Genomic DNA, 144179 nt, shown 5'->3' on the forward strand with positions numbered 1-144179 from the left:
TACCTGTAAATAGGACCTTTGGAGATGTTCATAGGGAAGGTATGACCCAACTGGGTGAGGGGGCCTTAATCCAATACGGCTGAGGTCCTATATGCAAAGGAAATTAGATACGAAGGAGGGGAGCCATGGAGAGAACAAGAACCCAGAAAACAAAGAAGACATTGCCATGTGCGTTGCTGTGTGACCGCAAAGCCCAGGGCCAAGGGCCACCAGCAGCCATCCCACCATGCCACCATCTTCTGGGAGAAAGCATCCCCTGCTGATGCCTCGATTTCACACTTCAAGCCTCAAAACTGTGAGCCGATAAATTCTTGTTTAAGCCAACCCATTGGAGGTATTTGTCTTTAGCAGCCAGGGAACTAGAACAGACACTCATCAGTTCCTTTTTTTTTAATGTTCTTTATAATTTCAAGGTAAAGCATGCTTAGTTTAGGTAATTTAGGAGACAGAGTAAAGTATAAAGAAGGAGAAAAAAATCAGCCATCCTCTCCAATGTAATCCCTGTTTTATGGCTTGGATCCTTTGGTCTGCACATTTGTCTATATGTGTGTTGAAGACATTGTATTCCCAACTTGTGATTGCTTTTTTTTTTTTTCACTTAAAATGGTAGCAAGAGGGAAGTGGATACGGCTCAATGCATAGAGCTTCCACCCACCATATAGGAGGTTCAAGGTTCAATACCCAGGCCTCCTGGCCCATGTGGCGAGCTGGCCCACGTCGAGTGCTGCCATGTGCAAGGAGTGTCCCTCATGCAAAGAGTGCAGCCCCACGTAGGAGTGCAGCCTGCCCAAGAGTGGTGCTGCCCACATGGAGAGCTGAGGCAGCAAGATGATGCAACAACAACAAAAGAAGAGACACAGAGAAGAGACAATATGAGATGCAGTGAACTAGGGAGCTGAGGTGGAGCAAGAGAATGATCACCTCTCTCCCACTCCAGAAGGTCCCAGGATGGGTTCCCAGAGCAACCTAATAAGAACACAACAGACACAGAAGAACACACATTGAAAAGACACAGAGAGCAGACAAAGGGGGTCGGGTGGGGGCAGGATGGGGCAGAAATAAGAGAAAAAAATTTGTAGCAAGAATTTTTGTATATTATTATTGAACATTCTTCAGAAGCATCATTTGTAATGGCATGTCCTATTATATGCTTATATTGCAGTTTACATAATCATTTTCCAACTGATCCTTTAACTTTTGCTAGAGACATACCTATACATACATCACTGAGCATGACTCTGTGATGTCAGGATAGTATTTTCTTGATGAAGGGACTTGAATACATTTACAGCTCTTGTTAGGTTTTCCTAATTGCTCTCCAGAAAGATCCAACTTTCACTGCCATGGCCTCAGAGTATGAGTGCAAAAGAGGCCAACTTCAAAGGAACACTATTTGGGAGTACCCATAGTGTTAGATGGAACAAGAGGTACAAATAGTGTGCATTTACTGACATGATGCCTCTTAGCACCCTCATTTTATAATAGAGCATACCTGTTTTGGATTCTGCTTGGGGAGTTTGGCCCCAGAGATACCTCACTTTATAGTCTGGTCAGTCTATGTTTCAAAAACATGGTTTCCAAGAAAGCATTATGGGGCTGTCCCAGGTATAAATATTTCTGATGAAGCCAGGAAATTTACTGTTTTCCTTTAGCTGTATTGAGTGTCCTCATTTTTACAAGTACAGAAAATATCACTCATCCACCTTCCCTGCTTAGGGACTTGAACTATTTAGTTCTTGTCTCTGGAGTTTAAGAAAAGCCGTGATAGACTCCCTGACAGCCAGTGACCCTATGAGTTGGTTTGTTAACTGTCTGTTGGGGTCTGCAGCTAAGGAGACAGCAGTCGTAGAGGCCGATGCCCTAACACCATGGATGGGTAAGAGGAGACAGTGTCACTTCCCATTACCTTAGGCTGCATGAGACAGACACAGGTTAATCCCAAGGAGATTCAGGTCAGGACATGTGTGGATCGACACAATTAGAAAAATGACCCTAAATGTGAGTCAGCTCCAGGACTTCCAAAGCCAACCCGCTAATGAGCTGGCATCGATGCAACTCCCACTGTGCAAGGGACCGTAGACAAGCAGAGTGTACACAGATGAGCAAACAGACCTAAGGTCGTCCGGTGATAGGCCTGAGCTCCCCCCGCGAGCCACGCTGGGTCTTTAGCCAGGTCTTCTGGTCCAAAGTCTGGTTCTCCTTCTAGCATGGCATGAGCTACATCTCTGGCCCATGGCCATGGGTATTGATAGGATCAGTGGAATTTTCCAGTGCAGGCTAGAAGTTGACTTTCCAGTTCATGTCTAACGTGCCTCTCAGAAGGAAATCAAATTCACTTAAGCATTCATCCCCCAGCTTCTAGTTTAAAGCAAGCCACATGAAGAAATAACTCCAAAGCAAGACTTTTTCCTGATGCGATGCAAACCCATCTGCCATGAAGCACGTAGTCAGGAAACTTCCCTTTCCAGACCCCAACATCCTTAAGCAATGGCTTCGCCTTAGCTTGTGGTCATGTAATTGTATAAACACGGGTGTGCCAGTTCAAAGCATGTAGGGAGAGTTTCATTCTGCCTTCTTCCTAGCCGTGCAACACTGACCACGTGCCAGGCCTGAGAAATATCCCCTCTGTCCATGACCTAGTGCAATTTGGTTTTGTAGGAAGACAGCTGAACTAAAGTCTTAAAATATGTGGCACCATTTGAATTTTATAGGGTGACAAGGAGGCACTTACGATAGTATTCTTGGGTGTGGAAATCGGGAATAAGGGATGAGGGCCAATGCCTTCACTTTCCCTTCCCTAATTCCTCAAAGGTTGAATTTATTTTGGTTTTTCCAATATGCACAGAGCAGCTCCTAGGTGGAAGATTCAGTGACAGGTCTTAGGAGAAGGAGGAGTAGCCACAAAGGAATCAGGCCCCTGTTCTGTCCTCAAGGAGTCCCAAAGCCTGAAGATGAGATAGGCGGATAAAGAGTTAACTCAAGGCCAAATGGGGAAAATGCCATGATGGCCACAGCAGGGCTAAGAGGTCAAGAAAGGAGGAAATTAATTTTGCCTGGGAGCAAAGTTCTGGAAGGCTCCAAGAACGAGGGAGCATTTCAGACAGGGGGCTGTATTTTAGCGGGTGAACCAAGTCTATGAAGGGGAAACCCTGCGGGGCAGGACAGCACAGGGCGCGAGGCTGTGGTGTGCAATCCAGTCTGAGCAGTGCCACCGCGTCTCCCAGCACCAGAAAATCAGCTCCGTGCTGGCGGCACCCAGAGCAGCCCTCAGCGGGCCAGGCATGCCCAAGGAATTGGAGTGGAGGAACGCCTGCAAAGGGGTGCCGCTCCAGCTGGGTATTTTTGTTGCGACAGCAGGGACCCACTGGAGTTCCCTGCAGCAGTGAGCGAGGCTCTGGGGAAATGGGCCCTCTTAAGAATATTTTTGGACAGGAACAAGGGAGGCAGCTGGGGCCCTGGGTTGTCTCCAGTCCCACTCACAGGCCGTGCGGCCGCTGGCATGCATTCTGCACTGTCAGCTCTCCTCTTTCAACCACCTGCCTCTGCTTCATCCAAGTTCCTGCTGCATCTTCGCTTTGACCTAGAGCTGGTCATCATGGCCGTGTCACAACTTTCCCCTTTTCGCTCCCACTGTTTGCTGGGTCAGCCTTCCCCATTTCTAATCCTAGGGGCAGCAAGCTCATGGCTCAGTCCATCTTTGCACACCAGGCTACCAGATGCCCGTGCCAGCTTCAGCCAGCGGTGCTGGGCTGGTGGAGGGGCATTCAGGAGGCGTAAAGCTGCAGAAGCTTCTACCAGGGCTGTGGGCTGCTGGCGCGACATCCAGTCCTCACAGTCTACTCACCCGCTCTGCCCAGCAGCCTAACCTCTCATTACCCCCAAATCTTTTCCGTTATTTTAGTTTTGTGCCTTCCCCCCCAAAATTTTGTCACTCCGCTCATCAATTTGGCTGCATTACCCTCTGCCTGCATTCTCTGGGGCTTTCTCCTAGAAGTGTGTGCCCTAAAATCTTTTTTCTGTGTGTTTACGTATCTCAAGCCTTATGACAAGTTTGCGTAATTTGCAAACTTGTGCCGATGGTCTCCACTGGAATCCTTATAATTAGTTGGCCAAAGCACACCTTCCGTGCGGCTCTACCATTCAGTGGCTCTACAGTTGTATTTTTGAATAGCAGTTTAAAGACAACACTGAATTACAACTTAGTCTGATTTAAAGAGTAAAGATTTGAAAGTAAAATTTAACTTGCTGCCATATCTTGTCACACTGAATTTAAAGCACCCAACTTTATAGATCATCTATAAACTGAGATGTGTTCAGCATTCTTTACTTGGTATTATACATAAATCACACCCAAATGACTTTTGTTGATTAAAAGGCAACATTTCATAAACAGGGAATTTTGATTAGTTCGGCACAGTTAAGATCAAGAAAATAAAGTCGACATAACTTCCTTACTTTTCAGCACCTGTCTTTAAATAGGATGCTATGCACCAGTTGAAACACAGGTATTTAAATATATTCATAAAGCCAGTTATATATATTCATAAAGCCAGAAATATATTCATAAAGCCTATCTCCTATAGGTTATGAGTTGGCATTCACTGTCTTAGTGAAAAGGTGAACATTACTCACTCAGCCTAGCCTCGAGTCCAATTACAGCTTTACAAGTGGGAAACAGCGATAGCACTTGCTGAACCAGAATTCCCATCAAAATTTAAAAAGCTTGATCACATTCATTTGACTACAAGCCAATCTTATTTAACTCAGGACTGTCCAAAAAAATATCCTATCAGCCATTCTTGATCTGAGTTCTGGTGTATGAGAGCCATTTAAATACACTACATGCAAAAAGTCACAAGACATTTCTGTCTTGTGATAAATACACAGGGGCCAACTTTGATGATCAGTAGCTTTTTTGAGATCAGCTGTCAAGCCTGCCCCTTCTGCTTTCTTAATGCCAGCAAAGACTGTTTCACTGCAGGATGTCCTTCCTGGGATTCTCCAAATGCTCAGTTGGGGTCTCCTCTCCTGAGCGGTGCCTCTGCTCTCGGTGGCATCTGGGTAAGAGGATCCAGGGCATGTCCTGTCTTCCTCCCAAACAGGCCAGGCAGTCCCGGCCCTGAGCTCGCCTCCCTCTTCCCCCATGTGGCACTGGGCACATTCCGGGCACATCTTCTTGCCCTTCTCAGCATCGCCCATTTTGAATTTGCTCTTTCGTCATGGCGCCCCTGCTTGGGAGCCGGATGCGGCCCTCTCTAATGCCCTCGGGTTTTATAACAGCAGAGAAGTGGCACATATGGCTCCGTTGACGTTGAGTTGTGTAGTGCTTCATACCCCAGAAGAGCATGTTCTCAAGTTAACCCATTTCTGTGGGTGTGAACTCTTGCAAATAGGACCTTTTGACACAGTGACTCCAGCTGAGGTGTGGCCCAGCTGAATCCAGATGGGCTTTTAACCCTCTTACTGAGGGACTTACAGGGAAGGTCAGAGAGGAATGCCAGGGGGTGCAGCCTGAAGATGAACCCCAAAGGAACCTGGAAGAGAAGTCTCAAGAAAGGCGACAGATGAGAAGCAGATGTGGCTCAAGTAATTGGGTTCCTGTCTACCATATAGGAGGTCCATATGTGGACTCCTGGAGCCTCCTGGTGAAGGCTAGCTAGCCTGTGGAGTGCTGGCCTATGCAGGAAGCTGGCACAGCAAGATAATGCAACAAAAAGAGACACAGAGGAGAGACAATAAGACATGCAGCAGACCAGGGAGCTGAGGTGGTGCAAGAGATTGAGCACCTCTCTCCCACTCCAGAAGGTCCCAGCATCAGTTCCTGGTGCCACCTGAAGAGAAGACAAGCAGGCAGTGAATGGACACAGAGAGCAGACAATGGGGTGGGGTGGGGGGAATAAATAAATAAATCTTAAAAAACAAAAGGCTGCAGAGGGAACAGCTGGAAGCTGAAAGTCAATGGAACCTGGAAGAGAAAGGACAAGCTGGGGGGGGCGGGGCGCGCCATGTGCCTTGCCATGTGACAGAGGACCAAGGACCAAGGATTACCAGCAGCCAGCCCCAGAACACTCCATCCTCTGGGAAAAAGCATCGCCTTGATGATGTCTTGATTTTGGATTGCTCCCAGCCTCAAAATCATGAGCCCATAAATTCTCATTGTTTCAGCCAACCCCTTTCCTGGTATTTGCTTTAGCAGCTAGGAAATTAAAACAAGCTTCTTCAAGAAACTGTCTGGAATCAAATCCTAACTCTACCACATGCTCACAGTGGAAACTTGACTCTAGGCAAGTCACTTCAATGCTCTATGCTTCAATTACCTTACAATTTTATAAAATGGGGCAAATAAAAGTACATAATCCATGTGGTTATTGGGAGGATTAGTTAAGGCACATAAGGCACTTGGACCAGTACCACAAGGCTTAGTTATTAATTTGCCAGTCTCTTTACCCTCTTTTCTCCTCCCTCTCCCTCTTATTACTACTGCATAGTTCATACTTGCACTGCCAATTTAGTCTCCTGCTTCAGCCAATCTCCTGACATCAAGATAAATCTATTTTTCCAATGTTCTTCAATGCCCATAACAATGAAATGGGAGTCAGACTTACCTTCCAATAATGTGCACCTATAAATGTATGTCAGCAGCTAAGTTCAAAGGAGATGCCTAACAAAAGTCAAAAATAAACTCTTAGAATAAATTCAAGGAGGCATTATTTAACTATTCAAGTACAACTTAACTATTATTTCTCCTCACTACCATATAGAAAAGGAATTCTTAAAGAGTTCCTCAATGAGTTTTGAGATGTCACAAGTAATTTTTATTTTGCTGTTAATTGTTTAAAAACTAAATGCTCCATACAGTAGATCCTTCTTTAGAGTGACATTCTCAATGCCTTAAAGTGGTTTTTAAAACAGTTTTATTGAGATACCATTCACATACCATATAATTCAGCCATTTAAAGTACACAATTCAGTGGTTGTTAATATCTTCACAGGGCTGTGCAACCTTTACAGCATTCTAACTTTAGAGTATTTTTATCCCCCTAAAAGAAATCCTGTACCCATTAGTAGTCATTCCCTGTCCCCTCAATCCTTCAGTCTTAATCAACCACTCATTTTTTCTGTCCCTATAGATTTTCCTATTCTGGAAACTTCATATAAATAGAATCATACCCGTGGTCTTTGTGACTGACTTATTCCACCGAGCATAATGTTTTCAGGGTCCATACAAGTTAGAGCATAGACCAATATTTCATTCCTTTTACTGTCAAATAGTATTCCATTGCATGGTTATATTTTATTTATCTATTCATCCATAGATGGACCTGGGTTGTTTTCATTTTGGAGCTATTATTGATAAAGCTACCATGAATAGTCATTTACAAGTTTTTATATGGATGTATGTTTTAATTTCTCTTGGATATAAACTTTAGAGTGGAGGAGTAGAATTTGAGGTCATGAGGTAACTCTATGCTTATCCTTTTAAGGATCTTTTGAAGGTTTTTCCAAAGGGGCTGCACCATTTTACACCCACACTAACAATGTACAAGGGCTACAATTTCCCCATGTTGTCAACACTTAGTATCTATGTAGTGGTTGTGGAGTGGTATCTCATTGTGATTTTAATTTGCATTTCCCTGATGGCTAATGATATCGGGCATTTTTTCAAGTGTTTTTTTTGCCATTCGTAGATCTTCTTTGGAGAAACATCTATTCAGATCCTTTGCCCATTTTATAATTATTTATTGTCTTTATTATTGAATTGTAAGAGTTCTTTATATATTCTGGATACAATTATATATGTAATTATTAGTTATTGATATATAATTTGCAAATATTTTCTCTCTGGGGGTCATCTTTTCACTTTCTTGATATATCATTTGCGGCACAAAATTTTCTAATTTTGAATGCAGTCCAATTTATCTTTTTTTTTGGTCACTTTTGTTTCTGTTTTCTATCTAAGAAACCATTTTCTAACATAATTACAAAGATTAACTCCAATATTTTTTCCTGAGAGATTTATAGTTTTAGCTCTTACATTTAGATAAAAATCTGTTTTGAGTTCATTTCTGTGTATGTTATGAGGTAGGGGTACAATTTATTTTTTTGCATGTGGATATCCAATTGTCCCAGGACCATTTGTTAGATACTATCTTTCTCACTGAATTGCCTTACCACATTGTCAAAAAGCCATTGACCATAAATATAAGGGTTAATTTCTGAACTCAATCCTATGTCAAAAGCTTTTTTGTGAGACTATTGAAATATTCATATGATGTTTGTCTTTTATTCAATAATACAGGGTATTACTGTAATTTATTTTTTTAATATTAAACTAATCTTGCATTCCTGGGATAAATCCCATTGGTTGTGATGCATATTCCTTTCTATATGTTGCCTGATTCAGTTTGTTAGTATTTTGTATCTATATTCTTTAGGGATATTGGTCTGTAGTTTTCTTTTCCTGTGATGCCTTTATCTGGTTTTGATAATACTGATCTTAGAATGATTTGGGAAGTCTTCCTTCCTCTTCAGTTTTTTTGTTTTTTGTTTTTGGAAGAATTTGAGAAGAATTGGCATTAATTCTTCTTTTAATGTTTGGTAGAATTCAGCAGAAGCCATTTGGGCATAGTCTTTTCCTTGCACAAAATTTTAAAATTACTAACTTAGTATTTTTACTTTTTATAGATCATTCAAATTGTCTGTTTTCTTGAGTCATTATTGGTAATTTATGTCTTTTTAGGAATTTGTCCACCTCATCTAGGTTATCTAATTTGTTGGCCTAGTTACTCATAATATTCTCTTATAATCCTTTTTGTTTCTGCAAGGCCAGTAGTGATGTCCCCTCTTTCATTCCTGATTTAGGCAAATTGAATCTTCTCTTCTCTTTTTTTCTTAATTCATCTAGCTAAAAAGTTTTTCAATTTTCTTGCTCTTTTCAAAGCAACAACTTTTGGTTTTGTTCATTTTATCAATTATTTATATATTCTCTATTTCCACTATTTTCTGTATTATTCCCTTTCTTACGCTCATTCTGGGTTTAGTTTACTCTTCTTTTTATATCTTCTTAAAGAGGTAGGATAGATGATCTATTTGAGTTCTTTTTTAATATATGCTTTTATAGCCATAAATTCCCCATCTGTGCACTGCTTTAGTTACATTCTCTACTTTGGGTATGCTATGTTTTCTTTTTCATTTAACTCAAAGTGTTTTCTGTTTTACCTTATGATTTTCTCTTCGATCATTGGCTATTGTGGTGGATTGCTGTATACCACAGTCTGGACATGTTCTTGGTCTTGGCTCACATTCTGGTGGCCGTGATCCCATTGATTAAAGAGGATCTCTTGAAGAGATTACCTCAGTTAAGATGAGGCCCAACTGGATCAGGCTGGGCTTTAATCTGGATCACTGGCATCATTTATAAGCAGAATGAAAGTCGGGCATAGAGAGGGAAGCCATGGGGGCATTCAGAAGGTGGAAGCCAGTGGAATCTGGAAGAGAAAGGAGAGGAGGCCACCATGTTCATTGCCATGATCACTGGAAGCCAGGTGTCCCTGGAAGCCAAGCATCCTGGAAGCCAGCCCCAGGTCCCCTGGAGAAAGCATTGCCTTGTTGATGCCTCGATTTTGGACTGCTCCTAGCTGCAAACCATGAGCCGATAAATTCCCATTGTTTAAGCTAATCCATTATATGGTATTTGTTCTAGCAGCTGGGAAACTAAAACAGTGTGACTTTTCACTTCTCCATGTTTGTGCATTTCATGAACTTCCTTTTATTGTTAATTTCTAATTTAATTTCATTGTAGTGGGAGACCATATTTTTCATACTACAGCCCTTTCCAATTTATTGAGGCTTGTTTTATGGCCTAGCACATGGTCTATTCTACAACAACCTACATGCAACCTTTAACATAGGAGCACTCCAGCACATCGTTGTTCAACCCACCTCCTTTGTGCTCTTATTGTTAAATAAATTCATTTCTATAACTTGTATGTTATAGGAACAGTAATGCAAACACACATACAACTGCTTTTTAAAATCAGTCAAGAGAAAAAAGTAGAAGACTTATGTAACTTCAGTCTTTCGTAATTACCTACATAATTTTCTTTATTCGGTCTCTTTGATGTCCCTGCTCAGACATTTCCTCTTTGCTTATCCTTTAGCCTGGCTTCCTAAGGGTTGCTCCTGGGTGTATATAAGTCACATATTAGTCTACGATTGTGCTGAAGGCCCCTTAGTCAGTTAGAAGTTTGCCTTTACTGTGGGATGTGTGTAGCCTGGAAGTTTAGAAAATTTACGTGTTTTGCTCCACTTCAACCAGGGGTTAGTAGTTTGGCGTCCCTTCTCGGATTGCTCTCTAGGGGGCACAGAGCTGGGCGTGCACCCAGACTTCCACGCTGCCAGCAAGGCGTGTAGTCAGGTTGAAGTCTGGCTTCCAAGGAGTCTGTCTTAGTTTGTCAGAGGCTGTGCTTACGTCCCTTCTAAGACTTCCGGTTGTGTTAACTGGTCTGAGTGGGCCTTGGGGAAGCTTTTGAGTCTTCCTGGGGCCCCTCCGAAGCCGGTGAGCCTTGAGCCTGTGCGCAGCCTTCCCACCCAGAACTGGCTGTGACTCCAGGGGGCTCTTCCTGGCTGTACTTGCCCTGGTTTTTGTATTGAACTTGTAGCTGTTCTGCTGTTTTGCTGGTTGCATGGAGCTACCAGTTCCCTCTTAACGGCCCTCCATGAGCTCTCTATTGTTTTTTGTTGTTGTTGTTTTTAGTCAATTTTTTTTTCTTTACTTTCTTTTAAATGTTATGTTCAAAAAATACAAGGTCCCCATATACCCCCACCCCCCTCACCCCACTCCTCCACATCCACAACCTCTTTCATCACTGTGGCACATTCATTGCATTTGGTGAATACATTGTGGAGCACTGCTGCACCACATGGATAGTGGTTTACATTGTAGTTTACACTCTCCCCCAGTCCACCCAGTGGGCCATGGCAGGACATAGAGTGTTCAGCAAGTGTCCCTGCAGTAACACCCAGGACAACTCCAAGTCCTGAAAATGCCCCCCCCCCCCAACATATCTCTTCTTCCCTCTCCCTACAGAGAGATTCAACCATGGCAGGGGAGGAGCACTGGTGTGGGGTGTTGTTGATGGGGGGCACATGGTTGGGAAGGAGTTCTCCAGGGCATGTATACAGGGTACATAAAAAGGTTTGGATATTTTCTCTATTGTTTTTGACAACACCCGCAAGCACACAGTTCTCCAGGTTCTGTCCGTGTAGTCAGTCCCTTCAGGCAGTGCCCTTTGCATTATGGTCTGCCCTTCAACCTCCCCAGACCACTCTGCCCCCACAGTGGGACCCTCTTTTTCTGGGAATGGCATCTCCGCTCTACAAGTGGGGAGAGGGGGATGAAGGGGCGGCAGCCCCTACTGTTCTTGGCTTGCTTGTGGTGGCGATTTGAAATAATTTTATGAATCCCCAAAAGGGAAATAAAATGCTTTATAATGCTTTAAATAAATTAATTCCTGTGAGTGTGAGACCCATGGACTGGATTACTCAGCAGGGCGTGATTTATGTTGAGGCTCCGCCATCTTGCTGGGTCTGATACAGAGACACGGAGGCTCAGACAGAGGAAACAGGAGCTGGCATAATTGGTTCTGCAGGTGAGAGAGGGTGGCTTCAGCACAAGGCCCCCAAGAGGTTGGGCCCACGGGGCAGCTCAAGAGAGGCCAGGCCTGCTACATGCCTGATGGCTCACGGCTGAACTTGGGAAGAGAGCAGAACAGTCGAGACGAGGCCCAGCAGAGACAAGCCCTCTGCGTGGTTGCCCACAGCTGGGCTCCAAGAGACGGAAGATTCTGGAGGGGGAGGCAGGGATCTCAGCAGAGCTCGGCCGCCATCTTGCTTCACCAAGTGGCAACCACGCCAGGCTCAACGGTAGCTGACTTTGGTGAGAAAGCCCCTCTTATGGTGCCTTGAGTTGGACTTTTCATGGCCTTGAAACTGTGAGCTTTACCCCAAATAAATACCCTTTATAAAATCCAATGCATTTCTGGTACTTTGCATCAGTAGCCCCTTGGCAAACTAAAAACCGTGTCCTAGTGTGGACTCTCTGCCCTAATTGTGAGTGAGGGCAGGTGTGATTGGGCCCCAGTATTCTTGGCTTGCCAACCTTGAGATAAAGCTCCTGCCTTACAGGTGTGGACTGTGGAGGGAAGCCCAGTCCTCTTGGCTATGCTCACCTGTAGTTGAGCTTCTGCAATGCCAACCAGGGAGGGTGAGAAACAAAACCATAGCCCCAGCCAGGGAGCTTGGGAAAGAGGGAGCCCCATTTTCTTGGCCACACCTGCTGTGGCAGAGCATTGAGCATAGAGCTTTGCAGGGCAGAGTTCCAGAGCATGGAGCTGTAGGGGAGAGGAAGGAAGGGGGCAGGTCATGGCTCAAGTGCAGCGAACTCCTGCCATCCTTACCAAGATTTCACAGGTCTTCTTGAATGAGTATGTCTCCATTTGCTCTATGCCTTTAGGGCAATTTCCAGAGACTTTAGTTCCTTTGTTTTGTGTATTTTTTTAAAATATAATTTTCACTAGTTTTGCTGGGGAGAATTTCCACTGAGTTCCGTGTTCTGCCATTCCACAAGTCCCATTCACTTGCCATTTTGATGTGCTTATTGGAGTTGGAGAAAAAGTGAATGTTGTGCCAGTTTGTAGAGAATTACACATCCTCTTGACACTAGGTATGTGGCAAGTACCCAGGTTATGCCATTATTTCTCAAGAATTGTGTGATTATAAAAATAAACCCAAGCAATTTGCCCTTTTCTATATGTACCAAATCAGATGGCATAATTTTGCCTTTGTTTATAATGAGTGAAATACGTGAGCTCAGTTTTCCAGTCTGATATCTCTGAAATATTTTGAAAAAAAAAAAGTGTTGTAGCTGTAAGGTCTTCCTAAAAAACCTTAAAGTTTTTTTTTTAAAAAAGCTAAATTTTCCCATTCAAATTCCAGGGTTGCATTTATATGAAAAATCTTTGGCTGCACTAAAATAACCTTTAAGAGTGCTAAAGAGCTTATTTTAAATTTCCTATTTTAGTAATACTAATTTCTAATAAAAACAATCCTTCTATGATCTTTCAATCATTTCTTCTGGCAGAAATGTTAAAACTTGGCGGGGGTGGGGAGGATATTCCTAAAAAGCTTTTGGGGTCCTTGAGACTCAGCCAGGCAAATCACCTTTTCACCCTCTGGGTTGCTTTAGACAAGAGACCCCCAGACTGTGCCCCTTCATTATGTTAGTCAGTCATCATTTTCATAAAGTCTTCAGCATTTTTTCTAAATCTGTGTACAGCTTGCGCTGCTATTCATTTAATGCTTTGTCATTATAATGCATTTCTAGGCATTTCTTTCTAATTGCATTCATTTTTAAAGCACATCTTCTATCGCTAGTGTAAATAGCGAATTGGCACCATATGCTGTATGGGGAAGGTAGCCTAAGAAATAACCATGATGAAAAAAAATTGTCAAAAATTCTAGCTAGATACTGTTTAAGGCTCTGAGATTAAGTCCTGCTCTGTCTGTAAAAAAGAGAGCTATGCAAATAAACAGAGTAAGATTAGCTGTACTTGTGTAGAATTTAGCAGTTTTAGGCAATGCCATAAGTACTTTATTTCTAGCATCTCATTTAATATTTGCAACTGTATAAGGTAGATTGTTTCCCCCGTTTTACATGTAAGGACACGGAGGCACAAGGTAAAGAGCCGATAGAGCCAGGATTCAACCGAGGCAGTCTAGAGCCAGGGCTCCAAACCGACCTCATCCTGCCTGTCCTCAGCAACTTAAAACTAACAGGCCTCCAAAGAGAAGTGATTCTGCATCATTGAATGCTGTACCTGCCTCACCTAAAACCGCCAGGGGCTGCACAGGAGGAAGGTGTCATGCTTTGGAAACGCTGGATATACACGGGACTCTTGTACACTCAGAAGATGTACATGGGATTCTTGTACACTCAGAGAATGTACAGACTTTTGTACACTCGGAGGATGTACACAGGACTCTTGGGAAAGGTTCCACACTTAAACACCGACGGAAATGCTGTGCATCGCAAAGGGGAATATCCTTTTAGAAACTCACAATTTATATCAACACCTAAAAGGTTCTGAGTCCCGCAGCAAAGGATCTTTTAAGCTTTATTTAACCCAGCATTTTTTAAACTTGCTTGATCTCAAAACCCTTTTATAGAGGAACACGTATTAATATCTCAGGAAACACGAAGGCTGCACGGAGCAGCTTGTGAAACACTGTCTTCATTTCATTTCCTCCATAAGGTTTCTTGTATATAAAGATGAAGCCATTTTGTACTTGAAAGTGCTTACACATATTCAAATAAGGGTTCTGGTACCCGTGAATTTTCTCACGTCCTCCAACCAAGCAACTGTAACTTCAACAGGGCATCAGCTTTCCCAAACCCCTTCCCGCAACACCGGGTCCCTTTCCCACGCAGATTGTCCCCGTCCACCGGGTGATGCAAGCTGCCGCGGGCAAAGGAGACGCTGGGCAGGTGTATACAGTCAGGCACGGTGCACTCCCAGGTTAGTAAGTCCTGGAATGCACTTGCCAAATGCTCACAAGTAAGTGGGAAATCCACCTGGGAAGGAATATATCCCCTCTTCTAATTGTCAGCACTGCCACCTGCTTACCTGTGTGGCCTGCCCGGCAGTTTAAAGAACTCCGAGTTTCTCCAAAAGGGAAATCTAGCCTCCCGTTCACGATTTATGCTATTGCGCGCCCGAAGAGCACAGCAGGGCCACCAGCCAGAGGCCTTGCTTTCCCCGGACACGGCTGGATGAAAAAGCCACTCCACTGCAGCCCACCTCTCCTGTCACTTCTCTTCTGGAAATCCTGACGGACACACGGTTCCAGCTTTTCTGCTGGCAGAGGCATGGTGAAATCCTGGGCACCCGAGAATATCCTTCAGAATGGCTGCACCCACCTTTGAAGGATACTTCTCGGGGCGCTGAGTTCCCGGAGCCCGAGGGCCATGCCTCCGTGTGGCCCAGGCCCCAGGACAGGGCTTGCTGACCTTCGATCCTCCCTCAGCCTGCAGCGTCCAGAGGCAGCAGCAGGCCTTTTCCTTTCCTTTTCTTCTCATCTGCCCTTATTTCAGTTGGGAGGAAAAGAGCCTCTGGCCAGGGATTTGAGGGGCCCCTGGTCTCAGTTTGCAAATATAGGCCTCACCCCCGCCCCAGGAACACAGAAGGCTTTCCACGGTGGTGAGGGTGACACCTGCCCAGAGCCTTGAAAGAGAATCCAGGGAAGGGAACTTCCTAAACCATCACAGAGTTACAAGCTTTGATTTAGGAATAGAGCAGGACTCTTGAAGGAAAAGACAAAAAAAAGGATAGGAATTTAAGAGACAAGTCTGTCCATGTGACAGCGAGGCCCTGAGCCTCAGCAGACTTGCTACTCCTACTGTCTGGTTTATTGGACTCATCCAGGTCAGCTAACAGGGAGGTGAAGAAGGTCAACCACCACCAGGGAGCCAAGAGTGCCTACAATTGCAAGCAGAGGAATTACATCCATCAGCCATGTGGAATCTAAGCCCCCTCTCGATATAGAGGTGGAGTGGACACAACCATCCCAGGGTCCACAGGATGGAGGAATAAAGGCTGGATTAGAGTGAGCTTACTGATACTCTACTATGGAACTACTGTGGTTAGTAATGGAAGAAACTGTAGCAATGATATGGAGAAAGTGGCCATGGTAGCTGCTGAGGGCAGGGATAGGGAAGAAGAGATGTGATGTGGGGGCATTTTCAGGACTTGGAGTTGTCCTACGTGGTACTGCAGGGACAGATGCTGGACATTGTGTGTCCTGCCATGGCCCACTGGGTGGACTGGGGGAGTGTAAACTACAATGCAAACCATTATCCATGCCGTGCAGCAGTGCTCCAAGATGTATTCACCAAATGCAACGAACGTCCCATGATGATGAAAGAGGCTGTTGATGTGGGAGGAGTGGGGTGAGGGGGGTGGAGGTATATGGGGACCTCTTAAATTTTTTGAATGTAACATTTTAAAAAAATAGAGGGAAAAAAAAAAGACAAGTTAAGAGCTGACCCGGCCCGCACCCCACCCTGCTGACAGTGTGTGCGGTGGTGGGTGGGGGGCACCCTTCACGGTTCCTCCACTGGACTTGCCCTGCAGGCAGAGGAGAGGCGCTGCCACCTGCAGGCAGAGGAGAGGTGCTGCCACCTGCCTCTTCTTTTCAGAAGAAGCTTAGAACTCAAAATAGGAAACAGTTCTTCCTGAAGTGCTACAATTGAAAACAACAAACAGACAACTAAACTCTAGAAATAGAATTGCTTACCATTTCTTTGTATTTTATTGAACATTTTCAATATTTTTTTTTAACTTTCTGCCCAGCTACGACAACTAAGTGGGAAACCACAATTACAATTCACAAACTGTGGCACGAAAAAGGACACATACCCCATCAGGAATGACACCAAACCCTTTCCTTTTTATTCATTCAAAAGAGAGTCCAATGCATAAAAGTGTCAAATGGGAGCACTTTTTTTTTTTTTCTTAGAAGGGGGAAAAACATTTATTCTGGCAGCGCTTTTACAATTCCAGGAAGTGGTTTTGATACCGCAAGTTGCATGAATAGAAACTATAACAGATGTGGAGGGCATTTGCTTGAGAGGCAAGGGGCACCCGGTTGGAAAATCTCCTGTGACCTGCCTGGCAGCCTTGCCTGGCTGCTGAGACTACTTCGACTTCTTGTTGGAAGTCAAGTTGGAGTTTCCTGCAGAGACAGTGACAATTCCTGCAGAGCTGAATGTTTTCCATGTACCCAACCCTCCCTCCTGGCACCCCATCCCCAAGCAAGTTCTCAAACTTTTCTGGAGCTGCTTTTGGTCACAAGACCTTCCACCTGTGACAACCTATTTGCTGAAACCCACGTGACCCCCAGGTTTCTTACACTGCTTCTCCAGGGCTTAGATGGCAGCACAAAACACCACTTGTCAAAAAATAGCAGATATTAAGAAGATGGGCATTTCTGTCCGTAGCAATGTGAAACTTTGCCGGATTCCCAAGGGAATATTTTTTTCCCCTTTCATCTGGTCCCCCGGGGAGTAAGCCCCAAGTCACGTACTTCAGAGCCTTTTCAAAAGACTGGTCCAATTTGGTTAATGTGACAGTTTAGGAACTATCGCATGCCAATTTTAAAACATTTTATGCCCAACAGTTCAATGGTCCATAAAGCAATTAAAATGTCATCATTCAGTTTATACTGACACACGCACCCACACACAAAGAGAACTGTGACAAAAGGATTAACCAGATTAATTCTGTGACTATATTCTAAAAGAAAATGTAATCTCAAACTTGAGGTGTCATAGTCAAGTATTAAAGATGCAAAAATTGTCTGATCCCATTTGATTTTACGATCGTAGGAAATTATTGTCTCAGTTTAACTGGAAGCTCTGGAGTCAAGTGAAGTTAATTCCTGGGGCACAAAATATGCCACAAAAAAATGCTTTGTGGTATCCTGCCCTGTGGCTGCTTGTTTGCTCTTTTCTTTCAAAGCTATGATGAGCCTTTGTATACTGTGGCATTCAAAGAATCAATACTTATAAAAGAAATAAAACATTAATACCAGCTGACTCACTTTCCTTGTTTTACGGTGGTGAGAAACAGTTTTACACATTTTTCAATCAACACAGAGGAGGCAGATGTAAACAGTCCTTTACAACATTCTTCAAAGAATGTGTTCCTACTGCAACGCATGCTGTTTGGCCCCAAATAGAAGTAGAATAGAGAGCAAGGTATTTGGTTTAGCTGTTAAAATTTTACTTCATGGAGACTTTAAAACAGGTTTTGCCTGTTCTTGGCAGCAAACCATCCGATCAGAGGCTCTGAAAGCCTCTCCAAGGCAGGATCATGCTCTCCAATTAGGAAACTTGCCATCTTAAGTCTTAACTGACATCCAGATGTGCAGGGCTTTCAAAGTGCCCTGCTCAATCTCACAGATTCTGTTTTAGAAAAAAAAGGGTCCTACCTAGCAGAGCTCGTTGCAGTATTCAGACCCAGTGACTCCTGATTAAGTTAAGCTATGGAAAGACTCAAGCTTCCGTGGCCTCTCTGTCCCCTTGGCCACCGGCCCTGGAGAATCCTACCGCCAGGCCTCTGCTACTGAGTGGAGGTGCCAGACCACGGATCCACCTGTGACCCACGAAGATACACAAAGCCTGGCCAGGGCACATCTCGGCCGGCACTAGAGATATGTGGAGAAAAGAAAAGGAATAATCCCACTCCGGTGCCCAAGGAATTCCAGGCAGGGATTCTTATGAAAAAGAAGGGTGGGCTGCAGGCTATTGGCAATTCCACTGCGCCAACACTTAATCCATGGGCTAATCGACAGACCTTTTTTTTTTTTATTTTCTGAGGAGGAATAACGAAAGAACAAAAACACCCTTGCGCTAAAGTAAGAAACCAGCCCCTTGTTGGCACAGTTCTCATGCAGAATATTGCACCCAGTGTTAACTAACGCTAGAAGCTTCACACTGTATAAATTTAAATGTATTTGCATATTATAAAAATAAAGATAAACATATACATATTTTACACTAGTCACGGAACAGCAACGAACGTCAGGCGATCCCTCTTTCACATTTAACTGAACTGAAATCTGAGTGCTCGCAACAACTGCCACCTTCACTGCAACTATGGCTTATATGTGCATGGAAGCAAAATCCCTGAGAAGCCAGTTGACTTTTTTTTTTTCTCCTTGTCTTCAAGTAGCGCTCTCCTTGGAGGATCACAGTTCTGAGGTTCAGGTTGTGAAACATTTGCTCCATATTCTCTCCTCCTCCCTCCACTCCCATCTCTCCATCAGGCCAGGGTTTTGCTTGCTCCTCTGAAAGCACCCTACACACTTCGTCACTTGGTTTCCCAGAACACGCGTGGGAGCTGGAGGGTTTGCCAGGTACGGAAGGTGGTCCAGGGGTGCTCTTTCCTCCTGGGCAATTCCACAGCCACAAATCACTGGTTTCTGTGCTTTTCACCAACGTTCTTCCTGTATGGAGAGACGAGAAGAAAGCACAGAATTGGCAACAAATCAGAGGGAGAGATTCTCAAATATAAGACAAGGAAGCAATAACCTAAATCTACTTTTCTGCACAGACTTCCATTTCTACTTCAAAACTCCTTCTAGAAATGAAAACGTCAGTCAACTGATGTCCCAGAAGGGAAAGGGCCTTTTTAGTAGAAAAGGAGTCAAACATTTCTATCTACAATGTAAAAGTTCAGGCACGAACTGGCTACACCACTTAGTCCACTATAATTTCACAGCTTAACTAGATTCTGATTAAGAACCCCAAAACACAGAACTACTTCCTTTCAATAGACACACCCAGATGGGTACCAAACAACTACCTCGGAGTAGGAATATACACTAAAAATGAGAATGGATGCCTATCTCGACTGAAAAACCTGATTTCACTTCAAGTTTTATAAACAAGTCTGCCAAAGTAAAATATAGGGTTGGAGCAACCAAAAATGAAGAAATTGCTGCATCCTTAGCTAACGAAACAAAGCGGCATTCAATTCAGACAAAACAGAGGGGAAAAAATGTCAGTTTCCCTAACCCTTATTTCCCTTTCCTACAATGATATGCCAGGAGATGTTTTTACAAGTGGTTTAGCAGTGTTTACTATAGCATATGCGGGCAATGGAGGGAAAAGAGGTTTGGAGCAGCTCTCTGCCCATCTCTCAAATTGCCTGATTTTAGGAAAACTGAGCAGTTGTGGGCTCCTGCTCATAAATTATACCATCACCACCAAGCATAAGCACCTCCCATTTACTAGGTCCTTACTAAATAGAGGAAGCATTAAAAGTGCATCGTTTGACTCATCCCAACTCATAACAATCCCTCCAAGTAAGCCCAGCCCCATCTTACTCCGCATTTTACAAAGGAAATTAGGGTTCCAAGAGGTTAATTAACCTGACTACAGGCTCCTCAGCCAAAACAGATTGGAGTATTTGGGGTGTAGGGATACCTCACATTTCTAAGGCACTCAGCCATGAGAACTTTTCGAAGGCCTGTTAATACAGGAAACATCCCAGCAGAGGAAGTTTTGAAAACTGTCTCGAATTCAAGTAATAACGTAATACATCTAACTTGTAAAGAGAGTGTGAGAGAGTAAAGGACGTGTCTCCAGCTAGCAGGTGATTCTGGCGGTGGGGTTTGGGAGGAGGGTGAGAGACGTGCCAGGTAAATGTTTTTCTCTCTGAGCCAGCAAGCCTTGGGAACACAGGTGGTCAGGCCTGCTGTCTACTGCCTGCCACAACAGAAGACGGGACATAGGTCAGCCCGGGATGGACATACAAGCACCTGCCTTCGAGGGCACCTGCAGGCAAGACCCCATGGTTCAAGGAGAAAAAGGAATTCCGCTGGAACAGTTCCCCACATCATTATCACTTGTCGTGTCTGGGCTCTTAGGGAAAGAAAACGGCCGCCAGCTCTCCTGCCCTCCATAGCTCCCACGGCTTCTCCCCTCCTCCTTCAAGAACCTCAAAGGCTAGCTTCTAGAACTCTTCCTGATTCTTGCTGGTAGAGCTGTTTCTTCTCTGTGCCCACAGGACTCGGTTCATCCTACGACTATCACGGCAGGTATTACATTTTAATTGTAATCAGACATTCACAAGTTTGGTTGCTTGTTGGAGTTCCACTTCCCCAAGGAGGCGGCTGGATTCTTGACGGCAGGGTCTGCCTTCTTTCTAGAATTCTACATCTTCAACCCTGGCACAACACCCAGGAGAGGGCAAACACAACAAAGATCTGTTGAGTGAAGGATATGATGAAAAAGTCTCAGGTGAAAAATACAGAGCCAAGATACTATGAGATCATGAGTATAGTGGTGGTGGAAATGCTAAGGAAAGGGTGGTTGATTATAGCTAAGAAATCCCATGTGGCTTCTGAGAGGATTTACACATCCCTGGCCAGTTAAGACTTGATCACCGGGATCTTGGCAAAGAAGGGAGGGCCTGGAGGAAGGCACAGGCCTGAGGAGAATGTTACATGGCCAAGTTTACTCATTTTGAGACTCACTGATAAAATGGGATAACACGTCTGGGTGACAGACAGTCTGTGGGGAACAGAGGAGAGGAAAGTGCTGAAGCGGACAGACTCCCGGCTTGAGCAGATTGGGGGAAAGCTCCGCTATTACCTGAGATAGGAAACAGACTGATAAAGAGCTTTGAGGGAGGAAGACAAATTCTGCCTCACACCAGTGACACCTACAGGCCACCAGAGGAATTGCCAGGTAGGCTGCTGGACACAGAGGTCAGAGGCGAAAGGGGGGTGGGCCAGGATGGGGCTTAGGCCCAGAACCCTCCCTGAACATAGAGCAGGGGCCCTTACAAGGGGTTCGTGAGCTTGAATTGAAATGTGAAAACGCATTATTCTTGTGGGGACATGTGGGTGCGGGTGTGATATAATTATTAAATAACACACAGTACAGTGTGGACTTAGTAAGTGGCCTGTGGTTTTCACCTGACAGGTAAAGGGGTCTTGGGGCAAAAAAGGTTAAGAAGCCCTGCTGTAGAACCTGCCCATCCCGGGAAGTAGAGGAATCTGGGGCTGACAACGGAGCCACGTCACGTGCAAGAGGGGCCATCTGCTGCTGTGAAAACACTGCTGGACCCGGGCCTGGCCCGGCTCTGCTGCCCACTATGTGGGTGACTGTGGGAAGTGGGTTGGCAGGGCCTGCGTCCTCGTGGGCGTCCTGTGATTTCTAGGATCACTGGATCAAACAGTGTGTGTGGGATTGCACTGAGGAGCTGACCCACGTCCTGCAGGCATTTGTGACTATGCTAGGAAAGAAATTATCCACCCACCTCTCTACCCCATGAAGACGGGGCCTGAACTTGGAAGCTTACTGAAAACTGCAGGTGGCCTTCTCAACGGAACGTGGTGGAACCCACTGTGACCCCTTCGTGGCGATGGGGGGGGGAGGTAAGCCAACGTTCTCACCTGGCTACCCAGCACACCCCTCGACCTTCCGCGGCAGTCACCCCAATTACTGTCTACACATCCCAGTGCTATTGAATAGCAAAGATTCAGACTCTGGAAGTGTCACTCCAGAGCCCACAAACTGTCTTGAGAAAAGAAATACAAACATTGCTTTTAAAAAGCTATATGAAAAGCTATATGCTTTGTATATCGACTTGAGCTATTCCTGATGTTACAGACCTGCAAATATTAATTTTTTTAATTACTCTTTTTTCCAACAAGGATCTAAGATTATTGGTATATGCATATTATAGCAGTTTAACCAAAAGACTCGAGCAGCTTCCTTATTCCTAATCCCCAAATGCGACTTGATTCATGTAATCTTAAAAGGTGCTGCTTTACAGAATCCCTTCATCCCAATCTCCACCCACCCCCACCCCCCAATTTTTCTTCTGCCTCTCCTCGGGAAGGCCTTGCCTAGTTAAGAACCCCTCTCTGCTCCCCAGAGACTTACCCTCAAACATTGGTGCTCCTAAAGTCACAGATTGGGCACAATAAAAATGATGGCATAAGGGAAAGAAGTACTATCTTTTCCACTTAATTTTCCAAGAAAGAATGAAGATACCTAAGCAGAGAGGGAACAAATTCCAGTATCAATGCGGCTGATGCGATACTAAATCATTTAAGAAACACAACTCCTCACAGCCTGTCAAAGGAGCATGGCCAGACTGCCCCACTCCCAGCAGGGAAGAAAAGGAATCTATGCAAATCAATGTGCTACATCCCACAGGCAACCTCCGGTCTTGGCCTTGTTTTCCTCTGAAAGGCCATCCCCACCCTCCAGGTTTTAAAATTCTGGGGTCAGTGGAAACTTCTCCAATACGATAAAGCCAGATTCATTTCATTCCGCTGCTTTTTATAGCAATTTTTTAACAAGTCCACAGTAACTAATCTGACTGCAGTTAGACATACTTTGCCTGTTTATTTGCTGAGATAAAGGCCACAAGGTCTTCAGCCCACTTTTAATTAATTTCAATTGATCTTAAATATCTTATGCCATAACAAGGTAACTGCCAAAATTCCTGTGCAAAGCAATCACCGCCCTTTTGAGATTTAAAAACAGCAATAACTAGGATTTACCTGGGCTCTTGCTTGAATGGGGACTCCATGGTAGACAGGCACTAACCTCGCTTTTAAAAGGTGGTTTTGAAAATGCTCCCTGTGGTTAGCACTTCCTGGAAAGGGAGAAAGCTTAGAGCTTTTCAAGCCATTTTCTAACCAGCCTATTTTTCCTAATTCTCCATCACATGACCTGCTGAACCCCCACTTCTCCACTGGGAGCGCGGGTGGCCACGGGGCCCCCTCAAGAGAAACGTCAGCTGTCAGGGCGGAAAAACGCTGTCATCCCATCTCCTGTGCGTCCCCGGGTGAGTCCATCAAGAAACCGCAGGGAAGACTGGGGGCTGCATTTCAGTACATCTGGAGGTTAAAATGCTTCCAAAGGCTCACGTGCTGAGTTCTGTCTTTTAAATGAGAAATCCAGATAAACCGGATTCCCGCAGAATTTATAATTTAAATGGTGGAGAGAAGGTGGGTGTAAACCTCTTTGGAAAAAAGAAAGAGAAGCACACTGCAAGGTACCCCAGAATGAAACGCAACCAGCAAGTGGCCATTTGCCCACTCCCTCTGAACTGGAACAGCAGGTGTCTCAACCTGAGGAGCACCTGGACGGAGCAGGAATTCACAAAGACAATTTTAAAAAATAAATACAAAATGATCCTCCGACTCGCTCCTTACTTTTCCCACTGCAATGACATTTCTGCCCCTCCCAGCCAAGCTTCTGCTTGTAACTGAGCACCCGAGGGTCCACTGGGCTACCACTGAGAAGTTCTGACGGAGCCCGTGAACAGGGGCTGGGAGGGGGTGGGACACGGGAAGTCCCTGCGGTTAGAACCAACCATGCCAAGGACACAGTGTCTCTAAGAGCTTTTAAAAAACGCAGCAATCTGTGACTACCCGTACACCAGGTGACAAAAGTATCCCTGAGAATGACACGAAAAACTGCCTCCATGGAACTAGGCGTGGAGGGAGCGCTCAGGGACTGCAAACAGGGTGATGAAAGTGATCTAAGGTTAAACTGGGGTGATGGTTGCACAACTCTGTAAACTACTAATAATCATGGAAAGGGCGAATTTTATGGTATGTAAATTATACCTCAGGAAAGCTCGTAATTCGTATCCATGCTATCCTCAAGGAAGCCACAATTTTTAAGAGCATTGCAGACAAATTGGCTACGAGATGAGTTTTCATGTCGTCTTGAAGGCGTATTCACAGGCAGAAAGCCTTGACAATCAGGCCAGGGCACCCAAAGTATAAAAGCTTCTCCCATTTCTACCTGGCAACCAGCAAAGAGGACAAGAAGTCACTCAGCTCCTGTTTCTACCTGGAGGGTGAGGCACAGGTGGGGACGCCTTTTAGTCTGTTCATGTAACTTCCCAAAAAGTGCTGGTAGAGCCCCCAGCCACCACAAGCCAAGTTACAGCAGTACGTTTTCACCATCACCACCTATCCTTAGTCTTTGTCTCTCTCTTGAGGGGGACTAAAACACCTAGAAATTTTTAAAAAACAATAAATAGAAAAGCTTGGAAATCATAAGGAAGGGCCAGTCAAAAAACACTCACTGATTTTTATATATAAATACATCTATATCGATTGCACTGCAGCATTATTATTTTCCACGCAGTCAAAGGCAGGCACAGTTAAGACTGCTCTCAGTGATCTGACTTGTACAGCTGAGGACCAACCTGGTCAAAGGAAGACTTAGAAATGGCTGTTTAAAAGCCACTAGAAGATCTAGATCAACAACCTAGGAGGTAGACTGACTCTTCTGGTTTGCCTGGAACAGTCCAGAACAAACAAGCTCGTGCCTGTCTTTCCAGCATTCATCCCCTCCTTTTTACCCTCAGTCCTTTCCTGGCTGGAACCATCAATGGTATGTTCACCCTACTTGAGGCTGACCGCAGCACAGCATGCATCAGTTTTGTTAGAGAGATTCTACAGGAACGACCCAGGGGCCAGGGGCCACCCGTGCGGCCTTGGAAGGGGCTTGAGAAATCAGAAGGTCCAGGTGTACAACAATTGAAACCATCTGCTGGATTTATAAAGCCCGATCCCGTCCATCCACCTGTGTTTTATGGGATGGTGGAGAACTAACGAATCACTCTGTTGGGGTGTTTGAGGTCAACTGGCTGGAGCTGCAAAGCAATAGTCCCAGGCTCCCCATTTCTACTCCCTGCTTGAGCCCCAAGGCTGACTCTCAAGCTTGGGCCCTAGCTGTGTTAGCACAGCGGCCACTTCCTCTGACAGTGTGTCCCATTCACTTGTGAATGAGACTTAGCCGGGCTCCATGTCTGTTTTCATTTTGTTTCACAGATGCCCTATGAGCTGTGTATGCTTAAGAGTGGGAGGTAAAACTGGATGGCTCTCAAAAGATGGAAACAACCCAAGCGTCCATCAGCTGACAAACAGATAAACAAACTATTGCATGTACATACGGTGGAATGTTATTCAGCTGGAAGAAATGAAGTCACGAAGCATATCACAACCGTGGATAAACCTGGAGGGTATTATGTAGAGGAAAACAAGCCAGGCATAAAAGTATATGATTGCACTATTATGAATTAAATTTAGGAGCACACTCACAATGTTAATGGCTAGACCATAAGTCACCAGAGAATAGAATGGGGTTAGAGAAGGGAAAGCTGAGGTTTAATCGGTGCAGAATTGTTGAACAGTTGCTTGTAATTGTTGGGAAATGAATAGAAATGGTGAAAGTACATCATAGGATTTGTAATTTGTAGTGCTAATATATGGGTGTGATAATAGTTTGCTTTTGTTTTTTGTGGGTTTTTTTTGAGTAATGAAAATGGTATAATATTGATTGAAGTGATGAATGTGCAACTTGATGATTATACCAAATGCCACTGATTATACACTTTTGATAAATTATATGGTTTATGAACAAAAAAATTAATAGGTGTGGGTGGGGGGAAAATACACCAGATATAAGATAAGGCCTATAGCTAGTAGCAATACTTTGGTGATGCTCTTTCATAATTTGTTACAAATGTTTCATAACAATGCAAGGTTATTTGTGGTAGGTGATGTTTGGAAGCCTTGTATGATGTTATGCATGTTTTTTTGTAAGTTCCCAAACTATATACTTATTGTTTACGGATGTTCATGTATGAAGGATATGCTTCAATACTTTTTTTTTTTTGAGGTTCCAGGGCCAGGGATGGAACCCAGGACCCACGTGTAGGAAGCTGGAGCTCAACCACTGAGCCACATCGGCTCCCGAGTTGCTTTTTTCATTTGTTTTGCTTGTTTGTAAAATTTTAGGAGGCACCGGGCACCAAACCTGGGACCTCCCACCTGGGAAGCAGGAGCTTAGTCTTCTGAGCCACATTTGCTCCCAGTAAATTGTTCTTAAAATGAAAACAAAACAAAACAAAACTGGATGTCTCTAACAGAAACTTCAAATCTGAGTATACTTTAAACAATGACAAAGAAAATGTTTTTAACTGTACTTTTACCTAAATGGCTACCCAGAGGGTCATTTTTGCCTCGCCAGCATACTGAAAAATGGTAATAACTAGGAAAAGTCTTTCCAGAGTATCTAACTTTCCTACTTAGAAAGCTTTCTTCACGTGGAGCTAAGGATTACACTCCAACCTGCCTTTTTTTTTCTTTTACCAACTTGAGATAGCTGGGCTAAGCAGTCCAATCCCTAAACATGCTCCCGCCAGCATCTGACAATTGCCTGAGCCTCTAATTACCCAAGACAAAGCTCCTTGTTCTTCAGCTTCAATAAACTGGGGGAGCGAAGCTGATGCCGCTTTCCAGGTCTTAATGAATGTGATACTTCTGTGACGGTACAACAGGAGCCCATGGGAGGACACTGATAGAGCTGGCTCAGGGCCACTGTGGTTTCTCGTGCAAACGGATATTTTCACCCCCGCCTCTCTCTGGCCTATGAAATGGCGTGTGGCTATGGCAAAACAAAAGGTGAACTTCTCTCCTGGCTCAGGAAAATCTACATCAGCACACGGCACCCTGAGCCATTGTTTCCTTCTGTTCCGGCTCTATAATTTCTCCTCATCCTTTTCCTCGGTAGAGCTGAAAGCAACAGGCCAATGTACACAGATCAAGTGAAATTCAAGGGCAAGGAAAACTTCTGTAGTTTGCTGGGTTCAGGGCAGGGGATGTTCTGGTTAATGTGAAGTTACCGTGTAATCTCACCTTAGTAAGAAACACGTCAAGGGTTCACAGTGTCTTTGGGTCCCGCTGGTGATAAATGACCCTGTGAACACGCTAGCTGCACTAGCGTTCTGAACACAAGGGAACCAGACAAGGGTTTCTCAGTGATGTTCCAGCAAAGACGGATCAGGGATGTTCAGTCTAAAGAGGTGCCAGCTGGGTAAGTGGGTCGCGGCACTTCTGGGGCAGCTGCTAAGGATCGTGAACTCCACTTTACAGTCTCTCTGCAGAACACACTAGGGCAGCTGCGGGGCATTGCTGGGAGCTCCTGGCACATGCAGCTTCTGGAAGGCAACCTGAGAGCAAGTTTCCTGGGAGGAGCTGAGGGTCTCCATGCTCAAGTGCAAACTTAAAATCTAAGTGTGCTGCATGACCACTTTGCAGAATCAGTCAAATCGGTGACCTGCCCCCAGAGGACCTGCAGCAGACTTTCCAAGGGCTGGGGTAAAAAGTCATTTCCTCTTGGCTGAGAACGGCCTGTTCAGATTCTTAATGCAGCTACACGCGAACGAGCCCAGATGGGTGATCTAGGGCATGACGCTAGCTTTCTCGGCCTGCAAGTCCACTTCGGGAGAAGGCACTGGGACACGCACAGCCCTGACTGCCAGGAAGGACCGGAGATTCAGGGCACCCAGGCAGAAAGCCACCCGATTCCAGTTTCCTCACAGCCTTTTTAGTTAAGGGGCCCTCTCTGTTCCTCTCTGAAGTCAAGGCACAGAATCAAGACAGGCCATCAAAAACCACTATGACTTTCTGGTTGTACAACTGAGAATAAACAAAAAACCACCGAATTGTATACTTGAAAGTGGGTCAATTGTATAGCATGTGAATTATATCTCAATGGAGCTGTTAAAAACGCTTCGACTTTCATTAGCAAGAGCAAATCACCCCAGAAAAGAGAAAACGAAAACTCCTAGCTGGCTGCAGAGGCCCTGGCGGATGTCACCCAGGTATGCAGGCTGCTGAGAAGCAGTTTCACCTGGCTCCTGCGGACGGCATCTTCTGAGCCAGGGTCGGGGGCTGGGGCGACTCTGAGAAACTCACTTGGAGCAGGGGCTGATCACCGTGGGCGTCGGGGGGTAGACCAAGGCGACGTTGACGCGCTCGCTGCCGTTCTTGGGGCAGATGATCTCCGCCACTCCTTCCGGTCTGGGCTGGCTCAGCAACTCCCCTGCAGGAGAAGAGGGGTGAGCATCAGCGGGCGCTGCCTGCAGGACAGGTGGGCGGGGGGGGGGGGCTCCAGGCAGTGGGGCCACGCGGGCGCCGCGCCCGCTCCCACCGCCTCACTTCTCCCCAGGCACCCCAGGGACCGTCCTGATGGGGCGGCAGGAAGGCGACGGCTCCGGATGACGCCGCCATCTGCTGCCATCCTCCTCGCCTCCCTGCCCACGAGGTGGCCGGCTTCACGGGGCTAGGGGCGCTCCAGGGGAGGCGAGGGCGGACGTCAAGGGACCACGCAGCTGCCCCGTGGCCGGTGGGGTCTGGGAAGGCAGACACTGAACAGGGCAGTGCCACACCGGCGGGGGACGCGCGCCCTCCGCCACCCTGGACGCCGCCACAGCTCTTCGGCGCGGCGCCCACGCCCACCCCAGTGTCGCCCAAGGCCACGGACCCAGCCAGTGCCTCACCACCACCCTGCTCTCACGCAGCGAGTCCACAAACCGTGGCGCCTCCGTGGACCGTGGTCACGTCACTGCCCCAATTCCCTTCATGAAACCCAGAAGGTAAATGAGCTAAACCAAGGACACAAAATGCATGTCTACGGGGGCAGGCGGCTACTGAAATGAACACGCCAACTCTGTGCCAGTCGCCACTTCTTTTACCAACGTGAAATTCTAGAGACCCTAAGGTGCACGCCAACACGTCATAATGCAAAAACCCTTTGCCTCAGAATACTGTTGCTAGCCACCTCCCCAGCAGCACTCACACAGCAGCGCTGGGCAGAGGCCTTTAAGCCCACATCTCACTTAATCTCTACAGTGACCCCAGGAGGTTTTAACCTCGTTTACAAACGAGGAGGCTCTAATACTCAGGAAGGTTACAGAATGTCCCCAAGTCGAGAGCTAGCAAATGGAAGATCCGGGCTGTGGACGCAGGAACTTCTCTCTGCTGAGCTCACACATCACTGCCACCCTGTACTACGTCCCCAAAGCGTCTTTATGCCACAACACACTTTTCCTAAAGGAGCAATTTAAAGGCACTATTTTTTTTTAAAGAGTGAACTTAGTATTGGCACATTTATACTTTCATGAAAAATATTTCTTTCCTAATTTAACCATTTTTATAAGGTTTTTCATGATAGGAACTGATGTAATTGGTCTTTCTTAACCAAACTACTGCAAACACCAAACCAATACAAAAGTTAATTTAGCATAATCAGTTTGTATCCTGGACATAGAGGTGTTGAACTATACTCCAACACCACTTAGAAAAAGATGCCATAATGTAAAAATACAAGTTTAAAAATATAACCATTAAATGTTATCAAAGTAAAAAAAATGAACCAAAGTAAGAGCAAGGTAGAGCTAGCGTGAAACCGGGACGTCATCCAGTCCAAACACCACTTAGTAACCCAGGAGCTCTGAGTTGGACAGGTTTGTGCAAAGTCCCACCGCGAGCTGTGCCTCCCTAAGCCGCCAACCTCTGGGGCACGCGAGACCAGAGCTGCAGAGAGGGGGTTTCTGAGCACCCCAGCTCCGTTAACAGCCCTGGCTGCCCTCACCGCCTCCTCACCTGGCGGTCTCCGTCCCCTCTCCCTGCCTGAGAGTATCCCCAAGGCCTGAGCATGGACAGGGCTTCTCCGACCCCTCAGAATTCTCTGCTGGCTGCAATTCCACGCGGGGCCCAGTTCCGCCTGCCCTCCGCTGCCTGGGCGCCCAGGTCAAGGCCGCGACGCCAAGCCCTGCCCGGCCTCCGCCCCTGGCTCACCCGGTGGGGGAGGAGAGCAGTGGGCTAGGGGGTGTGACGTGACCTGCAGCAGACTGCCGAGCACCTGTGGCCAATTCCTCTCAAACCAAAGCCTCCCTGTCCCCACCACACTCCTGGTGTCACAAAAAGCCAGAAAGCCAGGTGCAGCAGTTTGATATGGTCAGGAATTCCAAAAATAGATACTGGATTATGCTTGTAATCTGATCTGTATCTGGGCACGATTGAGTTATGATAGGGCATTGAGTCCCCACCCCTTGGCAGGTGGGGACTCACAGATGAAAGGCCTGGCAAAGGACAGAGTTGGGGATTTTCTGATGTTGGAGTTTTGATGCTGAAGACTTAAGCTGGAGCCCCGGGAAGTAAGCTCACAGAGGAGAGAGAAGCCAGCCCCAGGAAGAAAGGAACCTTGAACCAAGAGAAAAGCAAGACCCTGGAAGAGAGGAGCCCAGGAAGCCTGAACCCTTGTAGACGTCGGCAGCCATCTTGCACCAATATGTGAAAATGGACTTTGGTGAGGGAAGTAACTGATACTTTATGGCCTGGTATCTGTACTCCTACCCCAAATAAATACCCTTTGCAAAAACCAACCAATTTCTGGTATTTTGCCTCCGCACCCCTCTGGCTGACTAATACACCAGGTAACTGGTCTTGTTGATCTCTAGCGGCATTGCCAGTCACGGAAACAGAGCACAAAGGTTGAAGGTGCCAAGAAATTTCACACACGTGAAAAATTCACTTGCTGCTACTGAAAACTGAGCAAGCCCACCATCTCCAGGACCTCCGTGTACGCCAACAACTACAACAGGTGTCGGTATTATCAGGCCTGAAGGAAGGAGTACAGTTCCTAAATTGAGAAAAGAAGAAAAAGAGCTTTTTCCTCTCACAGAAACTTACCTTAACACAACAGTGAAGAGCAGCTCATAGCATGTGTGTTATCTACTGTAACAGTAGATGTTAATCATCTCAAATTCTTCACCTTTTATTTATAGAGTTTTCAAAGTCAATGTCAAGCTAAAGTACACACATCCATTGAGCAACCAGTTACTGAGGCCCTACTGTGTGCAGGAGCAGAAGATGAAGGGGATGCAAGAGTTTAACTCACAGCCTCTGATGGGGAGGATCTCAGCGTTGAGAGAGGAAGACAAACATGCAGGCCGTGAACCACAATCCTGTACGATGGGTGTCCCCACGGAAATGCATGTGAGATGCTAGAGGAGTTGTTGGGAGAGATTAATACTGATTAGGGAAAAGCTCTAAAGGAGGACATTTTGCCAAAAGACCTAGTAGCATTCGTGCTAAGAATGGAGATTCATAGTTGAGCTACACCTTACCATCACGCTGTTAATAGTCGTAACATTTGTTACACTGAAGAACAAACCCAAATTAACACAAGAAGATGATATGTGTACTTGAGCTTGACGTTGAGTTTGAAAATCTCTTAAATAAAAGGTGAAGAATTTGAGATGATTAGTGTCTACAGATGATCACATTATCAGCTAACATTTAATGAGCACTTATTACATGCTCAATACATGACATGTATTATCCTACCTAGTCCCCCTGACAACCCAGTGAGGCTGGTACACTTATTATCTTCATTATGTGGTAGAGGAAACTGAGGCTTAGAGGGATTAGGTAATTTGCCAGTGGCCACAAGGAGGAAGTGGCAGTGCTGGAATTTGAACCCAAGACTGTGCCACTCCACTCTTAACCACCACTATAAAATACTGTCTCTTGGCATGATGATGAAATCAGATAGGGTATAAAAAATACTAAACCTTGCATCTGACACCAGTAAGTACATGCAAAAAGGTAGATATTATAGTGATGAGAAGAATTTTTAAAAGCTTCTTCTGCCAAATATATAAAGAATTCATATAACTATAGAAGATCAATACCAGGTCATCTGCGTAAGAATTAGACCACAGGGGAGTGGGCATAGCTCAATGGTTGAGCGTCTGCTTAGCATGTGTGAGGTACTGGGTTCAATCCCCGGTACCTCCTAAAAGAAAAAAAAAAAAAAAGTAGCAGGTGCAATGCTACTTTAGTAGGAGTTTCAAATTAAAAGATTTAGATTTTATTATACATCTGTCATCATTAGCAAAAAGTAAAAAAGACACACCCCAGGGTAGTAAGAGCTGTAAAAAAAGATAAGCCCTAAATTGGTAGATACACATACAGAGTATGTTGGCAATAGATTAAGGATTTAGGAGAAATATACTTCTCATATATTTCTGTAGTTTCATTTCCAAGAAATTGCTTAAAGGAAGCAGGCCTTTCTTTACAGTAAAAATTATACAATGATTGCTCATAGCAGCATTATATTAATATGTAAAAGAGCAAAAATGTGGTAATCCTTTCAAATATTCACCAGTGGGGAAATGGCTAACACCTATGACATGTTAACAAGATGGAATACTCTGTAGTAATAATAAATTATCAGGCTGACATGTCTATGTGGAAATATAAACTTAAATGTACAGTATAATTAGGAATAAAAACTGATGAACACAAGTGAATTTAGAGTAAAACCAATCATTTAAGGTTACGTGCTCCTGAGGTTATTTATTTTTATAAGTCTGAATCAATAATAAAAAAAAATAAAATAGATGTCACCTTGAAGGGAGATGCCAGATTAAAATGCTGATTCTTTCTCCTTAATGAAGCTGCCTATTCACCTGCATTTACAATGCACCCAGTGCTTTCAAGACACGGCAATTAGGCTAACTGATGACCGCAACTCTGAAGCTCTATTAGGTTACTGCAGACTCGCCCTGTGTCCACTAAAATTAGGGAAAACTAGTTATTCCTCTGGCTGCTCAAGGACCCCAGCATTAGAATACTAGAAACTGTTATCAACCATTTCCCTACCACACCCTCTCTGGCAGAATAGAGCACCAAATTTTACTATGATTTTTGGTCATCAAAAGAAGGTAAAGTGAAATGAAATCAGCTTTTCCTGAAAAGCATTTACAATATTCTCAAATACTGAGCTTGTGGCAGTTTGAGATTATTTATGAATTCTAAAAAGAAAGATTATGTTTGTATTCTGGTCTGTTCCTCTGGGTGTGGTACCCTTTGATATAGTATTAGATTCCACTGAGATGCCGTTGATTAAATTATGTTAAGATTAGGGCTTCAACTCAGTAGGCTGTAACTCGGGTTAAGTCCCTGCCCCCTTGGCGGGTTATATAAACAGACACTCACTCAAGAGGACACACAGAAGAAGATATAGAAGAGAGAACTTTGACAGTTTTGACCCTGGAGCCCTGGGGAGAGATGAGCCATTCGCCTGATAGTTTACCACTGACCCGGTGAAGGGACCAGAGCAGCTGAGCAGCCCTGTGAGACGAGCCCTCTGCCAGCCAGGAGCTGAGATGGGAAGAAGCTGGGCCCATGGAGCCTCAAGAGGAAGAAGGAAGGAGAGCCCAGGAGAGACCGCCCGCCATCTTGCTTCCACACATGGCAACTGACCTTGGTGAGAAGGCAATCTGGAGTTGGACTCTTTAGGGCCTTGTAACTATAAACTTTTACCCCAAATAAATACCCTTCAAAAGCCAACAGATTGCTGGTACTTTGCATCAGCACGCCTTTGGTGGACTACTACAGATCTCATTAAGCAAATGAGTAAAACTTCTCATATTTATCACCCATACCACAATATTAAAAGACCCCAATTTTTTTTTCAGTACAAACAAATGTCACTTCCTGATCCAAAATAAAGTCCTAAGTTATAAGCATCCCTCAAAACAACAAAGGTGCTCTAGAAATTAAAACTATTTCAAAACAAGCACAGACATAGGGTGGATAAGGAATTTTCTAGATGTCTTCAAGGCTTCTTCCAGGCTCTAATATTGTGAAATTTACCCCTCCTCCACAGTCTATGGCTTTCTTTCAATAAAGTGGGAATCTGGATGGAACTGTAATGTCTGCATCGTGCCTTCTCATATCACCTGAGAGGAATGAACAAGGAGGCTCACTGCTTTGCTAGTCCACCAAGTTACCAGAGGCAGAAGTATAGAGAACTTTTTTTTTCTTATAGGAAAAGCCTATAAGAAAAGCCAGAGAGAGATAAAAAAGACACCTTAATTGTCTTAAAACGAAACAAAGCCCAGGAAGCATATACCCAGAAGCAGCAAGCACAGAACATGGAGATATTTGATTCGAGAATGTACCACCGCGAGCGCTGAAGAGATTTCTCAGGGCCTGCTGGCTTCTACGGAACCATGTGCAGACGGTACCACCTTTACTGACTTGGGAGAGCCCCCCTCCACCTTGCCCCCATGCCTGCACCTCAACGCACACAGTGCACCCCTCAGGACCACTGCTGGGGGGAGCCCCACCTGCTCAGAATAAAATACATACTTGGGGTTGTATTTTCCAGAAGTCTCAATTATAAAACAAAAACAAAAAACACTTTGTTTAGAAATTGTGGTCTCAACCCTTTAATTGGGAATTATCACTCCTACTGTTTAGAGGAGAAAATGAGATACAAGCAAAGTAACACACAATGTCTGTGTGCAGAGCAGAAGCAGGAGCGGGCTTCAGACCCCATGCCCGCCCCGTGCCCGCATCTGGCAGTCTCTTTTCAACAGAGCACCAATAAAGATAATGCATAGCTATGGAAACGCATCCTTCCCAAACTTTCATACATTGTCTTCAAATGTCCTTTTATAATTGCCAATGGGAATAAAGGATTTTTAAAAGAAATTTCAAAACCAAAAGATGTAGATCATAAAATGTCATTTACACATCTTTTCTATTCAACTAAAGGTAAAGTTAAGGGTAAATTTAAAATGAAAATGAGTGAAAAGTTAAAATAGTTCTGGTATTGTTTTTTAAAAGTTTACTGTAATCTTTGAGAAAACAGGAAAGAATCAATAACATGTAGTCAGGAATTACCTTACTGGCTAAAGACATCCTGGTATAAAAGAGATGAGAAGTCTAAGAGGAGAATCCTATATCCCAGGCCTGGCTCTACCATTGAGTTCGCGCGCTCCTTCGCTCATTCATTCATTCATTCATTGAGTTTACTCATTCATTCATTCATTCATTCAACAAATGAATACCAACCACCTACTACATGCCAGGCAGGTGATATAGTAGGTGGGAATACAGCAAGGCGTAAGATAAACCAGATCCCTGATCTCATGGAGCTGAGAGTCTACCGAGGGAAGACTAGCAATTAACAAATTGCATAACTAGTGAAAACCTGTTACACAACCAGGAAGACATGACAGAGTGATGTCTCAGAGGCCTCTCTGAGGAGGTGACATTTAAGCTGAAATCTGGACCAGGCGAAGCCACCAGGTGAAGATCTGTGGGGAGAACCACCAGGACAGAAAGACCCACTAATACTAAGTCCTGAGGTGGAAGATGTGGCGGCCCTGAGGAGACACGGCCGATCACGAGTGAGGGGCGAAAGGGAGCCAGATGTGGACGCAAGGCAGGGCGGCCCAGACCAAGCGGCACAGTGGGCCCAGGAAGAGTGCCTGGTTTCCATTTTAGGGGTGGCAAGACGCCACGTGGAAGGTCTTAAACAGGGCAACGACATCTGATTTATGTCTCCAGGTCACTCTGGCTGCTGCGTAAGGCGGCAAGATGGAAGCTGGCGCAGCAGCCCAGACATGAGGTGGCGGCAGCTTGGCCTGGAGAGGGGCTGGCAGGGATGGACAGGCTGGCACAGGTTTTGCAGAGAGTGACCAGGACTTGCTGAGAGAGCGGAGGTGGGGTAAGAGGCAGAGACGAGTCAAGGCCAACTCCAATGTTGGGGGTCTGAGAAACTGTTGGATGGTGGGGCTATTTATTAAGATAATTGGGACTGGAAGAGAAGAAGGCTTTTGTGGGAAGGGGAGAAATTAAGAGTTCTGTGTTGGGAAAATTAGATTTGTGCTATTGGGCAAATGTAGCAGTATTAAGAGTATAGCTGCGTATACAATTCTGGATTTGGGGGGAAAGGTCAGGACTGGAGCTAGAGATTTTGGAGTATTTGGCTAATCGATGACATTTCAAGACATACAAGTGGATGATATTATGTAGAAAAGTGAGCAGATAAAGGAGAGAGAGAAACCCTAGACAAAGCCTAGAACATTCCAAATTGGGAGGCTGAAAAGAGGAGTAGAGGATAGCTAAGAATGGCCAGAGTAGAAGGAAAGCTGAAGGGCTGGCTCCACCAGAGAGAAGACACTCCTTCAGGACGACTGCAAATCCTGCTCAGGAGTAAGGACATGGCAACAGGAGAGGGCTCGCCGGGTCTGCAGGCCACCAGGGGTGACACGGGCAGCCTTAGCAGAGGGGTGGACATGAGTGAGCAGCTGGGAGAAGTGAGGCAAGAGGGGAGGTGAAGAAGTGGACACCCTAACGAAGATGACCTTTTAGAGACACAATTGCTCTGTATCTGTGACTTGTACCCTCTGAGCTTATTATACCACATCCAGAAAAAAAGGTGTGTGACCAGAATGGATGGGTGGGTTAGATGCAGGATAGAAGAAGGAATGAATGGCCACAAAGCTTAGAAGGCACCTGGAGGGCAATACCATCACTTGGTTTATTTTTTAAAGATTTATCTATTTAACCGCCCCCCTCATCGTCCGTGCTCGCAGTCTGCTCTCTGTGTCCATCTGCACCTACCGCCATATCAGCTCACCTTCTCCGGGAGGCACCAGAAACTGATCTCGGGACCTCCCATATGGTTTGCAAAAGCTCAACTGCTTGGGCCACATCCGTTTCCCTGAACTGATATTTTGAAACGATAAACAGGGATCTCCAAGTCTTCCACTGGTGGGTCACATGATAAGAAATCCACTTGCGTGGTAGACATTTCCACTTTTTTAAAATAACAATGGTAAAATATCAGTGTTTCCTATTACAAAATAGATCTCTATCAAAATATAAAAGCAGTCTAAAATACCTCAGTCATACTAACCATCTCAGTGCCCATGAACTTACTGGTCGTAGAAAAACAGTACAAAGTGATGATTAGGAAAGCAAGCTCTGCAGTCAGCCTTTGTTCCAATCCTGCAAAGGGTGACTGGTTTCACTAAGTAAGTCAGGGTCTAGTCCGGAGATAGAACCCAGCCAGTAAAGCTTAACCCAATTATTAACTATTTACAGGAAATTCACCACCAAGAGGGAGCAGCAGAGGACTCTAAAGAACACCGTATGGCTGCAGAGAATACTCAGGGAAGCAAACTCTGGGACGGAGGCAGCCCACCCCAAGGCTGGGGTGTCAGCGGGGGGGCGTGCGGCCCACCAGACGGTGAGGCCTGCTGGCTGCCCCGGGAAGGACCAGTCCACAGGCAGCTGCCGGGGGCTGCAGGCAGGGAGCTGGGCTCTAGGGTGCCCAGGGAGTTTCCCTGGAAGACACCGGGCACTGCCCAGGAAGCGTCCCTGTAGGGGCTTGATGCCGACATAGTGCAGAAGCAAGCTGGAACACCCTAAAAGGCCCTAGAAAAGGTGCCCACGGGGCTGCTGCAAGCTCACCAGGGGAAACCGACTGGGCCCCCAAGGACCTCGGTGGAAGGTCAGGGGGGCTGCCACAGGTACTGCCCACAGTGGCCCCCTACATTTTCGGGGAGTTCTGGGACTCACAGAGCCGCCTCCAAACCTGCAGGGATGGTGCATTCTTCCTGTGAGCAGAGGTGACTTTTTGGCTCAATCGGTACCTCTTGAAAATGAGTCAAACTGATAGAAGGACTTGATAATTTGGATACGTCCAAAGGCAGCTGTAAAACCTTAAAAGGACGACGTCCTCTCTTCTAAAATTGTGAGCCTCTTCTAGAACTGTGTTTGCATTTTCACCATATATTCCAGCAATTGTTCAACACGGAGGAGCGCATCGAGTTCTAGCAATTTAACCATGTCAAGAAATTGCTGTCTCCAGGCCTCTTCTGAATTCTGAAATCCTATTTTGATCCCGAATGCCGGCACTTTGAAAATCACCCAGCAAGGCCCCTCGGTGCCTTGCAGTTCTGGGGACAACTTGTGAAGTCTTATCAGTAAGACAGTAAAACAAAGAAGCCAAACAGAATCAGGCCGGGTAGAGGAGTTCCTAGACCCACCCTTAAGCCAAGACGCAACTCAGAATCTAGCTTCAGCAAGTTTTCATGATGTTTTAGTCATCACACTGCACAAAACAAACTAAATTTCCCCACTTTGCTTCTATTTCTTCCTAATATCCCCCAAGGTGGTGACAGTCGTGACAGTCAGAGGCAGGAGAAGGAAAAACAAAGACCACAATCTCGACTATTCCTGGGACTCAGGCCTCTGAAGCGCTCAGACACGCGTGATGAATACGAGGCGACAGAAGCTGAGCCCACCGCCCTGGGACCTGCCGCCAGCACCTGCAGTTTCTGCTCCATCTGAGAGAAGCAAGATCAGCTTTTCCTTATTTAGCCCAATTCCTTACAGAAGATGATAGTCCTAATAGCTATGTTTGCTTACTAATTACACAGGACTTGTGTAATTAGTAAGCAAACGTGGGCATGGAAGGGGTGGCTGTGTAGCTCGGGCAGGCTACGCCAAGGAGAGCATTTGGTTCACGGAGCCCGTGGATGGATAATCACTCAGGTCTCTTCTAGCACAAAAATCTGCAACTGAGGTCAGTGTCCTGTCCAAAATGTGGGAAAAGTTCAAAGACCAAAAAACAAAACCACTCACTAAATTCCTTTTTAAACCTCTGCCTGCGTTTAGTCATTTCCCTCACAGTTCAAGCTTACACTTCCCTCCCATAATGTCGTCTTCTCCTTCTTTTTTGTCTTTTTATTCACACACATCCAATCCTCTATACCATTCTTTCCTGCCATTTCCGTCCCCTGGACACTTGGCTATTTGAAAGTCTTCTTCCAACAGCTCCCTCTATTCCTGTCATTTTCAGGAGAAAATCCTCCAGGCTAACCTTTCTCCTAGACTCTCATCTGTTCCAAAAGCCTCAAGGTTGCAGAATCCCCAGAGCCCCTGGGAAGTTTCCTTCCTCTAAGAACATTACCGCCTTGGGAAGAGATGCTGGTAGAGCCTTCTGGTGGGTTCCACTTTGAAGTGTGAGACTCTGACAGACACATAAAAACATACTCCTAGGGCCCAGAATAAATGTCCCGGGCAGCAGGTAACCTGGCTCCCATAGGAGAAATCACTTCAGGGAAGTTGCAGGGAGCTGAGTCACCTACTAGGGAGGGATTTTCTTTTGGTTCTGAAAGAGCAAGGTGGTTGTCCTTGTTTGTCCTTCGTGGACCCCAGACAATTATGTGCTTAAGCTAACCGATTCCTGTGCCCGTAAACAGCTGGGCCTTTTGATTAGATTCAGTTAAGTGACCTTTGATTAGATCACTTTTTTTTAACTTTTATTGAGGTATATCATTCATACATGAGCACACATAAACAATAAGTGTATAGTAAAGATTGCAAACTTACATATATAACATCACACAGGGTCTCATAATCACCCCTCCACCAACTCTTTGCACTGGTGTGAAACATTTGTTACAAACTATGCAAGAGCACCATCAAAATATTACTACTAACTATATTCCTTATCTTACATTTGGTGTATTTTCCCCCCAACCCATACCATTTAAAAAATATATATATATCTTTGTTACAGATATGGTGAACTTGCAAAACAATCATACAGATGTGTAAATTTCCCATACAACTCCACACCCTGGTGGAACATTTGTTACAGACTATGAGATAATATCATCAGACTATTACCACCAATCATGGTCCATAAAATACATCTGGCACACTTTTTCCATACACCTCCATTATCAACATACTATAGCTTGGCATTGATGAAAGAAAATTATAGTATTGCTGTTAACCACAGTCTATAGGTCACACCAATTGTAGTTTTCCCATGTTTCTCCATATTCCCATCATTCTGCAATAATGATGTACATCTGCTCTAGCTCACAGAAGGACTGATTAGATCACTTTTGATTAGATCACTTTTGATTAGATGGCTTTAGGGCGTTGGATTGGACGATGTCATTGAGGCGTGAACAAGGGTGGGTCTCTGCCCTCTTGCTGGGGTCTTAAAAAAACTGAAACTAGAAGCAGAAACACAAAGATAAAGGAAGCTGCCATTTGACCCTGCCACGTGAGAGGGGGTCACCTGCAGTCACAGAAAAGACAGAGATGGCCCGAGAGGCCAAGAGAGGGTCCAGAGGCCAGAGGCTGGAACCAGCAGAGCACAGAGGCAGAGCCAGGGGCCCGAGAGAATGGGCCCGTGGAGCAGCTCAAGGCTGAAGAGCCACACACTGGCCCTGCTTGGCGCCTGACCGCCCACAGCTGACCCAGGGAGCAAGGGCCTGGAGGAGAAGGCAGAGGCCAGGCAGGAGTCCCACGGAGCCTCGCCACGTGGCGGGAGCCCGGATCTGCCCTGCAGCTGACGTCCGGGGAGATGGCATCTCTGATGATGCCCTGCTGTGGGCATTTTCACAGCCTCAGAACTGCAAGCCTTCTCCCTAATAAATTCCCCATTCTAACAGCCAACCCATTGCTGGTATTTTTACCTCAGCAGCCTTCACACACAAAAACAGTGGTTTATATCAAAGTTCTTTATCTCTGCTCTTCTCAGCCTCTTCCTCGGTCCCAGATTAGCCTAGATGATACACAAATAGCTATGACACACAGTTGCTTTCTTTAGATTCTGTATGGGATTTCTTCCGAAAGTCTAAATACGGGCAGAAGCGTATCTTAGAGAAGTAGAACCACAGGCCCTACCTGCAGCTCCCTCATGGTTTTATGACCAGGACGCCTCGTGCTGATGGCAAGCACACTTACAGAGCTCAGCACCCACAAGAGTGGCCCGCAGCAGGCAAAACCAGTTTAGACAAATTCACGTTTTAAAAAAAAAAAAAAAGGTTTAGACCAAGTCATGCAAATACATCAGTAGCAGGACACACTGTGAGAAGCTCAAGCTGCCTGGGGGAAGTATGACATCTTAAAACCTCCAAGGTTAAAGTCACAGAGGACAGCCAGGCGTCCCCAACCCGATTCTCTTAGCAACAGCAAGAGAAATGAAGGGAACGCATCTCCACGCACGACTGGGGCCAGATCTCCAGTTAACTGATTAGCGGCTGGCTCAGGCTTATACCCATTCCCTAGTGGCTAAGCACGTCCCCAGGAAAATGTGCGCGGGCTCTTGTCCCAGCCTCTCCTCGCTGACCCCCCAAAGCTCTGGCGCTGACCCCAGCAAAAGGTGGATCTTCCCGCCACTCGCTCGTCCCCAGTCCCCTCCCCTCAGACGCCTGCGCCTGCCCCTTGGCTCCGGCTTCATGGCTAAGGGTTTATATAAACACAAATCCACCCAAGAAAGGAAAAATATTTCCCTTTTCCCTGCTCTGGATAAAGTTCCAGCCGACTTGGCTGAGGATTAGACATGCTTTGCAGATCAAAGTGCGCTCGCAGGAGGGGACTCAAAATGCAAGGGAGGATTAGCAAAGGCCACACCGCTGGCTGCGGTGCTTTCAAAAGGCTCCTCTCTATTTTGATAGCCTGTCACCTACTTCTTACTGGAAAATGGTTCCAGGCTCAGAGAGTCAATGCAGACGGCAGAAAAGCTGCCAGACTACAACTTCCTCCCTCCAACTCTAGATTCCTTCCCACTGACATTTAAGACACCGACAAAAATTGCAACCGGGGCCCAGTGACCCTATCAAAAACCCCCAGAGTTTGAAGCACTAAGGGGGCCACTGGAAGTCCTTGAGAATGGTCAGGCGCCATAGATTTGCTTCTTGTCTCCAGACAAGGGAGATAACACGAGCTTCTGTCAATCTGCTTTTCTCTGAGGAAGGAAGGAAGGAGGAGGAGGGAGTGGGGTGGTACCCATGAAGGGGCCAAGGAGCTAAGAGGACCCCACAGAGGTGGACTCACAGAGCTGGGGGGCTGGAGAGTTCTAAGTCTTCATCCTGCACAGAAACAACAACCTGACATGGGAAGCGGATGTGACTCAAATGATTGGGCTCCCGTCTACTATATGGAAGTTCAAGGTTCGATTCCCAGAGCCTCCTGGTGAAGGCAAGCTGGCCCACATGGAGAGCTGGCCCAAGGGGAGAGCTGGCCCACATGGAGAGCTGGCCCAAGGGGAGACCTGGCTTGCACAAAGAGCTGGCCGATGCAGCAGAGCTGGTCCATACAGAGAGCTGGCCGATGCAGGAGTGCTGGCCCTAGTGGAGAGCTGGCCCACGTGAAGAGCTGGCTGGTGCAGGAGTGCTGGCCCGAGTGGAGAGCTGGCCGGTGCAGGAGTGCTGGCCTACACAGAGTGCTGGCCCGCAAGGAAGCTGGCCTGAGTGGAAAGCTGGTGCAGCAAAATGACGCAACAGAAAGAGACACAGAGGAGAGACAATAAGAGACAGGGAGCTGAGGTGGTGCAAGAGACTGAACGCCTCTCTCCCATCTGGAAGGTCCCAGGATCAGTTCCTGGTGCTGCCTCAAGAAAAGATAAGCAGACACAGAAAAACACACAGAGAATGGACACAGATAGCAGACAACGGGGCGGGGGGGGGGGGGGGGGGAGGGGATAAATAAATCTTTAAAATAGCTTGACATGCATGAACAAACACCACATGAAACGTATTCCAGCTGGGATCCTCTCCCAACACAGGTCTTCTTGAGCTAGCTGCCCTGCCCAAGTGTCGCTCACACATGATCCAGCCTGGACGTGCCAGAAGCACCCCCGAGGACCTGCAAAGCTTTCCATTGCATGAAGAATCAAGGCCAGCACTTCTTGGCTTCTCCAATCACTCCAAAGTGGAAATTCTGAACAAGAATGAATTCTTTACATTTCAGTTACGCTTTTCCCTCAAGCAGGTGCAGACCAGCTGAACTTCCAAAACCGAAGCCTACCAGCAGACAAAGAACAGAACAAAACCACAGAACCACAGGTGCTTTCATTAAAAGATGGGAAGAAAGTATGGGATCGGGGAAGCAGACTTGGCCCAGTGGTTAGGGTGTCTGTCTACCACATGGGAGGTCCGCGGTTCAAACCCCAGGCCTCCTTGGCCCGTGTGGAGCTGGCCCATGCGCAGTGCTGATGCGCACAAGGAGTGCCATGCCACGCAGGGGTGTCCCCTGCATAGGGGAGCCCGACACACAAGGAGTGTGCCCCACAAGGAGAGGTGCCCCGCACGACAAAAGCACAGCCTGCCTAGGAATGGTGCTGCACACACGGAGAGCTGACACAGCAAAATGACACAACAAAAAGAGACACAGATTCCTGGTGCCGCTGACAAGAATACAAGCAGACACAGAAGAGCATACAGCGAATGGACTCAGAGAGCAGACAACTGGGAGGGTGGGAAGGGGAGAGAAATAAATTTTTAAAAATCTAAAAAAAAGAAAAAGAAAAAGTAGAAGGAAAGTACGGGGCCTCCAAACACGACTCGCTCCATCCGAGGAAGGGGCAGGTCTGTGAAGAAGCCTCTGCCGGCCGCCGCCTCGGGCTACGCGGACGCCACCCCAGCTCCGAGGGTGCCCTGCGCTGGCCCTGACCGCTTCCCTGAACTTCAGTCTCAGACGCCGCCGTCCCCTCGGCACCACTGCTCGGACACCAGCGTGTCTGACAGCAAGCTCTGGATTCCCACCTGCTGCCCCACGCCACAGAACTCCTTTTCCGGCTCCCCCTCCGCGCGTCCCGTCCCTCCGCACAAAAGCACGGGGTCGTTTCTCACCCCTTCTTTTCTGGCACCCCGCGCCGAGCGCGTCTACCGGAGACCACACCCCCCTCTGGCCCCCGGCCGTGGCCTCCCGTCCCCACCCCCGCCGCCTCTGGGCTGCCGGGGCGTCTTCCGCCTGCGCACCCTGCCCCTGCCCGCAGCCCACCTCGCCGCAGCGCAGGCCCACACCCTGTCACGGGGCAGGGCAGGCCGGGGTCGTCCCCAGCGCAGGACCCTTCCTCTCCTCGGAGCCCAGGTCCTCGCGGCCACCTGCAGGTCTGACCATCTGCCCGCATCTCGGGCTCTGAGGAGACCTCCTGCCCACCTGCCCCCTGTCCACTCCACTCCAACCGCACAGGTCCCTTTGCTAATAAGCACATGCCACCCTAATAAGCCCGTCCTCACCCCTTGGCTCCCCCCACTCAGGTCTCTGCTCCAACATCACCACCTCGGAACGACCTTCCAGCACCATCCCCTGTGAAATACCACGGCGCCTCCAGGTCGCGCTCTGCTCCATGCACCTGCCTTAGTTCTCTCCACAGTTCTGATGTCCCCTGGACAGGCTGGCTGCCTGTGTATCTCCCCTACTAGGGACGTAAGCTCCAGGGCAAGAGGATTTTTTTCTTGTTCGTTGTTGAATCCCAAGCACCTAAACCAAGAAAACATTTCATTTTCGATTGCAACTAGAAGAATCAAATATCCAGGAATAAATTTAACCAAGGATGAAAAGGACTTGTACAAGGAAAACTACAAAGCCATGCTGCAAAAAATTAAAGAACACCTAAATAAATGGAAAGGCATTCTGTGTTCATGGATTAGAAGACTACATATTATTAAAATGTCAGTTCTACACAGAGCAGTTTACGGATTCAATGCAATTTCGATCAAAATTCCAACAGGCATCTTGGCAGAAATGGAAAACCCTATCATCAAATTCATATGGAAGAGTAAGCAGCCCCAAATAGCCAAAAACATCCTGAAAAATAACAATGGAATTGGAGAAGCCACACTTTCTGGTTTAAAAACTATTATAAAGCTATAGTAAATAAAACTGCATGGTAATGGGGCATGGATATAGCTCAAATGGTTGAGTGCCTGCTTCCCATGTATGAGGTCCTGGGTTCAATCCCTGTTACGTCCTAAAAGACAACAACAAAAAAGAAACACCCCCCCAAAAAAAACCTGCATGGTACTGCCATGGAACTGGAGATGCATATGCAAAGGGTGAAATTAATTAATTTTATTAAAAATTAATTTTATTAATAAATTAATTTTATTAATAAAAATTAATAAAAACGGATAAAAATCTAAATATAAGAATCAAAACTTTAAAACTCCTAGAAGAAAACATAGGGAAGCATCTTCAGGGCCAAGTGTTAGGCAATGGTTGCTTAGACTTTACACCAAAAGGATGAGCAACAGAGGTAAAAATAGATTAAAGGAACTTCATCAAAATGAAAACCTTTTGTCCATCAAAGGACTTTATCACACACAAAAAAAAAACCTCTAAAGAATGGGAGAAAATATTTGGAAAGCATATATCCATAAGAGTTTAATACCCAGAACACAAAGAAATCCTACAATTCAACAACAAAAATTCAAACCTCATTTAAAAAATGGGCTAATGGCTTGAATAGATATTTCTCCAAAAAAGATGTATCAATGAACACACAACAAAGGTGTTCAACACCATGAGACATCAGGAAATGCACATCAAAACCACAATGAGATACCATTTCACACCCACTGGAATGGCTGCTATTTAAAAAATGGAAAACAATGAGTGCTGGAGAGGATGCGGAGAAACAAGGGCACCCATTCCCTGCTGGTGGCGATACGGAACGGAGCAGCCGCTGTGGAAGACGGTTTGACAGTTCGTCAGAAACCTAAGTATGGAACTACACATGACCCAGCGATTCCATTACTAGATAGAGATCCAAAAGAAGTGACAGCAGGGACTCAAACAGACATTTGCATACTGATTTTCTCAGTGGCATTATTAACAACTGTCAAAAGATGGAAGCCACCCAAGTGTCCAGGAACCAATGAATGGATAAATAAAATGTGGTATATACATACAATGGAATATTATTCAGCCAGAAAAAGGAATGAAGTCTTGATACATGTAACAACATGGATGAACCTTGAGGACATTATGTTGAGTGAAATAAGCCAGGCACAAAAGGAAAATAATTGTATTTGAAACAATTAGAATAAGCGAACTCATAGAGTCAGAATCTAGGATATAGGGTACCAGGGGACAGGGTGGAGGCAGGGAATGGGGAGTTAGTCTTAAAGTGTACAGGATTCCTATTTGGAATGATAGAAATGTTTCGGTAATGGATGGTGGTGGTGGTAGGACATTGCAAACACAATCAACAGCACTGAAATATATATCTGAATATGATTAAATGGAGAATGGTAGACTATAATTTATGATAATAGAATAAATTTTTTAAAAATCCATGGAACTACACTACACAGTGAACCCTAAGATAAACCACGAACCTAAATTAATAGTACAGTTATAAAAATGTGCCACCGTCATTGCAACAAATGTTCCACAGCCATGCAAGGTGTTTTTGGTAGGGTGGTGTATAGAATCCTGTATTTTTGTATAAGATTGTTTGGTAAACCCACAACCTTTCTAATAAAGAAAAATGATTAAATAAAAAAGAAAAATAAATAAAAATGGACAGATTTTATATGAGTCCACTTACATGAAAGAGCTAGAATTTGCAAATTCATAGAGACAAAGTAAAGCATAAGTTACGAGGAGCTGTGGAGAGGAGGAATGGGAAGCTAATGCATAATGGGTGTAGGGTTTTGGGTTGGGATGAAATAGAAGATAATGGTTCTGGTAATGGATGGTGCAGGAAGCACAATATTTTAAATGATCAGTCCCACTGAATGGTATGCCTGGGAGTGTTGAGATGGGAAAATTTTGTTGTATATATATTTCTACAATTAAAAAAAAAAAAGATTGACTAAAGAGACAACTAAATGAAACAACTGATACTGGAATGGACTTAATAATGGAGCAGAAAAAGGAACAAAAGGACATTATTGGGACATATGAAAAAATTGGGATATAGACTGTAAGATTTATTATCAATGATAAATTTCTTGACCTTGCTAACTCCACTTAAGGCTGTTATAGAATTGAATATCCTTGTTCACAGGAAATGTACATGAAAGTATTATATGTTCAAGGAGCAGGATATATACAACCTACTATCACAGGTTTAAAAAACAGAATGATATACAGATGCACAGACAGAATGATATGGCAAACATGACAAAATGTTAAAAGTTAGTGGATCTTCTTATACTCTATGCTTTTGGTATTGTTTACCTTTAAAAATTAAATGGTCTTTAAGAATGGGTCAATTTGGATTGTCTTACTAAGATCAAATACTTCTTATCATCCCATTCTTTATCCTCTCCTTTCATGGAATTGTTATCTTTAGATAAAACTTTTTAAAATAAACAAGTTAGTAGAGCTGGGTATCTGAATGGATGGTGAAGTTCTCTGTGTGAGTACTGTATTATTTTTGCAACTTTCCTGTAAGTTTGAAATTCTTTCAAAATAAAAAGTTCAAGGGAAACAGATGTGGTTCAATAAGTTGAGCGCCCGCCTGCCACATGGGAGGACCCAGGTTCAGGTACCAGTGCCTCCTAAGAAGACAAGCAGATGCCCACTCCCACCGCAACGAGCAGATGCCCAAATGAACAGATGCCACAAGCCAGCAGATACCGCAGCCCACGGGGAGCGGATGTGGCTCAGGTTGTTGGGCACTCACCTCCCATGTGGGAGGTCCCGGGTTCAGTTCCGGGTGCCTCCTGGAGAAGGTAAGTAAACAATGAGCAGACAGATGAGAGAACCACGGGGGAGGGGGGAGACATAAAAATAAGTAAACAAATAAATCTTTTTAAAAAGAAGTTGAAGAATGGAAAAAAAAAAAGATAAACCTACCATAAAAATTTTAAAATTCTGCTCTTCCAAAGACACTGAATGAAAAGGTAATTCACAAAAAAGGAGGGAATATTTGCAAAGCTTATGTCTGATAAAGGACTTGTATTCAAAGGAAATAAAGAATTCTGGAAGCTCAGTAAGAAAATGAACAATGCAAGTTTTAAAAATCGCTAAAAGATTTGAACAGACACTTCAACGAAGAAGATATGCCAATGCTAAATAAGGACATCAAAAGATGCTCAAAATTATTAGTCATTGGGAAATGCAAATTAAAACCACAATGAGATGCCACATCTATTAGAATGTCTAAAATGAAAAAAAAAGAGCCCACCTTATGTTTCTAAGGATGTGGATGAACTGGAGCTCTCCTACACTGCTGTTGGCAAGGCAAAATGGTATTTAATATTATCCACTTTGGAAAACAGTTTAGCATTTTCTTAAAGAGTTGAAACATATCTCTCCTATAAGATCCAGCCATGCCACTCCCAGATAATTACCCAAGAGAAAAGAAAGCCTACACCCGTACAAAGACCTGGACCTGAGAGTTCACAGCAGCTTTATCTGAAAACTAGAAGCAACCTGAATGCTCATTAACACGTGAACAGATAAACGGGTAGCGTATCTGTACAATGCATTAGTACTTAGCAATAAAAAGGAAGGAGACACTGATTGAGCCACAAGAATGTGGATCAATCTCAAATTAATTATGCTGAATAAAATAAAACAGACAAAAAAGTATGTACTGGAAGATTCAGAAAAGGCAAACAAATCTATAGTGACAGAAAACAGAAGAGTGATGGCCTGGCAGAGCAGGGACCAGATGATAGGAAGGGACGGGAAGAAGCCACTTAAAGAGAGTGACTGATAAGTTCATTATTTTTATTGTGGCGATAAATTTACAGATACAGACATATGTCAAAACTTATCGAATTGTACACTTTCAATACGAGCAGTTTACCACCAGATGCTAATTATGTCTCAATAAAGCTGCTAAAAATACAAAAAGAACAAAACAACAAAAGCACTCTGGGGGAAGCGGCTGTGGCTCAAGAAACTGAGCTTCCGTTTAGCACCCAGAATGGACCCCTGGGACCTACTGGATAAAAACAACAACAAAAAAAGAGGTGTCCCGGACGTGTGGGGAGAGCCCTTGTGCGGCGCGGGGATGCACCAAAAAGATGAATGACGCTACCAGATAGGGACAAAAAAACCACCACTCTAGTTCACCAAAAACCTAAACTATCACTAAGAAACACCAATTCGTGTTATGACAAGACTTCTTCCCCAGGAAAATGAGATGCTGGACATTTACCAATTCCCATGAGTTTCATGCTAAACATGCAGATAATCTCATAGATCAAATCTATTGAAAGAAGAAATGTCATGGAGGCATGTATCTTTCCACTGACTTTTTAAATAAATTCATGATTATTTCATGTATTTCACTGTGATACTTGTAATACTACTTGTTAGATAAAGTCAGGCTAAAGCTATACTCAATCATGCAGAACTTTCTAATAGGCTGCTCTAACTACCAATGTTATTAAATTAGTAGGTCAAAGCAGTTAAGGATAATTGACGGTTCTAAGCCTTCAAGGAGGCGCAATAAGAAGGAAACACAGCCTAAGGACTGCTGCTGAAGGAGCAACAGGTAAGCGTTGACACTGAAGGTAAGGCAAGTCAAGGTGAACACACTCCCGCCCACCTCTAACCCATCAGAGACAGGTAAGACTGGCTTCTGGCTTCCACTTCCTCTTCCACCTTGGGAAATTCTTTCTAATGCAAGAGTATTACAGCTTCAGAGTGAGACCTAAGATTTAGCTCACCCAACACCGTACCACCAAATTTCAAAGCCAAGACAAGGCTCAGCATGGAAAGAAAAAGGACACCAGCTTTGCTTAGCATTGAAGCATATGGGCTGACTCATAAAATTAGCCCAAAAGAGCACTATCGTCCTCTCCTCCCAAACTGGAAATGATATCCCTTTTGATAAAACGAACAGAAAAAGGAGTAAGTACCATAATAATCTCTAATTTACGCTGGCCTTTATGGGAGGAAAAAAGCCCCTTATTTCTTGTGCCGAGAAATTACGCCAAATTGCACCCCAGCCCTTTCATTGAAACCCGTCTGTAGCAGAGATTCGCCTGTGAAAGCCATTTGCAGTAATACAGGCAGTCGCCGGCCTACAAACGCTTGCTTTGCAAAAATAATTAAGGGCCCATTCCTCCCAGGTGCCTGTCACAATCCCACCTGAGCAAGCCCTGCATCTCCCGGTGCCCGTGGCTCTGGCCCCAGCCTGGCAGCTGCATGCCCCCCGAGCCCAGTTCCAGCTCACAGGGGGTGGGGGGGCCTAGCCTCTCCCACTTTCCCTGCTGCTCCAGGCCCTGCCTACACATGTGTCCCCCAAGACGCGTCCTGCTGTGGACAGAGCTCACGAGGTGGCGGGCAGCGGGGCTCTTTCAGCACCCGTGGGCTCCACGGCCTTGCGCCCTGGTCTAGACGCCTGCCCCGCACTCAGCGCCCCACGGCTTCGGGGCTGTGTCTTCTCTTTAGACGAAAGAGGGTCTTTGGCACCCAGCCCTTCTGCAGGATAGAGACAACCTCTACAGCCCAACAGCAAATGTTCTCTACACCCCCACAGACGTGTTAAAAGAGACCACCGAGGCACGGGCAACGTCACACATCAGAGGTGGGCTGCAGGTGACATCCGTCTTCTTAGCCGCTGCGCAACGAATCCCCAGATTTTCTATGACGCAAGAGCCACAGGGAACGAGGAGGACTGAAATGAGCTCGAAAATTCTGACAGTTTGGAAGGCTCTGTCACTATCTGCTGGGTGACCCTGGGACAGTGGCCTCGTCTCTCTGAGCCTTCCTTTTCTCATCTGGGAACTATGGAGAGTAAATGCCATATATATGAGTCCTTCAAGAATTAAAAGGTATTTGCGATAGACCTAACTCTACGCCTGGCACGAAACCGCAGCTCCCTCAATGTTGGCATCTGTCCTTATTCTCTTATTAACCTGAAACATAAAGACCAAAGTTTGAGCCAAGGTAACTTCTGGAATGAGATGTGTCTGTCAGTAGGCAATGAAAAGGCAATGTCCTAACTTTCCTCTTATCTTCCCTAAAAAAGAATGCTGCAGGTGTACTTACGGTTGCCCATTTCTTCACACATCTAATCTCAAAGGGTTTTTTTCTTTCTACCCCTACCTTCCCACTTCCAACACTCCCACAAACAATTTTACAGAAATGGGTTCATGCCATTAAATTTTTTCCTGAAGTCCTCGTTTTTTGTTGTTACTTTTTTGCACCCTCCTGCCTCCACACCCTGGCCTAGCAATCTCCTTGAGTCTCGGGGGGGTCACATTCCAGCCCCATGGTCCTTGCGAGACTCTCTCTTGGGGCTGGTCCCTGCACTCAGGCCGCTTCAGAGCGGGGAGGTGCCCGAGGCAGCTCTAGCCGGCCGGCGGGACGGCTGAACGTGGGCTCGGGCCAAGCGGGAAATGCGAGTCCAGGCTACCAATGTGGTACCATCTGCGTCACAGAATTAAACGATCTAAAAGGAGAAGCCACTGCATGCTGTTAACCAACCCAAATCACACATTTGATTAAGAAAAAATAGCACAAGCATCAGAGAAGAGCTCTCCCACAAGGAAGGCCTTCTTCCTTAAAAAGTCAGCAGAGACGCCGAGGCCGTGGGGACAGGCACAGCCTCTGGGTCTCGCCCCCAAGCGCGGCCAGTCGAGGGCCACTCCTTGCAGGCTTTGGGTGGGACAGTGGGCAGCTGCCGGGGGGCGACGGGGCGGCCACTGCAGGCCAGCGGCTTCGGTGCAAAGCTGTGCACTGCCTGAGGCCCTGTGGCAGGAGGTCAGAGGATCTCAACAAGGACACAGTGGAAACGAAGGCCGCCGACGACTCAGCCTGTTTCTTGGCTCTCAGGTTTCAAGGTGGCACAGTTCACGGAACTGGATGTGGAACTGCCATCCTCGTTCTGCGCAGAGGATAGCGTGGGAACGGTCACCCCCTTCCAAAGAGGCTCACAGCTCTGATGCCCGCGCACAACCTTTGCTGATTACGAGACTACACGACCATCGAAATTTCACTTACGGAGGGGCTTCGCCTTTTCTTAAAGGGGGGAGTTAAAGATGCCCACAAACCAGCCAGCAATTTCTAACCTTACTCGGGTGTTTATACAAGAACTTGACCTAGACCAAAGAAACCCTCCTTCAGCCCCGAGCATGAGAAAATGTGAGTGGATGCCATGCAGTGTCTCAAACGAGATCTTAAAAAATATCCGATCAAAATCCATCCTTTCAAAACTTGTGCAAAAGGCAGGCGTGCTGTCCTTAGCATTGGAGCATTTTACTTACTAAATATGCTTTAAGGACGACAGAATTCACTGATTAGCTTTAGACGTGCAGTGCAGCGAAGAGGATGGAGCTGCATGGAGCCTGGAGACAGATCCCAGCCCTGCCTCCCAGGGCAGGGGGCTCCTGGGTGCACAGCTGTAAGGCCTGTCGGCCACAGTGTCCCCATCTCCATGGGCGGTGGCACTGAATGCCTCGTGGGTTGCTGTGAGGCCAGAACGAGGCCGTGTGTGCAGGTGTTTAGCAGGAGGCCCCGACGGTGCTGGCCACAGAGAACCAGGCCAGGGCTGTACACCTGACCCTGGCAGCCAATTTCTACATGTGGCAGCAACATGCAAACTGTGAGAAAGCTGAAGTGGGAGAATCAGATAGCTCCCTGGGGAGCATGAAATGGGGATGAGGGGTGGAATTTGTCTGGGGTGGGTGACTGAATAGAGAGACTGGGGTGGGCGTTTGGGGCATGTGTGAGCTGCAGAGGAAGCTGCTCGAAGGAGAGAAAGACAAGTAGATCAAGGGAGCGGGGGTAGCTCAAGCGGTTGAGCACCTGCTTCCCAAGTACAAGGTCCCAGGTTTGATCCCTGGCACCTCCTAAAACAAAACAAAACATAAAAACAAACAAATGAAAAAAACCAACCCTCACTGGGGAGCAGCTGAGTAGCTGAGCACCTGCTTTCCAGGTACGAGGTCCTGGGGGAGAGGAGGGAGGAAGGAAAAAGAGAGGAGGGGAGAGGATCAAGTCCCCAGGGAGCAGATGGAGTTGGCACTGTGACATCACCATGCCCAAGGACAAAGGACAGGCAGAGGGACGGAAGACAGGAGGGACACTGAGATGGGGACAGAGGACCAAGGTGGAGACAGGCAGGAAGAGGTGGAGATAAAGGACCAAGTCAGGAGACCAGGACGGAGGAAAGAGACCGAGACCAGAGGACAGAGGGTCAAATCAGGGGGGCCGAGATGGGGACAGAGGACCGAGATGGGGACAGGGGCCGAGATGGGGACAGAGGTGGGGAGAGAAGACCAAGATGGGGACAGAGGTGGGGACTGAAATGGGCACGGGGGCTCAGATGAGGACAGGGGGCCAGCTCAGGGGGCTGATGGGAGCAGGGTGACTGACAAGAGAACGACAGATGGGAAAGAGGTGTCAATAAACTGGGAGGTGGGGGTGCGAGGTGGGGGCACAGGCTGCGATGGGGGAGAGAGAGAAGGGCAGCCCTGCACTGTGTGTCCTGTCCAAGAACCCTGAGGGACCCGACACCTGCTTTTTCCTTAAATTAGCACCACAGGCGTAACATTTCTTTACCTAAAAGAGCTCTGACTGAGCATCATCATCAGTAAACCCCGTTTACTGAGAGTATTCTTTCCTTTCATTAACTACACATTATTATTTGCACCTTAACATGCAACTCTAATAAATTATTATAAATACAACGTCTGAAACCTCGACTTTAAAATGAATAGCTTATTTCCCTGTATCCAGAGAAATGTCGCAAAGGCATGGTAGACATTCCTGCTGGGATGGGAAGAACTGCAAGTTCCCAACACGTCACGAATTCTGCAGACCTTAACCCTTCAGCTGGAAAACGAGGAACTTGAACGGTTTAACCGTGGGCTCTGTCAGAGCCAAAACATTGTGAAAATGTATTTTCTACTGAATGTTCTAGGTTTCTCAAGTTAGACTCCTTGCAAACTTAGCATGAAGGAGAACAATCCTCTAAGTACGTGTCCTTGGCTCTCCAGGCACCTCCCACCACCCTCATCCTTGGACACAGGGTACCCAATCAGCACAGCCGGGAAGAGCGGTTACCCGCGGAAATTCCACACACTGCAGTAGCTGGGCTCAGTCGTGGGAGAGCAGAGAGAGCAGCCAAGCCCTGAAAAAGAAATGTTAGGGAAGAGGATGTGACTCAGCGATTGGGCTCCCGGCTACCATATGGCAGGTCCAGGGTTCGATTCCTGGGGCCTCCTGGTGAAGGCAGGCTGGCCCGCGTGGCAAGCTGGCCTACGCAGAGAGCTGGCACAGCAAGATGATGCAACAAAAAAAGACACAGAGGAGAGGCAATAAGAGACACGGCAGACCAGGGAGCTGAGGTGGCACAAGAGACTGAGCACCTCTTTCCCACTCCAGAAGGTCCCATGATCAGTTCCTGGTGCCACCTGAAGAGAAGACAAGTGGACACAGAAGAATGCACAGTGAATGGACACAGCAGACAACAAGCGCAAAACAATGGGGGGGGGGGATAAATAAATCTTTAAAAAATAAATAAAGGGTTGGGATGGAGCGCTGGGCTGCCTGGGTGTGCCCAGCCCAGGGCTGCAGGCGGGCAGGGCAGGGCACGTTCTATTCCACACACGGCAACACCACGCACACGCCTCTTTCCGCCCCATCAGAAGCAGAATAGAATTCTGGCCAATATTGATTACACGGTAACTCATGTCACGTAGGAGTCGGCTCTAACCCCTCATCCGTAGAACGGACACAGAGCTCGTCTAAAAGACAAATGGTCTGTGGTCAAGACAGATTTGATGGTAAAGAGAGGCCAGGCAAAGAGTCGAAACAAGGAGGGTATCCATCGATTCTGGGGTTCAAGGGAAGAAAATGATCAGGGAACAGGTGAGCCACCTGCAGGCGAGACACCGAGCCAGGAAGGAGGCGCACCCAGCACGAGGCTCTGGAAGGGCCAGTGCGGGCCTCAGAGTAAAAGAGCTTTTTTTTCTTTCTGCCGGACACCTGTCTCCACTCCCAACACTTCCAGGTTCCCAGGCAAACTCCCTGGGGACAGGTTTCTCCACAGAAGGGAGTAAAGGGGCCAAGTCTAGCGTGGTTTCCTGTGTCCAGAAGCTTCTGCAAAATACAGAACTCCTCCCACAAAAGCTGAATGAGAACCTCTCCAAAACGCTGGATTTCTTTCCTTGCTAAAGGGGCAGACTCTTAATCCTCTCTTCTGCTCCTGAAGACTGTGCAACTACGTGGAGGAGGGGCAGAGGCGGAGGGACCTCAAGACACTACCTAATCTCACGAGGCACTTGGAGTTGAGGCTGAAACCCACGGAGACAAAAGGGCCTGCCTCTGAATAAGTGGTCGAACGGCTGGGTCCACGGGTTCTGATGCTGCACTGCTGTCCACCCACCAGCTTCCCTCCTTCAAGGTTAACTCATGTTCCTTGTTGGTTCTTAACCTCAACAGGAAGGCGTAATGTAAGGTGAAGTTCAATGTCCCTTCCCCTCCTGACCGCCCATCTATTCTGCAGAGGTAACCCCCCTATCTACTTCCAGAAATACCACATGTGCACACAGAAAACCCTGAAATATGCGCAAGGAAGGAAAACGTGCCTCGCCCAATACCTGCCTTCACAGGTTCCCTTGGAGGTCTGGAGAAGCCAATGACACGTACGCAGAGCCTGCTGGGAATTCCGAAAATGGTCTTGGCTCCCATGATGAGGAGCCATCCCTTCTTTTTTTTTTTCCTTCCCTCTCTTGCTTGCCCAGCAACGCGGCTGTGAAGCAGCAGCCTCAGAGGAACACGGAGGAGGGTGACAAAGGCCACAGAGTCGGGATGGGAGCACCAGCACCTGAGCCCGCAGCGGCGCTGCCTACACGCGCAGCCTCCTGGCTGCGAAAGGTAAATCCACTCCCTTTGGGTGTCTCATCCTTCACAGCTGATACCTACCTGCCTGATAGACCATATATATGTACATATATATATTTATTTATTTAAACACAGGCTCTCAGACTTACATACTGGTTTGTTTTTTCATTGAGTACCTTGACTCTTTCCCAGTCCATCTGTAGAGAACTGCACCACTTTTAACCAACGTTCAGGATTCCGCTGCAGCCTTCTGATGGGCACACAGGCTGCTTCCATTTTTTTTTGCTATTATGAACACTGTAATAATGAATAGCTGTGTAGTTTTGTTGTTTTTTTTGCATTTGCTGGCAAATATCTACAGTGTAAAAAATGGAATTACTGGATCTAAGGGGATATGCTTTGAGATTCTCATACTGTGAACATGCCCTTCAAAAACACTCCTCTACCACATACGTGTGCCTCTTTCCTTCTACTCTTACAGGCAACAGGTATTATATCAAAAGTAATCATGGTCAATCTAGGTGAAATATCTCATTACTGTGTCAATTTGGATTTTTAAATAGTGTGACGCTTAGCATGCTTTCCTATGCCTATTTCTATCAATGATCATTGGTGCAACTATCCATCACCTTTTTCTTACTGATTTCAAAGAAACTTTTCAATACTAGCCCTCTGTTTGATATGGATGCTACAAAGATTTCTCCCAGTATACTATTTGTCATTTGGCATCATTTATGGGATTTTTTCCCAAACAAAAAAATTTTAATGCTCATATGAAAATTTCCATTTTGGAAAGTTAGTCTTTCCCTTTATAGCTTCTATATTTGGTGACATTCTTAGGAAAAAAGGCTACCCCACTCCAAGCTATATTTAAAAATGCACTCATGTTTCTTCCAGTACTCGTTTCAATTTAATTTTTAAAGTTTAAATCTTTGAGTCACCTCTAATCTATTTTTATCTAAGGAATAAGGAGGGCCTCCAGCTTTCTTTTTTTTCTCAAAGGTCATCCAAGTGCCCTAAATATCATTTATTGATTAGTCTATATCCTCTGTGGATTAAAATTCCAGCTTTTTCAGGTCTGGAGACACAGCACAAAGCAGCGCGGATCTGAGGGTCGCTAGTCCCATCCTCGTGAACATCTCAGTCAACAATGCTACTGAAATACAGAAGGGGAGCTCACAATCATTTGGTTAACTTATGACCAACAAAAGGAATTAGCAGGAGGAAACCAGAGACTTTAGCAAAGTCTCAAAAAGCTGGAGCCACAGGAAATACGTAACAAGATCATTAATGCCTTATAGTTAGCTCCTACATTTAGATGCAAGGAAATCAAAGCATCAAATACAGAATGGAAACGAATGCGGAAGCACAGCAAATGTCAAGTACTCTTTGGAATTCTATCAGTAGCCGTGATTTATGGTTGCCGAAAAATGTAAGGGCTCCTAAACTGTCTTAAAGTGGGCCCATGTCTTATCTTAGACCACCTTAGCAGAAAGGAGTTTAATTGCCCCCCGCCCTACTCTACGCTGCTCGGACCACTGACCTAGAGTATTTAATTCTGGACTCTCCCCTTTAAGGAGAATGTCAACTGGACCATTTTTCATTTTTCAGGAAGAGAACAAAAGATCAGGCTTCTCGATGGTACAGTGGAACTTAGGAAACATGCGGCAGTTTCTTACAAAGTTGGACACGCACTTATCATACGACCCAAATTCTAACTGCAGAAAAACGGCAGTGTGCGTTGTTTGAGTTTCCTAGCTGCTAAAACAAACACCCCGCAACGGACGGGCCTAACAACAGCGATTCACGGGCTCTCAGCTTCGGTCGCCACAAGGCTTGCCTCCACCGGGGGGTGGTACTGACAGGCCGGGAACCTTTGGGGTGGCTTGGCTTTCCGTCACGTGGCGAAGCAGCTGGCAGCGTCTTGTCCTGTCTCTTCCAGGCTCCACTGACCCCAGCTTCTGGCTCTCCCATGGCCTCGAGCCGACGTCCACTCTGCTTACAAAGCGCCCCAGCGACCTGGTGAAGCCCAGACGGGCTCAGCTGGACCCCACCTAACCCTAGCGACATCTTGGAGAGCTCTTGTTTACGGCGCGTCCACACCACCCGAATGTGGACCAAGGTCAGGTCCAAACTGGGGTGCACAGTTCAAGCCACCTCCTATTCCACACAAATACTTATTATATGTGAAAGAAGTCCACAGGGATTTTATGCATAATGGCCCCAAAATGGTGGCAGCCGCTAAAGAGATACATGTGATAGATCTTAAAATGAAATATTACTCCGCAGTAAGAAGAACAAACACTAATACATGTAACAGCATGAAAAACATAAAAAATATCATGCTGAGTGTAAGAAGCCAGCCCGTGGTTCCCAAACTGTGCACTGCGCCACCCTTTGAGGGTAACACAGCAACTATGAGCTCTCATCCAAACTACCTCATCTAATTTGGCCTAATTATTTAATAAAAGGAATTGTTGGGTATTTCCTCGAGCTCTTGGCATTGTGAACACATGACTGAGTTTCTAAGGATGCTGTGAACCAGAAGAGTGTGGGAGCATCTGAACCAGACACAAAAGAGTACGTACTGTAGGGTTCCATTTATATGAAATTCTAGAACAGGCAAACGTAATCTCCAGTGACAGAAGCAGATCAGTGGTTGTCTGGAGCTCAGGGTGGGGGGCAGGAGGGCTTTTGGCATGATGGAATGTTCCATGCTTTGAATGGAATGGTGGCTACATGGCAAAGCTAAACAAACTCAGCATACACTTATAATGGGTGCATTTTTTATTTTATTTTTCTTTTAGGAGGTACCTGGGATTGAATCCAGGACCTTGTACATGAAAAGCAGGCACTCAACCATTGAGCTACACCCACTACAAAAAATGGGTGCATTTTTACCAAATGTTAATTATACCTCAATCAAGTTGACTTCAAAAGAAAACAATCCATAGAAACAGCATGGTACTGACATAAAGACAGACACAATAGACCAATGGAACCAAATTTATGGTTCAGAAACAGACCCCCACATGTATGGTCAAGGGACTTTTGACTAGCCTGTCAAACCCACTCAGTTTGTGCAGAACAGTCCATTCAACAAATAGTGCTGAAAGAACTGGATATCTGTAGCCAAAAGAAGGAAAGAGAACTCCTATCTCATACCTTACTCCAAAATTAACTCAAAACGGATCAAAAACCTAAATATAAAAGAACCATAAAGTTTCTAGAAGAAATTGTAGGAAAATATCTTCAAGCCCTGGTGGTAGGTGGTGGATTTTCAAAGGTGATAAGAGGAGTACTGAGAGGGACTACTGATGTTTAATGTATGTAGAAGTTTTAATTAGCTTTAATGTAAAAGTGTGGAAATGTATAGAGTGATGTGACAATGAGTAACAACTAGTTTATAAATGGGGATGTGGCTGAAAATGGTAGTCTAGCGATGTAAATGCCAATTGACAGAATGCTAGAGAAAAATCTAGGAACTGACTAGCACAGTAAACCAAGATGTGGATGAGAATTGTGGTTGATGGTACAGATGCAAGAGAATCCTTTGTGAGCTAGAGCAAATGTACATCACTACTGCAGGGTGGTGGGAATATGGAGAAGCATGGGAAAAATACAACTGGAGTGACCTATGGACTGTGGTTAGCAGTAATAATATAACATGCTTGCATCGATGCTGAAGATGTACTGTGTTGATAATGCGGTAGTATGGAGAATGAGTGCCAAATGTATGCTATGGACATGGTAACAATCAGATGATATTATTTTACTTGTAACAAATGTTCCACCACAGTGTGGTGTGTTGATAGATGGATGTTGTTTGGGAATTCTGCAGATGTGCACGACTGTTTTATAAGTTTACAACTTCTGTCATAAAAAATAATAATACGGTGGATTGGGGGGAAAATACACCCAATGCGAGATAAGGACTATAATTAGTAGTAAGATTTTGACAATATTCTTTCATAATCTATAACAAATGTCTCACAACAATGCAAGGTGTTGGTGGTGGGTCGATGTATGGGATCCCTGTATGATGTTATGCATGCTTGCTTTGTAAGTTCTCAACTTTTACTATACACTTATTGTTTATGTATGTTCATATATAAATGATATAAAGATAGTAATAATAGGGTGGGTTGGGGGAAAATACTTTGGTTAGTAGTAATATTTTGACAATGCTCTTTAATCATTAGTTGAAAATGTTTAACAATGCAAGGTATGGGCGGTAGAGTGAGTTATGAAAGTCCTATAAAATGCTACATATGTCTGTTTTGTAAGTTCACAACTACTGCTATACACTTATTGTTTATGTATGTATGTGTGAGTGATATACTTCAATAAATTTTTTTAAAAATACTAGAAAATATTTAAAAGTACACACTTTAAAGATACCCTCCCAGAGTCCTTCAGCATCTTTATCAGGTGCTCAGTGCCCTAGAGCAGGGCTATGTAAACTCGTCACTGCAGCTGCCCTCACAGAGCCCAAGGAAGCCACACAGCTCACACTCGAGAAACATTTGTTCAGGAATTTCATAATTTTTCTCACAATGGAGATATTTCCGTAAGGAAGTGAAAACTGAAACAGAATTCCAAACTTGCTATCAGCAATTTAAATTGTATCATTTATAAATATTTATAAAGCTTTTTACTCTTACTCCCTCAGGATTCTGGCTACTGATTATGGTTTCAAATTAAAAATTAAAATAATAATATAACCCAATAAGAACCATATTTGGAACCCCAATAATACCATGTAGAAGAGTCAACATTCTGAGATCATGCTCACTGATGATGTGTCAGGATTAAACTTTTTATGGCCCCCTACAATTATTCAGAACAGGGGTCAGCAAACTATGGTCCACTGCCTGCTTTTATAAATAAAGTTTTATTGGAACACAGCCATAGCCATTCATTTACATATGGCCTCTGGCTTCTCTCATGCTACCATGGCAGAGTTCAGTAGTTAGTACCAAGTTGTATGACTTGCAAAGCTGAAAATATTTACTATTTAGCCCTTTACTGAAAAAGTTTGCCAAACCCTCTTTTAGAATGTATCTGAGCTAAACTAATAGGCTGAACCACCCATATACGCCAGGGAGGAAAAAAGAGAAAACTAAAAACCTAAATTAAGGATTTATTTTTAAACACAGCAAACCATTACATATAGGTTGTGATTCATAAGAGAAATTTAGTCTTTCAAAAGCTAAGTCAAGCCTACTCTGTTCACTTCCAATAACGTGTAGCTTAAGTCGTATCAGGTTCTGGACTGTGTCCTCAAAAAATCTACTTCTGGGGGCTGTTTCCAGTTGCAATTATCAATAACTCTAAATTGCCTGGGTACTTTTTTCAGCACTTCCTGGGTGACTGACTCCATCTATAAATGAACTTGAGGTCTTTGCACACAGTGTTAATTTGGGGCAGGAACAAATGAAGTGTCAACAATTTACTTTTTCCACTCTTCATACAGGTCTGAAAAATCTAATTCCTTTCCCCATCTGAATTTCATCATTTTTCTGTAAATTAGTCAACATTTTTCTTTCCTCTTTTTATTTCACAGTTATAGTCATCTTCCTGTTTTGAAAAATGGCTCTTTACATGTGAATTTTGTCTTCGTAGTGTAAACTAAAACATATTTCTATGAAAAAGTATGTATTTGTCTCCAAGTTGAACTGGGAGGACGTGTGTGTATATATGGGGGACGGGGGCCAATGGGAGAACACTGGCCTTGAGACTTAGGCAAAACATAATAACTAAGCTCTGTATCTGCAAATCCTCACTTAGCATTTTGAAATGCTAACTGCTAAAAATACGTCATCAGCAACTAGATGTTCATATCACTGCTTTTCTTAATTGGTGATATAAATTCTATACTAAGTTAGACAAGCTCTTTATATAGTCTTGGAGCAGCTAACCAAATAACCAAATAAGTTATCCTCCTAGGCTTTCAAGCCAAAAGATTTCCAGAAGCAAAAGAACAAAGGACTTGCATCCAGAATATATAAAGAACACTTAAGACTCAATGATAAGATGACAAACAACACAATAAAAAAATCTGCCAAAGGTCTGAGTAGGCACTTCACAAAAGAAGATACATGGACACATGGAGAGATGCTCACATCCTCAGCCAGCTGGGAAATGCAAATTAAAGCCACATATCCCCTGGAATGGCTAAAAATAAAAATATGACAAATACCCAAGTATTGGCCACAATGTGACTAGTGGGAAAATAAAATGGTGCAGGCACTTTGGAAAACAGTGCGGCAGATTCTTATGAAGTTAAACATATTCTTACCATATGACCTGGCAATTCTACTCCTAGATGTTTAACCAAGAGAAATGAAAACGTATGTCCACACGAAGACTTGCCTATGAATGTTCTTAATAACTTTATAAAAATCCAAAATTGGAAACAACCTAAATGTCTATCAACAAGTGAATGGATAAACAAGCTGGGATATTCATATAACGGAATGTTAATAACAAAACGAATGAAACTACTGATACATGCCACAGCACTGGCAAATCTCAAAAGCATTCTGCCAAGTGAAAAGCTGGACAAAAGACTATCCTTTATGATTCCATGTATGTGGAACTCTAGAAAAGACAATTCTAATCTCCATGGACAAAAAGCCCATCAGTGGTCACCTACAACTGGAATGGGAAGGCCAGCAGGGAAGAGGTGGAAAGGAGCTTGGAGGAGTGATGGAAATGATCTTGACCTTGACTGCAATGGTGGTTCTACACGAGAACAAATTGGTCACAGCTCATTGAACCACATATTAGAATTGCTGCATTTTATTTTATATAATTTATGTATCAATAGAGCTAAAAAAAAAAAAAAAAGCATCAACCTGAGCTTTCTGATTAAAAGACAAAAAAAAGCGAAGCAGCAAACCTGCCTGTCTTCCCCGCCCCTGTGTACCCCACTCCTAATAAACCTAACAAGCAAAATTCCACCTACTGTCTTCAACTTTCTCTTCTCCTTTTGTGACTACAAGTCATTTTCACATTTTCATATCTTCTTTTGTGAAGTGTCTATTCAGGCAATGCAAATTAAACAAAGGGAAGTATTTTTTCATGATAACACACAGGATTTATTTGATGTTTACCTCTATGCATGTGAAAGGTTGCCTTTAATCCAATCACAAATTGCTACTTAAAAAGAAAATGCTATTAAGAAATGAGAATAATATTGACAAATTAAAGCATTAAGGTTTATGAGATCAACAATCTCATTTCCTACAAAAGCTCTCTATTCAGGGTAGTAATTACTACTACAATTTCCCCTTTCTGGAAAATAAAACCCTGGGAAAAAAGAAGAAGAAATAAGGATAAGTTTGAAAGGTTTCATGCAAAAATTTTAAGAAAGAAAAAATAAATCTATTCTTCTCAAGTCTTATTCAATAAGCAGTATAAAGGCAGCATTCATTCAAATTGTGAAGAAAATGTGATACATAAGTAAAGTCCTGTCAAACTGTAAAGTGCAATGCCTTTGAAAACTATCATCATCAATGAGCCAGGTTGTCCTTTTAACACGGTATCACAGAAAGTACAATGAAGTTGAAATCAGAAGACCTAATTCCAGTCTCAACTCTACAGATTATGAGCTGGGTGACCTTGGGCAAGTAAACACCTCCTTCAGCCTCAGTTTCTTCACAAATACCAATCCATGCTTTCCTCCGTCACACACCGGCTCTGATGACTGCACCCGAGACTTAAAATCATCAAGCAGTCTCCAAAGGCAATATGATCTAATTCTTATTAGTTTGGTTCAAACAATTTAATCCATTATTGAGTACATGTATCAGTGGAAAATTCATACGAATCCTTGAAACATAAACATAAGGAGGAATAATCACCTGGTGGCATCCAGCTAAGAAATCATGAACATCTCATTTAGAATTTCAACAAAAGATGTAGTCCCTAGATCTTTTTGTCTGAACCTGAGCTGCTCCAGACGACCATTTCCAAAGTTTTTACATCAACTCGCAATGAGCACCCTTGAAATAACTGAAAGGAAATAAAAAGATCTAACAGAGCCCTGCTAACTGCTGAATGCGTCTCTGGGTTTTATTGTATGGATGAAGGAACAGATATTTTTGCAGCGTAACTCCATGTTTTTAAAGGATTGTTAACCATCAAAACCTACAACCAAGCTGCAAATGCCCCGGTTCCCCCGTTTTCAAGGAGAACCCAGGGATATAACGAGATGCCCCTCCCCGTTCAGATCTCAAGGACTGGATAGCCGTGACATCGCCAAGTCACTCGTGCCACCAGTGATGACGCCATGGCCACACACGACACACTCCAACTGTGATGAGGGCATGTTTTCTTCCCAATGTACGATCATGTCTTAAAAATTCCTTTAGGACAAATGCCGTTAATTGGATGCTACTGGCATTTAGAATCCCCAAATCCTTTTCCACTACCCTTCTACTATAATTTTACCTGGAAGTCTAATTTAGTGATGAACTACCAAAAAGATGTTGGAAAAGGTGATGACGGTAACACAACACTGAATGTAAGTAACAGCACTGTATTATATATCTGAATGTGATTAAAAGGAGAAATGTTCGAAAATGTATCTATGGTAGCAAAATAAAAAGTTCCTAAAAAAATTCATGGAACTACTCTATCCAAACACTGAACCCTAAGTTAAACCATGGACAATTATAAATTGCCATAATAGTACAATTACAAAAATGTTCTAGCATAAATTGTAACAAATGTTCCACAATAACGCAAGGAGTTGATAAGGTATATTTGGGAATACTGTGTATTTCATGCAGGATTGTTCACAGATGAACAACTTCTCTAATAAAGGGGAAAGAAAGGAACACTGCTGAAAGTCCTAAAGGAGCTTACTGTTTATAAATACCTTATTGTAAATCCTTTTGTAAAGTGATTGGCCTCCATTTCTTTATAATTTTCATACTGGATGAATGTTAAGCAAGACACAAAACCTCACCCCCTCCCCATAAATCCTAGCAAATTTCTTGAGCTCCTGTAGGCTAAAAATGAAATTATGGCATTTCTCATAAATTTAGCTTTTTCTATCCAGGTCAATAATAATGAATTAAATGTGGAAAGGCAGACGAATTACCTATTTGCTTTTCCTTATCTGGGGCAGAGTCACCTGCCTAAAGAGGACAAAATATAAATAGCCGAAATGTATTTTGTAAATGATTGCAGGATAAATTTAATTAAAAATCTGTGCTTTTCCGCTACTCCAGCTGCATGGGTATCATGCTGAAAGAGAGGAAGACACAGATCTTAACTGTCTGGAAAAATGTGAGAGATAGAAAGGAAAGAATCCCGAAATCAGACGCCTGACTCCCACCACTGGGTGGGAAACCACGACCTAGACTGTCAGGCTCAGCTTCAGCTTCATCATCTAGAGAAATGGGAGGAATCAGACAGGTCTCCAAAGTCCCTGCACTTTCATCCTAAAAACTTAAAGAGTAAAAAATAAAAACAAAAACCTACAGATGGGGAAGTGGATTTGGCTCAACAGATAGAGCGTCCACCTATCGCATGGGAGGTCCAGGGTTCAAACCCAGGGCCTCCTGGCCCGTGTGATGAGCTGGCCCATGTGCAGTGCTGATATGCGCAAGGAGTGCCGTGCCACACAGGGGTGTCCCCCATGTAGGGGAGCCCCATGCACAAGGAGTGTGCTCTGCAAGGAGAGCCACCCTGCGCAAAAAAAGCACAGCCTGCCGAGGAGTGGTGCCTCACACATGGAGAGCTGACGCAGCAAGATGACGCAACAAAGAGACACAGATTCCCAGGGCCACTGACAAGAATGCAAGCGGACACAGAAAAACACACAGAGAATGGACACAGAGAGCAGACACGGAGGGGGGTATGAGGAAGGGGGGAGAAATAAAAATAAATAAATCTTTTTAAAAAAAGAGCACTTATCTCTTAAAAAACAAAAACAAAAAAACCTACAGATGTTCTCATCACATGTAGGCTTCGAAACATGTTATTGGTTCATTTTAGGAAGTAGCACAAGTCTCTTCAAAATATAATTCTGTTCACACATAATCAGTTTTCTTTACAAAAACAAGAATAAAACATGCCTGGGCACACACAGCCCTTCTGGCATTGGCTGAAGTCGGCAGCGCTCTCGCACCAGCTTTATCTGCAAAGATCTAAAACTACTAAAGTAATGGGCAGTCATTCTGCAGAGGCTTTCGGTCCACCTTCACTGTCCTAAGTCAGGAGGTCTGTGCAAGTTCAAGGCGCCGCTTCTCAGCTATCTCCCATCCAGTGTCCATCACCGCCTGCCCTTGCCTTGTGTCTTCTCAAAGCTTAAATCCCACATTTACACGTCGAATCACCAACAGCCCCAGAGCTGAGCTCCTGGAGAGCAGGGCGCTGGCTGTCACTGTGCATCGGCCCCTAGACATGCTGGTCCACGGACGGTGCCCACAATGCATGCTTAACGAGCCAATTTAAGTTCTCATGCTGGTTTATCTTTAAGATAAGACCCAAATACCAGCAGCATAAAAAAAAACCCAACAACCCTCTTGGATGAAGTTATGAGTAACAACAAAGATGAAGAAGAAGAAAGAAAACAAAGAACTTAAAAAGAGAACTGGGATGGTGTTCAAATGGACAAAGTCTAACCCCCATTTTGAAGGCAAATATGTTCTTTTCCCCTTAAAACTAGGGCTAGAGATTTAAACTGGCTGGCCTTCATTCATATGCAATGAAAATAAGGTCAAGTGGATTTTTTTACATTCTGTTTTAGGTTCAATCAACTGAACAAATAATGGAGTTTGTGAGATTAGTTCCTATAAAAGTCAGAAATAGTTCCATGAAAGAAAAAGCAAGCCACTTCCATAGTGAATATCAATATTGGCAAGATTATAATTTATCTACAGATGAAGCACCAGAAAAATCCATTTCCTTTCTAGTAACACAAGCACCATCACACAGGAGGTCAGCGAGCAAAGCCCAAAGCTGGCTGCATATCCAGTTAGGGGCAGACCCACGATCAAAATAGAACCCATGGGGCTGCCCAGAAAAAGCACCCAACTGGACCCCTACAGTTTACTTAAACTCTACAAGTCCGTCTGCTGGTATCTGCATCATGCCCCTGGGAATGCTTTCTCCCAACTGGCCTTGCCAGGTTCTTATCCTGAATTTTTCTTTCCTTGGCTTAATGCTTCCATACCTTAAGCTAAGTGTACCCTGAGATTTATTAATAAAGCCCACTAATCCCTATGAAAAGCGCTGGGAAGACTGAATGAGACAGTAGTCACTTCTAATAACTACCATCATAAAAACCTAAAGGTCCCACACTCAACTTCTGATTTTCTCCTCAAACTCAGCTCCTCGCCTAGTCTTTTCCATCTCAATGCTCAGGCCAAAAAATCCTGTATATCTCTGTTTAGTCCTCTCTCTCATGAGCCAGAGCCAGGCCATCAACAGTCCCTTTGAGCTCCATCGGCCAGACGCGTGCAGAGGACGTCCCTTCTCACCATCTCCACCGCTACCAGCCAGTCCGAGGCACCTTCCCTCTCACCTGGACTCTTGCAAGAGCTTCTTATCTCACCTCCCTGTCCCACCCTTGCCCGGTCACCTCACAGCCCTTCTTTGGAAAGGGTCCTTTCCAGAGGATCAATCTGAGGATTTCTCAGCAAAGCAGCCCCTGGCTTCCCAGCCCTCTCAGGACGTCCCTCCGGCACCCGGCATGTCTCTGAACTCATCTGTCATTCTCCCCCTGCTTGTGCCTCAAGCTTCCTGAGAACCCGGCCACCTCGGGGCCTTTGCACGGCTGTTCTCCCGGCCACAGAGGTTCTTCTCCTGGTGTCGGCATTGCTTCATTCCTGGCTCTGCTCAATGGTAACTCCCCGACAGGTGTTTCTTGGTGGCCTTATCTAAAATATCACGCGCCGTCCACCCCATCACCCTGTCTCTCACCACTAGTATGTAAAATCCTGGCAGCAATGACTTTGTTCAGTGGCTAAAACAATCTCGGATACCCAGAAGGCACTCAAGTGTTCGCTGAACGTTCAAATGACCATATTATGCATCTATTACATGCCAGAGACCATAAATATTCGTTGAGTGGATAAATGAATGAACGAATAAATTCTAACATCCCACTCCAACCACACTCGGCAAAAGAACAAGTCTTCACTCAAGGTATTCACTCATCAGAATGAAGCTAACTCCAATGACTTTTTAAAAATAAAAGTGGTGGGGGGAATGGAGAGAGACAGGCAATGGCATATGCGTGTGGGGTGGGTAGAATATGCTACCACCTTCGATCTACCCCTTCAAGCATGTCTGTAGAGCAGATAGCCTCGGCGGAGAGCGTCTCCCTGGAGCAGGGGCAGGTTTGATTCAGGTCCAGCTCAGTGGAGAAAAGGTTTCCCTTCCAGGGCCAAGGTCAGACAGGCTTATTATAAAAGATGGAGGTTTCCTAGCGTGGGGATCCTCAGATGTGACACGAATCCAGAAAGGGACCGGCATCCATTTGGGCTGCACCGTGTCACCGGGTGGGGCTTGGGGGGTAGACGCAAACATTCAATTCCTGCTGTGCCACATGATGACGTCCTTCCGCTCTGGCCCAGGAGCCCAGCTCTCTCTTCTGCCAGCATCCAGGGCATCGCGGAGGCTAGCTTGTCAGCCTGTAGTAAGGTGAAATCTCCCCACCGTTCCCGATGCACGCATCGCTGCAGGTTAACTATCTGAAGGAGCGCGCCCCATTACAGATGTACGAACCGATTTGCAACAAATTCTTCATACATACAAGACATTCAGGAAATGCGTCTTTGCTAAAACTCTGCTTTATCATAAATAGCGAAAGGACTAGCTCCCTTTCCCAGCCACGGCAAATTGTAGGCGTGTAAAGTCAGCTCACTCACCCATCAAAGGCACACGCTATTCACGCCTTACGCTTAGACTCAGCCTTGGGGAGACACAAAGGTTTAAACGTGATGATTTCAAGGCAACAATTATAATAGGAAGTTAGGCTGAAAAGAGCATAAACAAGCAACAATTTAGGACTGGTTAAATTAAAGCACAACCTTGCAGTGGAATGAAGGTGGTTAATTACAAATGATCTTTTAGAAGAACAAATTAATCTATTAATTACAGAGTTTAAATTTTCCCTGACATATGAAGTGAAAAGGCAAGAGATAAAACAAAATGCACAGTAAGATCCAGCTTGAAATTCTGCCTTATCATGAATGGTGAAAGGAATATCTCCATTCCCAAACACCTCTAACAGCAGGCGTCTAAAGTCAAACATCCATCAACGGCACACACTCTGCTGTACAGTCAATACTTGGTATAACCCATATGGCAGAAGAACCTCAATTTCCCACCATTTTTAAGTTCACCAGGGGGCTCTGCAGGCATTGAGAGGAGCATATATTTGGTATGGCACAAGCAGGTAATATATAAAGCAGCGTACAAATATCCCTACTATTTGGGGACCTTTCCTCTCCCTGTGATAAAGGGTGAGAAAAGGCACGGCCTGGCCATGGGTATAACTGGGCTGCTGGGAATTCACCTGGCCCACTTCCCAGGTGAGCGCCAGGTCAATTCCTCTTTTAGCTGGACTCAGAGGCCACTTAGAGCCCTGCAGTTCTTGCACCTTGAATCACTTCTAGCCCGGTTATCATAATAGCGCCCTTTTGTTCAAGGAAAGGATTGTGTCCCCGTTTACACAAGCTGAACATACGTACGTCACTTCAGGGCAGTGACTCTACTCTCCATGTATCAAGAGCCAGTCAGGTTTGAAAATGAAAGAGTCACCCAACTTCATTTCCTTCACCATTGCAAGCACAGGAGTAAAAGCAAAAGCCATTAATATAAATATAACAGCTACAGGAGCTCACGGGGAACTCCAAAACCCCTCATCCTTGAGCCTGAACTTGAAATATTAAAGCACTTCACGAGATGAAGACAAATCTTCTAATAACAGAGCTGGATAATAATTGATCTTTTAACAGTAAGTAAAATATCCGCCTGAGAATCAACAAAGCTTTTTGTCTCTGCATCAGGACTTTTTAAAAAAAAAAAGCAAACAAAAGAGAAACACGGGCTGCTGTGGCCACCAGCTAACAGGCTACCTAACATAAAAGAGAACAGAATTTCTCTTCATTAAACAAAACACACAATTCGTGTCCACGCACAAAACCGGCCAGGAAAAGAGGTGGTTAAATCAACTGACCGTGTATTTTTTTTGAAGGTGGGAGGAGATTTTCTTCTCAGTTCAAGGGGCTCCATCTACTTACTTCTTAAATATTAACAGCTAACTGACTGAATTTACCAAATGTACAACAATGAACTCTGAAAGCTAACATTTTACTGACTTTTATTCCTCCACCCACACATGTGTATGTAGATGTATGCGTATACGTATATTTTTTTTCTTAAGTCAGGAAGAAGGGTGTGCAGTTATAATGAAGACATTCATCCAGTAGCAGAGTTTACCTTTACGGTTCCCTCCGAATGGAGCCCGAGCCCGGGGCCAGAAGAGCCTCCCGTGGCCTCGGTGCCTTCAGTGTCTCCGTGGCACTAACGGAGCAGCCTCAATGGCTGCCATTTGCATGGTCAAGGGAACTGGGCTTTGGTATAAATAAATTACCCCTTTCTCTAAAACTGCAAACAGGTAGGGAAAGATAAACTTTACTTTCTAGCAAGAACAATGACTGTCTCCTTCCCATTCTCTTAAAGGGAACCGAATCCTGGGAAATAGAACAGGGTTCATGGCTCAAAGCCTCATCGCCTGGGGGGACCCAGGGAAAATTCCATTTTGAGCCAACGAGCTTCCCTTGAAGTACTGTGTGCCACAGAGCAACCGGGTCTCTGAAGAAGCCACGAGGCTTTCTCAGCATGGTAGAAACCTTTAGGAAAGCAAAAGAATTTAGATTAGTCAAACCCAATAGGGAGCTTGAAATGTTTACCTTGAGTGATACGGACAGTTAACTCTAGGCCTGTTCTAACAAAGGTAGTTTTACATGAATCATCTACACGTGACTAAGTTTGAAGTTTGAGGCTACCCAACATAAAAATCAGATCGTAAGCCTTGAAATCCTGCGACGACTACCAGCTATTAAAGCAGCCAGCTACGCCCCTCAGTAAAACGTGCACAGTCACTTAAATTTCTCCTTCATTAACTGAAACACAACTAACTTAGCACGGGTAGGGCGGCTGCCCTGATAAACTCCCGCACTTTATAAAATGTTTCATAACAAGTGATTCTCGCTGCTACCTAAGCTAAAAAACATTCCCACACTAGAGAGACAGACCGAGGCACTGCTGTTTTCCTGAAAGCATGTTCCCAAACGATGGCACTTTCAAGACGGAAGAGGCATTAGAGAGCATTTAACCAGCCCAGTGTGGTAAAGATTCGCACACAGGACCTGAGAGCTGAAATGTTCCAGGTCACAGAGTGACTAGTAGAAATTCTGAACTCTCTCAGGTTGGCATGTCACACACCCACCACCCAACCCCTCACCACTCAAGTGATGGCGACAGCTCTTCTTGGTCCATCTCTGAACTAGCCACTCGCTCATCCACACTGTCCAACGCTGTCCCCACGTGGAACCAATGGCCTACAGCGGAGCACCTTGTTCACGGGGTTAACTGCTCCACTGTTTAACCCTTGAGTCTCATATGGGGTCAAATGGCCTCAAGGACATGGTAGAAAATTCCAACTGGGCAGTATTACAAAAATCAGAGACACAAAACATCAAAACTACAAAGTTTATTTTCTCTTCTTATTGCGCTTTGGTTCTTTTCGGGATGCCCACCTCTACCAAAAGAGAACCTGCACTTTTCAATGGTGCTGAGTGCCCTCTTACTAGGAACTGGACTTTACTCGCTGACCCCCAATACTGGCAGCACCCCAGTAGTGTGGGACATCTACAGAGCATCCGTCGTTTAAGTGCACCCGCGCCGGCAAGGGAGGAAGACAGTGGGTCTGGCGCAGACATGTAACAGCGGAAACCTGCGGGAACACGTCACCGGGGGCAGGAGAGCACCCTGCACACCACAAAACAGCCTCGCGATGCGCCCCGTGTGGAGCTGCCAGGTAAATGCAAACACGGCCCAGCCGCGAGGCTGAACCAAGTTCATCGTGCGTGCAGGACTGGCAGACGGAGTCTGCACGTGGTGTCTGAGTGCCGGGAATGGAGTTCAAGGTTCTGATGCAAAACAGAGCTGGAAACAGAACTCCATTCTTGAAGATCACAACCCTTCCTCTTGCCTTGCTTTTCTTTTTTCCATTCACTAAGTAACACTTTAACCTAAAAAGGCCCTTGAAATAAAAACAAATACAGGAAGTTCAATCAACCGAACAACTTGCTGGAATATGAACCGCAGCCCATGGAAAACAGGGAGTTTTGATGCCTCCCAGAAAGCGAAGGCTCTTCTGGCAAGTGAGATTTCAGAAACCATCACCAGGTTCTCGACTTGGAGTAAGTCCAAGGGGAAAGAGAGACACTCTTCCCTGGACAGGTGGAGGCCCCGTCACCAAGCTGATCCCAGACGCGGGCTGAACGCGGCCTCAGAAGCCCACGCCATCGGGTTTCGCGGTGCAGGGACTGAGGGTAGGGTGCCAGCGTCCTCTCGGGGAGACCGGCTGCCCGCACCGCCAAGGGGCCATGCCCACGGAGAGGCCCGCTCCAGGGGCTGCCAGGAGCGTGACTCCTGGCCACGCGCCAGGAGAGCTTTCGGGCCCCAGGGACTGCAGCTTCGGGGGCTTCCAAACCAAAGGGAGCCTTCTGTTTCTTTGCCAACGTGTCCAGAGGAGTCCACCGCCCCTCTTAAGGCGGGTAGTGACGTCCACGGCCGTTGGCCAGCGACGCTTTTAATAAGGGCACCCGGCCCCGGCCCTGAAGCCGGGAGGAAAATGCTCTATTTTTGCTCCCCCTAATAGGGCACAGCCAACAGGGCACGCCCCGCCAGGCAGGGCTCTAATTTGCCTGACATGGGAACAAAGGCTGTTGAACCGCTTCTCGCATTAGGCTATAATTGTCCCCGGCACTAATGAGCCAAATTGACGTTCTGGGAGAAGGGCATGAGTCCTCATTTCCAAATAAGTAAGGTCAGAACTAGCTACAATTCCACCCAGACGTAGGTCAGAGCCTGTCTTCCTCATACCTTAAAGAAGGCCAGATGGCTGTTTTATATCTATTAATCTAGATCCCCCAAGGAAGGGGGGGTCCTGCTTCCTTCCCAGCAGCACCTGCTGGCTCAGGCTGCAGCCGTGCTCTCAACTCCCTGGCTTTACCCCAGCCCGGTCCACCTTCTCCCACCGAAAATGAGGCTCCTGGCAACCCACTCATGCACACTTACAGTTGTGTGCACACACTGAGCCAGGCACACACACATCAAGCAGGAGGCGTAAAGTGCCCTGCATTGCAAGGCTTGCTCAGCAGAGCCTCCTCGCTTCTCCAGCTCTCGGGACCTGCCTGGCCCTGCCCACCTTTGCGCAATGAAGGGAGCCCTGGAGAGCTGAACTGACAAGAAGAGGGGCAGGGGCAAGACAGAAGGGGCCAGGGGCTGCCCCACAGCCTCAGTCCTGCAATTCCAGGCAACTTCTTTATGAGTCAGAAGCAGTCTCCTAAAACAGCTGCTCGTTATCAATAAAAACCCGGATTAGGAGAGCCTGGCGGGTAAAGAAGCATTAGCAGCGGCAGCCACTCGGGTCCTAGCCACGCATTTCCAGGGCCTAGCCTGTCGAGGTGCTGCTGTTGAGAGGCTCATCGTCGCTAATGCTCCTTGGGAGGAAGGGAAAGTGCTACTATCTGCGATTCTCATCTTTCATTTCATGGAAGACACCAAGCCCAGTGAAGGCCTTCATTTCCCCTAATGGCAACATTAGAGAATTTTACCTATTTTGCACCAAAGTAATGGGCAATGCATAGGACAACTGCAGATTTTGCAAACAAAAATACAGGACACCAGGTTAAATGACTATCGCCTGGGACACACTAATACTAAAAACTTACCCACTGTTTATCTGAAATTCACATTTGACTGGGCTTCCTGCATTTTTCCTGGCAACCCTAATGTCCTACGAGGACCTAGGAAAACAAAGGTGACCCTCACGAGCCCCCTGCCAGGTAAGCGAATGAGACCTGAGCCATACCATCTGCTCAGGATACAATCTTACAAAAGAGGGTTAGGGGCGCTGGCCAAGCGCTTTGGGGGACAGAGGGGAAGAGCAATCAAATCCTCCTTTGGATGCACACAAGTTTCTCTATCCTTCACGATGAAATCCCGATTCATGAATGCGCTGAAAGTTCTAACTGCTCTTCACCGACCGGACACCTGCCACCATTTACCCTTCAGGAGCCATACCCACAGCGTGAGAAGTAAACAAGGACTGAGCTAGGCCAAAGTTTCTGCGGCTTCCAGGAATTGCCTTACCCAGGGCTATGTTGGCAGTCTTACAAGAAGTCATGTATGTAGAAACAGGAGAATACAGAAACTAACTCATGGCACACCAATTTCATGCGTAAACCAAAAACCCAAACAACTGTGGGGAACATTCACTTTGCTTTCTGCCTCTATTTGCGTGAAAGCAAGGAGTCGGATTTTAAAAAGACTAGAAAACACAGTGAGTTGTCTGCAATGCCAAAGAGTCTTTGCCACTTGTGAATCCAGAGAGCTGGCAAGGTCGGAAAGTTCACCTGGCTCAGAATGGAAAAGAACAGCCGAGGCCATTTAAAATGGCATTGAAGTTTACTAGGGCAGCAAATGAGTGGCCAATCGGGTAGTGCCAAATGGAAAGTGGTAAGGTGCTCCAGTGAGGAGTGGAAAGGAAAGCCATATACAGGGTACCTGTGGAAGCCAGCGAGGAAATGTTCTGACTGTAGATCTAAGCTGCACTGCCTTTTAGTAGCTGGTTTCTGGTGGAAAGCCCCTTTGTAAGGTGCCTAATTTTGACTGGCTGGTACTAAGATTGTATTTTTAAGCATGGCAGGCGTTCACAGAAAGACAGCCTCTCTCAAGTTCCAGTTCTGCTACTGGAGTGAGCCAGTCACCCCACTCTAACGGAGTCCTGGATTTTAACAAGAGCTATGATTTGAAGCCTTTCTTCTCCTGTGACGAAGGACTCCCACGCTCTCTCCTGTGCACAGCTCTGAAAGTCAGATTTGCGGGGCCCATATTTGGTAAACTAGCTCTCCTTTCCTAGCGCTAGCTCTTTTTGCACCAACGGCCAAAAGAGCCGGGCAAGGCACAAGAGCAGACTGGTCAGGAAGGGTCAAGCGAGGACAGAACTGCGAGGCGTGCCCAGACCCACGTCCTTCGGCCGTGCTCGGCAGGAGAGACCCGAGACAGGTCTAGCTAGAAGTCATCCAGAACCTTCTCTCGAAGAGCTACGCCATTTCCCCTTGACTTTGAGATCACAGGAAAGAAAGAAGAAGGGTGGGGAGGAAAGGAAGCGAGGAGACAGGTACGCAGGGTGCATTTATTTCCTTCTAGAAGTCTCTTAGGCCCCAGGGACAAAAGGGCATGATGACTGCAAAGTGCATTAGGCAAAGCTTTGAGATCCGTTAATGGGAAACCCAGAACATATTTTATAATAAAGACAATAATTCAGAGACTTAAAACTGGGTAACCAGCCTTCTATTCTCTTACTCACCGGGTCTCACATGTCAGTTTTAAAAATACTAATACTTTACAAAATAAAACTGGCCTTTCATTCCTACTTTATTCATCTTTGCATGCCCAGAACTGAGCACACCGTGGCATTTAGCAGACGTTCAATGATGTATGATAAATTAATGAGTTACTGGAAGAGACAGCCAGTAAATGCCAGCCCCATAAGCCAGATTCCCTGCCACTGGCACTCACGGTTTATTACTTTGCGCAGGGAACTTTGCAGTCCCACGGTTTTGTTTATACACTGTCAAAACAGCCAACACAATCTTCTAGGTGGTAAAGGGAAATAAGTATACTTGTATTCTCATCTTTCAAAGCCCAGCATTAAAACTTACCCAAAACCAGGCACGTTTACTGATCAGAAAATAAAAACATTTTTCCTAATATAAAAAAAAAAAGTCAACCTCTTTCTAATTTTGTTTCGGAGGCAGTGGAGAGCAAAACATTTTGGAAAGCACTGCTGAATTCTAAAAAAAAATCTTTAAAAGCCAAAAATGTATTCAGTCCATTAAACAAAGCATAAAAAACAACAGCAGCAATAAATAACGACATCAACTTGGGGTTAACTAAGGTTTAGGAAAGTTCAAGAAAGATCAGGAAATGAATCTTTCACAGGGGTGGTCCCACTGCTCCACTATTTAAGAGTGACTCCAACTTTCACTGGTTAACCAACATTCGGCAAATTTGCCCCCACTTTCATATCCCAGTCAGATCTCTCATTCCAAAATAAGACCCTCTGGGCCAATATTTGCCAGCTTTTTCTGCCTTGAAATAAGCCTGTAAATAGTTTGAGCTCAGGTGTTTTCCTTCTCCTCCTTCTCACCTCTTACTTATGCATTATTAAGTGTGGTTACTTACCTAACCATACTTAATAATGCATACAAGTAGTCCATAAATAACACCATGCATACAGTTCAAATATAAATTATAGGTGGTGTATATGCTATATAGGCAATATATACAAATTAGAAACAAAACTGTACTGACAACTGCCAAGTATAATGAATTTAACAAAATTTATTCTGAAAAAAATTTTAATTAAAAACAGGAGCTCAAAAATAATTTGGTCTCCTGTGTTGTAAATTCAATTGACATCTAACCATCTTTTAACTGTTAACTCTAATAAAAGGTGACTTGTGCAAATTAATTTTAAACATCTAAAGCCTAAAGCAAGGTTTCCTCGGCATTTGGGCAAGTTCCATCTGCTGATCTGCCCAACTGGTTGATCCATTCACGCTGCTATCAGGAATGCTAGCTACTACCAGCAGCTTTCAGGAGGATGTCTTCTAAACAGATTGAGGAAAACCAAGATGGCGCAAATAGCTGAGCTGCACCAAAGGGAGTGTGGTCTTCATTGACTTCTGGGTACTGATGGGTCATCTGCTTGCCTCCAAGCCTGATACCCTTGGACCTACCCCACAGCAATGGCCAAGGTCTAGTGTCTGAATGCCAGCTGGGTGGGGGACAGCAGTGGGCTGCGACTGAGCAGGACAAGAAGGGAGGGAACTGTTTACTAAGTGCCTGCTGTGTGCTGGCATTGTACTATATACTTGTATGCATAGCATTTTATCTTCACAACAGTCCTATAAAATAGGTGTTTTGTTTTGTTTTTTTGAGATACTGAGGCCCGGGGATTGGGACCTCATATGTGAGAAGCTGGTGCTCAACCACTGAGCCACGGTGGCTTCTCTGAGTTGGTTTTATCATTTATTTTTGCTTGTTGCTTATTTTTGTTTCTTCAGGAGGCACCGGAACTGAACCCGGGACCTCCCATGTGGGAGGTGGGCACTCAACTGCTTGAGCCACATCTGCTCTTAGATTTTAATTTTTATAAGTAACAAAACAGACTTGACTTCCATGCCACCTAAATCTAAAAATACCAAATTATTCTTTTTTATATCTCTTTTGATTACCTTTACTATATAAGGTAATTCTATTGAATGGCCTGACCACTTTTAGACGCTAAGAGGGGTTTAAAATTGAGTTATTTATTTTACTAGCACCTGCAGCCACAGACTAGGTCTATGATGCCTAAAATGATGACACAAAGCTTTATTTTAAAATGCTTATGACTTTTAGGGTGATGAATAGTTCATTATCTTGATTTGGTGATGGTTTCACAGGTGTATACACATATGTCAAAACATCAAATTGTACATTTGAAATATATGCAGGTGACTGTATGTCAACTGCATATCAAGAAAGCTGTTTTTAAGAAAAGTTTATGCCCATGGATCAGACCTAAAAAGAAAGAAAGGAAGGTGAAAATACCCACACTGCTAAAGCCTTCCAAGTAAAAAAAAAAAGTCATGTAATGAATACAGATTTCTCTATTCAGCATTTCTCAAAGTATATTTTACATATTACTAGCTCCAAGGTATTTCTTTTATGCACATGCACACACAGGCTCACACACTTACATTCCCCAAGTTCAATGGTTGATATTTGATAAATGTTTGATCAAAAAAAGCTAACCATGTTTCTTAACTGTGAATCTCCTCAGAGGCTTTCATATGCTAACATATTTAGCCTTTTGAAACAACTCTATAAAATACAGACTTTTCTCAAATTAATTGGACCAGAAACCCTTTTTGCAGAGGGTCTCCTGGGACCAATAATCTACAAAATGCACTTTGGGGAGGCCCTGCCATGGCAGTTTGAGGTTCTTTAATGGATCCCAAAAAGAGAAAGATAATGCTTTTGAACTAATCCTCTCCTGTGGGTGAGACCCTTTCAATTGGACAGTGAGGAGTGACTCGGCTTGTGTCTCCGCCCTCTTGCTGGGTCTGATAAAAACGGAGGCACAGGAGAAGGAAGCTGTCTTATCTGCCCCTGCAGTGTGAGGGAAAGGACTCCAGTTTCGCCCACAGCTGAGCTGCAAGGAGAATCGCCTCTGAGAGGCTCGGGGAGATGAGCCTTACGTGCCTGATAGCTTGCAGCTGAACTTGGTAGGACAGCCAAGACTGATAGAGGCGGCCGAGAAAGAGACAAGCTGGGCACTCTGGCGGTCTCACAGCTGAGCTCTGGGAGCCGGGCTCTGAGAGGGAGAGCTGGAGGGAAGGCAGAGGCCTCGGCCGGGGTCGGCGGCCATCTTGCTTGGCCACAAGGCTCAAGGGTAGATGACTCTGGTGAGGAAGCATCTCTGACGGTGCCTTGATTTGGATATTTCATGACATCAGAACTGTAAGCTTCTACCCCAAATAAATCCCCTTTACAAAAGCCAGCCCACTTCTGGTACTTTGCATCGGCAGCCCTTTGGCAAACTGAAACATACGGAACCCCTGCACTGCCTGGGAGTGTGAAGGCCATCAAAACTGGGGTTCTCAGAGCTGAGCCCAGAGAGGAACTCACGGACCTGGCCCTCATTCTTCCGGAACACTACTCAGAGCCACTGAAAAAAAACAAGAACAACAGAGGGGTATTGCAGAGATCCACAGGTGAAGCCATGAGTCAAAGTTCTGGTCCCTTCCATCGGCAAGAGTGAGAAGTCAAGTTGACCAACTTACCCACTGCCCATATTAAAACAAAACAAAGCCCAACGGAGAAGTGAGGTAGTTTTCCCACATGAGATAACTAGCAAGGGACACGTGAACTCGGCTCTAGCTCTAGAGTACCTGCCATTCCTTTCCATCACCTGGTAGTTCTAAAGTGGGATGGCTCAATTACTCTTGTACTTTTACTGAGGCTCAGTTTCCCAGGGGAAGGAGTGTACTGGAAAAGGGGAAAAAAACCAACAGCTCTGTTCTGGAGATGGGCTGCCTATTTGACATCTAAATGGTGATAAAATAGGAAGCTGAATGTATTAGTCACTGAAGGAATAGAGTTGGGGCTGGGGATATAAATTTTGCAGCCATGAGCCTGTCTGTGTTATAGTAAGACAAAGGATTGCATGGGATTACTTAATAACATAGAGCAGGCATCAGCAAACTGAAGCCACAGGACATTGTCTAATTTTGCAAGAACATGAGCTAAGAATGGCTTCACATTTTTTAACAGTTTTGGAAAAGCAAAACATTTCCCAACACATAAAAATTATGTGGAATTCAAAAGTTAGGGGCCATAAATAGTTTTACTGGAACACAGTCAGGCTCATTCATTTATTTATGGTTTCTGGTTGCTTCTTGCTACCACAGCAAAGTTGACCAGTTGTGACAAGACAGTAAGGTTCACAAAGCCTAAATTCACTATCTGGCTCTTTACGGAAAAAGTGTGTCAGGTAGAGACAGAAGAGAAGCCAAACGTGGTTCCCAGTCCCGGATCACCCACCTGAGGTGTATAATCCCGGGCAATTTACTTAATCTCTCTGAGCTGCCATTTTCCTTATCTGAAAAATGGGGTTAAAACCAGCTGGCACTTAAAATTGCTAAAAAAGACACTAGATGAGTGCTAATCCCTTTAGTTCAGTTCCCAGTACCCTGTAGAAAGGAAATAAGCTCACAACGAACAGACACAGAGAGCAGGTGGCAAGCGCAAAACAACAGGGGAGGGGACAAGTAAATAAAAATAAACCTTTAAAAAAGCATTATTTTTAAAGTTATTTAGTAAAGTGGACAGATAGGTAGAGATAGAAGAGAAGCCATCTGGAGATGGCCAGATCCTGGTAGCCTCAACACGTAGACGTTGGGGTGAGGACACAGTAGCGAGCTAAGAGGACAACCGGGAGTATGACGGACCAAAAGCAGCCAAGCAGCCCGAAGCCACAGGAAAGCGGTGTTTCCAGAAGAGGAAATCATCTACTCTGGCGTCAAGCGACGGGAGGACTGAGAACCAGCCACCATCTTGGCCACATGGAAATCAATCACTGATGACCAAGAAAAGGGCAATTCTGGCAAAGTGCTGGGGACAGAGTAGGTGGAGCACAAAGAACTCCTTCAAAGAGCTTTTCTATCAAGGGAGCAAAGAAACGAGGCAATATCTAAAGTGGACAGTTAGGTCAAAAAACATTCTGGTTGTTTGTTTTAAGACGGGAGATGTCACAGCCTGATTTATGCTGATGGGAATGATCAAGGAGTGGGAAAAGTGGTGAATCAGGAGAGAGAACAAAGGGCTTCAGAGTTGGCAAGAGAAGGTTGTGTGAATAAGTGAACAGAGCAGCGATGTTTCATGCATTGAAGCAGTAACAGGCACAGGGATGGATACAAGGAAGTTGGTAAATGCAGTGGTGGGAAGTTCTCTTTGCCTGGGTTATAGGTTCTCAGTAAAATTAGAAACAAAGCATTAGCTGAGAGGGGAGACATGGAAGGAATATGGGACATGAGAGGAGAGAAGAAGGCAAGGTACTGTCACCCCGACAGTGAGAGTCACCAGAGCAATGTGGCAGGTCTGCTCACAATTCTTAGGGAACACTCGAGAGCGGTGATGTGATCAACCTAAAGTGAAACCGGTCACTGAGGCTGTTTTTCCCCAGCCAAGTTCAGTTTCTTGAAAGCCAAAGTAAGTAGGCAGCCAGGAAAAGGGGCTAAGGGAATTGACAGCGTATGCAAAGAGAGCTTACTCCGTGATGCACCATGGAGTCTAATTTGGGTAAAGATGTGAGAACAGGAGTGGAGTTGAAAGAAAAGGGGCAAGGTCAACAAATTCTGGAGGTCCCAGTGGGATTTTGTAAATAATTAACCAAATACAGCCTATGAATTTGGATCTTCAAATATTCCATTTTTGAAAAGAAAATCTAAACACCCAAAGCATAGCCTCTTCTAGAACTCAAGCTCCTAATGGCTAGTTTACTTGAACAAGCACGTAATAGCTTAGGAGGCAGCCACCCCTACCCACCTATCAACTAGAACTCCACGAGAGCACAAACCAACCCATCCACATCTTGTCTGCGAAACCAGGAGGGAGCTGACATCTGGGAGAGCGACAGGGAGAGGAGGAAGCCGGCTTCTGGGAGAAGCAAATTAGGCACTCAGGGAAAACGGAAAAATAAAGACAAAGGGAGTGAGATAAGGTGGAGGGGAGCTGGAAAACGATGGTGACGATAAAACCTGCTTTTTTAAAGAGGAGAAAAGAAAGTCATGAGCTGTACACAGATGACACTGGTGCCAGGAAAGGCTCCCTGTCCTTGAGCCAGCATTCACACGGAGATGCCAAATTTATCAAACGCCAGCAAGTCCTCTCTTCAACCACTCAAAGCAACTGTCATTTTTTAAGAAACATTTTCATTAACCACAGGAAGACTTGTCTTGGTTTGTCTCTAAGTTAGACTACAAGTAACCTAAGGGCAGATAATAAATTTTTAAAAAACTATGGCTCTAAAGATCGACGGACTTTGTAGACAAGCTGTGTATTTTACAACCTGCACAGGAGATGTTAAATGTGGTAACAAAAAAAAAAAACCAAAAACAGATGACTTTATTAAATATCATGTCGCTATGATTTTCAATAAAAAGCAGAAGTGGTTTTTGATTTACGGCTTTCTGGAATTTATATTTTCCAATAGGCAAGATTCTACGTTATGGTTGCTTTTCCAGGAAAGGGGTAAAGGGAGAAGAAAAAATTAAGAAAAGTGCACTTTGTCCTATTCCTGCCCCAAGGCGGAAAGGAAATATATATATATAGTATGCAATATAATTAAGTATATATTTGCTTCATAAGCCAAAGATTTTCCTAAGCTTTGAGTGATATGAAATATACATTAAACATGATCTGTACCTTAAGCCTCTTCTCAAGAACAAATATTTGTGCTAGGGGGATGTGAGTATAAAAGGAATAGCATGAGGGGCAGTTTTTTTTCTTGGGGGGGGGTAAAAGAACTGTTCTTTGTATCCTGATTATGATAATAGTTATAACAATCTATAAATGAGTTAAAATTCATAGACTTGTATGCCAAAAAAAAGTCCATTTTACTAAATAACTTTAAAAATAATGTTTTAAAGTTTTATTTTTATTTACTTGTCCCCTCCCCTGTTGTTTTGTGCTCGCTACCTGTTCATTGTGAGCTTATTTCCTTTCTACAGGGTACTAGGAACTGAACTAAATAGGATTAGCACTCATCTAGTGTCTTTTTTAGCAATTTTAAGTGCCGGCTAGTATTAATCCCATTTTTCAGATAAGGAAAATGGCAGCTCAAAGAGACTAAGTAACTTGCCCAGGATTATACACCTTAGGTGGGTGATCTGGGAATGAAAACCACATTTGGCTAAAGTCCAAAGCCTGCCCTCCCTGCTGGCCCACAATGCTACACACAAAACTCCTGGAATTATTAATTTGGGTGTGCCTGCTCCCTGTCAGAGAAATGCAAATTCTCAATCAAGAGCAAAGGCTATTGTCAGAGGGAACACACCAAGGCAAGAGATCCAATAAGGCAGGCACAGAACAAAACCTGGAAGCCCATCCCACTTACATAACGCCACTCCTTGGGTACATTCTCTTCTGTGGCAGGTGTCCAAGGACCGCAGAGCACGTGCTATGTGTCCACAACCTCATCTGGGATTGTTACGCTAGCTCCAGTTCACGAAAAAATAATAACCACCCACCCTCAGTTTCCAGTGCTGAATTATGAGAAAAAGGAGAAAACAGGCCCCAGGTAGGAAGCACGAAGCACACAGGCCGTTCTTTTCCCTCTTGCGGTGATGGGTCTCCATGTTAGAGACGAGGAAAGCATGCCATCAAGCTGACCAGCCTGGCCACGCTGCTGCGCTGGGCTCTCTAAAATGTGTCTTTAGGAGTTTCCCAGGACTCTCTACTCGAGGCTGAGTGTGGCCCCTGCCGCCATGACAGCAAACGAGTTCTTGGCATAAAGTGGCAGGCGCCTTCCCAACACCGTGCAGTCATGCAGCGCAAGCCTCGTTAAGTGCGCATCATCTTGCTTAGGACTAATCACTCAGAACAGCCAATCAATAATAAGGGAAGAGTCGGGGTGAGGTCATCCGTGAGGCAAAGGCAGGCTACAGACTTCTCTCCCAAGTGGCGGAAAGATGCTTGCTCTTGGCAGGCGGCTCTAATTTTCCATTCTAATTGGGCCCTTGGTCTTGTTTCCATTTCCATTTCTTTTTTCAGGCTCATATGCATAGGTTTACACACACAAAGACTCAATCATTTCTTCAATAAGGAAAATCCACATAACTTATTGTAATTATTACAATGGAGACAAAAACCAATGACTGGGCTTTGTGCTTAGTCCCTTATTCATGGTGATGGCATAAAATCTATACATGTCTTTTAGATTCCTCACAAATCATTTTGGGCTATGGCAATGTCAAACTCACCGTTACAACCATCTACCATAATTCCAAGTAGAGTGCCTTGAAGGTGGTAGAGCTATCTGCAACATCTATTGAACTGAATTCAAGAAAAATGAGTTAAAATGAAATGTATAATTTAGAATAAAAAACAAAGGCTGTTTTGTCTGATGGTACCTTTGAATTTTAACTATTGCTAATACTCTTTCCAATGAATTAAAACACAAGCGAAATTTTCTCCAGTATTTGAACCATGTGAACTTGCCACTTGTATAAGTTTAAAAATAGTTGGATGTCAGGAATTTCATATGGTTCAAATAATAGACTTTAACTCAATCAGACAAGCCAAGGTGGGAAATCTGGACATAGCTCCACTTGCCAAAACATTTATAAACAAAGGGTATTATCACAAGGAGGGTACCATGCTAACGGGAAAGCAGCAGTTTTAGGATAGCTAAAGAAATCATTTTAATCAGAGCTTACTTTTTGAAATCAACTTTTATGAGGCTTAATTTACATACAATGTAATTCACCAACTTTAAGTGTAGAATTCAATGAGCTCTGACAAACGCATCCAGTCTTATAACTCTTACTACAATCTCGAATGTAGACTATTTCCACCACCCCCAAAAAGGTCCCTTGCACTCCTCAGCCATCAATTCCCTCCCCAGACCACCAGCTCCTGATAAGCACTGACATGCTTTGTCACTAGAGCAGTTTTGCCTTTTCTAAAATTTCATACAAATGGATGCCTGCAGTATGTCCCTTTTGTGCCTGGCTTCTTTCTCTAGCAAAACGCTTTGCAGGGCCATCCATGCCACAGTGCTGAGTATATCACAACTTGTCTCTCCACTTACCAGTCAATGGGTTGCTTTCAGTTTGCAGTTGTCATGAACATGTTAGTCTGAGTCTTTTTTATTTAACATATATTTTCACGCTCCTTGGTCACTATCTAGGAATAAAAGTGCTGGTTTGTCTGGTGGGCATTTAAGAAACTACCAACTGCTGCAGGGCGATTTTACATTCCCAGTAACAACGTAACAGAGCTCAAGTTGTTATGCATCCTTACCAACATCTATATGCGCAGGCTTTTTAAACTTAAGTCATTCTAGAGCAGGGGTTCCTAACCAGGGGTCCATGGACCCCCCAGATTTCAGGGGGTCCATGAGCTTGAATAAAAAACTTTAAAAAATTATTTTTGTGAGGACATGTTGGTGCAGGTATGATATATTTATTAAGTAATACACAGTATAGTGTGGATTTAGTGTGATTTTTATTTTGATGTAGCGTGCTCTGAGTGCAATAGATAACTGCCTGCAAATAGGCTGGTAAGAATGGTGGAGATGGTTTTACAATGCTATGGGAGAAGGCGAATCTCTATGTTTGCCAAAAATGACCACTGGAACAGACATTGAACCATGTTAGGTTATCAGGTATTGAAATTATGGGGAAGTTTTAAAATGTAATTTTGAATAATTCTAAAATTTAATTTAAAGACATGCCGATGGTGAGTGTTATAAATCTATCTGCTGCCACCTTCTCAGAAGGGGTCCGTGGCTTTGACCTGACTGGGAAAGGGGGCCATGGAACAAAAAAGGTTAAGAACCCCTGTTCTAGAGGGTGTGTAATGGTATTTCCTAGAGGCTTTAATTTGCATTTCTCTCATGGCTAATAATGTTGAGCATCTTTTCATGTGCTTATTTGCCATTTTTATATCATCTTCAGTGCAGTGCCTATTTAAATATTCTGCCCACTTCTAAATTGGCTTGTCTTATTAAATTGGAGTTCTTGTACATATCCTAAACATAAGACTTTTATTAGACAGATGGTCTGTAAGTATTTTCTCATAGTCTATGGATTGCCTCTTCTTTTTCTTAATAGGCCTGTAAAGAACAAAAGTTTTAAAATTTCAATAAATCCCATATAACAGTTTTTTCTTACATGGTTTTTCTATTTTTAAAAAATCTTTTAATTCTCTATAATTTTAGCTCTTACATTCATACCTACGCTCCGTCTCAATTTAATTTTTGTGAATGGTCTGAGTTACGGGTAAAAGCTCATCTTTATGCATACAGGTAATTGTTTGAGTACCATTTGTTGAAAGTATTAGGCTTTCCTCGTTGAATTACCTCGGTACCTTTGTCAAAAATCAATGACTCTGTGTGTGTGTCTATTCTGCTCTCTTTATCCAGCCGTCCACCATACCAGACGGTCTTGATTACTGTCACGCCAAACAAAATCGAAATCGGCTAGGATAAAGCACCCAACTTCGAAGACATCTTTTTAAATATTTCTATAGCTGATAGCTGGTTCTCTATGGGACAATATTCTCCTGTTGGTTAAATCATAAGCCCTTCCGCTGAGGCTGTTGCCCCATCCCCACCTTCTTTTTGTTTAACTAACACGGGCTCCATCCAACCACCACTGGGACTTCTAAAGTCTACTTCCAAAGAATTCCTTCCCAGTTCCCGCACCAAGAACAGTTACCGCTACCACGAGTTGTTTTCTGTTATTAAAGGTAATAACTAACTGCTCCTGGTTATCAGTACTAAGAGGACTGCACTAATTCTCTTCCTTGTCCACCATGACCGCTGGGTTCTGGTCTCCACTCAGATTTCTCCAGACCCTGGAAACAGTGGTTTTGATCATCTGATTCCCACCCTTTGGGCCTGCCTCACAGTCGTTTCCCCAGCGTGGGGCCGGGTTCACCTGAGTCTGCCCCGTACCCCTCAGCAGCTGGAGCCACAGAAGAAAAAATGAATGAAAAAAGGCATTTCCCAGCCCACACCGACCGACTTTGGTGCAACCGGGCAATGAAATGGCCCTGCCTCTCCCCCACTCACACACAAACATCTTCTTTTCAAAAATTACCCAGTAAAAATACATTTAATGTTGCCCTAGACCAAATTCCTGTCCTCAATATGGTGCTGACCTTGATGTGTTTCAGCCAAGTAAAATGCAGAAAACAACAAATAACTGTTCCAATGAAATCACTTTGTTAGTTTTTTTCTTTCTTTCTCCTAAGATGCCCCAATAGATTACTTTGCCTTGTGGAACCACAATGAGTATAAAACCAACTGTTCCTCTCCTACAGCTTGTACCAGCTACCTACAAGATGGTTTTGAAATGTATTTTCCTTATCAGATGAAGTGAATTTTCCCAGTAGCATCCCACATAAAACTCCTTGAACGTGAGGTCATTTTATCCCGAAATCCACCTATAGGTCCTGGGTCCTGGGTAAAACAAGAAAAAAGAAATGGAGCTAAGATGAGATGCTACCATAAAGTTATATAACACAGCACTAAAATCCTTTCCTAGTCACAGAGTATCAAAAAGCTGACCTGAGATTTCTTTTGGCTGTATGTGTGAATCACGTTAGCTACTGAAAAGGACAAATCAGCTAGGAGTCCACATACGTAAAAGATGTGTCGCCCTCAAAATCAGAGGCCAAGAAACTGCGTCCTCATCGAAACCTAGCTCCACTCCGTTGAAGAAACACAGATACACACGGTGAACATTAGAAATTCCTGCTACAAGGAGTAAAAATGGGTAGGGAGAGAAAAGGAGCAGGAGACAGAGAGGGGAGATTACGAGGTATCCCAGCTTGGGTGGAAGACGAGCCTGAACTGGGGTCTTACCAGGAGAGCCCTGAAGAAGTAAATGGATTCGCACGGCAGAGCTGCAAATGACTCGAGAGAGAAATGACTTTGCAGAAAACTTCTCTTAATTTTAGAAAAGTGGTTGTTTGGTGTGATTTCCAATCACTCCACTGTGAAGCCTTAAGCTGTTCAAATTGAGCAGCCTGCAACATCCCCGAAGTTCCTAGTAAATATTATAAAATGAGCCACCATTTTTTAAACCATACTGTCATGAGGCCAACTACATTTTTTATTCGTGGCCTTGACATTCGGTACCTGAGAAGAATTTAATCCTCACAGTCTAAGTAAGATCAGAAGCCTGGCTTCTATGAAAAAGTGGGGTTCTATTAAGTCACTCAGGAAGGCAGAAAAACCAGGGCAAGGGTTTTGCCACGACACAGAGGTCCCCGGCCCCTGCTCACCCTGCTTGGACCGCTCGCCTGGTGGCCGGCCTAAAAAGGAGGTGATGACGAGGGCGCGTCAACGCTGGTCCCCCGGGAAAGCTTTACTCCTTGCTGGAATGGGTTTATTATTCTCTCTCTCTAAACAGCACGAAGACGGGAAAAGAGGGCCAGGGAACAGAGAAGTGGCTCGAGCCTGGGAGAGCTGCTCCTCAACCATCTGAGTAGCTGGCACCACACAGGTAGGGTCTGCCCCAAGGGTGCTCAGAACACGGTTTCTTCAGAAACATTTAAATGAGGTCCCAGACAGTTCCATCCACCCGCCCCGGGGGTCAAGCCCCCTCTCAATCGGACGCAGAATGGGCATCACCATCCCAAATCCTCAAGACTGAGGAGTGAACAAACAGAAGGTGGAAATGCAACTATGGACCAAAGTCGACTTACGCTTATTCTAGTAACAGAAGAACATGTAACACTGACACAAGGCAGTGGTCACCAGAGGTCCTGAGGGGAGGGAGAAGGGAGAGGAGGTGTAACATGGGGCACGTGGGGGCCAAGCTGCACGACGCTGCAATGATGGATACAGGCATCACATATTTAGTCAAACACCTATAACTTTGGGCAGTGCAAAGTGTGAACCAGAATGTAAACTGTGGACCTTGGTTAGAAGCAATGCTTCAGTATGTTCATCAATTGTAGCAAATGGACCGCACGAATGGAGGGTGTCGTTAACGGGGGAAAGTGAGGGAGCAGGAGGGAGAGGGGCATTTGGGAATCCCTACATTTTTTATGTAACATTTACGCAATCTAAAGCTCCTTTAAAAATAAAGGGAAAAAAACATTAAGTAGACATTATGGTTTCAATGAATAATAAATAAGGTCTAAGGAAATGGGCTCCAGCTACCTAGTAAGGATCACTCTTAAGTCAAAGGATCAGTGAGACTAAAGGACCAAGTCCCTGCCCCCTACCAAGCTCCTGTATTTCCAGACAAACAGAAAATTGCTTCTTTCTTGTCTGGGTAAAGTAAAACTGCAGGAATGTCCTGTTATTATTTGGATCTCTCTGGTCTTGTGAATTACCCTAGTGAGCCGTGACCTCAAAGAACCCTACAATACAATGATATGACTTCATGAATCAAGAAAGTATGGTTTACTAGCGTAACTGCTTTCTTTGGAGAATGGGGAGCTCTAGATGTGATTTAAGAAAATTTTTACGGTATAATCCCATCATTTGCAAATATTAATAACTACATTTAAAGATGACAATGGGCAAAAAAAAAAAAAGAGAGAGGTGTTAGGCATGATCTACTTTTAACATGCAGTCTGCTACATATAATACATTCACAATATTTCCTGTATTACTAAAATGCATTAGTCTAATAGAAAAGACAAACCAAAATGGGCCTTCAGATTGAAGGAAACAAGGCAAAAAAATAAATTTTTTTTTAAAAAAGCAGATGGATTGAGCTCTTTAGGTCTGTGCTAACAGAAAATTCAATTAAAGAGAGACTATGCTTCTGTTAAAATTGCAGTGATTATTGGTATAAACAGAACCATTACATTCTTTATCATAGAAACTGTTACATTTTTATAGCATGAATTAAAAATAAAATCCCACACTATTTAAGCATGCTTTTAACTGTTCCCAAGACAGAAAACTTTACTTATATACAAGCCTCCAATGTGTCACAAAGAGAAAGAAAAATAAGCAAATCTACTCTTTCAATATTAATCCAACTCCATGATTTTAAAACATTATTACATGAGAATGAACTAACGGCAATGTGAAAATCATTAATTACTGCCTTTATTTAGGAGCAGGTTAAAACCTCAGGGATTTGATGATCTCTCTTGAAAAAAGCCCATTTGCCTAACTCTGTCCTTCCTTCACAGCATGCCTTTCCCAGGATGAAAAATGGAACTGCTGCTTCTCCATAACCACCAAGTGGGAAGGACTCTTTTCTATCCCGAGCTCTCCGGCACTTTGTCTAGATTCACTTTTCCAACGCTGTACAGCTGTGAATAAGCCTTATCTCCTTTTCTGAACTAAATCCCCTGAGGACGGGCTCTGAGAGTGATTCCAGATGAACTTCCCACTCAGTGTTTGCTAAGAGGCCCTCGCTTAACTCCTGCTGAGTGAATACAGGGTTAGATGAATAAACATCCGGGCAAATACCTACCTATGTACCTGTTAGCTCTAGAGGCTATACCACCTTGCGATATTGTATGAGCTTTGTGTTGTATCTTTAATAATAGAAATGCACTAAGTGAAATAATTATTCTTGCAAAGATTAAAAAAAAAACGAAAACCTGATCTTTCTGCACTAAAAATCATAATTAACCACAACTGGCTAATTCCAACTGAGAAAGACAGCCCCAACGTTTTTAAACCGACTTAACCAACACACAGTGGCAGGTGGGCTAGCTCAGGCGTGCGCTTCCAAGCAGGTGTGGCCAGGGTGCCCTGGGCTGGCCTCCGGCTAGAGCCACTGGGACCCCTGCCCTGTCCATCCTCACAAACCGGCCTCGAGGGCACGAGAGCTCAACATCCCACGATGAAACACACGTGTGGGGACCTTTCCAGTTAGTGGCTGGTGAGCCCAGCATGACACCTGTGCCTGTAGCCCCCCCCCCATAAAATAACACAGAGCAGCTTTCACCACGGGAGAAAGTCAGGAATAACCAAAATGAGCAGTGGCACAAATGGCTTCCACTTACAGGCACCTTCATCTCATCGGTGAAATTCAAACAGTATCTTTGATTTCTTACTCCAAACCTAAAGGAATCTTTGCCAGGAGAGGGGGAAACAAAGCCCAAATCTAATTCTCTGCTGCGTTTCATCTTTTTAATCCTCTCTGATGTCATTTGGATTCTAAAGAAAATTAGTGGGAGAAGTCAGGGGTATGTTCTGAGTAATTTATTCTAATTCTTTTTTATTATTATTAGGTTAAAAAGTGGTTTAAGACTCACCCCATTTTTACACAGAGTATAAAGAAATGTGTGGGAACCCAGTGCCTTGAAGAACGTAAAGAGAGCGCAGCAAGGATGGGGGGCAGCAGAGCTGCTGCAGGGGAGCAGCTGAACCGAGAGGTGTACCTGCTCTGTCGCTAGGCCAACCTGCAGCTGCTAGCACCAGAGGGGCTCATCCTCCGACCATCCCCAACCCCGCCCCCCCCCACCCCCCCACCCCACCCCACCCCCGCTGCCAGAGGCCAATCCAATCATGAAAAAACCAAGGCACAAGCAAAAGCAACAACCAGAACAGGCCAGCCCAAACCATCACCCTGCACCCAACAGATCTCCTGAACGCACCTGCTCTGACCTCTCCTTTTACAAGCACTACCGCTGAAAGGAGCTAGAACAAAAGATGACTCGTTACGCGCAGCCATAAAGAACACCAGGGTATGCTGCATACATAATTCATGACCGAGCTGCCATCAGCATCATTTATTCCTTCAATATTTTAACGTGGTAAAAAGTTTCTAGATATTTATAAAGTCCCTTATGTCTTCAAGAGCCTTCCAATTTTAAGAACAAATGGGGAATCTTATCCGTCTGCAGATGACATTACCTACCAACAAATAAGACCATAAGTCTTCGAGTTACCCCGGGAATTCCTAAGAGGCAGGTGGCTAAACAATTGGAGGAAGCCAATCGAGTCGGCAGGCAACGTCTGTCAGCCCTACTGAAATCTACCTTATCAAACCCCTTCTGCTTGGTGTAAAAATGAACATCCAGTTTTCTTCCCACCGTGGTTAAAAGTCCTCCTGTCCCGCTCACACACAAATAAAAAAGACACCTTGGCGACGTGGAAGCTCAACCCCTCTCCAGTCCCCATTGTCTGAATTACCCCCCAGGGGCTCTCCAAACCCCCCTCTCACCCCAGCTCAGTCCCGGCTGCTGATTTTACAGAACGGAAACCTCTGCTTCCCCAGGTGACGCTTCCATATTTCCCTCACCCCAGAAAGAAATCCACAGGGTTTCGCTGGGGTTTATATTGAGCTGCCGAGAGTTCAATTCCAATGGAAAAATTCCAGCTGCTCAGGCAGATCAGCTACAAGGAACATTTACAGGGGCTATGTACTGACACGCTGGAGCGCGGGAATGCCGATAACTTGGGTAGCCGCCCCCCCTCCATCGCACTCCAATGGTCCTGGCTTTTTACCAAGAATCCTCAACTAGGGCCGCCGTGGAGACCCTCTCCCAGCCATCCAACCCCTCCGAAGGCCTCTCGGGGTCCCCGAAGGACTCCGGGGCTCAGTGTTCCTCAACCAACACTGAAATCGCTGCTCCCTGCTTGCACCGCCCCACCCAGCCTGCAGCGCCTTGGGGTGGGGGTCCTGTTCCCCCCGATGCCCCGCGTCCTGCACAATGCCAGGGTGCTACGGATTCCCAGGAACCGCTGAAATCACTTCTCGTTTACAGGTGACGAGTCGGGGGCTCCGAGAGGGCCCGTGGCTTGCCAGGGGTGCAGGCCTCTGTCCTCCCCATCCAGCCTCCCTGCCTTCAGCCGCAGGTGGAGGAAGGACGCCGCTTCCTCTGATGCGGCTCTAGCAGCCACCAAGGAAGCCGCGAGCGATCGCCCCATGGCGGAGGCTAAGGGACACTTGTCCCAAGTCACCGCCACAGGAGACCCTACACACCCCTCAGACGAGGACGGCCTGCCCCTTTCAGGAACGAGCTAGGTAAGCGGGGAAGGGGGAAGGGTGCTGGCAGGAAGAGGAGGTGGGTAAAGCGGGAAGGGAGGAAGACTTCAAGAAGCACCCCAGGTTCCAAACGTCAGAAAACGATCTGGGGAAGCAGGCGTGGCTCAACGGATAGAGCATCCGCCTACCATATGGAGGATCCAGGGTTCAAACCCAGGGCCTCCTGGCCCGTGTGGAGCTGGCCCACGTGCAGTGCTGCCATGCACAAGGAGTGCCGTGCCACACATGGGCGGCCTCACGTAGGGGAGCCCCACGCGCAAGGAGTGCGCCCCACAAGGAGAGCCGCCCAGCGCGAAAGAAAGCGCAGCCCACCCAGGAATGGTGCCGCCCACACCGAGAGATGATGCAGCAAGATGACACAACAATAAGAGATGCAGTTTCCCAGTGCCACCTGACAGTGCAAGCAGATGCAGAAGAATACACAGCAAGTGGACACAGAGCAGACAAGGGGGGAGGGGAGAGCAATAAAAAGAAAAGACAACAATCTGCCCAGCTCGGGCTTCTGCGCCCTTAGAGGGCAAGAGGGCATGTGAGCAAAGCATCAACGTGACATGCCAGGTTCTTCAAAAGCAAGTATTTGTCTCCAGCCAAAGAATCAGGACTCCTGTTAACAAAGAACCACGCAGGCCGTCCTCTTTTCTGGTGGTGCCCCCGGTTCACGGCGGGTTAGGACTTCAACAGAAATCCCCTGGGAACAGACGCGTCTCAACTCACCAACAGCACCATCAAGCAGAAGCCGTGGGGGCTGGAAAAGCCAGTGTCGCAGCGTCCTGCGTGGGCACTGCCTGGGGCCAAACGGGCAGCGGTTGGTCTGCTCCTGGTATCAGTCACCTGCCGTTGGCTAAGCAAGAGGAGTTAACAGCCCCAGTCATCCATGAGACGCCAGCAGCGCTGCCCTTTGGGTAAGCTCTGAACGCTGCAGCAAGGCTCACAGGCCAGGCTCCAAGGTCTCAAGTCTTCAGGAAGGGACTGGGGAGAGGAGGGACCCAACCCGCTGCTAAAAATCTCTGGCAGGCTGCAGGGAAGCCAGGTCCAAGGCCCAAAGGCAAATTCCAGAAATGACCAAACAGAAAATAAGTTGGTTTTCCTTCTCCACACACCAGGGGGAGGAAAAAGACAAAAAATATATGGAAGCCAGGGAGGATCAGAGAGCTTGCAGATGTGGGTTTTTCTTGGGGTGGGCATAGTCACGAAGGTTAGACAAAAGAGAACAATTCAAAAGAACACCTGCCCCAGTTCAGACTCAGCAAAACAGCCTGGAAGAGAGAGGGACAGGCCACTCTGGAGCTCTCTGGGGGCGAGTGGTGTGGGTGAAAGGGCCACATCCACCCAACAGGGGCGCTGCACCCCGTTTTCTGTTATAGCACCCCTGCACGAAACAGGCTGGCCCTTGCCAGCCCAGGAAGCTGTTGGGGGCATCACATTTCTCTTTTCGATGCAATTCATGAGCGACAACCCTCCAGAATCAAACGCTCAACGCAGCTAGGCTCGGCTGGTGTGCGGCAAAGGGGAATCAAGCGAAACCAGGAGGATATGTTTTTAAGGACATGTTCACAGAAGATATGGCATGCCCTTTTCCTCCATAGTGTCCACACGAATTTGGACTCTTTAAAGTAGAAGATGGAGGAGTTTTCAAGACCGAAAACATCAGTGAAAAACCCCTGACTCCCAAACCTGCCTGGTTACTCTGTTAGCTTGAAACACAATACACAATTAGCTTTTGAACATAAAAGCCACTATGACAAGCTACAAGTGTTTCCTGTTTGTTTGGTTTTGTTGTTGTTGGTTTTTTCAGATCAAACACAGTTTAGTGTGCTGGTTAAAGCCTCTCTTTATTCACCCCCCACGCGGAACTGTGTGTGGGTAATCGCTTACATATTAAACCCCTACTGGTACAGGGCAAACACAAGAGGGGTAGCCCCTGTGCAGAACACATCTCGCGTCTCCTTAGACCTAGAAAATGCAAAGGGGTGGCACTCTAGAGGAAAGTTAAAGGAGAGATGAAAAATGCCACCCTGGCACAGGTGGATTTTCACAGAGATGACCAGCCAGCTCAGGTGGTAAGGCTGCTCATTATCAATGATTTGTTGTTCATTTCTCACTGTTCCTGCTGCCACGGACTTAATTTAACCAGTGGTATATTTATTTGCAGACAAAGAAGATTTGTAATTATCGCTATGTCTAAACATTACAGCAAATTAAAATGGATGAATTAAGCTGGGAAAGGCATAATTATGCAGAAAATAATGGTATCCCAACATGCATCACCACAGCCAATTTAAAAAGATTACCCTTATTTTAAATCACAAAGTTAAGCTTATAGAATTCCCAAGCCCCTTTTTATGTCCAACCGTTTTGACTCAGAGATTGTCTTTTTCTCACTGCATCTCAACAGTGCTCTGAGGGACACAAAGAAGGACGGTGAACCCTGAAGGAGACTGAGTGTTTCTCAAACCTCGCAAGTGGATAACTTGCTTCATATAATACCTAGAAAACAACCTGCAAAGAACCAAAAGTTTGTCAATATAGGACTAAATAGTACATCCTTAACGGAATATTATGCATCCATCCATCTTTCCATCCGTCAATCCATACACCCACATACAAATATGTGTAGTAGTACTGTGGCCGCTGAGATGGAAGCATTCCTCAAATAATTTATTAAGTGATACAATGCCAGGCATAACACAAGGACTACAGCACAATTTCTTTTGAGTTAAAATATAGCAAATGTACACCTGATTTTCCTCGAAAAAAATAAGAAAAAACACTTGACAGAGGAGAAAGAGGCATCAGAGAGGGGACTCCAAGGGGGCTTTTGCTTCTGAATTTACCATCCCATCCATTTAGATACTTTTTTATCATCTGTGGAAGTTAAAGGGTAGAGAGATTGTTTCAGTGCGTGATTCCTTCTGTTATATCTTCTGTATTTAGAAAAACAAATTTATGATGGTGAGCACTAAAAGAAATCACAAACTATCAATATATTGTACTGAAATTTATGACTTCAAAATATCTGAAGTTTTGTAAACAATCAAAAAGGCAAACAAGGTTGAAAAAAGATCTTAAGCATGACTGGCGAAAGTTTAATACTTTTAATTATGAAGAGTTAATACAAAGTAAGAAAACACTGCAATTAAAAAAAAAAAAACAAGCACCAAGATGATGCCAAAAGATATTATCAGGCAATTCGCAAAAGAAGCAACACAATTAGCCTCCATAGAGGAAATTTTTTACATTCACTAATTACAATTTTGAAATGTCAATGAGAAACTATTTTCTACTAAAGTTCAGTACATTTCAAGGTGGTACCCAGGGTTGATGAAGTACAGTGATAGCAATACTGCATATGCTGCAAGGAGGAGTATGAATTGTGCAATCCTCATGGAAAACAATGCACCCACGCATTGAGCCCAAATAATATTCTTTGCCTTTGACTCAATGATTCTACTTTGGGGCTTATTGCCCAAATAAGAAAGAGGCTTTCAAAATAAATGCAGTCGTCATAGAACTGCTCATAACAACAAAAACTGGAAATAACTTGTGTCAAAACAGTAGGAAAATGGTTAAACAAAGGTAAAATCCCCTTGATGTGCTACTGTGCAAGTATTCAAAACTACTGTGTAGATACTAAGGACATGGGACAATATTTTTTATAGTTATGTTAAAAATTCAATAAATTATTTATATGACATGAATATAACTATGTATTTTTAAAACTGAAGCTTAAGGGGAGAAAAAAATAAAAAATGAAAAATGTATAGTGATTGTGCTAGAAATTAGCTATGAGTGTTTATGCTGTCTAAATCTGTACATTTTAATACGGTAGAAAAAAACATTTTAAAAGCAATATAAGGTGTTACATTGTTTATATTCTTAAAAAATCCTTGTATAAATAAGGATCATGCTGTACTCCACCTCTTCTATGAACAAATAAGCTTTTATTCACAAGGTTAGCAGATTTCAAGTAGAGGTTCAGGCTCTTCCTTCTGGATTCAGGGGGATGGCAGCAGCAGCTAACACTTATTACGCTCTTACCCAGGCCAGGCATTGCTCTCAGCATTTTTGCATGTATTAAATCACTTCATCCTGAAAGAGCTATTTCGATGCCCAAAGTCACACAGCTAACCAATGGTGAGGCAGGGATTCGAGCCCAGGCACCCCAGGGCCTTTGCAACTAACCCCCATATTATAACGCTTCAATTTTAAAATGCAGCACCCACACATAAAAATACTTAAAATCTAAAAATTAAGTAATTTAAAAATGCAGCACAAAATTCCAAGTATTTCAAGCCAAACAAAACATGAAGTCAAAGTTCAAAAAACCTTGAGGCTTCTAGGATTTCAACTAAAATGTAATTGAGTCTATTTGGATAAATCGAGAAGCAAGGGAAAACAAATTCTAATGATGTGATTCAAAATGCAAGAAAACAATGTCATTGCCTGGGAAGTCTGTCCAAGCAAATGAAATGAATAAAATATGGGGTTCCATTACTGCAAAATTAATTTTTAAAACCCCTATTTTCAGCAGTCTGTGGGTCACAAGAGGCACAAAGAAAACACAGTAAAACTCAAACTGTCAACAATAAATAATTGAGTTATATCCAAATTCCCCTTTGTCACAGGACTTGTTATGGTAAAATTTAGAGTAAGGAAGGTCGATGTTCTCAGCTAGATTCCTAGGGATTAAAGAGGCATGCAGCTACCTGGCTGTTAAGAGTACCACGCGTTCCTTTCTCTCCGTACTCGGGAGACCTTGGCACACTTAGACCCTGAGCTCCAAAACAGGTCAACACAACTTGATCCTGACTCTGAGCCAATCACTTGGAACGACCCTGCCATCCTCACAGCCGGAAATCTCTTCCATTTTCCAAAGAGAGTCCTGCCTGATGGTCAAAGAATGGGTTGGGGTAATGCTTCCAAAGCTCTAGTAATTGGCAAAATTTTGAGCAGTTCACAAATTTAATTAAAATACAGAAGCCCCTTGCCCAGGTGGAGCAGTCGGTTCCTCTCACCCCACCTGCTGGTGCCCTCCCCTCACAGGTGCGGTACCCATGCCTTACCAGATCCCGTACCCCCAGCCCTGGGCACTTCAGGTAGGAAAGGAAGGTCTAAGGAAAGCTCGATCCCAGCTCCTCCGGGGAATTACTGCATTTTCTAAACCTCAATTTCACCACCTGAACATGAGGACAAAATAATACCTACCTCACAGTGTTGCCCGAGGATTAGAGGAGTTCTCCCACCTGCAACACTTAGCACTGTCTCGGGAACATAAGAACGCAATGGTGTTAGCTATCCTTGGACTTTCTTTGAACCCTCTACCTTAGAAAGGGTATATGATAATGATGAATGCAATAACCTTTTTTGTATTAAAAAGAAAGTTGTCAGGAAAAATAAGAATCTTATGAAAACAATAATAATGTAGCTAAGGCAAACAACAGCACCTAGGAGAAATGTCGTTGTTCTAATTTTATATTTTCCCTCTTCATTACCCCTTTTTTCTTTTTAACTCCCTCTTGTCAGAAGGAGGCAAGGAAAGAAGGAAGGAAGGGAAGCCTCATTCTGCTACCCCAAAATTCACCACGACTGTAATTATACAATGTTAATACCACAGACTGCACTTTAGAAGCGTGGGGCATCTCAGAAAATTAACTCTTTAATTTCTCCAACATTTAATATGCTAATAATAGAAAACTACCCCAAACAAAGGATCTCTCAACATAGAAATCTATAAATAGCACCCATATATTTTTCTAATGACAGCATCCAATTTAATGTACACTGTTTCTGGAGTCAGTATGTATAATCTTTGGTGGACAGAAAAGACAGATGACCATGGAAGCAAATCCACAAATGACTGAGAAATGTTAAGATTTCTGAAAGAGGCATTCCTCCCCCACCCTCTCAATAAAAATGCCGATTAGTTTGGAAGTTTGTAGGAATCCACAGATACAATACATTTTCTTTATCTTTCACCATCCTCCCAAGAGCTGCCTGAGGTTTCTTGCAAACAAATGAATCAACTTGAAAATCAAATGAAAAGAACGGCTTGGGCACAATTTTCCACAGTCTCATCTATATCAAACAAATTCCAAGTTGTAGCCAGTTTCTCTCAGTATGCACATTTTTTTCATGAAAAATGAGAAGCCAGCGTTTTTTAATTCAGGAAATTAGTCAAACATGCAAAAGATCTCCTCCATATGTGGTCCGATTCCATACATATGAGAATCAACAATTACATCAACCAAAATCCCAAAACTCAGCTCCCCGTGGCCAAGGCCATGCATTTTATTGCATTCCCCTAAAACTCCGAGTTCAGCACAGATTTCTGTCCATTGCAGGAATCCAACAGCAACTGATGGGTCTGCCAGGTTTGCATCACCTGTCACCCAGCCCTTACCCTTACACCTGCCTGTAGCCTGGCAATCATTCCAGAAGCTTTACTTAAAATTCACATGAAAAAAGCTCTGTGCAGAGGATAGCAATTACCCGGGACTTATGTGTCAGTACTTATTTCTCTTAGACGTATCTGGGATGGCACCCCAAGTTTATCAGCTCCCCAGTGTGTCCCATTCGCCACAGAACAGATCAGAGAGCACGATGTCTTTCTGTCCTCTCAGCACTGTGAGGATTCCCACGATAGCATGTTAAAATACGTTCCATCGATGGGGTACCCCAAAGCCGAGCCTGAAAAGCGCCCCCTTTCCGAAACCACACCTTGGAAGGAGCTGCCACGAAGAGCCTAGTAAAAGGGCCTCCAGCCAGTTCACCCAGAAGAAAGCTGCCAGTCTCATCTTCAGGTCACCTCCAGAAGTGACTCACGGGCCTCCCCACGGGAAGGCAGAGTGGCACCCGCAACACAGGCACCTCCGCAGCCGAGCCGCGCCCTGTCCTTCCCACAGAGCCCTTGTGCACAGATTTGCAGAAGCGAAGGAAACAGCTGCGCCAGCCTGGCTGCCCCGAGCTGCTGCTGGGCAGTAAACCGTCCAGCGCAGGAAGGAAGTGGGCAGCCCCTGGCGGCACAGGGCCCAGTCCCCGGCCCCCCGAGCCCAGCGCTCTGCCCTCCTCACCCCCCACCAGCTTTCTCCAACTTGCACCTTTTTCAGTCTTTGCCTTCTGAAAATCTACAGCTACAGGGGAAACAAAATTCTGCTGCTGGCTTTTCACTCATTTCCTCTTCAGGAAACAAAGCACCAGAAGTTTCTAATAAGAGATTTTGTTGGGGGTGGGGAACGAGAAAATGTTTTCAAGCATTCAGTGCCCAAAACACAAATAACTAAAAAGTCTTTCTCCCACCTCCTCCGGCCCCCCCCCCCCCCCCCCCCCCGCCCCAAATAAGTCAACCCTCCTGGCAAGGCACCTGGGCATAGTTTTCCAGGCTGGTGTCCTAACACACAGCACACACAGAAGCAGCTCTTCCAGCACCTTCCACACACTTAACCCTGCAGGGTTTCTGGAAAGCATCACCTGGAAGAAGGCAAAACAGCTCGTCCAGGCCCCTGAGGACATCTCTCTACCTGCAGCCACCCCACCACCACTTTCCCTCTCCTCTTACAGAGGTCGGTGTCAGCTGAGGATTGGGGGTGGCTGGAAAGAGTGCGCTACAGGACATCAGGCCCTGGTGGGCAGGGCGTGCTCACGGCCTCGAGGAGAGCCAACGTCAGGTCAGCAGGTGGAAGGCTTGCTGTGCCAACTACACTCAACTCAGGGTGGCATTCTGAGAAGGTGCCCTCGGCCGCCTATCTCTGTGACAGGAGAGCGAGGGAGAGAGAGGAACACACATACATCTGCCCGAAACTCAAGTGGGAAAATGACAGATGCCTCAAGGCCACACTTTAAGATGAAGCGCATCACCCACAACCAGGAAAAGCGCCTTGGCAGCAGTCAGTGAAGGAACACGAGAATGGGTTCCTTAAAAGTGGCCAAAGCACAGCAGCTGCGGAGGGCAGTGAGAGGGTAGAAGAGATGTGATGTGGGGGCATTTTGGGGATTCTGAGTTGTTCTAAATGATATTGCAGGGTCAGATGCTGGATTTTATATATCCTGCCATAACCCACTGAATGTTCTGGGGGAGAGCGTGAATTACAGGGTAAACTGTTAACTGTGTAGTGCAGCAGTGCCCCAAAATGTGTTCACCAAGTGCGATGAGTGTGCCGCAATGATGAGGGAGGTTGTTGGTGTGGGAGGGGTGGGGTGGGGAGTATACAGGAATCTCATATTTTTTAGTGTAACTTTTTGGTGTGATGTATATATCTTCAAAAAAACACCATTTACAAAAATGAGGTGGTGGGGGTGGGGAGTGGGTTACATGGGAACCTCTTATGTTTCCTGTTTTTTTAATGTTTTTTAACATAACATTCCTTGTGATCTATTAACTTTACTTAAAAAAAAAAAAAATGGCCAAAGCACCGCGCACCCTGTCCCTCCTTGGGGCGCTGCCCTGGGAGTGCCAGAACATCCCGTGAGACGTCAGCAGCAGGGCGGAGCCGGGCAGCCGAGGACACGGTCCCGCCTCACCTAGGCGAGCACCCTGAGGGTCCCACCAAGGCGCGAGTCCGATGGACACGGGGGCTGTCTGAGGTGCTGGGCACAGGCCCCGGGTTGCACGGGCTGGGCAGGCGGGACCCGGGGTCAGCTGCCCTCATGGTGCAGCGGGCCTGGTCACACAGGCCCAAAGGGGCCTCCAGTCCTCCCGCTGGCGCGAGGGTGACCAGCCCAGGGACAGGCAAGCCTGGCGGCCCCCAGCACCCAGCTCTGCTGGCAGAGAGGCTGGACCGGGGAGGTGGGCGCCTGGCCCGGCCTGCCTGGAGCGGCCTCTCCTGGGGTGCTTTCCCCAGGAGGGACCCCGGGGAGAGGTGCGCCAGGGCTGGGGGCGCACCGTGTGGGCGAGACGAGGCTGGCACCAGCCCCTGGATAAAGAACACAAAGCACATCCTAACGGATGGACAGACAGGCTCTTCATCCAACGGGCTCCCGTGGGGTGAGGCCAGCGGATGGCCGGATGGAGAAAGCAACCAGAAGCGCTCCCTCGGGGCTGCCCACCCCCCAGCCCCTCCTCCTGGGAGCAGCCCCCTGACTTCTTCCCAACACACTCTCACCTCACCTCAAAGCCAGTCTGTGGGGGCTGCCCTCGAGTTCAGGTGCTAAGAGGAATAAATGAGGGAGAGGGAAATAGGGGGCACTTTCAGGACTTGGAATCTTCCTGAATGGCAGATCCAGGCCATTATACATCCTGCCATAACCTACAGAATGGAGTGGGATTGAGGGCAAATGACAGTGTGGGCTATAATCCACGCTGTGTGGCAATGCTCCAAAATGTGTTCACCAATTGCAATGAAAGTACCGCACAAATGAAAGAAGTTGTCAATGTGGGGAAAAGTGGGAGGTGCGGGAAGTGGGGCATATGGGAATCCCCTATATTTTTAATGTAACATTTTATGGAATCTAAGCATCTTAAAAATAAACTAAAAATTTATTTTAAAAAAAGATGAAGCAAATCAGTAAGAGATAAAATAGGTGAGGTTTAACGGGAAGAAAGAGGAGCAGGTAGCAGAGTATGACACAGAATAGCTGTAACAAATGAAACAGACTTCCTCCAGGAAATTCTGAAATACTTGTGCAGGCATGGACAGAAGATTCTATGTTAGCATTTAAGGAAGATTCTATTTTAGCATTTTGCATTTTTAAAAAAATTTTAGCATTGAAACATGAACACACCAAAGGCCTTTCTAGTCTTTGAATTCTCTTCTGCGCAGCATCTCTTTCCTCCACGGCTTAAGATTTTGATTTCTATAAGAATCAAAGCCCAGGAGAGTTCAAAGAGAGTTCTAGTGACAGCCAAGAAGAATCCATATTAGTGAAGTCAAGCTAAAAAGATATTCAATAACCTTTGTGAAACTAAAAACAACGGCGACTTCAATCCAAACAACTACGCCATGCTCAAATGCCAGCGATTCTAAAGCCACAGTAGACTAAAAGCAAGAATTCTGTCTTGCTTCAGTGCTCAGACTGAAGGAGCCAGCAAGGGAAGGAGCAGTCCTGTGGCCATAATTGGAATCCCAGAGGCACATCTGGGGGCGGGGCCTGACGGGAAGCAGCACAAAGCAAGATGACCACAGTGAGCAGACCTGGGGATTTCAGAGGACGCTGATGACACAAATACATCTCTTTCTCACCAAAGACCAAATGCAATCACTCAGCCAACACCCGAGCACTCGTTGGAGGGGCCACAAAGCCTAAGGCGTGTCTCCTGCTAGGAAGACCGGAATGACCTAATCAAAGAGAAATCATGGCAGGTGCAAACACCAACCGATTTTTCATTTGTCACAGACCCGCCAGGTGCTGTCAGAGAGGGAGGTACACAGGCGTGCAGAAAATAATGAAGGGCAACTATTAATTTGACTTGGAAGATGTGGAAAAGTACTGAGTTACTGAATGAATGAAAGATGCTAAATTTAAAGAAAGCCATAGAACTAATCTTCCGCCTACTGATCTGGGTTGCTTTCTTTTCTTAAAAATGACCTGTAAGGGTCTGGAGAGCAGAATGTTTGGAGAAAAATCACACCCACCACAAGTTCAACCCACCCACCGGGCACTTGCTCATACGGGGGAAATCAGAGCAGTGGGCTCTATTCTAGATACAGCCCAGCTTCCACTTTGTACACAACAGACATCACATCCAACCTCTGCAGTGTTCGCCTTCTCCAGTTTAGACCTCACACTGGTCGGAGAGGTGGAAAGCAAACATGAACATCCCACCAGAAGAAACTGGCTCTGGGGCACAAAGAGACGAGAAAGGGGCCAAGGAAGACAGGCTGGCAGTGGTCAGCACCTGCAGAGAGCAGGCAAAGACCCACACCTGCCCTTCCGGTCTCGTCGCAGGCCACCTCTGGTTTTCCAGAAGACTCTCCTGTCACTCAACGCATTCATCTTAAACAGACAAGGCTCTCTGACCATACAAGTGGATCTTTTAAATAAGAGCTTTTAAACGCCAGGAGGTGTTTGAAGATTTTTTCCAAACACTACATTTCTTGTGAAAAGCAAGATAAGTGCAGGCCAGCATCACACTTCGCCAGGCCAGCTACGTTATCAAGTTCTTGCCAGAAAATTAAATAGGGCTGGGCCCAAAACGCTGATCTTTTTACGCAAAAACATTTTAAGACATTAATGCAACTTTTTGTTTCTTCTGCATAAAATCAAGGAGAAAGGAGTTTGCTATTTACTTCCGAAGTCAGAAAAAAATTTTAATCCAGTTTCGTCACCACTGTATATATATAAAACTGACACTCATAAAATGTGAAACTAAGTAACCCGTTTAAGTCTCTAAAAAACTAAATGACTTAAAAAGACACAAGGCTACTAAGAGACTCAAATACTTCTGCCAAATTAAAACAGATTTTAAAAATCTAGAGACTTATGACCATATTTTTAATGTATATACTAAATTATCAAACACCGCGACCTAATTCTGTTTCTACATCACTTTCCAGCTTTTTCTTTAGCTCTTAATGAGTCTCTCAGAATTTTGGCAATTAGTTACAAATGATTATTACAGTAAAATAAGAGTAAAACGTGTTTTTCTCCTCTCTTAAGTTAATGCAAATTGTACAATAATCATCTTCTTTCCCATACTTTGTGTCCTTTGCTACTTTGGGAAGAAATACAATCTTATACAAAGCAAAAAAGATGATCTATTTCTCTGATCATAAATAAAACAGGAATTACACTCAGTAATGTAAAAACAAAGTATGATGTGTTCCTATTCAATTTCTAAAATAACTTTACTATTTTTTCAACCATTTGCTTACATATTTGAAAAACAAAACACAAAAACCCAGGCTTCCTTAGAGCCTGGATAGCAAACCAGGTGTAACCTCATCTGAAAGCAAAGAGGCAAAACAGGAACAAGAGAATGAATGGACTTGTTTCTGCACCTCCAACAAACTTGTCTGTGGAATTTACAGATGTTAAAAATCAGAAATAAAGAGCTGTAGTTAGAAAGAAAGAAAAAAATCCAAGCCCAGCATTTGCTCCTGAGTCCTGGGAGTTTTCTGCAAAAATCCTGTTTGATAAACTACTTCTTTCCCTTTGTTTTTAACCACATTAATTCTACCGATGCTCCATCTTTGGGTTAAGAATTAATTTTAGGGAGCTTCTTCAAAACTACCCTGTGAACACAGAACCCTCAGCCACTTTATTCGATTTAGTAACACAATACCGAGGTATTTTGTTTCCACGAATGAAGTACAATGGCAGATACAAAACAAACCAGAGAGTCTACGGGGTCAGAGAATGTGACGAGATTGCAGATAATCACAAAGAATGGACAGCTCAGGTGACTGGTAACTGGACGCTTTTGTCAAGCTGAAGAATTAAAAGCAGCTGAGATCTGGGGCAACGGAAAGATGTTACCTTCGGAAATATTCGCACCCAATTCCTTCCTGATACCGCTACAAACTGCACGTTTGCCAGCACCCAGAGCAGGACAAAAAGCTCAGGGTGGCACGCAGGCTTCCATTTCCTCACTCCCTAAATGGACTCTGGGGAGAAACTAGTAATGATACTTCTGTCTGGTATGTGCTTATAAGAACTTGGAATGTTGTTGTTAGTTAACTAAGCCTGTTCCACAAAAAGCAGAGTTGTTAAAGAAGAGCTTACAGAGGCTAAGGACTGGACCATCTGAAGACTTATGATACCAATTAGGCAGGTTCAGAAAATCCCAGACAAGAGCCCTGGATCTCTCCCACTTCACAGTAATGGTTGGGGAAAAAAAAAATCTGTTGGAAAACACTCTCCAGGAAACTCTTGTCAGCTTTTCGTCCCCTCCAAATTCTTGTCAAAAAGCTCCATTCTCTACCACTTATCAAAAAGACAACTCTACAACTCAAAACCGCCAGGAAATACCCTAGGAAATTCCCTGTCTATCTTTCATGCCCTAGAGAACACTGGATGAAACAGCAGCCCCAAGATTTAGTCATGCATCAGAGCTCGGATATGTTGTCTTGACTCATCCATCACTTACCCCGATTACGAAAACATTCTGTGGAATTTCTTAGGAACAGTGAGCCACAACTTTTACTTTATGATTGCTCTCTAAATTAAAAGAAAGAATGCGACAATAGGCACTTAAAATTCAAAGCACCCATCAGGAGCTCTCTAATATACATTATAGCCACGCCTCCGCAACAGGCTAACACCAGACTCACCCAGCTCCTGTTCAATATTACCTAAACTTTCTTTCCAGGAAATATGGGCTAAATTGGGAAGCAAAAAGAGCAGATCAAAAATGTTGTAGCTGGAATCCACTTTGGAGGTTTGGGTCTTTCTACTAGGAAAGCATGACACTTGTACTGAATTTCCTACTGCTTAGATATTTGGGGGCAGGGCCTTCTCCTTGCCCCCAAACCCTCCTCTGTGACCTTGCAGATCTTTCCTGGGGAACCTCTGGCGTGAATCAAACATCCTTCCAAACGAGAAACTCACCTCTTCCAGTCCTCCTCTGAACACCCACCCCAGAAGAGCGGGAGCCCTCCCCACTCACCTGGGAAAGCGTGCGGATTGGGCGACCCTCTCTTAAGGCACTTAGAACAGAGAATGTGCACCGTGTAGTGCAGGCCAGGCCACTCCTGTAGCAGGACGTTCAGCTCCTCCACCAGCGGCGTGATGGCTTGCCAAGCCGTCCAGATGTTCGGTAAGGACGCGTGGCTGGCGATGGACAGCGTGTCCGGCCGCAGGACCCCCTTGGCAGGTCTGTAACTCACCACCACGGGAACCTTCCCTCGGTAGGCGAAGATCTGACATTTCCCGTCCGACCTGTGCACCACGTGGCTGTTGATCTGCACACTGTAGCGAGCAAACAGCCCGGGTGGAAAGGTGAAGGGAAAGCTGTACTCGATCTGCAGCTGCTCGGCCACGAAGGACTGCCCCGCCAGGTTGGTCCCGTTAATCCAGGCCTCCGCGTGCGGCACCTCGTTCTGCACGTAGCACGGGAACTTGTACCAGGCCGTGGCCCCGTTGAGCGGCTTGCCCTTGGCCTTATTGAGGCAGTAGCACAGGCCCATCTTCTCCAGCAGCTCCAGGAGCAGCTGCAGGTCCTGCTGGGCCTGCACGTGGGGCCTGAGCAGCAACCGAATGACGTGCGCTGGCAGGAGGCCGTGAAGCAGGAAGCCCTCCACGTAATGGTGGAGCTGGGCGGCCCGGAGCAGGTCCTGGCCCGGCGTGGGCAGTGCCACCGAGGGGGGGCCTTCCGCCTCCGCCTCCCCCTCCCCGCTGGTGGCCACGAGCAGCTTCTGCAGGAGCAAGGAGGGATCCCTCTGGAAAAACACGTTGAGGATGTCGATGAGACGGGTGAGATTGTGGAAGACGTGCTCCTTGAGCGCCGGGCTGTCCTCGAAGTAGAGCAGCTTGCCGCTCTCGTGCAGGTAGGAGAGGGCGCTCTGCAGCCGGTCCTCGGTCAGCCCCGCCTGCAGCCCCAGGCGCGCCGAGTCCCACCAGCTCAGCCACAGGCGCTGCGCCTGCGGCGGCTGGAAATGCAGCTCCTCCAGCACCTGCCAGGACCGCGGCAGGACGCGGTGCAGGTTGGGGAAGATCTCCCGGTGCTCCGCCACCGACAGCAGCTTGTCCCGAAGGCGCCGCAGCTGGCGAGGGTCCCTGCAGCTGACGGGCAACACCGGGGACAGGATCTGCAGCCGGTGGTTGAGCAGATACTGGAAGTGGGCCTTGCGGCGCCGCAGGTTCTTGTCGGAAACGCCGTAGTAGGCGGCGTGCGGGCTGGCGGAGCGCAGCTCGAAGTCGCGCGCCAGCGCCTCGTCCACCACTCGGGCCAGGCGGCTCAGGCCCTCGGCGTCGTGCTTCTCCTGCAGCGCGATCTGGCGGTGGATGTCCAGGCACTTCTCCTCCAGCTCGCGCTCCCCGCACAGGTCCGCGTGCGTGCCCACGATGCACATCACGGCGTGCGGCACCCGAGCCCCCACGCGGTGCAGGAAGGAGCCCACGGCGGCGGGGAAGCGGCGGGGCTCGTAGGCGGCCAGGTTGACCACCAGCACGTACAGGGCCCCCGGGGAGAGGAAGAAGGGCTGGATGACCTCGTAGCTCTCGTCGCCGGCCAGGTCGTACACCACGAAGCGCAGGCCCCGGGAGGCGTCGGCCGTCCAGCTGGTCACCTCGATGCCCTTGCTCGGGCACGGCGGGGAGCTCTTCTCCGGGTCCCTTCCGCCGGGGCTGGCCTCCAGCGGGTCCTGGGTGAGGCCGCGCCGCAGCAGGGTCTTGCCCGCAGCCTTGTGGCCCAGCAGCAGCAGCTTGAGGCGCGGCTGCACGGCGGGCTGCGAGTGCGCCAGCTCCTTCTGGTAGGCGGCGATGTACGGGATGCCCTTCATGCAGACCTCGTAGGGCGGCTGCACCAGCGGGTTGTCCTTGATCTTCCACAGGCCCACCTGGGAGAGCTGGCCGAAGTTGTCGGGCAGCACGGCGAGCTGGTTCCCCTGCAGCACCAGCTCCTCCAGGCCGCGCAGCTCCACGATGGAGTCGGGCAGGTAGCGGATCCGGTTGTGATCCAGCCACAGGGTGAGAAGGCGGCCCAGGCCCGAGATGAGCGAGGGCACCGAGGTGAGCAGGTTGCGGCTCAGGTAGAGCTCCTCCAGGCCGGCCAGGGGCAGCAGCGCCTCGGGGAACTCCTCGAAGCAGTTGGAGGAGAGGTTGAGCATCTTGAGGCGCTGCAGGCGGCTGAAGCGCGCGGGCAGGGCACGCAGCCCGTTGCTGTCGAGCATGAGGCTCTCCAGGGCGGCCAGCTCGCAGAAGCCGCCGGGCAGGGTGCCCAGCTCGGCGCCGCTCAGCCAAAGGATCTTGAGGGCCCGCAGGGCGCCGATGTCCTCGGGCAGGCCCCGCAGCCGGTTGCTGGACACGTCCAGCTCCTCGAGCGCCGCCAGCTGCAGCAGCTGCCGCGGAAAGGCGGCCAGCTGGTTGTGGTCCACGTCGAGGGTGCGCAGGCGGCGGAGGCGCCCGAGGGAGTCGGGCAGGTGCGCCAGGCGGTTGAAGCTGACGTCCAGCTCCTCCAGGTGCGCCAGCGCGCCCAGGGGGGCGGGCAGCGCGGGCAGCTGGTTGTGGCTGAGGTTGAGCTTGCGCAGCTCCCGCAGGGCGCCCACCGCCTCCGCGCCCAGCGCCGTCAGCCGGTTGTGGCTCACGTCCAGCTCGGTGAGGTGGTGGCCCAGCTCGGTCACGGCCGCGGGCAGCCGGGCCAAGCGGTTCCGGCGCAGGACCAGGACGCGCAGGCTGCCGAGCGCCGCGCCCAGCCCGGCGGGCACGTCGTCCAGGCCGTTGTTGCCCAGGTTGAGCACCTCCAGGTCCCCGACGCCGGCGGGCAGCACCAGCTGGGCGGCGTCGGGGGCCCCGCGCGAGTCGCCGGCGGCCGCGCCGAGGCCGAGCTGCCGCAGGCTGCCCCGCAGCTTCCGGGCGCGCAGGGCGGCGTCCCGCCACAGCCGCGCCGTCTTCAGGCTCCCCGCGTCCGTCCCGGCCATGGCGGGGCCCGGCGCCGACCCCCTGTCGCGGGCGCCCGCACCTACATGCCGCCGCGCGGGCCCTGGCGCTCCCGCTCCTGCGCCGCTCGGCGGCCCGCGCCCGGGGCTCCTAGCGCGCCCGGCGGCCCGGCGCCCGCGGGGCGACGCGAGCAGCTGCGGGGAGGGCCGAGCGCGCGGCGCGGGGCGAGGCGGCGGCCGGGGGACCGGGCCGCGCGCCTTCGCCCTCCGGCCGGGCCATGGGCGCGGGGGCGGCCGCCGCCGGGGCGCGGGGGGCCGCCCGCCCCCGCCCGCGCGCGCCTCGGGGGCGTCCCTCGGGCCCCCGCTACCCTCGCAGCCGCGGCGCCGCGAGCGGCGGGACGGGGGCGGCGCGCGGGCCCGAGGCGAGCATGTTGCGGGCGCCGCCTGCTCGCCGCTTCCCGGGGCTCGGGCGGGAGCGCGAGCGCCGCGTCCCCGGCGCTGGGAGGGCGCGACCGGGCGGCGGCGCGCGGCCCGCAGCGGCGCCACGTGACCGGCGGAGGCGCCGCGGGGACCCGGCACCGCCCCGGGGGCGGGCCTGCGGGCGGCTGCGGGCGGCGGCGCGCGGGGCGGGGGCTCGGAGCGCCCCGGGAGCGGCGCGTGCGGCCCCGCCGGCGCTCCCCTTTGTGGGTCGCGGGCCTGTGCGCGCGGGCTGGGGCCTTTGTCCCTTCCTCCCCGCCTCCCCTTGCCGTGGACTCCCCCTGCAGCCACCCGGGAAATGGAACCGGCGGAGTTCGGGGGGATGGTTCCACTTAAGGGGTCACAACGAGAGTGCGACTAAACAAAAGGGGCAAAGCAGACACCCCTTCACCCGTTTGGTAAATATTCACGGAGACCCTTTGTGCGCAAGCCTGGGCCCTTCTCGGCTCCCCTGGGGAAGGCTAGAGCAGGCACCTCGCGGCCTGCTGGGGGACGGGAGGTCTGCCAGGTATGCCACCCGGTTAGCCCAGGTGTCCTCACGACCCGTGAAACAGGTAAGGTGGCCCCCCTTGTACCTGGCACGCGGGGGGTGCAGGAAAATGGCAGCCGCTTCAGGTGAACTCATAGTCCAGTGCTCAGCCCTGAAGGTTAATTTTTCCGCTGTGAGGAGAAGACCCGTCTAACCTGGTTTCTTTGAGATCACTCCATATAAGTACATCATTTCTGCAGAGTTTAGCAAAGCTTCGACACCTAGAGACGCCAACTCTCTCCTCTATTCTGGCCTGCTGTTGGTTAGTAATGAAAGTGAGTCGTTTTCAGGGACACAAATTAATTTAGTTGGTTGAATGTACCCCTTAACACACTGGCTCTGCTTGTGACATTGCTGTCGTTTTGAAACCCATTTTCGGTACAGATATTTGAGTAATAACTCTGCCCTCGGAGAGAGTGACTCAACAACCTCAGGCTGGAGATCTGCCCCAGTGATGGTTATCAGGCCAGCGTCCATCCTGTAATTACAGGCTGCTCCCCAGGTGGGTGGGGTCCCCGAAACTGCAACCCACAGGTGAATTCTGAAGGACTTTTTGGGAGATCAGATTGCTCTAGGGTTGAACACACCAAAGATGGTCCCATTTTACAAAAAAAAATTCCAAGATAGCTAGGCTGACCCGTGTATTGAAAGAGGTGGAAGCATGGACCAAAGGCACGAGGTGGCTTCCCCAAGCAGCTGGCAAGGTGAGCAGGGAGCCAGGTATGCTAACCCCCCATGTGGGTACGTCGCCCTGAAGGGCTCCTTGAGCCCGACCCCAGATCCTCCACCCTCCAGGCTCCTTACACAGCCTTGAACTCGGCCACCTGTAGGAGAGCAGAGAAGCACCCAGCCCTTGTCCTGCTCACTTTGGGCCCGGAAGTGGTCCAGATTAGATCTAAGTAGCATGTGCTACATCGGTCCCCTTTCGAAGCCATCCGAAAATTATACTTCCATTTTACATGTCCTTTGTAAACTGTCCTCTTCCTCAGCCGGGAGGAAATCTGTAATCTGCTTTATTCCGTAAAGAGAACAGGGCCGGACTGGGTAGCGTCTCCAGCTCTGGCTTCTCAGCCCTTACGGAGCGCCAAAGCCTGATGTGAATGCGTTTTTTGCTCTTTCTGAGCCCCTTGGCTTGGTGGTCTAAGAAGCCTTGACCGTGTGGTCGGTATAAGGAAAGCTGGAAAAGTCAAATCCAGAGGCAAAATGATAAGCTAAAGCTCCAGGAAAAGAAACTGGCCAGTATGGCCCTTAAGTCCAGGCTAGAAGGACCCCCGCCCCAGGCCCTGTATCTGGCCCTCTTCTGAGGGGCCTTCTAGAACACCTGCAGGTACTGCACATGGCCTCCAGCTTGCTCAGGGGCCTAGAGGCAGCCTTCCCAGGCCAGAGGGAGGTGCTGGGTGCCCGTTCCGGGCTTGGGGGGTGGAGATGGTGCAGGACCGTCCCTGGAGGCCCACCGAGCTCCTCACTGTCCTGGATGAAGAAGGGGAGTGGGTGTGCCACCTTTAAATGTTTAGGCATCTGGTCTGGGGTCTTCCGTTTGTCCTCTTGTCCCAGGCCCAGCAAATGTGAGTGTTTTTCTAGAAGCAAAACCCATCATCTCAGTTTGGGGAAAGGGACTCTGGTCATTCGAAGTTTTCTCGCCTTGGATGCTTGTTTGATGTCATGAACCTAATTGCTCCACTTTTCCAAACCTTTTCCACTTAGGCCTGTTCATTTCTCCTGTTTTTCTTATTCTCGGACTCCTTACCTTCTAGCCGCTCCCACAGGGTTGCAGTAACCTTCCAAGGACGCTGGCCATACCCGGACTCCCACCCTCTGCTCGGGCGCTAAGTCCTTTTGGAAGTGGGAGAGGGGGTGTGAAGACACTGAATCGTGAGCCAGGCGAGGACCCTGGGCGTGCGGGACAGCAGTCTTCCGTTTGGGCGTCTGTGGCTGGCCCTCGGAGTGGCAGAGGGTGTGGGGTGCTGCGCTCTTAGCCCTGGTGAGCCTGGAAGTGATATGGGCTATGTAGGGGGCTGTGCATCTCTTCATGAATCACCAGGGCTGTGTGTGTCAAACAGTAAGAACTGCAGCCCCGCCCTTTGTAACCATGCCAACCGCCCAGTCCCAGAAAGCCAAGTAAATGATACAGGCTCTATAGACTTTGGATATTCAGGGAGGATGCAAACTAAATATGTTAATTCCAGCTTACCTGGAATGTGGGGGGTATGTGTTAATTCCAGTTTACCTGGAATGTGGGGGTATGTGTTAATTCAGGCTTACCTGGAATGTGGGGGATATGTGTTAATTCAGACTTACCTGGAATGTGGGGGTATGTGTTAATTCCAATTTACCTGGAATGTGGGGGTATGTGTTAATTCAGGCTTACCTAGAATGTGGGGGATATGTGTTAATTCAGGCTTACCTGGAATGTGGGGGGTATGTGTTAATTCCAGTTTACCTGGAATGTGGGGGTATATGTTAATTCAAGCCTACCTGGTACTCAAAGCACCATTTGACTCCACACTTGTACATACTCTGTATAAAAGGGACCCAAAAATCCTATTCGGGGCTTGGATTTTTGAACAGGAGTCCCGGAGCCTGGCCGCTCATTAATATATTGTCCTTCCCAAGACTATTCCTGAGTGCCGGCCTTCTGTATGCGACATTGAATCTCTCGGCTTCCACAGCAGAAGCCCCGAGCAAGCTTTCACGCTGGGTTCCTTGCTCTGTCTTCAGCATGCTGGCCTTTCCCCCAGCCTAACGACTGCTTTCTCTGGCCCTCGCTGACCGCCTAACTGCTGTCTCAGCGCTTTACTCCTCTCCCCGTCTAATGCCTCCCCCCCGGGTGATCCTCAGCCCCGCTCCCTCCTCCAAGTCTGGCTTCTCCCACCACGCGCCCGCGTTGCTTTCTAAAGGGGCACCTCACCCTCTCTCCTCCCTCGGGCCCCCCGAGTTGAAAATGCACAACAACTTATTTTGGAGATTTTCTCCTTTCTTGGCCCATGAGAAGTCTGTTGTCACTTCAAGATTTGAATTTTCAAAAACAGACCCATAAAAGTTAATTATATCCTGCTAGGGATCAAGTTTGCAATTAGAATAAGTGCTACCAAATAAACCCTCTAACTACCTGGGCACACTGGCCAGGATTTGCCCGGACAGCTTCTTCTATTTATATGCATGTTATTAAGTTTATATTAAAAGATGCATACTCTGTAAGCTCATAAAGTGCCCCTTCCAACCCAATTTTAGTGTTATCAGTTCCCACTTATTCAAGGATTTATTTTAGGGTGAGCTTAAAACCAGGGCAGTCCTGGGAAACAGCGACAGTTGGTTACTCGACTTACATTTATATTGACATGGTATTATTTCAAGGAATCTCAGTGTTTCATAGGACATTCCAAAGGAGGTAGGGGGAAGCAGATGTGGCTCAAGCAGTTGGGTGCCTGCCTACCACATTGTTCTTTAAAAAGAGCCCTTTATCTTGTCCTCCCTTTCACCCTTCAGGAGTTCAAAAGACATGGTTTCCCAGCTGCTCTACATGTTCAAAATAATTCTGATTGTGAATACATTGACTGAGCTGCTAACTAATTTATCAGGGGGTGTACTCATGGGCCTGTGGTTCCAACTAACTTTGGAGCCCAGAAACCACCTGTCTGGTCCTTCTGAGGGGAACTTAATTTTTAACCCCTCAGTACAAAGGAGACCCAAAGCTGGGCTACAGCATTTCATGAGTAAATGAACTTGTTCTCTCCTCGAAGTCTGGATTCGCTGAGTATCCACTGCCGTCATCACGAAAACAGGAAAGGGCTTCCCGCAATTCTCCCTTCTTGTCAGTTTGGACCCAGCTAACATTTTGCCTCCAATACACAAGAAAACCCTCCCTCCTACCTTGCCCAAGGTAACGAAAAGAAAACCTCACCACCTGGTTGCTAACCGGGCCTGCACCCATCTTGGCTTTGTTTTGGATGAGAGAGACGTGCAGGAAATCAAGGGAAAGCAGAGAAAGAGAAAGGTCTTAGCCCGATTGATTCGACGTAAAGCCTTAAAAACAGTCGTGGAACCCCTTAGCCAAATGGGGTTTGTTGAGGTCGTGAGGTCTAAACTGCTGACACTGCAGGTGATTAACTGAAGGATCTGAACACAGCGCCAGGAGAACCACAGTCCTGCATTGCAGACTTTGTAGGTACCCGTTTAATTTTCACAACAGCCCTGAATGACAGGTTTCCTTAAGGTCCTCATTTGACAGAACAACTGAAGGCAGCGCTGTTGAATAGGAGATGCCAGACATCAGGCAGAGGCCAAACCTCACGTCCTTAACCTGTGCTCCTTCTTGGAGGCTGCAGAGGGTGGAGGGGAAGGGTTCTCTGCATGCTGGGTGTTTCGAGCTGTGGAGAAGTGGTACCAGCTGGAGAACGGGGGCTGATACTCGTCTTCGGCAGGAACTGAACTTGGCTCTTAAAATACAGAGGAATGTCATGTTGGGAAACCCAAAGCTCGAAACAGTGTTCCCAAACTGCAGGCATTGGGTTTCACATCTGTTATTAACCAACAGAATTTCTATACCTCTCACTGATAACATTGGGTTTGTTCGATTTTTTTCTGTCTTAGAAGGAATGGAGTTAATACCGGTACCCATGATTAGAGGGCATTTCAGACTCTGTCTTTTGAGGATTCAAGATAAAGATGGAAGACTAAATTAGCAGCTGCGATTAGAGCAAAAGAACCTGGCATGTTTTGTTTCATTACAAAAAAATGTAAGCATATCCCAACCTTCTTTTCCAAAATTTAATAAGTCTGCTTTGGACCCGCCATCTCTTCTAAATACAAGCCAGTTGGAACAGCAGTGGAAAAAGGAACTGGAGAAGCAGCGCATCAGCCACAAAGAGGAGGCAGAAAAAATGCGTTCACGGCGCCCACCCTTGCAGACAGCAATGGCAAATCATACCAGTGTGTGTTGTCTCCTTTCCCTTGCTCTCCTGCAAACAGGTTCATCTTGGAATGGGCAGCAGTACACTTCACACGGATCTCTTTGTGTTTCTAGGTCAAGTGGGAAGACACATGCTCCCTGCTGAGGAAAATAAAGTGCAGTGTATTTTTAGCATCTGCTGAAAGTACTTTCAGCTGAAGATATTCCGCCCGATCCAGGCTCTTCCACTAGAGGCCAGAAAATGTGCCGCAATATCATCGAGAATTCCAGAAAGGCCCCCAGAGATCTGTAGGTAGCAGCCCTTGCCGTCATCCTTAGCCCCAATCCAGGGGCAAAGATCCTCATTTTGGGGAAAAAAAAAAAGAAGGAAAAAAGGAAAATCATTCCAGAGAAAGATCAATGGAAAACATCTGTGAAATAGCTATGACAAATGAAGCTAACTATAGCACACTTGGCACGCTGAGCTAATGCAATTGCAGGAGGAGGAGATAGAGGGGCTGGGGAGCAGAGAATGCCCCCCACCCCATGCCTGAAAGTAACCCGCATGCAGGGAGCCACTGGCCTCGCTGGTGCCTTTTTGAAAGGTAGGGCAGCGTACCTCTCTCAGCAGACATAGCCACACCCCATGGCAGGTGCACTTCAGCTGCCACTCACTCTCCCAAAGGGCAGTTTGCACGGTGTATAAACTACAACCATACAAGGCAGCCCTGGTAGTGGAGTTTTAGTGACTAGACTGAAGTTTAAATGTTGCCCCTGAGATTTAGTGACAGACAAATGGTTTAAGATCTTTATTCTGTCTGCACAGTTTTGAAAAATGTTTCCTATTTTTCAAAACAAATTTACTTAACTGCTAGCTTTTAAATAAATGCAAAAAGGGATATTGGGCTTTCCTTTATGAAAATTGTCGTTATTCTAATAAAGCTATACATGTATTAAAAGGCAGGGAGGCAAAAGTTTCTAGCTAGATCCTTTCTGAAACCTATTACTCTTATAGCAAAAATTTTCTATTTACGTTCTGTAAATAAGAATAAAACCCGCTTCTCTGCCTACTTTTTAAAAAAAGATTTATTTATTTCTCCTCCCCCAACCCTCCTTGTTTGTGCTCACTGTCTGCTCTCTGTCCATTCGTTGTGTGCTCATCTTCTTTTTAGGAACCGAACCCTGGACCTCCCATGTGGGAGGGAGGCACCCAGTTGCTTAAGCCACCTTCACTCCCTGCTTGTTGTGTCTCTCATTGTGTTTCCTTGTTGTGTCTCTTCATTGCATCATCTTGCCATGCCAGCCCATTACTTCAGCTCGCTGTCTTGCTTGTCTTCTTTAGGAGGCACCGGAAACAGAACCCAGGACCTCCCGCGTGGTAGGCAGGTGCCCAACTGCTTAAACCACATCTGCTTCCCCCTACCTCCTTTTGAATGTCCTATGGAATACTGAGATTCCTTGAAATAATACCATGTCAATATAAATGCAAGACAGACTATGGTCTGCCACCATATAAACATCACAGTAGACTGTGCCTTCATCATCAATCCAACAAGTATTTGTGGAAGGCACTATGGAGGGAAAACTTGAGATATTTTAGGAGGTGGCTTGAGACGGCTTCTGTTTCTGTTCTCTTCCTCACGGTGTAAAAATAGAGCATTTGTCTCCCGTTGATTAAGATGAGTTATTCTTCAAAAGCTGTGGTCCACTGATAAGTTAACAAGATGCTGTCGGGGAGCAGATGCAGCTCAAGTGGTGGAGCACCTGCTTCCCATGTGCAAGGTCCTGGGTTCAATCTCCTGTACCTCCTAAGAAAAAGAGCAGATAGGATGGAAGTCTAGATAAAGGAGCTAGCAGACACCTGTTTTGTTCCTTTAACAAAACTGTTGTGCAAGGTAGCAAAGGACAATTGGAGGAAGCCCTTCCCTTTCTCCATAAGGTAATATTCTATTGTCTTCGTGGTTTCTGAATAGAATTATATTAACTTTTAATTTACATTTTCAAAACTGTACTTAGAGTATTAAGTCTATGTGTTAAAGGTTTGGGTTTTCTAGCATGGAGTATTATTTTTTTTTCTTTTTGTTTTTGTGTTTGTTTTTACAAATTTAACAGGATGTACAAATGAAAAATATGCCACAAGATTAATGGGGAAAAAATTATAGGCACTTTATTCCAGCAGTTTAGGTTTGATACTGCATTTGGCATAATCATATAGACCTACTGCTTGTCATTATTATGTCATCTGCTGTGTTGCTGCAGAAAAACTATATCAAACTGGAACCAAACTGTGGCAGTTTGATATGGTAATGAATTCCAAAAATAGATATTGGATTATATTTGTAATCTGATCTGTACCTGGGCATGATTGAGTTATGATTAGGGGTGGAGACTCAAAGATAAGGCATGGCAAAGAACAGAGTTGAGGGTTTCTGATGTTGGAGTTTGATGCTGAAGACTTAAGCTGAGCTCCAAGAAGTAAGCTCACAGAGGAAAGAGAAGCAAGCCCTGGAAAGAAAAGAACCTTGAATCCAGAGAGAAGCAAGACCCTGGAAGAGAGGAACCCAGGAAGCCTGAACCCTCACAGACATTGGCAGCCATCTTGCTCCAACATGTGAAAACAGACTTTGGTGGTGGAAGTAACTTATGCTTTATGGCCTGGTAACTGTAAGTTCCTACCCCAAATACATACCCTTTATAAACACCAACCAATTTCCGGTATTTTGCATCAGCACCCCTTTGGCTGACTAATACACAAACTTTCAGGTTTCCTCCTAGATTTTAGTATTCACTTTCTTACATATGCAATTCTTCAAATGGATAGTTTTACTTTACTTTTCAGTCTTTTTTTACTTAACATTAATCTGTGACAGAAGGTTATGGGACTTGCTTTTAAAAACAGTTGATGTGTAGTACCTGTGTACAGTGATCCCTTCAAATGCCCCCTCCCACCCCAGCATTGGGCTCCCAGCAGCCATTTGTCCCACTGACTCCATGCCCTGTCCCCAGCTCGTATCATCAAAGGTAAGCAGCTAACGGACGCTGGCCAGAGTCCCTTTCCTGATACTTGGACTTGGGATCGAGAGAAGGAAAGTCAGTATTTCTGTGAGTCTGAATGTCCAGTTGGGAACCACACGCAGCTATCTCCACACTATCAGCGAGACTTAGGAGCCAAGAAAAGTCCACCAAGAAAGAAAAAGGCAGAGAACCAGTCCACTGAGAGAGAAAAATGGCAGACTGAACATGAGCAGCAGGTGTGAGCCATAGAACTTATTTCTTGGGTTCCCAGCAACATTTTGGTTTCTTCAGCTCCAGGTACATTCTCTGCCCTGTGTCCCATAAGACGCCCCTGTAGACATCATAAATCCCCTTCATCTGCTATGTGCCCTTGCTTGTTTTTCTCTTCTTTGAAATCAAATTTTTTATAGGGAGGCAAATTTGCAAGTTACAGACCAAAAAAGAAAAGAGTTGTATCAACGCAAACAGGGTAAGAAGTGGGCAGTCCTAGAAGCAAGCACCTGCCAAGGGAGAGCTGATGGGTTCTTGCAGCAAATCCTAATAGGATTTCTCTTCAAAAACCACAAGGGCAAGAAGACAGTAGGACAAAATACTTAACGTATTGAAAGAAAAAAATTCTCCACCAAGCATTTTCTATCTGGTAAGGCTGTCTTTAAAAATTAGAGGAAAGATTAAGACATTCCCAGATAAAGAAAAGCTGGGGGATTTCCTCACTAGTAGATCCACCCTACAAGCAATGCTAAGGGAGTTCTTCAATTCGAAAAGAAAGGACACGAGGCAGTGGATTGAAATGGCATGAGGAAATAAAGGTAGCCATATGGGTCATTATAAATGCTGGTACTAATGTACCAGATATTTTTATATGTAATTCCATTTTCTACTCCTGCAGGTTCTAAAGTTCAAATGCACAAAAGTTATGATAATTCTATGGTTGGTCATACGATGTATAAAGATATAATTTGTAATAAGTACAACAAAAAGATAGGGGAAAGAGAGGTATTGGACTAGTGTATGTGTATGCTATTGAAGTTAAGGTGGTATCAAATCAAATGTGATTGCTATACATTTAGATATCAGATTTAAGCCCTGTAGTAACCAAAAAGGAAATATATGAAAAAAATGTCCAGAAGTAAATGAGATTCAAAGTGGTACAGTACAAGAAAAAGTCTAATGAATATGAAAGTAGGCATTAATATAAGAATTGCGGGACAAAAAAAGCATAAGACTTACATGGAACAAATAGCAAATTGGCCAAAGAAAGTCCTGCATTATCGGTAGCTACTTTATTAAACTCTCCAGTCTAAAGGCAGAGATTGGCAGGATGGATTAAAAAAAAAAAATGACCCCGCTATATTTGTTTAGAAAAGACCCACCTTAAATTCAAAGACACAGAGGTAGAAAGAAAAAGGATGGAAAATACATAACCAAAAAAATGCTGAGGTAACTGTAATACATCAGATGATGTAGACTTTCATTCAAAAACGGTTTATACTATATAAACAGCATATAGGACTCTATATACTGATGATGGGTCAATTGAACATGAAGACATAATTAAAAATACATATGCATCTACTAGCAGTGCCTCAAAATGTATGAAGTAAATATTGGCAGGATTAGAAGGGAGAAATAGACTTCTGTGTTACTATTAGGAGACTTCAATACACTAATTTCAATAATGGATAGAACATCTACACAGAATATCAATAAGGAAATAGAAGACCTGAGCAATACTATAAAACAACTAGACCTAATAGGAATCTATAGAAAGTTTTACTCAACTGCAGCAGAATACACATTCTTCTCTACTGCACACAGGCCATTCTCCAGTATAGATCATATGTTAGGTCACAAAACAAGGGAAAACTGGGAAATTGACAAATATATGGAAATCAAACACATTCTTAAACAAACAGTAAGTCAAAAAAATCACAACTGAAATTGGGAATTAGCTTGAGGTGAATGAAAACAAAAACATTATAAACCTAAGGGGATATAGTAGAGGCAGTGCTGAGAGGGAAGCTCTAAATGCTTACATTTAAAAAATAAAAAGATCTCTTAAATCAGAGACCTCAGCTGAGACCTGGAGGAAGTGGAAAAGAAGAGCAAATGAAAGCCAAAGCAAGAAGAACAAAGATTAGTGTGGAGATAAATGAAATAGAAAAATAAAAACCCAGAGAGAGAATCGACGAAACCAGAAGTTGGTTCTTTAAAAAAGTTCAATAAAATCAACAAACCTTTGACAAAGCAAAAAAGGGAGAGGAAACAAATAACTAACTCAGAAACAAACTGGGGCAGGGAGGGGCATTTCAACGACTTCACAGAAAAAAGTTATAAGAAGATATTATGAAGAATTGTATGCCAACAGATTACATAGCCTTGATGAAATGTACAAATTCCTAGAAGCACACAAACTACCTACACTGACTCAAGAAGAAAGAGAAGATCACAACAGACGAATAACAAGTAAAAAGATTGAATCGGTCATCAAAAACCTCCCAACAAAGATAAGCACAGGACCAGATAGCTTCACCAGTGAATTTGATAAAATTCTGAGAAAAAATTTTTTTGCTCAAACTATTCCAAAAAATTGAAGAGGAGGGGACACTTCCTGACTCATTGTATGAAGCCAATATCACTCGAATACCAAAGCTAGTTAAATATATCATAAGAAAAGGAATTTACAGACCAACATCCCTTATGAATATACATAGAAAAGTAGGAGTAGAAGTCCTCAACATGATAAAGAGCATTTATGAAAAACCCATAGCTGACATCATACTTAATATGGAAAGAATGAAATCTTTGCCTCTAAGATCAGGAATAATACAAGGGTGCCCATTCACCTTGTTACTCAGCATTATACAGGAACTCCTAGCTGGAGAAATTAGGCAAGAAAAATACATAAATGTCCTTTAAATTGGAAATGAAGAAATATATAACTTTCTCTATTTGTATGATCTATATAGAGACAATCCCTAAAATCCCACCACAAAACTGCTAGAGCTAATAAACAATTCAGTAAGGTGGTAGAGTACAAAATAAATTAAAATTAGTAGTGCTTCTTGACAAATAGTGAACAATATGTAGAGAAAATCAAGAAAGTATTCCATTTACAATAGCATCTAAAAGAATCAGATATCTAGGAGTAAATTTAACTGAGGATATAAAGGACTTATACATGGGAAACAAAAAAGCAATGCTAAAAGAAATCAGAAAAAGCCTAAATAAATGGAAGAATTCACATGTTCATGGGTTGGAAGACCAAGTATTTTTACGATGTCAATTCTACCAAAAGCAATTTCAAAATTCAAACAATCAAAGAATCCAACAGAGAGAGTTTAAACTATAATGTAAACTATAATCCATACTTAGTGGCAATGCTCCAATATATATTCATCAATTGACATAAATATACAGGAATCCCCTATATTTTTATGTGGCATTTATGTAATCTAAAGTTTCTTTAAAATAATAAAAAATTCCAACAGCCTTGTTTGCGGAAATGGAAAAGCCAATTATCAAATTTATATGGAAGGGTAATTTCCAAATCTGTCTTGAAAAAAGTAGATTACTGAAGTTGGCAGACTCACATGTTCTGATTTCAAAACTTACTACAAATTCACAATAATCAGAACAGTATGGCACTGGCACAAGGACAGATGTATAGACCAACGGAATAGAATTAAGAGTTCAGAAATAGACCCTCACATCTATCGCCATTTGATTTTTGACAAGAGTGCCAAGTTTACTCAATAGGGAAAGAAGAGTCTCTTCAACAAACTGGAGGTCCATGTGCAAAAGAATTAAGTTGGACTCCTACCTTATACCATATACAAAATTAACTCAAAACGGATCAAAGACCTAAGGATAAGCACCAAAACTTGAAAACTCCTAGGAAAAACAAAGGGAAACTTTTTCAGTGCTTCAGGCTAGACAATGGTTTCTCAGATTTTATGCCAAAATCACAAGCAACAAAAGAAAAAACATAGATAAGTGGGACTTCATCAAAATTAACGACTTCTCTGCATGCTCCTTCCCGCTGTGGTCCCTTTTGTTGGGAGGCTCTCTCTGGAATGTTCACGTGACCCTCCTTCACCCCATTTTTCTTCAGATTTAGAGAAATCTAGCTCTCTCTAACCATTCCAACTAAATTGGATCCCCACTCCCACCTGTTAACTCCCCATCTCTTTACCCACCTCCTCCCCACATCCTCTCTAAAGCACTTATCACTCTCTGGTATATGCTTGTTTATAATGTTTCCCCCACAAGATTTTAATGCATGACGCCTTGGACTTGGCTATTTTATGCACCAGTTAATAATGTAGGCCTTGGCATATGTTAGGTCACAAATGAATGTTTGTTGAATCATTGAATGGGTAAAGAGTTGAGATGGATGTACGAGTAAAGAAATTCTAAATTCCAGTTGGAACAATGAACTTCAGTCATAGCTTCAGTGACTTTGTGAGAGGTCTTACGGAATTTAATTGCATGTATGGAGAGTACTTTTCAAAATGTTGTTATAAATAATTCTTTTAATACCTCCTTGAAACAGATGATAATACCCTGTTTTACCAGATGGGAAAACTAAAAACACAGATAGACTAAATCCCCAAGGATCAATGAATGAATCAATGGCAGCGCTAGACTTGGAGGAGAATTTTGGATTGAGCAAAAACTGACTCCCTAGTCAAAGGCTTTGGCTGTATCCTGTGCTTAGTATAACTTTTAAAAACATGTACTCACCCTGAATTTGAAAGCCTCTCAGGTGAGAAATAGGTTTGTTGTGCCAGCAGATGACTCAGTTGCATAAATGCTCTTGCAAGCACTCTTTCCTCAATCTGTAACCAGTAATTCACAATGCAAGTGCTAGCTTAGCAGAAATAGATACAGTTTATAAGTAATTTACCAATTAGTAGTTTCATTAATCTTCATCCCTCATTTAGTTTATCATACCCCACATCTACTGCAAAAATGGAGGAAATCCTTTATATACTGTCAAAGATGTTCTCAAACTTTAATTTTACTTTTGCTTCTTTCAAGTTTACAAGTGATAGGACCCCAAGATGCAGTGTGCCAGAAGGATCACTGAATTCTATTTTTCATCAAGAATTCCCTTTTGATGTAAAACCTACATTTTGAAACCACCTGGGAACTTTGCTGATGCCAGGTTCCCAGGCCCAGAAGCATTCTGGGATTGCATGTTGTGTTAAAGGGTTTCTAAAGTGCGGCCAAGAGGGAGACTTAGTAGGAGACGCTCACCTAATGGAGCTCAGGGACACGAGCCTGAAAACAGAGCAGGGAGGTGAAGCCAGAGGGCAGGGGACGTAATGGTTTCTCAACGTCTCCGTGATGCTTTAAAATATGTCATTGTTATCTCTAACGCTATCTTACAGTATTCTTCAACTTGGGGTTTTAGAAAGATCCAGTTTTAGGAATCTAAGATTTAAGTTAAATTGGCCTAAGATGAAAAAGATGTCGAGGTGATAGAAACCGGTTTAAAGTGCATAAAACCCTTAAAATGAGTAACGAGTTGGAAAATATAAGATGAATTATGAAGAATCAAAACTTTGAAATCATACGTGAGTTATTCAGGACCAAAGTGGTAATTTTAAAAATGCAAACTGCCTAAAAACTAATCCTTAATCATAACCAGAATACACTCAAAATATGCCTGTTTTTATTTTGGAAATGTTGCACCTTCATAATCACTTTAACTTTCAGCAGAAAAGAATTTTTTCTCCTTTACTACTGGGAAGTTCAATCCGTCCTAATATCTACAGCTTAAGGTAAAACAGAACCCTGTTATAACACCCTTGTCATTGCAGTCCTCAAACTGGACCCTCCAAAACGAAGGCAATCTGAAGGGTCCATCCGGACCGTATATAATTTCCATTTGTTTTCTCTCAGGTGCTACACCTGAGTAAGGTATATGACTTGCTTGCTCGCTTATTTGTGGATAGTAACTGAAGCAACATAAAAAATGTAGGCTGGGGAAAGATTACTGGAAAAGAAATGCTTCTTTTTTTTTTTAATTTGTTTTTTTAAATAATAAATTGCCTCCAGCTTATCTTCTTTTTTTTTGTCTTTATTCATTTTTTTAATATTACATTCAAAAAATATGCGGTACCCATATACCCCCCACCCCTCTCACCCCACTCCTCCCCTCATAACAAACAACCTCCTCCATCATCATGAGACATTCACTGCATTTGGTGAATACATCTCTGAGCATCGCTGCACCTCGTGGTCAATGGTCCACATCATAGCCCACACTCTCCTATATTCCACCCAGTGGGCCATGGGAGGACATACAATGTCCAGTGACTGACCCCACAGTACCACCCAGGACAGCTCCAAGTCCCAAAAACGCCTCCACATCTCATCTCTTCCTCCCATTCCCCACACCCAGCAGCCACCATGGCCACTTTCTCCACACCAATGCCACATTTTCTTAAAGCATCTACATGAGAAAGGAAGTAAGAAGAGCTGGGAGAAGGAGCCCTGCCTCTCTCGAGCCAGTCCTTTGCATCTTGTCGGGTGCTTCTGGAACCCTGAGCTCCCGAGCCCCTCCCACGCCTGCTGGGACCCTTGGGGTCTTTTGGCTCGACTCTCTCAGCTCTTTTAAAGCGTCGTTTTCCCTGCCTTGCTCCAGACTGTTAGGCTTGCATTCGGCATAAGTCCTCAGAAATGAGAGGGCTGCTCCCATCAGCCTGCACGCCTGTTTAAACGCGCCCCTAATGCCCCGTTTAGTCTGGCTCATTGGGTGTAGCCTATAAAAACAGTCTGACTTTGTAATCACAAGTAGAGCAGGGTGCTGTGACTAATCAGTCACTTTGCTGCGTCTCTGTTATCTTCTGCGAAGTGAGTCAGTTTCAACTTTGGCTTCATGCTAACATGTCACTCCCTAGAGTCTGATCTTCAAGTCTTTATTTGTTCCAGACTCTAGACGTTAAAAAAAAGTCTGTTTTCTTTTTTTAAAAAAATTCCGTACTCCTACTCAGGGCTGGAACTAACTCCACAGGCATTTGGGGGAATTTCCATAACACTGGCCCACAACACAGAATTCCCAGGGCAGGGAGGCCATTTGTCGCTTCCATTCAGGGAATTTTACCAGTAATACAACTAGCCCAGGCCAATACACATATACTGGGAGTTTAGAATGTGCCAGGTTAGGAAGTGGATGTGGCTCAACTGATATAGCATCCACCTACCACATAGGCGGTCCAGGGTTCGAACCCAGGGCCTCCTGGCCCATGCAGTGAGCTGGCCCACGTGCAGTGCTGATGCGTGCAAGGAGTGCTGTGCCACACAGGGGTGTCCCCCATGTAGGGGTGTCCCATGCACAAGGAGTGCACCCTGCAAGGAGAGCTGCCCCCCACAAAAAAAGCACAGCCCACCCAGGAGTGGTGCCGCACACATGGAGAGCTGACTCAGCAAGATGATGCAACAAAAAGAAACACAGATTCCCGGTGCCACCTGACAAGAATGCAAGCAGACACAGAAGAACACACAGCAAGTGGACACAAGAAAGCAGACAATGGGGGGAAGGGGAGAGAAACAAAATAAAAAAAGAATGTGCCAGATATTCATCATATATCACTTAAAAAAAAAAACTATTTTAAAGCAGTTTTAAATTCACAGAAAAATTCCAAAACAGATTCCCATATATCCCTTTTATTGACATTTTATCTTCGCAAGATACATTTGTTACAGTTAAAGTCATGAGACAATACTGTATCCACAGTGATGCATTGTTATTAACTGAAGGCCTTTTTTGTACTTCCTCAGTTTTTAGCTCTTGTCCTTTTTTGTTCCTGGGATCACCTCCCTTATACACCTTACATTTAATCGTCGTGTCTCCTTGACGCTCCTTCAGCTGTGACAATTCCTCAGACTTTCCTTGTTGTTGATGAACCTGACGGTCTTGAGAAGCACTGGGAAGGTGTTTTGCAGCGTGAACTTGGGTGGGGGTTTGTTGACTGTCTTTCTCGTGTTTACTGGGTTTCTGTGGCATGCCCCGTTCTTCACCTCACGTCCAGGGCGCGCCCTCTCAGCGTGACTTGCCGCTGTTGATCTTAGCCTTGCTCACCTGCTCCAGGTAGCGTTTGTCAGGTTTTTCCACTCTAAAGGGACTCTTCCCCGCCACCCTTTCCACACTGTACTCCTTGAAAGGAGGTCATTAGTCCAAACCACACTAGAAGAGTGTAGAGTTATGCTCTATCTCTTTGAGGGCAGAATATCTACAAAAATTACTTGAAATTCTTATTTATTTATGTCATTATAGACACATGGATTCTTTAATATACTTTGGGTTATAATCCAATACTTCTTTATTTCGTTGCTCAAACCGTTCCAGCTTTGACCACCGTGAGCTCTCTCACCAGGGGTTTGACATACCCCTTCACTGTGATTTTTGTTTTACACGTCCTTAGTTTCAAGCACGGCAGGATGCTCCAGGCTCTTCTTGGCTATTGCCTGCCCCTCTCCTAGAATCAGCCATTTCTTCAGGGAGTCCTGGTAACTTTCACTGGATAATGGCATTAGAAAAAAAGATGTGCGTGCCGGGTGTGCATTGCTACTGGATGCTTTTGCCTCCGGACCAGGGGCTCTTATCCTTTTTTGTTCTGGGACCCCTCGGCCAGCCAGGTGAAAACCACAGGCCCCTTACTGAGTCCACTTAGTTTTATTTAATAAATAGATCGCACCCACACCAACATGTCCCCACAAGAATGTTTTTCTGGATTCCAATTCAAGCTCATGGACCCCTTGTTAAGAACCCCTGTTCAAATGACAGCAAAGAAACATATGTGTATATGTGTCTATACTGACCCATGACTAGGCACATACTTACAAATATTTTTATATGTAACTACCTGGATCTATGTTAAGTTAAACATGAGTTCATACCAATTTCTCCAGCTCTAATCCTTCCACATGGCTCCTTCTACCTCCTCCCCCTTCTAACCTGTAACCTCCCACTCCAACTGTGAGCAACCTGGCCAGTCTTCCTTCAAGGCCACCAGCCTGGCATCATTCAGGGGTGTTGTTCCCAAGGAAAAGGGGAGAATTGATAAGGGGAGATGGCTAAGGTCTCCACCGCAGATACCCTGGAGTAGCAGGTCAGGAAACAGGAAGATACAATGGCTTTATTTTGATTTTGGGCCGAATTCCTAAGAAAAGATCCTTTGTTTTTCTCCCCAAGACTGCCACCTTTGGACGCAGTGCTCATTTCCATTTTCTTTTTTTTTAAGATTTATTTATTTCTCTCCCCTCCTCTCCACCCCAGTTGTCTGTTCTCTGTGTCTATTTGCTGCGGGTTCTCTCTTTGTCCGTTTCTGTTGTCAGCGGCATAGGAACCTGTGTTTCTTTTTGCTGCGTCATCTTGCTGTGTCAGCTCTCCGTGTGGGCGGCGCCATTCCTGGGCAGGCTGCACTTTTTTCATGTGGGGCAGCTCTCCCTACGGGGCGCACTCCTTGTGCGTGGGGCTCCCCTATGCGGGGGACACCCCTGTGTGGCAGGGCACTCCTTGCGCGCATCAGCACTGCACATGGGCCAGCCCCACACGGGTCAGGGAGGCCCAGGGTTTGAACCGCGGACCTCCCACGTGGTAGACGGATGCCCTAACCACGGGGCCAAGTCCGCCGCTGTCCATTTTCTTCTTTTGCTGCTGCACCAGCTCCACGGTCTCTCAGCCTCCCCATCCGTCTACCATCACTAACGGAAGGCAGACCCCTTAGTGTGTCATAAACCACAAGGTGCGAGTGCACAGCAGGGTAATTTAGTAGCTACAGTGGATGGATTTGTATGGACAGTCATCCACCAAGGGGCACGGGCATGGGTGAGGGGCCAACTTTGACGGTGAACTCTTCCTGAGACTCCATCCACACCTTGATGGTGCTCATTCATTGATCTATTATCAAATCAATAGTCAACGTGCTATTTTTATCCAAAGGCAGTTGGTGTTTCTAATAAAGAACCCTCCCAGGCCCACTTACCAAATTTGACTGGATGTCTGGAAAGTCATAATGCCAAGTTATGGGAAAAAGCAAGTAACCCTACCCGGAGAAATCTAAGTTCTCCCTATCATAGGATAAGATTAAAAAAATTGTCTTGAATAGAGAAAACAGCATTGTGGATGGAAAGTGAGCTTTTTTTTTTTTTAAGATTTATTTATTTATTTATTTCTCTCCCCCCCCCTGCCCTCCCCCCCGGTTGTCTGTTCTCTGTGTCTACTTGCTGCGTGTTCTTTGTCTGCTTCTGTTGTTATCAGCGGCATGGGGATCTGTGTTTCGGGGATCTGTGTTTCTTTTTGCTGCGTCATCTTGCTGTGTCAGCTCTCCGTGTGTGCGACACCATTCCTGGGCAGGCTGCACTTTCTTTCACACTGGGTGGCTCTCCTTATGGGGCTCACTCCTTGCGCGTGGGGCTCCCCTATGCAGGAACACCTCTGCGTGGCACGGCACTTCTTGCGCGCATCAGCACTGTGCATGGGCCAGCTCCACACGGGTCAAGGAGGCCCGGGGCTTGAACCGCGGACCTCCCATGTGGTAGACGGACGCCCTAACCACTGGGCCAAGTCCGCCACCCGAAAGTGAGCTTTAGAGACACACTCACCTAGGTTAGAATCCTAACTCTGCCACTTAACAGCTATGCCATCCTGAGCAAATTATTGTGAATATTTAAAAAATGATCTATGACAAAACCCATAGAACTTTATGGCACAAAAAGTGAGCCTTAATGGATGCAATTTGAAAAAAATTCATTTAGGAAGTCAGGAGAATCCCAAGATGGAATGCAGAATGTGACAAAACAGCCTAACTGTATTACAAATATATGGAATATCATCTTTGCCGGGGTAGGGGAAAGATGCTGATGTATGTAACTTGGCAAATGAGTGGAAGCTGTAAGAGTAAAGGCAATAGAGAAGTGGATGTGACTCAAGCAATTGAGCACCCACCTAGCACACGGGAGGTCCCTGGTTCAGATCCCTGTCCCTCCTACAGAAGACAGTGAGCTGGCATGATGAGCCAGCATGGGCAAGCTGACACACCAAGATGGCGCAACAAGAGACACTAGAAGAAAAACAATGAGAGACACAACAAAACAAGGAGCAAAGGTTCCCGGTGTCTCCTAAAGAACACGAGCAAGATAGTGAGCTGGCGCGATGGGCAGGTGCAGCAAGCTGACGCAACAAGCTGACACGACAAGAGACACAAGAAGAAAAGCATAACAAGAGGCACAACAAAGCAGGGAACAGAGATGGCTCAAGTGACTAGGCGCCTCCCTCCCACACTGGAGGTCCCAGGTTCAGTGCCTCCTAAAGGAACAAGGAAGACGAACAGACACAGAAAGTACAAACAACAAGGGGGTGGAGAGAAATAAATAAATAAAATAGATCTTAAAACAAAAAAGAGTACAGGCAATAGAAAGTTGTTATAAGCACTGTATTCTAGTTGCAAGTGGAAGTAGAATGTGAAACTTCCAGAAAACGCCCTTGAAGGTAGGGGCGTGCCCTCCCCTCACTTTTCTTCCTTCCTGGTAGATAGAGTGAGGACATGATGCCCAGAGCAGAACGGCCATCGTGGCCCAAGAAGTGACAGACGAGGGCAGAGGCTGACGGCGCTAGAAGGTGGAAGGAGGCAATCTTCTGAAGACTGTGGAGGTAGATTCACCTGGAGTGAAAATAAACTTGTACCTGTGTAAGCTGCCCTTACTTTGGGGTCTCTGTCTCTCACACATGAATATAGAACTTACTTATATCTAATTAATATAGAATTTACTCATATCTTTGCCTTCTTACCTGCTACCCCTCCACCCTTTCCTGCATCCCTAAAAAGAAATGAAGTTCCTAACTTTTCATGATTTAATTCTCATGGAGGCAGCCCGGCATGCTATTAATTCTTGTCAGTGAAAGGGTGCATAATGTGTACTCTGGCACAATATGCCACGTCCTGGAATGGAATAAAAACTGAACATGAGAAGCATAATTTGTATTAACTCATCATCCTCACAAAATACTTTACAAAACAAACCGAACGACAATATAAATTTAGCTTTTCTCTCTTTTATATCAAAATTACACATCGCTGAGTTTTGGGAGAAATAGCAAGCTTTTGCAAATGCAAAACAACACAAAATAAAAACACTAACATGTTGGTTTAGGAGGTGGTGAGTTTTTGGTCTAAAACAATGAATATATTAAGAAAATAGTCAATCAAGAACAGCGTTTGTTTTCCTTTAAATATTCCCATCAACAGTCACTAAAGCATCAGATTTCTCCTCTCTCTTTTTCTCATCCCTCCTGGACTTTTGATGTTACACGGGATTCAGGAATTAAGATGTGTGTTTGTAGAATGATAGGGCAGAGAAGGAAGATGACAGTTGCTAGTTGCTAGGTGTCCATTTTCAAAATGGTTACCTAGCAACCATTGTAGCCAGTAGCTGTAAGGAGAAGTGCCAGTGGGTGCCGGCTACAAAGCTTGCTCTAGCTGCACGCTGGCTCTGTTAGACATCTCATCTGTGTGGTTTTCAAACGAGATTCCCTTTTGGGGCTATGTGCGCTGATGCTCCACTAACCCTGTTTGATTTGTCCTGTCTCACCCTTTGACGGGAGAAATGTGCTAGTTGTGTTTACAGAAAACCTCTCAGGCCGTGGAAAGGATCTGACAGTATTAGGAGCCAAAACAAAATCTCTCTCAAAATTCCTAAATGCCAGGTGATAGCAGCTATGAGAATTCATACATACATTTTTTTTTTTTAGGGAAAAAAGTATACTTTTAAGTAAGAAAACAAACCCTTTACTTAGACCCACAGAATAAGCATGAAGAGTGTAAGGCAGTGTTAAATAATTTCACACGTGTTAGGTATCATTCTAAGAGCAATCTAAACCCAGAGTCCCAAGTTTTATCTTACATTCAGTTCCAGGAAACAAGGATGAATATCTATTAAAGGAGAAAAGCAGGATATCTTACAGTGCTGGTGGTGTTTGATATTTATACCCTGTCATTAAACTGCACCTTATTTGCTTTGTGTTAAGCGTCTCTCCTAGTTTACATCTATTTTCTATGTGTATTTCAAAATCATACAGAATATTCATATACATGACTTTTTTTTTTTTTGTATAGGCTTTCGAGCAGCCCAAAAGGAAAGCTTCTCCACAAGGTTTAAAGACACATTGTGGGAAGCGGGCTTGACCCAGTGGTTAGGATGTCCGTCTACCACATGGGAGATCCACGGTTCAAACCCTGGGCCTCCTTGACCCGTGTGCAGCTGGCCCACGCGCAGTGCTGATGCGTGCAAGGAGTGCAGTGCCATGCAGGGGTGTCCCCTGTGTAGGGGAGCCCCACGCACAAGGAGTGCGCCCCATAAGGAGAGCCGCCCAGCGCAAAAGAAAGTGCAGCCTGCCCAGGAATGGCGCCGCACACACAGAGAGCTGACACAGCAAGATGACGCAACAAAAAGAAACATAGATTCCTGTGCCGCTGACAACAACAGAAGCGGACAAAGAAACAAGACACAGCAAATAGACACAGAGAACAGACAAACGGGGGAGGGGGGGCGGGGAGGGGAGGGGGAGAAATAAATAAATAAATCTTTAAAAAAAAAGACACATTGTACATGCTGTATGTGTTAGAAATGATTATCTATGAAAACTCAAACGCACTTATTTGTTCCAGGCCAAAGAGTAGCAAGAGTTGATGCTCCCTTATGCTTCAGAGTCCGGCTGCATACCTAATAAGAAATCGTTTCAATGGAGAGAAAAATCTGCTGTAGGTGTGTGAATGAATGAAATGGACTAAAAAGCAACATTTTGCCTGATTCTTTTCAATAATTCTGACATTAGTCGAATCAAAAAAAATTTTTAAAGGAAAGTATGCATCTTTTTAGGGGAAAGGGGGCTGGCAATATGTATTCTAACAAATCTTCATTGTATTGTTTTTTATGTCCCTTTTCTTCTACGGCCAGGCATTTTTTGTCTGCTCTGAAGAACTAAGGTGAAACCTATTTAAGAGTGGGCCAGCCCGGAAATCATATTTTATTCTTGCTTCGCCAAAGCAGAACTTGCCTGGACCAGGCATGGCTTTTTTCATGATCCTGTTCAGCAGAGTGGTTCAAACAGGTTGAATGAGGATCTCTGAGATGGGAAGGGAGAAGCTGCGTTAGATCGTGGTCCCCAAGTCATCTCAGAGCACCTAAACTTACTACTGCAAGTGCCGTCCCCAGGACAGGAGCTCCGGCTTCCTGTCGGAGCTTGAAAAAAGTGCAAACCCCAGCCCACTGAGTTATTTGAACACACTCTCCAAGTCATTGTCATGCCCTTTTGTCTGCTGCTCATTAGTGTTTGAGAAATACACCCTGCGTATGCGTACCACAGATCATAAAAGTAGGAGCCACTGACGGGTTTACCGAGCCAGCCCGGACTTGGCCTTAGGAAGGGGTGAAGAGCCCCACGGAGCAGGTCCTCTAGGCTTGATGCACGCCCAAGTGTGAGAGCCACTGCTCCAGAGCGGTGATGGTCAACACTGTCTATGTTTTAGATCAAGCTTGAAAATGCATTGATGCCGGGTTCTTGTCCTAAACCAGTTGGCTCTAATCCCTCGAGGTGGGGTGGTCCAGCCATCTGTGTTTGTTTTTTTTTTAGGTACCAAGGTTGGAGATTGAACCCAGGTTCTCAAATACGGGAAGCCAGTGCTCAACCGCCGAGTCACATCAGCCCCACTGAGTTGGGTTTTTCGTTTGTTGGCTTGTTTTTCGGAGGCACCAGGAATGGAACCGGGATTTCCCGTGTGGGAGGCAGGCACGCTACCACTTGAGCCACCTCTGCTCTCTGCATTTTTAAAAAGATCTCCCAGAGATTGTGATAACTCAGCCAGGTTTACAAACTACTGCTCTGTAGGAAGAAGGAGGTCTGGTAGGATGGTGTGGATTCCACACTAGTGCGTGGGCATTAGGGGGGTTCCCTAGTTCCAGGGAAGGCACCACAGCTGATGCTCCATTCTATGTCTGCTTCGCTACCCTGGCATGAGTGCTACGGGGAGCTAAAATATATATATATATATTTTAAAAACCATGTTCGTGAAAAGACAGAGCTAGCTTATTATTTAATAATGAGCCTTTTGGATGCAGATCATTCAAACCACCCCCTCTGCCGTTGCCTGTCATTGTATCCTGCCACAGCCCTCTATTTTCTTAACAGCATTTACTACAATCAGCAATTTTGCTTATTCTCTGCCTGTCTCATCTCAGGAGGCTCTCACTCACTGCCACTGTGAACACAACCTCCAACAGGGGTGCTCTAGAGGGCTCTAGAGCCATCCAGACACTAGAGGCAGGGCAGACAATCCCTTGAAATCAGTACCTTGCTGGTGGGCCTTACCTTGGAATCAATGACAACCTATTTCCTCAGTGTAACAGAGTTTGACTCATTTATTATTTCTCTGCACAAGAGTCTATTACCCCTTTTATTTGAGCCAATAATTAGCACTATATCCATTACATATATGTCTCAGAAACTTAAATCTTCAGTCTGTTCATATATTGGTTGAGCCGTGAATCTCAGAAGAGTTGCATCCAACACCTACTCTCCAGTTCATCAGACTCGCCCAGGACAACTAACAAAATTATGGTAATGGACACCCCCCATCCCCAAAAACCAGGGAATATCTACAACTGCAAGCTAAGCAGTTCCTTCCCTCTGCCCATAAGATCTAAGCTCCCCTCTCAACCTGGGGCAGAGCCGGCATCACCATCCCCGAATCCTCAAGGTTGAGGAAGGAACAAACATACGGGGGAATGCAACCCTGAACAAAGTAAACTTACTAATGTTGTAGTAATGGAAGAATGGGTAACATTGATATAAAGATGGTGGTGACCAGAGGTTCTGAAGGGAGAGGGAAGAAGTAATACATGGAACATGGGGCATTTTTAGGACATTGGAATTAAGTATAAATGACAATGTAAACTATAGACCTTGGTTAGTAGCAAAGCTTCAATATTTATCCATCAGTTGTAACAAATGTACCACACAATTCTAAGATGCTATTAATAGGGGGAGATGTGGGAGAGGGAGGGGTGGGATATATGGGAATCCCTTATACTTTCTATGTAACTTTTCAGTCATTTAAAATCTCTTTAAAGTTTATGAGACATATATTTTCTAAAAGACTAACAAAAACTACAAATATCTTCTCCATATCCAGCGTCCCCTTTTTCTTTAGTAGCACATTCCCAATTTTTAGTTAGTGCATTGCAGACCAGTTAGAGGACTTTTGCGAGTATCTTTTGCAGTTGGTGTGGTCAAGTGACTAGGCACTTGTCACAGAGATGTAAGTGACAATACTGTGTAGGACTTCTAGGAAGTCCCCTTAGAAACAACATGTTAAATATTTCTTTTTCTCTTCTTCCTCTTGCCAGCTGGAACATGGGTGAGATGGGTGGAGCACCAGTTGCCTTCTCAGATCCTGAGTACAAGTGCCATACCCCAGGCATTGCCTTGCCAACAGCCAGAGGGAGGCTGAGTCCTTGGTGCCTTGGTGAATTTGGAGCATTTGAATTTGCCACACCAACCCCAAATTGCCTCCTTTCAAAATCCCTTTGCAAGAAAAGGCAGATAATTGTTCTATGCAGCCGAACCTAACCTGAACTGATACAAGGCATAATTATAATTAAATCATGCTGCTTTAGTATTCAATTCGTATAAATGGGGCTTAACCACAGGTAATTAATGTGCAGATAACTAATGATTCCACGATGACTGAATATTTTATAGTCTATTAATCGTTCTGAAGTGCTAAATGAATGGAACATTTTGATTTATAATGCAAAATAAAAAATGGTAAGATGCTTAAAAAATTGTAGTTGATCCAAGAAACCAATCTGGAACAGCGGTAAGTAACCCTAAGCTTCTCTGGGCACTAAGGAGTACTCCTTAAGAAAAACACATGCTTTTATAAAGCCCCATAATCTGGTTAAAGTAAAAGCATTGCCTTTGGTTTTATGGATTTTTTTTTTTTACCATTTTTTCTTTTTCTTAACTTTTAAATAGATTTTAGGCACCTTCATTGTGCTAGAGAACTTTCTTTACTGGTAAGAAATTAAAGTCCTTATTCTAGAAAGACATGCATGTAATTTTTTGTCTTTCTTTTTGTTGGAAAATGAATAAAGGTAGAGAGAGAAACAGAGATGGACAGCATAGAGAGTTAGGACACAGAGCTTAAAGGAAATGGGGGAGTGGATGATCATGATACTGGTCGGTAGGAAAACGGGGGAGACAAGGATGATAGAAGATGCCCAATGGGCATGCTTTTGACTCCCTGTTCTAAATTCTAACTTCCTAACAATATATTCAGCGCTAGTTTCTTTCTTTTCTTTTTTTAAAGATTTATTTTTTGTTTCTCTCCCCATCCCCCCACTCCGGTTGTCTGTTCTCTGTGTCTATTTGCTGTGTCTTCTTCATCTGCTTCTGTTGTTGTCAGCGGCACGGGAATCTGTGTGGCTTTTTGTTGCATCATCTTGCTGTGTCAGCTCTCCGTGTGTACGGTGCCATTCCTGGGCAGGCTGCTCTTTCTTTCGCACTGGGAGGCTCTCTTTGCGGGGCACACTCCTTGCTCGTGGGGCTCCCCTACGTGGGGGACACCCCTTTGTGGCAGGGCACTCCTTGCGCTCATCAGCACTGCGCATGGGCCAGCTCCACATGGGTCAAGGAGGCCCAGGGTTTGAACCGTGGACCTCCCATGTGGTAGACGGACGCCCTAACCACTTGGCCAAGTCTGCTTCCCTAGAGCTACTTTTCAGCTCACTAATCTTCTGCTCCACCCAGTCTGCTGCCGAAGACATCCACCCAGAGGGGCATCTGTATGCATGCGGAAGTCTGTTCATCCCCTTCACTGACCTAAGCTATAGTTATAGTTTCTTGTTTTCTGCAAAAACTCCAAGTGTTTCATCTATTATTCATTGTCCGAGCCTGAGAATGCTAAGACCTGAAGCCTGTGCGGTCATTTTCTACGGTCCATCATTTCTGCAGGTTCTCTCTCGTGTTGCCTTGCCTTCTTGGGAGCCTGATTATCTTTAACTGCATGCTTGCCACTGCCTTTTTTTTTTGGGAGAATTAATGTTTTTTTTTAAACATTTTTTTAATTAAAGTTAATAGATCACAAAGAACGTTACATTAAAAAACATAAAAAAATAAACGTAAGAGGTTCCCGTATACCCACTCCCCACCCCCCTACCCCATCATTTTTGTACATTGTATGTTTTTGAAGACATATACATCACACCAAAAAAATGTTACATTAAAAAATATAAGAGGTTCCCGTATAACAGCCCCCCCCACTCCTCCCACACCAACAACCTCCCCCATCATTGCGGCACACTCATCGCACTCGGTGAATATGTTTTGGGGCACTGCTGCACCACACAGATAACAGCCTACCCTGTAGTTCACACGCTCCCCCAGTCCATTCAGGGGATTATGGCAGAATATGTAAAGTCCAGCATCTGCCTTTTAAAATTCCTTTGTGAGGGCTTCCTGAGCCTGGGACGAATATGCCTCTTCTCGAGAGGCTTTGCATTTGTTGGTGGCAGGAGCTTAGAGACTCCACTACTTGGGAACCACCTCAAACCAAACTTAAGGCTTGGGCTCCTCTAATCCCCTCGGGTGATAGGATCTAGAATGCAGATACTGGGGCGGACCAGTCTGTGGCCAGTGTCTTCACGGGGATTTCCCCCTTCCCTTTACTCCGTCCCTTGGGCTCAGCTCGCAGGTAGCGTAGTCTAGCCTCTCGGGTTGTGAGGCAGAGGGCATGTTTAGCTCTGTTTCATGCCTATGCTCTGGGGTTAAGGACTATAGTGACAGGCTTCTGGAATGGTCCCCCAGGGCTGGACTTCCACTTTTCTCCCCCTCTCCCCCCAGGGCTAGCAACCTCGGCCAACTGGACATTGGGCTGCCAGTCTGCAGGCAACGTTGATGTCCTCCTGCTCCATATGTTATCCTGAGAACAAGGGTTCATCCAAAAGCTGATCACGCAGTCCCTACTTGCCAATTGTTTCAACTCGCCAATTTTTTTTTTTAAGGTGATACAAAGAAGCTAGCCCTCCATTTCTGATAACAAGAAGTCTTTGGGGTAGCGGACTTGGCTCAACAGATAGAGCATCCGCCTACCACATGGAGGTCCAGGGTTCAAACCCCAGGCCTCCTGACCTGTGTGGAGCTGGCCCACATGCAGTGCTGATGCACGAAAGGAGTGCCCTGCCACGCGGGGTGTCCCACGTGCAAGGAGTGCTCCCCGCAAGGAGTCCTGCACAGCGCGAAAGAAAGTGCAGCCTGCCCAGGAGTGGCGCCACACACACACAGAGCTGACACAACAAGATGATGCAACAAAAAGAGACACAGATTCCCGGTGCTGCTGACAAGAATAGAAAGCGGACACAGAAGAACACACAGCGAATGGACACAGAGATAAATAAAAATAAATCTTGAAAAAAAAAAAAAGTCTTCAGTTAGGAATTCTTAACTTTGTAATTAACAGAAATAGAATAGCGCAGAGTGTTTTGCTTCGGGAATCTAAAATTTTTAGAACCAAAGTGACAAAGTAAAGGTCAGTGGCTGCTTGATTTTACTAAAGGATAAAATATTTATTATTAACGCCATCAACAACATAAGTCCTTTCGATGTGCCTCATTATCTGTAATACCGTATGAAATTACAGCTATCGCCGCCTCCCTGTCCTGGGGGACTGATACCCTATTGGCAAAAGCGTGTTGAATAGTCGGGGACACAGATGGTCACGTCTACTATCTAATCAGATAACCTTAGGTGTCCACTTTCTTTGCTCTGAAACAAGAAGGCTGAACTTGATCTCTGAAAGTCATTTTGGTTCAAAAAGTGATCTGGCTTCTTTCAGAGTTTATAATCTGGGCTAATACTATTTTGGCTCTTTACCATGCCAGAGCAGTGAAGAGGGCGGGAAGGGCAGGTTTGTCCAGCCACTGCTCTTTTTCCCTCTCCTCGGTCCAAAACAAAATTCCCAAAAGAGGTTGAGACAGCATTTAAGAATTATCAACATCATAACGCAGAAAATTATTTGAGATTTTTAAAATCAGGGAGAAAAAAGGTGAGCACATACAAACGTACACTGTAACGTCTCAAACGGATCCCTGAGTCTATGCAGAAGTTTCTGGTGGCCCAAACAAGAAAACTTGGTTAGGTGCTGAACTTACATTGCTTGTAAAATAATGGCAAACCAAAGGAAAGCTTTTCCTAGAACCTCATTCTGAGAAAATGTTCTTCCACGGGTCTTTACAAAGGAAAGCCCGAGTGGTGTCAGAGAGCGTTGAGTCTCCCTCCAGCTGCTCTGGTCTTGGGGTGTCCCACGTGCCACTCCTCTGTACCCCACCATCCCTGCCTGCCTGTGTGTCAGCCACGTGCTGACAGATTGTCTGGACTGCCCAGGGGAACCGATCAATAATAGTCACGAGATGAACCAGGTTTTTGTTGTTGTTTTGAAGAGAAAAATGCTCTCAGCACTTCCTTCAAGCCGAAGCTCTCTGGAAGAATGTTTCATTTTAAGATGGTGACCAGGTCACCTGGCAGGCTCTAAGCACGGTTTTGGCACAAGGACCCAGCAATCTCCACCCTCCACCCAGGTTTCTAGTCCAAAAAAACTGTCATGTGTGCTTCTTTGTTGGTTATAGCTAAAGTAAGCAGTTAGGAAGAGGGCTCTGAGCCCAGCCTGGGGAGGAAGTTGCACAGTGGAGGGCTGGCCCCCTGTGGTCCTGTCCCAGTCCTTGGCCCGCTTTCGAGCCTCTGGAGTGAAAGGGGCTGGTCTATGGGCACATTGGGCAGCTTCAGGGCGCAGGGGACGTACAGGGGCACCGAACGCTGGGGAGAGGTGTGCTTTCGCCGTGTATCCATGGACACAGCCTGGCCGTGGAGCGGGGATGATGGAGGGACCCGGGCATTCTGGATGTGAGAGGAGCTGCAGCTCGGATGCTTAGCAGGAGAACAGCCCTTTTCTGCGGGAAGCAGTGCTCCCAGGGGCCAGGGACACCTGCTCCCTGCCTCAAAGGCTTCTGGGCAGAGGGTGAACATGATGCTTTCATCCCTGAATATGTGGGAGACAGTTCTGGGGTGGCCCAGAAACAACTGGAGCTTTCAACGTGGAGCCTGAGATCTCACAGCTATCGAGTGGTCCGAGGTCAGACGCCAACATGAATTTACCTGCACCCGTAGACTTCTCACACCTGCAGAGGCTCAGGGTCATGAACTCTCATTTTTTTCCCCACCTGGCGAGGATCTTAGTTTGCAGCTGAGGTAGTGAAACCCAGGAAATGGGTGTCGTGGGCCTCCGGTCTTGCCCATCCCCTGACAAGTGGCAATGGGCTCTGAGGCTGCCGAGGGTAAATGGGGACCCCTTTCCCTACACCTCACGGGAATATGGTCCCAGCACCTCCTGGGGGGGTCACCCCACCCAGTCAGGAAGACACTGAAATGAACCTGTCCCTGCATAGACGGCTGAGAGGCCAATGGCAAGAAACAAGCTTGCTCTGTGTTGGAATTCTTCCGTCCTTGCATAAAAGTAAATCCTAATCCAGAGGGAACCCAACTGACTTCTTCCTAGTCTATTACTAAGGACACGGAATTCGTGAATACATTACTGCCATATTTGGCCCATCTGAATGATGAGCGAAGACTGGGAGGATATGATTTATGGGCGCAGGGTGACGCAGCTGGAGGGCTATTTGGCTGTAATTACTTAGGCTTTTATTACTCTCCTGGTAAATGGAAAGTATGGAACTGTGAAAGCTCCAGTTGTTCCCAATTACTTGAGATGTTTTCTGTTAATATCTAACCCCTTTCTGCATGTTTATTAGCCAAATCTGAAAGGTTAATTACCAGATTAAAAGAGAAAAATTTAAAGTGAAAAAATGAGCCTTTAAAATTCCTTAATAAAACAAGTGATTAAATATGCCGATCAGACATGCTACCTGAATTTGATTAGGATGGGATGTGCCACACCTCTGGTGTTCAAAAGAAGGTTAGGGAAGCAGATGTGGCTCAATTGATAGAGCATCCTCCTACCACATGGGAGGTCCACGGTTCAAACCCACGGCCTCCTGACCCGTGTGATGAGCTGGCCCACGCTCAGTGCTGATGTGCACGAGGAGTGCCCTGCCACGCACAGGTGTCCCCCAAGTAGAGGAGCCCCACACACAAGGAGTGTGCCCTGTAAGGAGAGCCGCCTAGTGTGAAAGAAAGTGCAGCCTGCCCAGGAGTAGCACAGCACCCACAGAGAGCCGACACAGCAAGATGACGCAACAAAAAAAGAGACACAGATTCCCAGTGCCACTGACAAGGATATAAGCAGACACAGAAGAACACACAGCGAATGGACACAAAGAGCAGACAAATGGGGGAGGGGGGAGTGGAGAGAAAGAAATAAAAATAAGTAAATAAATCTTAAAAAAAAAAAGAGGTTAAATAACAAAATTAATAAATAGCCATATGAGGAAATATAATTTTTAGGAGTTGCAGTTTATTTTTATAACTAGATATGTAACGTCTACTTGACAGACATAAATATCAAATGAAAAACCACAGAATTTTAACCAATTTTCTCTCTTGACAAAAAAAGATAAGAAGTCAAATTAAAAATTGGAATATTTTCTACCTACTAACTTATGCCCTTCCAATGGGCGCGCAAAAATTAAACATTGTCTGGTGCCACACATGCATTTGGTTTTAACAGCCTGTTGCCCTGTTTAATTAAGAAGAGGAGTTTAATCTTGTTTTTAGGACCCTGTGGGCATGCAGGAGTGCTAGACTTCTTGAATCTGAAGATATTTGAAAATAAGAAGTAGCAACAAATCTTCGGGTTGCTCACACTTGTTAGATTGAATTGCTGTGGTACTCTGAGCCAATATCTTATTCGAGGAAAAGATATTTCAATTGTAGTTTATCATGACCAGAGCAACAGTTTGTGAGAGGGAGTGACTCGGGGAACAGGCCTTCTATAGGAAAACCGTGAGCATGTGCTTAGCTTTTAAATCTCTACCGCAGATGTTATTTCCCCTAGTTTGGGGAGTTGTATTATTTTGTAATCCCATTTCTCCCCAAATTGCAGGTATCCTTGCCAGGACAGAATTTGAGGTAAGTACCTAGGCTTTTTTCAAAAAGGCAAAATATGGGCTTTATTCTACTAGTACATATAAACATTAAAGGGTACCCAAAACAACAGTTTATTCAGCTAGAAAGATGTGAGAAACTTTTTTCAAAACAAATCGATTTTATTGAAACGTGTTAATAAAGCATACAATTCATCCCAAGTGTACAATCAATGGTATTTGGTATATTCACATAATTGTGCATTCATCACCTCAATCATCGTTAGAGCACTTTCATTATTTCAATAATAATAATCATGATAATAATGAACAAACTAACAAGAAAATTCTTCACCTTTCCATCTCTCTATACTTCCCCTGCTGTACATAGCTTCTATTTCTGTTCTTGCACAATCATTTATTTATTAAGCAGTTTTACTGAGATATATTTATATGCCATACAACCTTTCCAAAGTATATTATCAATGGTTTTTAGTATAATCACAATGTTGTGCATTCATCACCACAAAAAATTTTAAAACAATTTCTTTACTCCAAAAAGACAAACTCCACACCATTTAGCAGTCCTTCCTCAGCCCTACATTTCTACATAGGTAGAAAAATTCTGTGGTTTTTCATTTGATTTTCATATCTGTCAAGGAGACTTTACATATCTAGTTATAAGAAGCAAATTGGTAATTGCTTTTTCTAAAAATTTTACATCTTTATAAATTGATTTCTATTTACATTTTATATAAATGGAATCATACGATATGTAGTACTTTGTGTCTGGTTTCTTTCACATAGCATGATGTGGTTTTTTGTTTGTTTGAAATGAACACCTTGTAGTATTAACATACGTTTGTTCAATTTCAAAGAAAAATTATCTTATATATGCTGTTTTTCCCATGTTCTTATTTCACATGGGTTTTACTGTGCTCTACAGTTCCAGGTTACATTTTTTAGCTTTCCTTTTAGTAATACACATGACCTTGGACTTTCCCTTTAAATCCCTTCCATACCCACATAATAGGACTGCTAGTTATAGACATTATGTTGGGCTTTCCCCTTTTCTGTTCATTTCGATAGATCTACACATCCTTTCCACCAATTCTGCACAAGTTAACCCTCAGCTTTCCATTCTCCAACCTCATTCTTTTTTCTGAGGACCCACATTCAAGTTAGTAACGCCACAAAGTTACACTACATTTAGTTCATTATTTCACATGTAGTTCAGAGTAGCACAGTCATACAGTATTGTCCTTTTGTGCCTGGCTGGCTTCACTCAACATACTGTCCTCCAGGTTCATCCATGTTGTCATATGCTTCTCAACTTCATTTCTTCTTCAGCTGCATAGTACCAAATACCGTATTAGTCAGCCAAATGGGTGCTGATGCAAAATATCAGAAATTGGTTGGTTTTTATAAAGGGTATTTATTTGGGGTGGGAGCTTACAGATACCAAGTCATAAGCTTAAGTTACTTCCCTCACCAAAGTCTATTTTCACGTGTTGGAGCAAGATGGCTGCCAATGTCTGCGAAGGTTCAGGCTTCCTGGGTTCCTCCCTTCCAGGGTCTTGTGCCTCTGGGTTCAAATTTCCTTTCTTCCTGGGACTGGCTTCTCTTTCCTCTGTCTGCTTACTTCCCAGGGCACCAGTTCATCAGTTGATGGACACCTGGGTTGTTTCCAACTTTCGGCAATCATGAATAATGCCACTCTGAACATCGGTGTGCTGATGTCTGTTTTTGTCACTGCTCTCTGTTCTCCTGGGTATATACCAAGAAGTGGTAATGCTGGGTCACGTGGCAAGTCTATACTCAACTTCTTCAGGAACTGACAAACAGTCCTCCACAGTGGCTGTGCCATTCTACCTTCCCACCAACAGTGAATAAATGTTCCTGTCTCTCCACATACTCTCCAACAGCTGTGGCTTTCTGTCTTCTAAATAGTGGCTCTAATAGGTGTGAATCATTGTAGCTTTGATTTGCATTTCTCTAATTGGTAGTGATGGTGAACATTTTTTCATCTGTTTTTTTCACCATTTGTATTTCTTCTTTGGACAAATGTTTATTCAAGTCTTTTGTTCAGCTTTTAATTGAGTCATTTGTCTTTTTACTGTTGAGTTGTAGCATCTCCCTGTATATCATGGATATTAACCCCTTATTGAATATGTGATTTCCAAATATTTTCTCCCATTGAGTTGGCTGCCTTTTCACCATTTGACAAAGTCCTTTGAGGTGCAAAAGTGTTTAATTTTGAGGAAGTCCCATTTATCTATATTTTCTTTTGTTGCTCCTGCTTTGTATGTAAAGTCTAAGAAACTACCACCTACCACAAGGTCTTTAAGATATTTCCCTACACATTTTCTTCTAGTATTTCTATGGTCCTGACTTTTACATATAGGTCTTTCACCCATTTTGAGTTGATTCTTGTATAGGGAGTGAGATAGGTGTCCTCCTTCATTCTTTTGGTTCTGGATATCCAATTTTCTCAGCACCATTTGTTGAAGAGATGTTTTGTCCATTAACATGTCTTTGACAGGTTTGTCGAAAACTAGTTGGCCATAGTGGTGAGAGTTTATTTCTGATTTTCAATTCTATTCCATTGATCAATGTGTCTATCTTTATGCCAATACCATGCTGTTTTGATCACTGTAGCTTTGTAATATGTTTCAAGACCAGGCAGTGAAATTCCTCCCACATTGCTCTTCTTTTTTAGAATGTGTTTGGTTATTCAGGTGCACTTTCCCTTCCAAATGAGTTTGATAATTGCTTTTTCTATTTCTGTAAAGTAGATTGTTGGAATTTTGATTGATATTGCTTTGAATCTATAAATCAGTTTGGGTAGGATTGACATCTTAATGATATTTAGTCTTCCAATCTGTGAACATGGAATGTCTTTTCATTTGTTTAGGTCTTTTAAAATTTCTTTTAGCACTGTTTTATAGTTTTCTGCATATAGGTCCTGTACTTCTTTGGTTAAATTTATTCCTAGTAATTTGAGACTTTTAGTTGCTATTGTAAATGGAATTTCCCCCCTGATTTTCTCCTCAGATTGTTCGATACTAGTGTACAGAAACACTCTGATTTTTGTGTCTTGATCTTGTATCCTGCCACTTTACTGAACTTGTTTACTAGCTCAAGTAGTTTTGTCATAGACATTTCACAATTTTCTAAATATAGGATCACGTCATCCACAAATAGTGAGAGTAGTACTTCTTCTTTTCCTATTTGGATGCCTTTTATTTTGTTTTATTTTTCCTTGTCTTGTTGATCTAGCTAGACCTTGTAGC

General features: G+C 45.4%; 1 protein-coding gene across 3 annotated transcripts; it reads right to left on the minus strand.

The window, feature by feature from the left end:
• Positions 1-16340: 16340 nt before the first annotated feature.
• On the minus strand, positions 16341-109072 carry MFHAS1 (multifunctional ROCO family signaling regulator 1). Of its 3 annotated transcripts, none has more exons than XR_189041.5 (4): positions 105946-109071; positions 28366-28492; positions 22517-22627; positions 16341-19065 (listed from the first exon to the last, which is right to left on the minus strand). XR_189041.5 is itself a non-coding variant. In XM_004479665.5 (3 exons), exons 1-3 carry the CDS (start codon positions 108914-108916, stop codon positions 19032-19034), a joined length of 3132 nt encoding a protein of 1043 aa, XP_004479722.2. In that variant the 5' UTR covers positions 108917-109069; the 3' UTR covers positions 16341-19031. The 3 variants fall into 3 exon arrangements, 1 of the variants encoding a protein (XP_004479722.2); XR_189042.5 differs by lacking the exon at positions 16341-19065 and adding an exon at positions 19072-20829 and having other exon boundaries at positions 105946-109072; XM_004479665.5 differs by lacking the exon at positions 22517-22627 and having other exon boundaries at positions 105946-109069.
• Positions 109073-144179: the final 35107 nt, after the last annotated feature.

This window comes from Dasypus novemcinctus, chromosome 29, assembly GCF_030445035.2.
Source record: "Dasypus novemcinctus isolate mDasNov1 chromosome 29, mDasNov1.1.hap2, whole genome shotgun sequence".
Taxonomy (NCBI): Eukaryota; Metazoa; Chordata; class Mammalia; order Cingulata; family Dasypodidae; genus Dasypus; species Dasypus novemcinctus.

Coding starts and splice junctions, on each gene's coding strand:
- MFHAS1 (XM_004479665.5), bottom strand. CDS start 108,916: ATGGCCGGGACGGACGCGGGGAGCCTGAAGACGGCGCGGCTGTGGCGG. Junction 28,493..105,945: donor CAATCCGCACGCTTTCCCAG/GTGAGTGGGGAG, acceptor CTTCTCCTGCAG/GGGAGTTGCTGAGCCAGCCC. Junction 19,066..28,365: donor GTGATCAGCCCCTGCTCCAA/GTGAGTTTCTCA, acceptor CTCTCCATACAG/GAAGAACGTTGGTGAAAAGC.